General features: G+C 45.8%; 1 long non-coding RNA gene across 1 annotated transcript; it reads right to left on the bottom strand.

The window, feature by feature from the left end:
- Nucleotides 1-23,029: 23,029 nt before the first annotated feature.
- Nucleotides 23,030-134,431, bottom strand: LOC138488995 (uncharacterized). The gene is made up of 3 exons (XR_011274740.1): nucleotides 134,049-134,431; nucleotides 36,840-36,859; nucleotides 23,030-24,769 (listed from the first exon to the last, which is right to left on the bottom strand). It is a non-coding gene; the product is annotated as an uncharacterized lncRNA (long non-coding RNA).
- Between the last annotated feature and the right edge of the window lie 9,748 nt (nucleotides 134,432-144,179).

Raw genomic sequence — 144,179 nt, 5'->3', positions numbered from 1 at the left:
TGTCATGTATTCTGTAGGACATATCTACTATTTTTGTACTCTTTTTAATAAAAGGTTCTGTGACAACAGACACATACTTTGGCTGGTATTTCAGCAGATGTGTTTTGAAACTTTGCTATTTGTTTTTGCATGTGTTTGTATAGAGGTTGGTGTTTGTGAGGGTTTTGCTAATGTTTTCTAAAGTTACTGAATTTTCTAGGTCAACTTCAGTTTGAAAATATTTACTTTGGATGTGTTCTATTTCTATTGGCTGTTCGGTGTAGGAGAATACGATTAAATGTTTGCAGTTCTAAAGCAGAACTTTTTGCATAGTATAATCTATGGTTAAGGTTTTGGATACCCGGATGTTGTGTTGCTAACATTTTGATATGATGGAAGATGCTTTTGCAAGCAGTTGCTGAAATGCAAGCTAATGAATGACCTGGTAGTCCAGTGTGGATGCCTACTGGGCAGGAGTCCATGGTTTGTAAAGTTCTGATTCTGCTTTTGACTTTTAGTTTCACATAGTGATAGATGAATTGTCATAAATGTTTGAATGATTGTTGGCATACGTTACATGTTGAGCAACAGGCCCATTTCTACACTGTTTGGCTTCTTTGAACAAAAGGAACCTTTTGTTGAAACTTTATTTGGTAAGTTTTTTCTATAAGGGTTTCTTTTGCCATAAAGGTGTCTCCTACCACTTCATAGCATTTCCCATTATTGTCTATGGCAATTGGGTTTTATATTTGCTTATAAGCCTCTTCATTGAAATATGGCTTTGTGCTGCTTGTGTGAAACCACTCAGCTTCATAGAAGTTTGACATTGCACATGTTTATAAGTACTTTTTGTAATGTATTGATTAACTTAGTTAGTAGTTTTATTCTGTTTAAAATCAATATAATGAACAATTTCTTTAGAAGAAGTGTGCTGTCAATCAGTGCTTCGAGGATTAGATTTCTGCCACAGATTTTAAGCCTAGAATGTAACATTTTAGATTTTTTATGAGATTGTGAAGAACTCTACTGTGGAACATTTTCGGTAAAACGTACTTTCTGGAATGTTTTACTGTGGTTACATTAACACTGGTGGATATAGTGTTACGGTCATTTTTAGTTCGAGTTTCATTTCTACATTTTTTTTAACTTTTTATATTTTGAAAGGGGGGCTTTCTTTTTTAGTGCTGACTGCTTTAGTTGTATTGAGTGAGGGTACTAGCTTTTCTTTTTGAATGTTTTCTATAAATTGTCTGAGTGTCGTATGATGATGTGGCTTGTTCTTATTTTTATCTGCTCTATATTTTCTTTGTTTTCTATGGAGTGGTTTTTAGTAGGTATTCAGTTTAGTCTGTTTGGAAAAATAATGGTTGTGTCTGAAAGTTGTGGAATATGTATGTATGTATTATTGTTTATGAATGATGGGTGTGTGGGTGTGATTGTTGAGAGATGAAAAAGAGTGCTCTGCAATTGTGCAATGGGATGAATGAGGAGGTTAATTTGGGTAAATATGACATTACCATTGTGTGGTGTTGTATAAAATAAGTATATTCAAGTATATGTGATGGGGTAAACTATTGATAGTAGAATGTGTTGAGCAGTACTGGTGTTAGTGATTAAGGGAGTGATGTGTGATGTGTGATTCAATAAGTAAGAATGTTCTGCTGTCTTGAGGAAAACAGTGGTTGCTGTAATGGTGTGGTTTATTGTACAGGTATGAGGGTTGCATGGGTGTAATTCAAAAGGGATGAGGAAGAGTGTCTATGAGTGGTGATGTGAATTAGTAATTTGGCATGCAATGAATGTGAAAGTTGTTGGGTTGGAATTGAGGACTTGAGATGGAAAATAAAGAAATGAAATTGTGGTATAGAAGTTGATGAGAGACAGTTGTGTTGTTAGGCAATAAGGAATTGTTGGCATGTTGAATAAAGAGAATGTTGGCTAAGGATTAGAAAGAGTGTGAATGCTGAAATAGCATGAGTAATAGTGACATTCAATATTGCTCAGTAGAAAAGAATAGTTCAGGGTAATGCATAGTGAAAGTATTTTATTTCAATTAGACAGAAATACATACTATATAAATATACTTACTTTGCAGCACGTGAACAATTGTCTTTGTTCAGTACTATGTTAGTTAATCTTCTTTTTTCCTGTAATTGTAAAAGAAAGTTAATTGGTATATGTGGTTATGGTTATGTCATTTCATGGTTGTTATTTATGAAGGTGGGAGGAGTTATTAGAAAAAAGAGTGAATACATTTGTGTTATGTGTTCAGTGCTATAGTATGTTAACTATGTTCTTAGAATGATTACAATTTGACATGTGCAGTTTGGCATATTATAAGTAATAGGGTACAAATTGGCATAGTGTAGAAACAATGCACATTTAGTGCATTTTTGCAGCACTGGAAAGTTTGCATTAGGACTAATATAGAATGGTATTAGCTGTAAGCAAAGTTTGCTTTGATGTAAAAATGCATGGAAAATGTATCTTTTTGCAGTAGGGCAATTTTTGTCCCGGTGCTTTTAATATGGAAAGTTCACTTTTTGTGGTGCAATGGATTTGTAATGTGTTGCAGTGTTGTTGAAAAGTAGGGCAAACAGTGGTCTTGTGGTAATTCGCTGGAACTTTGCCGTTGCAGCAGTGTATGTGTTATTATATGGTGTGTTATAGCAGTGGTTGCAAAAGACTAGTCTTTTTAGTAAGGAAAAGTGATGGATTTAGTTTTCTGTTTTTAGTAGTAATGTATTGAAAGGGAACAAATGTATACATACATTGGCACTTGTGCCGTGTTTCTGTCTTTTTAAAGTAAGGAACATGTTTTAGGAAAATATCGTAGCCACTATGTTAAGTGGTATTTGTAATGAGGTGTAATATTGTGCAACTACATGAAACGTGGTAGTATTGGTTGTGAAGCACTGTACATTTAGATGTAAGGTAAGCTAATGTGTTTTAGTAATGCCTGATTTAATTTGTATTATAATAAAAAATGTACAGTATGTGCTAAAGCAGTAGAACAACCATTTTAATATTTCTTTAAAGGAAAGGAAATATCATTCATAAAGACAAGTGTGGTACTACTAAGTGGTAGTTAATGTGAGCAGGCAAAGAATGGTGACACTATAAGGGATCTGATAGCAAAGTTTGGAAAATATGACATTTATATGTAAGGAAAAATGCTGTTCTTTTAAAAATGTTTCTTTTTAGGAGCATTTTATTGAAAATAAAAAATTGCATAGGTACATTTAGAGCTGCACCATGTGTAACCATTTTCTACAAGTAATGGTATTGCAGTTGCAAAAGATATGTAGACCACTGCTAAATGGCAGTTGGTCTACAGAAGTCCAATATTTTGGCAGCACATTTAAGTAATTGCCACTTAATGAGAGCAGGTGCAGAATGTTGCAATACATGGCATTTGATAGCAGTGATTAAAATAGAGCATATGCTTATTGAGATGTGCATTACAGGGTAAGTGCAAGCAACCCTGTGTATATATTTATAAAGGTGTTGAAAAAATACTTACAAAAGTATAAGCATACATGTAGTATGTCTCTTTAGATGTAAATATTGTTGAATCTGCAATTGTGGAGAGTTTCACAGTAGTTTTTGATGCAGGAGGCTGTGAATGACAGGAGCCATGTACTCTGAGAGTTGAAATGTACATCTGAAGTGTTGAACTGAGGTGAATTAATGTAAATCTATTTAAAAAAATGTACTGCTATTTGAAATGCATTCTGGGTGTATTAGATATTTTCCTTATGCCCCAGTGAAGGCTTCATTTTTAATGTGAGCTCTGAACACGGTCTGCATTCTTTGAATCAATAGAAAAACATCTTGTTGCTACTCAAGGACTGTTTTGAGTTACTGCCTGATAACGTTGCAAGAACAGAAACAAAGCTTTTCGTGCTCCCATGAAAAAGCAAAGTGTTGACCTCTCCAGATGACCATGGGTTGTTCGGCTGACAATCTCTGGGAATTGGCAACCAGGGGTGCCACCAAGAGGTGGCTGGGGGGGGGGGGTGGCCACCCTTATAAAAATGCTGCCCCCCCCAACTGCCACCCCAGCGAAAAAGCAAAATAAAAATAGTTTTTTCGCACTGAACTGTGTATGAACAATAACATGCCCAGTTCAGTGTGAAAAAATCTTTCTTTTTTGCCGCGGCCGTGGATGGACTGTAGTCAGATCAGAGATACATGGTGGCCCTGCACCACATTGATCGATTTTCGCATGCTCAGTGGACCCGCAACACAGCCTGAGCGTGTGCATTTCTGCTTTGGCTCGTGCTTCCAGGCTGTGTTCCAGGCTCTGAAAATGAGACCTGGGCTGCGGCACTGACTGAGGGATCTATTGGTTCCTGCCAAACACTTCAGAGCCAGCTGAGGATGGTATGTGTGTGGCACCAGGGTGGTGGTGCTGCAAGACCACTCAGGAATCTAGGAATCCTGCGAAAGATCAGTTTTGTCATTGCTAGGATGGTCAGCAAAATGTGTCTCTCCAGGGGTTGCCACATTTATCATAGGGAATTAACCTTTATGAGTTCTTATGTAATGCCCCTTGAACCTGTAGGTTGAACTAATAATTTTCGCGGACAGGTGGGCTATAAATTAGCAAATGTGTACTGGACTAGAAGCCTCTAAGGGTGTCTGGTATCCCTATTAGGTTAGAAATCGTGCCACTCAATAGATAATAGATCCCATTCTGACTCAATTCTTAGTGTTCTCAGAGAACAATATCCTATTTTGTTGTGGAAAGACCCTTTTCCCTGATAAGTCTGTATCCCCAGTCCATTCTGACAAAACTAAAAAAAGATGTTGCACTCTGTCGTCTAACTAGCATGTTTTGTTTTGCTCCTATGTTGCACTACCCCACATCCATGCCACGTTTCTAATGTATTGCATTTCCTCACATCCGTGCATGCCATGCAGTACCACTACTGCCACATATACTAGACTTGCCTTTTTCTCTCTGGCTGGCCCACTATCCTGTGTTGTCCGTTGACCTCTTTGCCAAATCTGATTTTTACATGGCTAAAAAGAGGCAGATTAGACCACTCTAAGGCACACCCTAACCCTACAATGAGTTGGAGTATGCCTTACAAGGCTCCTGTTTTAAATTCCCCTTTTTAGTTTGGGCTATTATGTGGCAGAGCCACCTAAAAGCTGAAACTATTGCATTAGGAGTACAGATGGGGGGATGGCAAATGAGTAGGGAAACAAAGCTTTAATGTGTTGTTTGGTTATTTACCCACCCATTGCCTGCCCAAGGCTATTCTAATCCCTATGGTCCCTCCAACCAAGTACCCTCCCCCTGTCCCCAACCCCTGCCAAAGCACCTCCTCATGGAAATTCTCTGAGCTCTCTTTGTTCATGCTTTGCCATCAAACTTTGCTTTGAAAAAAACACTGGCTGGCCCTTCAAGTGCTGTATTCTGTGTGTTAATGACTTCATTTGTGCTGTAAACGTGCTACTTATATAATAGAAATGCCTTAACCAGGTCTAGCACGCAATTTATAAACACTATGCGTGTCCAGTGCTGAAGTCCTGTTAAAAACAAGTATTGGCAAAGTCAACAGGACTTTGCTTGAGTAGACATATTAGGCATTGCAAGGCACTGCTATTAGATGCCCAGGCACTCACACCGTTTGCTCCTGCTACAATCAATGGCCAGTTAATATCACTATGGCATGGATTATTTGGGACCCCCGTGCCCCTGGGCTTGGGCCCCCCCACCCCTTTGACACAGCAGTCATCAGTGCTGTTATGTCCAGCCCAGGCCCAGCTGGCAAGAACCTGTCACATTTCTCCCCTCAGAGAGCAGTGTATTTATTTAAACAAATACACTGTTGTCTGAGGTGAGAAAACATGCATTGAAATGAAGGGTAGAGGCTGAGGACAAAAGCCTGCCAGCCCATCAGTAGGACTCCCTCCACCCCCATATTGCAGCTAAAGGCTTAACTGCTGGCTCAGCTTTTACATGGCCCATGCTTTCAATAATTACCATTAACAAAAGAAAGTATATTTGTGTGCATGTGGGGATTGTATGTATGCATGCATGGATGAATGTATGTGTGCATGTGTGTAATGGAGTGTGTAGGTGGTTGTATGTTTGTATGCTAGTCCTTGTCTGCAAGTGCACTCCTGTATATGAATGCAGTGTGGATGGTGTGACTGTGCGTGTTAATGAGCGTACAGTCTAAATGTTCTGGGTGCTCGTGTGAATGACAGATCAGCTGTGTGGGTACATGTGTCTGAATGTCTCTATATCTTTGTGTATCTGAGGAGGGGCATTGCAGCATTGACATTTTTTGACAAGAGCATGGCATGTTTTACTGCTGTTTTTGGCCAAAGGAAAGTCAACGTGAGTGTTTTTATGTGATGGTGGGGTTGGAGTGGGCGTGAGAGGGGGGAGAATACTACAGGGGGACTGACCTGGCTGGGTCTTACTGTAGAATAGAATGTTGTACTTGCATTGAGGTAAAAGGCAACATGATGAGTGTTCTTACATGGGGAGAGCACGTTTCCTTATTTTGAATTGGGTCTTTATTTTACTGGTGTTTAAGGTCAAATGCAACATACATATTCTTACATGGGGAATATAACATGATGCGTGCAACATAATTGCACTTATATGGGGGATTTGTGTGATGATATGCTATTTATATAGTATTTTCGCCAAAGTGATGTACAGAGAACATATTTACATCAAATATATCACCCAGCCGAAGTTTGCACTTATTTAATGAGCTCTATTTATTATTGCATTTATTGACATCGCCCAAACCCGTAAGTATCACGGCAGTGAAACAATTTGGTGAGCAGGGAAAACAGTAGTGTAGATAGTAAGAGAGGGGTAACAAAGTGCACAAGCAGCATAATAGTACGAGGTCCATAGAGGAGGGTAGAGATCAGGGAGGTCACTTTGAAGTATGTATGAAAGGCTGAGTTGGCCTTGCCATGATTTGAACCTGCAAATCACACTCAGATTACAAGAGCATACGCTCAGCCCGCTGAGCTATCTTACTGGCTAGCCAGCAAGCGCATTTCTTCTTTCAGTGGCATTGAAGTTTCTTACTGGTGTTAAGGCCAACGGCAACATAGGTGTTCTTACATTGGGGTGGGGGCATTCGTGCTGCCTGCAAAGCTGTTTTTTAGCTGTGGCATGAGATGTTTACTGCCGTTAGGGAGCAAATACAACATGAGTGTTCTTATGTGGGGAGAGGGGGATTTGTGTAGCCAGCAAGGATATATTTTCTTACTGTGGCATTAAGGCAAAGCCAACAGGAGCATGTTCTTACATGGAGATACTGGCATGTATTGGGAGAGCTAGCATAAACATACTTTGTCATAGTATGGTTACTGGCATTATGGACAAAGCAAACATGAGTGTTTTCCTATGTGGGAATAGTGGCATGTATGAGTGCACCAGAATGGACATGCGTGACCCCAATCAATATGAAAATGCTTTTTTACACTTGCAGAGTACTGGCATATAGCGGACAAAATGAAAATGCTCCTATGCATTGTTGGTGGCTTGGCATCTAACATACTTTGTATGTCTTGCCCTACAAAACCGATTGTAAACTGTGTGACTTGTTACCTAATTTATCACAGAAAGTGTACTGTAAAATGCACTTTTTTAACCTTAAAACCTTTTCTCAAGGGGACAAACCCCCCTTGATTGGTTCGCCCTCCCTCACTACTCTCTGTCACTCCTATGCATTTGGCTGGGGCAGAACAAGTGCCCTTCCGTCCGCAGACTCTTCCTAATGTGGGCCCTACTACATTAGCTCCAGGCCTCACTTGTTACAGAATAATAGCTACGCCTCTAGTGAGTTGGGGTGAAAGATGGATCTCATGGGCCAAAAGAAGGCGTGATATCTAATCTACTCAGACTCCTGGGCTTGGCGAGAGGGCTGTAGGACGGGTGGGTTTGGGAGGAATCACTATCGCAATAGGTTTAATGTGCCGTCTCACTAACACTTTTCAAAACTGCCATCCAGCCCCACCAAAATGTTGAGGCTGGATCCACCCCTGTGTGGCACCCTGTGTGCCACCCCAAGATTTCCTGTGGCCTCATCGGGCCACCCCTATGAAACATTTCTGGGGGCGCTACTGTTGGCAACAGGTAAACTGTGAGAGCCAGGACTCTCTGGAAAATGCCATTACACATGTGTGTCCTGTTTAAATTGAGGAGGACCAGATTAGGCTGTAAGAGAAAAGATTTTTCTAGGCTGGAGAAGTTGGATGCATCTTTCCCGGGTCCCGTTGTGAAAAGTCTCTCTACCAACCTGGTCTGGAAGCTGTCCAGTGAAATTCTTTTGGCGGGATGAAGTGTCTTGCAACTGTACCAACGGTCAAGTATACCAAATTGCTTCCATTTTTTGTTGTATTATTCATTAATAAACAGCCTTGAAGCACCAGTTTTACCATTCAGCTGAGTGTATGTGTAAGTTCTTGCATTTCAAGTGTACAAATGTTTTTTATTATGTAGTGTATTGGGGAGAAAACTAAGTATCTGCGCACTTATTTATAAAAACTAAAGCACAGGGTTTTTGGATGTGATTGGTGGATGGATGAGTGACTGAAAGTAGCCAATGTGAGAGTGCTACAAACATAAAAGTAAAAAGGGAAGAAGGGCTGCCCTGTGTGACTATATCTGTGATAGTCTGCGACAGTCCACAGACCCGCTTGTGCCATCCGGGTCCGTTAAGGATTCCCTGCATGGAAAGAGGATTGCATAGGCCACAGACAGTTGTGAACATCCGCTGACATCCGGGGATTAGCCAATGAGGTTTTGTGGTTGTGGAGGAGGAGTTGAAGTGTACAGGAACACAGGGTAGCAAGTGTTTTCTTTCTAGTCTCAAGTGGTGGAAAGATAGCTATGGCTATGAAAAAGCAGAGTGTGTGGATTCTGAGAGAATCATGGGTACAGTGGTTAAAGGTTTACACTGAGCACTGTGTCATCTCTGCTAATCCTGGATTAGAAGCAGTTAAAGGCTCCTGGTATGGAGTTCAGGAATTAAACTTCACAGCATTGTTACCATTGCATCGGAATATGGTTTGGTTTAAACATCCTGACATTATTATAATACGTTGCAGAAGCTATAGTATGGGGTATTTGACCAGAGTATCCTTGCATTATGCCATGAAGGACAGGTTTATAAGACTAATGGAACTGTTTCCAGCTTCAAAGATTATTTGTTCATGAATAATTCAAAGGAGAATGTGGAAAGGTTCAAACTTGTTTTGTCCACAAATAGAAAAAGCCAGGCAGAATGTGAATAAAGCTGTATGAGCTTTTTTTACAGGATGTAGGAATGGCATCCATCCACAATGAGAATATAAAGTTTGATGGCGTGAACATTTTTTTGTACAGATGGAGTACATTTAACAGATGTTGAAAAGTTGATGTTTCTTCCAAATGTTCAGAATGCCTTGAAACAGGGAACACATAAAATATATAGCATGTGTTAGTAGGTATAGCACTTACAAACCAAACACAAAAAAAGTTTGAATCAGTCTTATTTATTTTTTCAAATGTTATGTAGTGAGCCACCATTGTAGAATGAAAAAAAGTTAATTGAGCTTAAATCCACTCCCAAGCCTTTAATTATCAAAAAAGTCAACAGACAGTAAAACTTCTTGCAGACTATATGGCTGCGGAAAAGGGAGTGACTATTATTTGATGGTAGTGTAATTTGAGTGGGAAGTGAGAGAACCATTAATAAAGGCTAAACACTTCCTACGCATATTACACTTTATGTTAACATCCTTTTCATGCACCTTCATAGCCGTCTCAAAGGCACTTTGGATTCCCTCCCACTTCAGATAATTGTATCACAGTACATACATATTAATGTTGGACCTGCAAGGTATAGGTCAACATCCTCCTGTATGACTTGTGAGATGGCAGGAGGAACTATGGCAGAGAAAAGGGGACAGGACATAAATGTATTACAGTCACCTTTTCTTTTCTTTGCTATGAAAATTGTCTACAATTTTATTAGCATACAATGCAATGTTAATGAAAATTTTAGATGTTCTCATAGAGTCGTACTACTTTAAGTATGAATATTAAGTAGATTGAGTCTATAAGATTTTTTTTTCTGATTTTATTTTAAACTGTGAAAGGCGATACAATGAGGAACCTTTTATGTTTTTTGAGGGGACTTTTTTAAAAGTTTTTTATTTTCACAGAAGGAAAGAGAGCACAGCAGAGAGGGAGGGAGATGAGAGAGGGAGAGAGGGAGAGAGGGAAGTGTCACCAACCACCAATGGCACTATGAGGTGTGTAAAGGGAACATTTGAACTTTAAAGTCCCAAAAATTGCCAAACATTTGATTTAAAGATGTCCACATGATGATGTTGTGGGACGTCCGCAGGCACGTAATATGTCTGTGTGATGCTGGAAATGCATTGGAGGGACAGGGCCTCCATGTCCTGTACTCCCTTATCATGTGTGTTCTATGTTGTTTTCTGCACAGGAGTCCATGTGGGACTCCTGGCAGTGCAGCTCTTCCTCTTTATAGTTGTGGTGAACAGAGACCCTTGGGGTACTCTTATGGCACCTATGGGTAGGGGGTACAACCCTGTGTTTTTCAGGCACCTGTGTGTCGCCCACAGAGCAGGGTATGGGCTGGTGGCAGCTCCATGCTGAATTTGACAGGTGCTCTGAGCATCCTCCATTTTGGTATACCCAGGCCCTGCCATTGGAATCAGTGGTTTCCGATAGGAGACAAGATGGACCCCGTGACCTCTTGGTTTCTATTACCTGTTACCTTGTTTTCCCAAAGTCCTAGCAAGCCCTGACTCTGCCCCTTCCCCTGACTGGCTGGTGGGCGGAAGAACCATGTATGGTATTGTGGGAAAGTCCAGGCAAGATTGGCGGAAGCCTTCCCAATGACTGCATGTGGTGGGTACAAACTTGGAGTGGGACCTGGGTGAATGGAGTGTGTGACCAATATGCATTCCATGTTCTGGGTGACTGGTATCTGTGTGTGTGACGAAAAGAATGAGACAGCCCTGCCTGAAACTGACATGAATGCACTGTGGTGTGCTGAAAGGCTGGGTGCTTGCCCCAATCCACATTCCTTGTTATGAGTGTCTGGGTGGAAGTGAATACTGAATGCACTGCAAGCCTGATTGGCTGCCTGCCTGCATGAATGCCCTTCTGAATGATTAGCTACCTGGGCCTGGCTCAGCAGTGTGAATGAGAGACAGAACAGTACATCTGGTGACCTCTCAATTACAAGAATTGTTCAGAAGCTGAAGTTGAAACTTAAAGCTGCTTATCCTTGAAGCCGAGCTGGAAGAAGAAGAAATGCTGTTGCTTTCCTTCAACGAAATCCAAAGGCTGTCGAGTCTGTCAAGGGCTGATCAAAGAGAGGACCTGGCTAGGAGCCCTCTTCCCGAGCTATGAGAGAACATTGTGCAGAAGCTGATCTTCACCAAGGCACATTGTAAGTCAGCCCTGAAAGGCTGTCGACTGGAGACGGGGTCCGCCGAGGAATCTTGAAGTAAAGCACCCAGACCTTGAGCCCATCGAAGTCCATCATCGTTGACCGGGGTACAGAGGATTTCTGTGACCACTGGAAGCCCATTGAGTTGTGTTGCCCAGAAGCGGGGACAGCTTGACGCAGTGCTGCTCAACGACCAGAGCGGCAACGCTCAACTTTGCATAAAACCATTTAAACCAAGGGCTCCCTTGCCATCACCGTCGACCACTTGTCCCACTGGAGAAAGTCAAGGTCATTGACGACTGAGGAGAATCCGCCGGTGGGTTTCCCTCCACCTAAAGTGCACAAAGACGCCGACGAGTGAAGATCCAAAATCCAGCCATGGCCCAGTCCAGATCGCCAAAGCTATCTTGACCCCCGACGCCTACTGCCGGGCCTACATACTTCACCTAATCTTCTTTGCAGCAACAAACTCTTTTCATCGAGGTGTACCACATACTTCATCTTCACAGGACCTCCCCGATCAATCATCGACGAGCACCACAAAGGTCAAAACTGCTGTCTCGATGACAGGGTTCACATTTCTTTGAGAAATATCATTCCCTGTGGCTCCTTCTTTAAAGGGAGTCCACCCTCGAGGGATCCATCGATGAACCGTTGAAGAAACTCTGCTAAACACACGTACATTGGGGTAGTAGAAAATTTTAGCAGGAAACAAGACTATTTTAAACATATATGGACTGGGCTTGTCGATACATTTTAGGTTGCGTAGGTGGGGGGATCCTCACACAAAACTGTGTCAGGATAGTCGGACAATGGATTCTGCCATTGTTTAACCTAACTTGTCTTCCTTCCTATGTCTGATGTTGATTCCCATTACTATTTGATTTGTCTGCCATTGGAACTGTCAGCAGTTGATGCATTTGAAAGTATTCATGAGTCACCAGTGGTACCACATAGACATTGTATATATTTGCCATATTAGAATTGCCAAAGTACAAAGTGTGTTATTGACTATGTAACTACATTGAACCTTATTTATATACAAAACTGTATTATCACCTAACATAGTTTATGGACATGCCTTTGTGGGGTACTTGGGGGTCTATACTGTGCTTAGGAACCAGCCTGCATCACCTCTTGAGAGTTTAAGCCTTGGTAGCTCGTCCATAGCTACCCTATAGAGAACCTTGGCTGAGATGCTCTGTGCTTCTACTCTGCCATATAGAGGGCGGGAGTACAGATACCCCCCTCCATTTTTTACAGTCTGCGAACTACCATGTGATCTATGGCGTATTGCATGCAGGCTGTGGCAACCACACCTGGACAATGACATTTGCGGGCATATCAACTAGTTTGTAGTTTACTCTGCAGACTAGGTGGCATGTCGGTGGACACCAATACATCCCTACTGCTTTACTGGTATGTAAATGTGCAGACACTGATATTATAATAGCATACAGACATAGACATTGTGTTTTGCATAAAAACATTTTTAAAACATTGGAATATTAGATTTTTGTATTTACATTATATATTTACAAAGAAAATCATTTGTGGGACTAATATATACAGATGAACTTTATAAATATTCATATAAAGAAAGGGATGTGGAATCAGATTTCCGTTTAACACTGTTTTTTCACTGCATTTCATAGGTTTTTACCACTGTAGCCTAATTTGCTACAACATCCTAATATCATACTCACCCCCAATACATAATCATTTTTACCCAATCTATAAAGTTTCAAGTAACAACTGTGCCATTCCCCACCTCCTATTAACATTCTAAACACTTCTATCAACTTTTTACAACTTTTTACACCATTTTATTTTGTTCGTTAACGTTTGGGAACATTTGAAATTACCACAGACTTTCCAAACAGCATCACGTGACCGTACGTGGCGCACGCCATGCTGAGGTGTTCGTGAAAACGTCCGTGCTTCAGGAATGGGTCTGTGCTTTGTGAACAGTTCTAAACTGCATTTGCATGCAATCTAGGAAGTTTCAAGCTGAAAGTTTAGCCTTCCACAGCTCCTAGACCCATTCTTATTCATTTTCCATCTGCAATCCAAAAGAAAGCACCTGCTTGGAATAGTATTGGCACACCTGCTATTCATCTTTACAAATGGTATCAGCCATGGCCATCCCTCCTCCCCAGGTGCCACTAACCCCACCAGTTCAAATGCCTGGACAAAGGAAAGGGCACAACAATGTAGAGGAATATCAAGAGTACCAGGAAGATGAGATTGAGGAAATGCCAACCTCCAACACCCAGAGAGAATCATGGGTTTGGCAGTTCCTTTAGACCATACCAGGGGTACCAAAGGCTCAAGCAACCCCTGTTCAATGCATTGAGTGTGGAATCATACTCAGACACAGTATGAGGCTGTTCCTTTCTCAGAAAGTAGTAGGCTGTCTTCCTCTACCTCACCTTTCTGTTACGCTCACCTGGCTCCCACAAGGGTGTCGGTCGGACCCGGACAACTGTGGTCTCCACCCACGTGATGTGTAGTGCAGTGATGACAGACTGGATCTGCCCTCCTAATCTTGTCTGCTTAACCCATAGAAATATTCTCCTGCAAGTGGAGAGATGGATTTAGCCACTTGTGGATTCAAGTGATGGCACCCCCTCAGTCCTCCCCAACTAATCACCTCCAAAATGCTCTCACAGCAATCTCACCTTATATTCTTGAAAGATGAGCTCTCCATCCTGCGTGGATTTGCAGGGGCGCGTCGATTCCAGTTACTTCACTGGTTTGAAGGCTCAGGAGAGTTCCGGAGAGTATTGACTCTGAGGTTCCTGGTGAGGACCAGTAAGTATTAAGTTCATAGAGTTCAATATGTCCGATGTTCACTCTTGTTCCCCCCTTCCTTTCTTGTCTTGCAGCTGGCTCGTGAAAAGATGCTCTTGTGGCAGCTGGTGGCGCTCAGGTAAGAGTCTGTATTACCCGGCGCTGTCCGGTGAATGTTGCACGTGTAAAACGTGTTGTTTTGTCTCTCTTTACAGATGCGGCACATGAAAATATGGAGAGTCACAAAAGGATGCCTCCGGTGGTAAATCAGGTAAGTCTATGGTGGTAAGAATTATATTTGTTGGTTCCCTCGGCTCACCTTGTGGTTTTCTTTTGTCTCCTAGGTGCCAAGTTCGGCGAAGAAATGATGGAGGCAGCGCCGTCCCGAAGGATGCTGTGAAGACTGGTGAGTATGGCGCAGCGCTGCAGCTGGAGGTGCGGCGCGTGCAGAAATTATGTTCTTTACAGGTCCGGAGATGAGATAGATCCAGAATCAGGTGTGGAATAGAAATAAGTTTGTTTTCTAACCTTGTCCCTTTCTTTCCTCTGTGTTTTAGGAGCTCCGGATTCGAGGCGAGCAGGCGTGGCAGAAGACTGGATGCAGGCTGCAGGCACGGTGAGCGTTACGCTGCTGGATGCAGAATAACGCAAAGCGTGTGTTGCTGGTCGGGGGTGTTTTAAATAGCCTCAAAAGTAGTCCCAAGTAAGAAGTCCCTAGAACCACACCCGAGTTAAAAATAGTCCCTGTAGAAAAATAGTCCCTTTGACGGCTTCATGTTGGATTGGAGTCATTTGCAGCATGGTCTGCCTGAGGTAAGTAATGACTATGAGCCTGGTGCCTTAGGTGCCAGGACTGATTTCTACTATGAGCCTGGCGCCTAAGGCACCAGGACGGAACCCAGATTTACTAAATGTCTAGATGCCTGCTCCCGGGGCTGATGGGCTTGGTCCGGATGCCTGGGGGTAGACATCATGACACGTTCTCAATCGCTACTGCCACCACACAGGCTACTCCTATCGGGCAGAAAATTCCACCAGCTACCTTGCATGCTATAAAAGAGGCTGTTGCTCCATATCTTTCCAAGATCACAACCTTCTGGCGGAGAGGCTGATAACAGTTGGTAGATGCTCCCCACTAGCAGTAAAATGGTGTAAATCCTTCCTAAATCCAAGGATGGCGGCAGTGGCAAAGGGAAACCTTTCCTCCCTTAAAACCTTACTGACTTGCGGCGTACCGCAAGGATCATGTTTGTCACCATTACTCTTTAACAACTTTTCTAAACTCCTCTGTGATATGCTAAAAACCCTGGGTGTCCGGTTTACCAACTATGCCTACGACACACAGTTGGTTTTGAACTGTCTGGATCCTACGAAAAGAAAAAAGGATACACAAAGAGTCAATGAGGTGTTCAGTGCCATCCAAAAATGGATGGCAAACAACTCTCTCTCACTCAATGAAGGGAGAACCGCACTCTTGGTACTTGGTACACCCAGAGGATAAAACAACTAAACGCTCAATATAGAACATTTTAAATCAATAATACATACATCACAGTCTTAGATCATGTAAAAATTCTGGGAATTTTTGTGGACTCACATCTCTCCTTTAAGAGACATGTATCATAAATGAAATCTACCTGTGCTTTTTACTCAAACTTGATTTGGCAAATTCATCCGTACCTCGCTGAGCAAAGCCTCGCCCTGATTTCTGGGGCTATAATAAACTCAATGTTAGACTATTGCAATAGTCTCCTGATGGGCACGTCTAAGAGCAACATAAAAAAATGGCAATTTATAGAGAACAGAGCAGCCAGGAGGAAGCTCCACTGGCTTCCTGTCCAACAAAGGATCACATTTAAGGGTACCATCATGATCTAAAAATGTTTCGCTGGCAATGCTCCAAACTATCTAACCAACAAATTCATGAAGGCACCTCTTAGAAGAGAATTACGCTCAAATGGCAAACAAGATCTACACCAACCTCGCCAAATTCTCAAACGAGTTGATGGCATGCACTTTGCCTTTTGAGCTCCTATGATCTGGAATTCCCTACCTCAGATGGTTAAGAATAGTGCATCTCTCACTGTGTTTAGGAAACAACTTAAGACCCACCTGTTTGATGACGGAGAAAATTAGTAAGATGATTAAATTGCTTAGTGGAATTTCGTTGTTTTGTGTTTCTCTTTCTTTGTCTTTGTGAGCGCTCTAAGGCCTATGGGCGATTTTGAGCTATATAAAAACTACAAGAGATAGATAGATAGATAGATAGATAGATAGATAGATAGATAGATAGATAGATAGATAGATAGATAGATAGATAGAAGACAACAGTACTCTGAATTTGCTTCAACACACCACTCTGCAGGGGGAGCAGTTTCAAAGTGCTTTTGAGGGGCAAGGAGCATGAGAAACACTGCATCATAAGAAACACTGCCCCCTACCTTAGATTTAACACACACCCAACATCTTCCCCTGTCCATGTGACCCTTCATACCTGTAGTTGGTGCACTTACCCTCATTTACCTACCCCATCTTACTTCCTAGCCTCTTGGGCAAAATAAATATAAAAGAAAAAAACACAAAAAAAGGTTCCTTTAGGAACCACCTTTTACATTTAAAAAAGAACTAAAACATCTTATAGACTCCATCTACTTTACATTTCTCAGTAAAATAGATAGACTCAATAAGGTTCTCCAACATTTCCATTCACATCTTATAATATGCTAATGGAAATAATGGACAATTGTAAACTAGAGAAAAACAATTTTATGTCCCAAATACTTTTCTCTAGCATACAATAAGCACCATAATCCATGGACCTTCATGACTATCCGCAGTCTCTGCAGTCCCCTTTCTAGGCCATGCATAATTAAAAGACCCAGATTGCACATGCACACCATCACACAGGACAGCCCCTCTACACTTTTTACTTTTATATTTATAACACTTCCTCATTGCCTGTTTTTGAACAGTCACACATCCATCCATCAATCACTTCCAAAAACTATATATAGAACCCTATCAGCATATAAAACGTACACACACCAACTGCCACTTAACAAAGTTCGAGAAATATTTGTATCTCCATTTCATTTACTTATACAAAGAAATTGTACACAGTGCTGCTATAAATGCACATATCCATTGTGCAATAGGAGAAGTGCATGAATGGAAGGGGGAGTAGGGATGGCCAACTGCTGATGGGAGTCCCAGAGGAAAGTGCCAAGGGATGCCAAGGTGGGTGATCACTGGCTAACTGCTGGGGTGCAGCAGTCCCAACGGTGGGGTCCACGGCCGCCAGGCAGTAGACTCGCTAGGGCACTGTTGGAGGTGGGGGGGTGTACTGGTGTAGACCATATATAGTGCCTGGTCCCTGTGAGGTTCATGAGGAACCAGTCCACTAGTCTCAGTGGCAGTGGTATGAGTTAGCAGGAAAGGGATTGGGGGAAACCGGAAGAGAAAATCAGACTTTTGAGAAGTTTCCAGAACCTAATGAAGTCCAGCACAAGTCTGAGAGGAGCAGGAAGGCTGTTCCAAAGGGAGGCAGCAGCTGAAGAGAGAGACATCCCCCCGCTCTCTGTGTTGAAAATCATTTGACAAGCAGATAATTTGAGTTAGAGTAGTGAAGTGCTCTACTGCCCTTGAAACACTTGTGTATAGGCGCGTTATAAATGCCATATCATATCATATCATATCATAGTAGGGGAGTATTTAGGGAGACAAAGTTGGTGCTAGTGTGGTCTAAGGCCCCAGAAAGCCTTATCAATGATACAGAGGATCTTGATTGTTATCCTTGGGACAACCAGAGCCAATGTACAGATTTTAGGGCTGCAGCGATACAATCCCTGGGCTTGAGGCCAAGTATAGCTCTTGCAGCTCTATTCTTTATTAGCAGAAGGTGGCGTAGTCAACATAGGGGGAATTTCAAGAAGAGGCTGTTGCAGTAGTCCAGACTAGAGAGGGCCAGGGCTCTAGAGCAGTTGAGCTTTTGGGGGAAGGTGAGGATGCCAGTAAGGAGGTGGTGCTCAAAGTGGGCCTTCATTACAATCTCTGAAATGAAAGGATTTAAGGAGAAAGAGGAGTCAAACATGACCCCAAAGTTTTGGCCTCCCAGGATGGTGAGGGCAGCGGGCCCAAGGAGGGCAGTCATAGGGTAGGAGGAAAATAGGGCACAGGTGCCCCAATAAGAAGGATGTCCATTGTATTGCAATTGAGACAGCGATTGTTAGCCCCACACAATGCCTGGATGGCAGTCAGACAATCAGGGCTAGAAGACAGGGAGTAGAATGTAGTAGAGGGAAGTTACAAGGAACGCTGTGTGTCATCAACCTAATACTGGAAATGAGAAGAGAAGAAGGAGATCAGGTGAGCGAGAGGGACAAGATAGATATTTAAGAGCCACAATGATAGGATAGAACCCTGGGGTGCTCTGCGGGTACAGAGTGTGGTGGGGGAGTAGAAATGGCCCAGTTGCCGCTGGGAAGGACAGTTAGTGAGGAAAACAAGTCAGCCAGTGCTGTGCACGGTCTGTGATGCCAATGGTATCATGAAACTGTTAAACCACTTTAGCTTCTCCAAAGTCTCCACTTTCGAAGTGGAAAAAATAATTCTCAGCCTGAAACTATCTAACTGTCAGGGTGACCTTTGCCCCCCACAAATTATTAAAGATGCGGCTAGAGACCTCTCACCATTCATCACAAGACTCATCAACGCCTCCTTCTCCTCAGGTACCATCCCCAGCAACCTCAAAGAGTCCTGGGTCCTCCACCTTCTCAAAAAGCCTTCTCTGGACCCCTCCATTCCCACCAACTACAGACCTATTACCACCGTCCCCTTCCTGCTCAAGATACTAGACAAGACAGCCTACCAACAAATTCAAAAATACCTTGAACTGAACCATCTCCTTGGTATTCGGCAATCTGGCTTTAGACCCCAAAACGGGACAGAAACAGCCCTCATCGACATGAAGGCTCAAATTGACACTCTTAGAGACAACGGGAAAACAGCTTTATTGCTTCTCCTTGACCTCTCCATGGCATTTGATATAGTTGATCACAAAATTGCATGCAATCACCTGGATTCAGCTGCCCACTTTTCTCACAAAGCCATCAGTTGGATCGAGTCATTCCTCAGCAACAGATCCAGGCGTGTCTTCTCCACCACAGCTGCCACCGACCCCATTCCCCTCACATGCGGATTCCCCCAGGGCTCATGTGTCTCCCCCACACTGTAGAACGTGTTCACGAAGCCCCTGTTTGATGATCTAGATGGTCTGGGTATCACCTACACTAATTATGCCAATGATACCCAGATCCTCATCCCGTTGACGGGAGATTACAAACATTATTTGGCCTTGGTGAACAGGGTGTACCTCATCATCCAGGCATGTATGGCATCTCACAGTCTATGCCTGAATGATGACAAGACTAAACTCATTATACTTGGTTCCACCGCAAACATAACCAAATTGGACCACAACTACACCAGCTTCATTATAGATGGGAACCAAATCAAAGTAGCTAAGGAAGTGAAAACCCTAGGAATATACATCGACTCCTCCCTCTCCTTCCACAAACAGGTTAGCTCTATGGCATCCTCCACGGCCTAGACATGTAAGCTTATAAGATCAGCCAAACCCTTCTTATCCTCCCAGAGCTGCATTACACTAGCCAGAGCCCTCATATTATCAAAACTGGACTATTGTAATGCCCTCTACGTAAGAGCTAGCAAACAGGTTACTAACAAAATACAGACGCTACAAAATAACGCTCTCAGAGCAGCGCTCAGCATCCCCAAGAGAGAACATATCTCCAACATTAGGGGAGCCCATAACTGGCTCAACACAACAGATAAAATCCTGCTCAAAGTAGCCTCACTAACACACAAATGCCTCAACAACGATGCCCCCCGCTACCTAGTCGATAGAATAAGTAAACAAACCTCCAACAAACCTACCAGAACCTCCAACGCTAATCTTCTCACAGTTCCCAGATTCAAACGCACCAAAATGGGTGGAAACAGCTTCCAGGTGAAAGCAGCCCAACACTGGAACTCGCTACCACCTTCTCTAAGGACACCCCAAACCTACACACACTTTAGGCGCAACTACATACACTGGATAAAGAACAATGACCGCTAACTCCATCCATCCCACCTCACCGCTATCTGCCTTGTAAATATGTATATTTGTAAATCCGTAAACTTTTGCCTTTTGCATGACTGCTTCAACCATCTATTATCCATTGTATTTACTGTATGTATCTATAAAACCATTGTAATTACTGTACTGCACTATAACACGTAACCAAGCTGCGAATAACCTTGTTGCTCCTGCGCCCTCATATCCTCGGGTCCGGTGCGCAATACAAATGAATAAACTAAACTAAACTAATGAAGATAGAATGGTTGACTGTGTTAAAGGTGGAGGAGAGATCAAGGAGCACTTTCCTCAATTTTACTATGATCATAAATACCATATACACTTCAATTATATCATTCCACAATATTACAAATACGGTATACTCCCCTTTAGTACCTATAATCACTATTCACATATTAATGTACTGTATGTGGCCAGATTAACCACCACAATATAATTAAACCATAAAACAAGTATGCACAATACACCTTCAAATAACAAGGCTCACGCAAACCGCCTCCCCAATCCCAATGATGTCTGTATACAGAACAATTAACGGCAGATACGTCTGCACCTGCACAGCTTATTTTCAGCTATAAAAAGAGCTTTATATCTATATATATTTTTCAACTCATCCACCCAGTCCAGGCCATGTTTTGTCAACATAATGACCCAAACTATATTTTCCATAATTCTTTCACTCACTGCGCTGTCCATGGACAAAGGCCATGACCCGCCCATCCAATATGGTGGCCATTTCTTAAATTATGATGCACCTCACATTTTCAAATATCCAATCAGCACATGCCTCTCTGTAAAGTTTGGTGACCATTCGTCAAACAACACCAAAGTTATAAGCTGCCAAAAAAGTACTTTTTCTTTAAGTTGAGCAACTTAACCAACAATATTATTACCATTCATCATATAAACATTTCTCACAAACAAATATCACAATTTCTTATTTTGACAGAAATGGCAAACACACTTCAGCGGCTAGAAGAAAACGTTCCCAAAGAAGAAATTAGTTTGTACTGTGACATACCACTCTGCAGGGGGGAGCAGTTTCAGAGTGCTTTCGAGCCCATGGTCAAGGAGCATGAGAAACACTGCCACCTACCTTGGATATAAGGTATGCATAAGGTATGTAAGGTAAGGTATAAGGTATCCCTGGTCCACCTACCCCTCCATATCTGTGGTTGCTGCCCCTCCATTCCCTCCCTCACCTTACCTCCTTGCCCCTCCTACAAAAAAATGAAATCTCCCAAAAATATAAAAGCCAGAAAGACAATAAAAAGGTTCCTTTTTGAAGCACCTTACACAGTTAAAAAATAGAACTAAAAAAAAAATTACCTTTTGCGGTTTGCATAGTCTGCTGACATTTTGAAGGACAAAATGGAATTCACAGCAACTTAATTTCCTTTATTTTTGTGCAGTGAAAAGAGACATTTTGCAGGCAACGATGCGTTTCGCGGTTATCTATCTGCTTCATTGAGGGATGTGAAAATAGACAAGAGGTTTATAGCTTAGATCTCGTGTCTATGGTTGCAGGTTAGAAATGGACGCCACCTCTGAAATGGTACTATATTTGAGTCTAATGGTTCCGACATCTTAAAATGTCTAAGCAAGTATGATGAACAGTGATACATATAAGTTTGTATGGCATCGACCGGGGAACTCTGCTGTGTTCCTGCAGCGGGAGACTGTATGAATGACAGTGATGTGTAAACAATTGCAATGATGTTTTTCCAAGTATGCTGTCTGTGCAGCTACAAAATGACAATGGTGATATTAGCACAATAGTATTGCCTGCAACAGTTTAAACAAAATAAAATAAGAACTGTTTTCTATGTCTGCACTAGTGGCAGAAAAAAACGTGTGAGAAGTTCAACCACGGAAAGAAGCTGAATCTAGAAAACAGTTGTCAAAGCCATTATTTACAGTCTTCCTAATTGCACTTCACACAGTGGTTTCCCACATAGTTGTAATGCTCATACTTTAAGGGAGTGAAATATGGTGCTTGACAGAAGTTAATCATATGAATTTATGCCCAATCATTGGATACTGTAGGATATTTAGTGTAAATTTGGGGTTTGGTGGTATTTTTCTTACTGCCAAAATATGAGCGGTAGTTTGGTGATAACTTATCCTTGCATTTAGATTGGGTTTGGCCTCATATCATTCTAGTGACCATACCTTGTTATATTATATTGGAGAATCTAGCAATATGTAATGCTTGTGGTGTTTTGCGGTAGTATACTGTTTAGTTTCCTTCCCTACATTATAACCCCATCATCAACAAAACCTTCCTTTCTATTAGAATACCTCTTAGTGATCTATAGAGGGCCTTGGACCTATACACACAAGAAAATCCAACACTTTTATATAGCATGCCACCTACATTCTGTGGCCGGTATCACTGGCTTATCTACACCAGTTATCTATCCGCCTGTAGGCATTACTGGCTCATAGACCTCCAGTAATCTATATGTTATATTAGATTCCCTCCAAACAACATTCAAGGAGGACACACACACGCACACACCTATTTTATCACTGCTTATTCTGGTTGTTATTCTATCTGCATGGGCAAATTGACAAATGTATTATCAATGGGAATGAATCTCCCCTATGTCCACATATAAAATCCCAAATGCAATAATGACTCTAAACAATTTGTTTTTATATTCTGTTTTGCATACAAGTACAATTCACAATTCAATGCTTACCATGTACATTTCACCATTATCTGTAACACAAGAAAAAGAAACAGAAACAGAGCAAACAAGCCTTTTTAAAAATATGAATTACTTTTTAACATTCTAAACATGACGAAGTAAAATTCAGGGGATTTTCTTTGCTATTCTGCCGACATGACATTTTTAATTCGGTCATCCATCTGACTGCACACAGTGACCTCACTTAAACTTTATCTGCTTACCAGAAGTATCTGTTTGAAGCTCCCCCACATGATGTTGCTTTGCTCGCCTCAGAAAAACAGGCCCAGTCACCGAACTGCTCCTGTAATCTTGGGTGCTTGGAATGCGCGGTGAGTAATTCTCCAGCCAGGGCTCAGTGACCAGGCACTTCTGTCCTCAGAGACCAGTCAACCCGAACTAAACTCTCCCTGTAATCTTCCCATTAAAAAAACTCAGAGCCTCCCCACATCTGACGTAGCATATCTGCAGAGACTTTCTTCAAATCATATTAACAGAAAATGTATTCTGTTACTACCGTCATGTTCCAAACAATGAGAGCTTCAGAGCATAATAACTGTATCTTTTGATTTCCTGCTGCCTTCCTTTCTGCTTTCTGCATTCAACACAGAAAGAGAAAAGCAGAAGAAAAAAATGCCAGTGCACTTTTAAAATATGTATTTTCACCTCATTTTGTACATGGGACTACATTATAATGTTAAGGGGTTAGAGTTAGTGTTTAGTAAATGTTAATTAGGTTAGTCAGTTATAGATAAATAATGTAGTCTTCTATGAATGTGGTATTCAAGAGAAAAAAAATGGTGCACTTTACTCTCTGCAGTTTTCCAATGGGCTTTTGCTGTGTTATGAATTCTGTACCTTGCATGCCACCAGCAATATATTCACATGTTATACTGGCAACATAATATAACTATATGTGTATGCCACATTATTGCTGGCAACAACAATGTTGCCATCACATTTAGTGAAGCACTACATACTCTAAAGCGCTATAAATATTATAAAGCGCTATATATATATATCACTACATACCCCTCCTTTTCTGACAATTTGGCAGTACTCAAATCCACAAACGGAGGAAACCCCATTGTGCTCCTCTTTTTCTTTCCATCATAGCAAATCAATAAAATGAACATTTACATTGTTCATAATAAATCACTGCTTAATCACTGTATAAGCAAAATTCATCTCAAATGAGTTGAAGAGTCCTCATGAAACATTGTACACATTTCTTTCCAACTGAAGTATCCATATTTTCAATTGTCTTTGTTCAATGGTGAAATCAATATTTGAAGTCAATAATAAAATAATAAAATAAAACAAATAAATTAAACAAAGAACTAACAAAATTAATTAAAATAATAAAATAAAATAATACATTTGTGGTATTCCATCGCCCATCCTTCCAGTCACATAGGGGATAATCGTCTCCATTCAGAACACAGCAGAGTCAAGATGTCCTGATCATCGTCTCATCTGGTTCATTCGGTGCAATTCCTTCATTCTGGTACTCTTGGATGGTTTTCCAGTGAAGTCATCTTTTTTGGCATCCCGGTTACTTTGTCTTCACCTCCATATTTTGGTCCGGAGGCATTACTTGATCTTCATCCTGTGGACTCCAGGACTCCATCATCTCCCGTGTCCTCCGGTCCTGTGACTTCCAACCTCAAAACATGTTAATCATTCTAAATCAAATAGAAAAGAGACAGATTAAGTACATAGTACAATACCAATTTCTCCCTTTTTACCAAAAATAAAATATGTAGTCCAAAACATCTCATCCTTTTCCTTTTGGTTTCTGAAATTAAGCATATGTTAGAGACAAAACAAATGTATACACAACACATCATTATACATGAAATATATTTGAACATCGTATTAAAATATTTTAATCTGTTTCAGTGCCCTTTTATATTTTTTATTTTTTTTAAATGTTTTTTTAATTATTATTATGTGGGGTACTATGAACACAGTCACCATGTCTTCCCTTCCATGTTTCCAGGATACTTAAGCTGTTTCTACTTGCTCAAGTCTCCTGACTTCATGTTTGGGATGACAGGGCTTAATCTGGTTAACATGAACAAACTGCTCTATTACCGTTTAACCCTCTGTCTTCAATATTTTGTACACCACTGGAGACACCTTATCTCCAATTTGAAAAGGCCCCTGCCAGGCCACCAGAAATTTTGAATTTTTCTGTTTACGTTTTCAAAAATTAAATTTATATACCTGATCCCCTACATTATACTCTTTCACAGATGTCTTTCTATCATAATAACACTTTGCACTGTCAGCAGCCCTTTCCAAATTCCGCTGCACAAAAGCAAATGCATGTTGTAAATTTTCCTCAATTCTTCCATATATTCATGAACTGTAGATGCGCTTACAAGTGTCTGTGCATGTGTCCTGTATAGCAAATGTTGTGGTAATACCATTTTCCTACCTGTCAATACCTCATGAGGGCTGATACCTGTTGTTTTGGCAGGAGTTGATCTGATTGCCATCAAAACCAGAGGTAAACGTAAATCCCAGCTGGAACCTGCCTCTGCTACAAACTTCTTTAATATGTCCACAACAGACCTGTTGCAACGTTCAATGCCCCTAGAAGAAGCGGGTCTGTATGCAATGTGCAGTTTTCTTTTCACCCCCAGAATTTGCCACACTTTACTCATTAAATCGCTTGTAAAATGACTTCCTCTATCAGATTCTATTCTTTGTGGTAACCCAAATCTTGAAAATATATGATTTAACAGTAATGTGGCTGCTGTTTGCGCACTACAATCTGGTGCAGGAATACACGCTATCCATTTTGACATCAAACAAACCACACTCAAAATGTAACGGTTCCCCCTGATCGATCTTTTTACAGGCCCTATATAGTCTATTTGCAAATCTGACCATGGAAGGGTTAACCCTCTTTTCATCAGTGGGGCTCTATGCATTGGTGAAGCGGGTTTAAATTGGGCACATACTAGACACCCCCTAGTATATCATTCTACATCTTGGGACATATGTGGCCAGTAAGCATAATCTTTCAGTATCTCTAATGTTTTTTGTGAACCTCTCTGTCCTGCAGTTATTGAATCATGTGCATAGTGTAGCATTAGCCCTCTGAATGAAAGGGTTATCACCCACTGTATTTGTCCTGTTATGGATTCTCTAATCTTGAGTCCATCCTGTAGTCTGATTTGTTTTTTATTCTTTAATAGCACCCTCAACTCTTCTTTTCCTGCACAATCATTTTCAGTTAAAGGATTTTATTTGGGGTCTATCAAATGATTATAATAGATTCCCAAAATTGGATCATCCTTTTACGCTTTAATCAGATCTTGATCTGGTGTATCATAACTCCATTGCACTACTGGTTGTTCTACCTCTTTTGGATCCTTAGAGCGTGTAACTGCATCAATCTGTATTTCACCAAGTAAGTGTTCAATAGGTAGCAACTCTCCCATCACAGACCCAATTTTGGCTAAATGATCTGCTTTATCACTTCCCACCTTATCTTCTCCTGGAGTTTTTAAATGTGCACGAATTTTCCTCCAATATATTGTTAAATCATTCTCTGACACTAATTTGTCTGTGGACTGTATCATTTGTCCATGTTTGAGTGGCCTTTTATTATATGTAAGCATGCCTCTTGTTATCCAGCCAGGCAAATATTCCACAAAGCTATTTTGTGCATAATCAGAATCAGTCACCAGGACAATATCACTAAAGTTATTATCAACTGCAGTAGTAATTGCTTTATAAATGGCTGCCAATTCTGCTACCTGACTACTCCTATCCCCAATTCTCATTCCTATACTAGGAATGTCTTCACATTTCAACCAGACATTTCCTATTCCTAATACCAATTGTTTATTACTGTCATTTTCAATGTGAAAGCCACAACCGTCAACATATACAGTTGGCAAATCCTTGCAAATCCTTCATTTTCATCAAATGCTTTGTGTGGTGATTTTTCAAACTCCTGTAAACTAGATTCCAACTCTACTTCATTTGATACAGGTTCAGCTGCACAGTCATGTAAATCTGCCAATCCTCAAGCAACTGGGCTCTTTTAATTTTGGCCATATCTCACTTCTACAGGAAACCCTTGCAATGCCAGTGTCCATGAAGTAATTCTGGACTGTGCTAGGTTGCCTGACCTAATCCTTTTACTCTCTAAAAATTGCAATGGTTGATGATTTGTTTCAATGATTACCTTTTCTCCCTGAACGATGGGGCAGAAATGCTGTAACGCCCACACAGTGGTCAAAAGGGCCTGTTCACATTCACTGAATTTAATTTCAACTTAAGAAAATTCCTTACTTGCATACACAATGGTTTTGTGATTCAAATCATGTTTTTCAGATAACACTGCTGACATACAATGTTCAGAGAAACCTATTTCTATAAAGAAATCCCTGTTCTTTATGGGGTATGCTAAACATGGTGCCTTTATAAAACATTCCTTCAATTTATCCACTGCCTCAGATTGCTCTTTTTCCCACTTCCAGGTTGTATTCAGCTTTAGTAGTTTAGTCAATGGTTGAGTAATTTCAGCATAATTTTAAATACATTTCCTGTTATATCCCGTCGACAAACTTTTTAAACCTTTCACATTTCTAGGGTCTTTTAATTTCTGTATGGCCTCCACCTTTTTCTTTTGTGGGTTTAGTCCATGTTCAGTCACTTCATGGCCTAGAAAACTCACCTTTTTCATGCACCCTTGTGTCTTCTGGAAAGATACTTTAGCACCCGCCTTTTGCAATTGGCCAAGAACATGTCTAATTTCATCAAAATGGCTTTTTAAGCTTTCATTTTTTATCAGAACATCATCCACATAAACTATAGTTCCTCTTTCCGCTGCATCAGGCATAGCCTTTCTCAGAAATATGCCAAATCCACTCCCACTATTGACGTACCCGAATGGTGTTCTAACCCATGCGTATTGCGTCTTATCGAATGAAAATGAAAACAAATTCTGAATATCATCTGCCAATGGCACACACCAATATCCAGATGTGAGATCTAATGTAGTAAATACCTTTGAGCCATGCACCTGAGCAAGGCCTTGACCAATGAATGGCAGTGGCCATCTGGACACTGGCACTCTTTTATTTAATTCTCTCAAATCTGCACACAGACGCCATTGACCATTTGGCTTTAACACACCCAAAATAGGAGTGTTGGATGTGCTATGAACGGGCCTGATAATTCCCAGAGACTCCAAATTTTTAATTATTTCTGCCAGTGACTCTAAACATGCCAGTGATAGTCTATATTGGGGAACAAATACTGGATTTATACTACACCCTTCCTGTAATGTGGCAACATGTAAATTAGTTAGACCGCAATCATATGCATCTTTCACATCTTTAAATTCCATAAATACTTTTCTCAATGTGTTTTTATCCTCATCCCTATCACATGCATCTGCTAACAAAATCTGCTCCTCTAGCATTTTTGAAAATTCTGAAAAATCCTCCAGTGGAGGAATCTCTGTGCTTTCCTCCAACAGTGTGGCTGTGTCTCTCTGTAAAGCTGCCATTTTTAAATATTTTGGCATATTAGCCTCCATTTGAATGTGCTGATTTTCTATTTCATTTTCATTTAAGTCAAATACTATACAATTCTCATGGTGACAGCACACTGTCTCATTTGAATTATAAGGGTATACAGATTGAATTTTAAAGATCCCTTTGGGCTGAGAATCCAGATATTCTGGCAACACTCCCTGTGCATCTACATATCTCTCAGGAATATTTCCAATTACCATGTTATTTTTTTTTAAATTTATTTATTTGACTTATATTCAGGAAAAACCTGTAATTTTGTCAAAAGAGTGTGGCACATTTTTGTTCTGCAATTTGTTCCTCTTGGTTTCATTGAAAATGAGTTTCTCGACAATGGTTTTTCACAGATCCGACTTATTAAAGTGCTTGTGGGAGACCTCCAAAGTCATCTGACTGGTGGTTCCCCTAGCCATGCTCTGCTTCAGTAGATTCATTGAGCTGGGCCTCGTTTATCTGTTTGAAAGCCATTTCGAGCAAATTTGCCATGGCTATTGTCCACCTAGTGGCTTCACCGGCGATGAGTCTGTTCCACAAAGTTTCTTCTTGAATCATCCACTGATTCGTGATCAACGGTGATAGGTAGGTGGTTCTATTCTGTTTCGTGCAGGGGCAGTTTAGGATTAGGTGTCTGATCGTTTCCACAGTGTCTGGGTTTTTACATAGTCGACATACTAGGTTTTCTGCCATGTTTCGAATGGCGAGTATTTGTTTAGTTTGTAGTAAATTTAATCTTGCTTTCATAAACAAATGTCTTTTTTTCTTGTCCGGGAATTTACTCACGTATTTCATTGGAACCTTTGGTTTGTTGAACGTTGGTGGAAGATGTTGTAATAGTTTATTTTCTGTTGCTGCCTCTATTGTTTTGATCCAATCCCTTTCTTCGAGTTTCCGTTTGATTTTATCTGGGTTTTCTTTTAGGTCTGTTTCCGTGCACAGTATTTCAGACAACCTTTCCTTTCTAGAATCTGCCCACTTCTTGAATAAGCTGCAATTTCCAGTATCAAGTTCTTCTTTAATCAATGCATAGATTGGCAGGGAGTCAGCCAGGATGATTTTTCTGAATAGCCTCATTGCATTAATGTCGACTATCGAGGCCAAGGATATTAATCCAAGCTCCCTTCTGATAGCATTTATTGCGGTTGATTTGGGAAGCCCCAGAACGGTTCTCCAGACCATGCCTTCTATTCTGTTCCAGATGTTCTCCGGGATGCACAATGATGCTTCCGTTCCACATGTCAACGCGGGCACCAATTTCATTTTATAGCGTAAATTTACCAAATTTCTTGTCCAACGTTCTCATTTGCGCTGTCAGTCTCTTCGCTTTATCCCAGAGAGCAGCTTGCATTGCTTTGTCTGTTGATGTGTTGTCTAGTTCAAATCCCAGGTATCTGATGTTATTTACTTTTTCGATTTTTGTATCGTCTAAAAACCAGGACTCCCTTGTTATAGAGCTTTTCTGTTGTTTCTCCAGTGTCATGGTTTTTGTTTTGTTTTTATTTATCTCCAAGTGATTTTCCTCTAGGTATTTTGTCAAATTTGTCAATTTCCGCTGCAAGCCCACTTTCGTCTGGTCAATCAGAATCACGTCGTCTGCATATAGGAGACGAGGAATTTTGGTTTTCCCTAGTTTAGGTGGAAACGTTCTGATCTTGTTTTCTGAGTACTGCAGGTCCCCCAGATAGTTGATAAAGAGTGCAGGAGCAAGTGGGCACCCCTGTTTTACACCCCTTTCCACTTGTATTTCTTCTGATAAGGTTCCCTGTTGGTTAAGCTTTACTCTTACTGTTGTGTTTGTGTGAAGCGCTATTAGTGGGTTGAGCAGTGATCTGGGGCATTTCCAGGCTTCCAATTTTTTCCATAGCATGTTTCTGTCCACTTTATCAAAGGCTTTTGACAGGTCTACAAAAGCTAAGTAGATTTTTGGCGCCCCTTCTTTAACTTTTGCTTTAAGGATGTTTATTATCAAGATGTTGATTGCTATTGTTCCATTTTTTTGGAAGCCCGTTTGTAAGATGTCTTTGCACTCTGCCGATTTTTCCCATATCCTCAGATGGTCCAAGATGAGAGAGGAGAAGATCTTTCCTAAGATATCTAGCAGCGCAATTGGTCTGTAATTCACGGGGTCCTCCCGGCAGCCCCTTTTATAAATCGGGACGATGATTGCTTTAGACCAAGACTCCGGAATTTCGTGGGTTTGTTCACAAATGCTAAATATCATTCCAATTAGTTCTGACCATTCCTTCGGGAATTGCTTTAGCATTATGTTTGTGAGACCATCGGGACCTGGTGCTCTGGAAGTTTTGAGGTTTCTTATTTTTGCTTCAATGTCTTCTGCGTTCGATGTCGACACCCATGTTGTGTTTTTTGTTATTTCCAGGGGCTCAACCGATGTCTTGGGTTTCTCGAACTCTCTCGATAGATATTCCAGCCATTTTTCTTCTGAGACTGCATTTGTCGGCGCTAGATTGGATGCCCAGTTGCTCTCTTTGATTAGGGACCAGAAGTTACCATGTTATTGAAATCTGCAGTATAATGAGATTTTGTATGGCCATTCTTAATGAAGAATTTTCCTCTAAATGAATATCCTGATGTCCTTTATCATTCACCATAATTTTGACAGATCCTTCTCCAATATCTATCAATGGGGTGTATTCATAATCCAGGTCTTGTTGCTTCATGGACTCATTTAAGCACGCAAATGCATCAGAATCTTTCATTTGCTGTCCATTCTTGCACTTTAGCGTTATTGCAACCTGCTTGGTGAATGCAGGGATAGTAGTATCCTTCCTCACCTGTAATTCAATTGCATATGGGACCAGTTGTGCGCAATGATAAGCCTTTCTTTTATCTTCAAATTAAGGGGTAGCCGGGACCATATTTTTTGATTGAGGAACTCTAATACCATACACATTCTGTGCATTATATCATTGCCCATGTAAACATCATTTAGTGTTCTACTCACTATCCACACATTATGGTAAATTGTTTTCTGCCCAATATTAATCTTCAGCATGCATCTCCCTGCAATTCGGTTTTCAAAGTCTGAATTGTCCAAACCGTAGACTAATTTTTGGGACCTCCCCCCTCTCCATTATTTTCTGCAGTAATTTCTCATTAATAAAGCTCCTTTCCTGTTCAAGCGCTAAGGTAGCTTCTATCACTTTAGAATGGCCATTTATACCAGTGTGATCCCATGATTGCTCATCTTCCATGTGTTTTTCAGCAAGAGTGGTAATGTATTTTTCTGTGTCTGTTTCAGGAGTAGTATTCTGTTTGCATTTCTTCTCTTTTAAATAGAAGCACAATGTGTGCTCATCTATTTCAGTTTGCCATTTTTTCCTAGGATCTAAATAAATCTGCACAGCTTGTTTTTCTTTTGCATTTTATCTTGACACATCAAAATAACAGTAACGCTAGGTACACAACTATTTTGGAGGTATACCTCCACTGCATCATTCGTTTTGGCAACGGTGTGGCATTCATTTATACTGCTGTTTTGTGATTTTATTTTCTTAGGTCTCAATGGTTTTTTGGTTAAGGACCACAGTACTCCATTCACCCCATCTATGAGAGGAGACAATCTTTTCAGGCAATCTGCCCCCATCAAAAATGAAATTTCACACATAGATGTGATCAATACTTCCTGTTTCATTCTGTGTTTTCGTTTCTTTATGTCAACTTTGGTAACACCTATAATAGGCACCTCCTCACCATTAAAATTATGCACTGGACCTTCACTTTGCCTCACTGTGATCTGATTCTGTGGGGATCTCCCTTCATTGATATTTTTCACCAATTCTTTGGACATAATTGTGGCCTCTGTGCTGGTGTAAATCATTGCAAATGAATTGCATTTCTCTTCCACAGTGATGGGAGCATAATACCTGTCTTCAACTTCTTCTAATACACAGAAAAAGTGTGTATTTCGTACTGATTTCAGGACTCACCTTTCTCAGGCCTTTTTCACTTTTGGCTGAGCACATTTGTAAATGGAAGGACATTTTTCCCTCCTTTCTGTCCATTTCTGTGTGAGAGACTTTATTCATTCCCCATATTCAGAGGTCTTCTGGAGTGTGGCCACTGTTCGTCCTTCAATCCGGGGATCATCAGAGATCACACTACAATCCTCCAACTGAACATGTGTGAAAACATCACTTGGTAAATTGCCATTTCCTAATTCTGTGCATTTGTGGTTATTTGGTATGGTACCCGTCTTTTTAACTTCTTCAAAAATTTGTGGCTCAAAGAACTCTTCAGGTGATGGATCTGTACCCTCCTTTGGAGTATTTATTCTTCCAGCCTGTGTTTGAATAGTGTTTTGATTGCCCAGGGAAGGGGTTCTTGCATCTCCACATACTCCCTGTTCACTTGTATTCCCCATGCATGAGTTGTCTTTCTTAAATCTGTCCCTTTGTTCTTTTGGAATCTCATGTTTTCCTTTTTCATTTGTGCAAATCTCCAATGTTTGATTTAACTCTAGGTTAAATCGAACTTCTTTTTTGGATGTATTTGCAATTTCTGTCACATGTTCATTTGTTGGTATTTTCCTTTTTAAATCATTAAGCATCTCAGAATCATTATGCAAAACCAAATCAGGACAATCTGTTTTCTTGGCATTGCAGGTATCATTAACATTTAGTCACTTATTATCGGAAACCACCCAGTCATTGCTATGGCCTTCTGCCCCCTCCCTTGATGACTGCTTTTGTGCTGTATGGAGCTTTCTTATTTGCTCAGCCAACATTTTCACTCGGGCCTCGAGACACTGGAATCTTTCCATCTCCGTAGAATCTTCTCTCTGTGGCCTAGGTCGATATTGGTGGTTTTCCCCCTGATTGAATCTATTCTGATATCTCTCAGGAGAATGATTTATATTGGGGTCGTTTCTGAATTCTTGATTCATATGTGGAGGGGAGCGAGGTGCACCCATCCTTTGGTTGTAGTCCCCTGGTGGTGGTGATTCATTGTATTGACGTGGGGCATAATTCATATTCTGCCTCATGTCCTATCTCTCATTTTGTGAGTATTGCCCCCTATGCTGATTCCCATTTTCAGCAAAGCGATCCACATATCGGGGTATATCCTGATTACCATATATCATGGTGTTAGGGTCAAATCTGCTTTGTGTTCCCAATGTCTGGTAGGGACCATTATTTCTTTGATCCTGACTTTGTTTCTGATTATTATTCATACCTGACATATCCAGCCGATATCCTGCCCGGGGTCGGTTTCCTAGCTACCTAGGGCTAATGTAGCTCTCCATATTACTAGGATCATGTGATTGAAACATTAGTGCAGGGAGTGACGATCTCTGTTGATTACCCCTTTGTCAGGTGTCAAATTATTTTTACCTGGACTTTGAGCGGATTCAAGGGACATTTTGGCTGACCTGATCTCCATCACTATTGCTGAGGGTTCTTTAGATTTTGGTCTAGTGTCTTTCATTTTATCACTCTCTCTACCCTGACAATAGAGTACTTCATATAATTTTGTACTTTGGTGTACAATCCATTCAAGGAACTTGTCACAGTCAAATTCACGGACTAACTGTGATATAATGGGCCTCATTACACGGTAGGCGGTGAACCATGGCGCTATTAGCGCCATGGTTCATGCCGGTAAAATAACAGCACCGCCTTGGTGGAAAGGGGAATTACCGCCCTATTCCAAGGTTGGCGGGGCGGTAATTCCCCCTTCCACCATTGCCCTTCCCCATTCCCATTTTTGCCCCATAGGGCATAATGGGAATGGGGAAGGTGCTAATTATGGTACCGGAAATTTGCGGTGGCGTAATTAGCACCGATGTCCCTTTGCGGGTTGGTTCTTAACACCTGCAAAAAGCAGCCGTTAAAGTACCAACCCGCAAAGGGACCTCGTAATAAGGCGGTAAGGGTTAACGGTCACCGGTACCATTACCGGTGACCGTTAACCCTTACCGCCTTCCGTTTAATGAGGACCAATGTCTTTCTGTAGCCCATAGAAGTATGCAGTTTTAAACTCATCGGAATTGGGGTCAAAAGATACATCAAAGCGAGAAAACGCTCTTTTTAAGTGTTGCAAAAACTGGCGATGTGATGTTTTAGGCCCATCCGTAATCATGTAGGCAACCTTTTTTGCCTCTTGCAATGATTGGAAAGGATAAAAATGATGTCTAATCTCTTTTTCAAACTCTGCCCATTGGCATGTTCTGCTGTTCATTTAACCCTCTTATGATACTGGCTATGGGAGCATCCAGAGTTAAGTGAAAGTATTGCCTGTATTGTTCCTGGGGTATCTGGAGGGCTTTAAATATATCATGCACCGCTTCTAAGTGGTCCTCTATACAGCACTCTCCTCCTTTTTTAAATGGTTTGATCAAAACCTTGATTGATTTCAATATTTTTATGGGGCTACTCGTTGCTATGCATGGGATTGCACTACTTTGTGATTCACCCCTGGTTTCAGGTGAATGGGATTGGCGGCGGCCCCTAATGGATGTATCAAATCCCCCAAGGGCACTACAACCAAGTTCATTCACTGGCCCAGCCACTGGGGCACTAGTTCTCTGTGTAGAAATAGGATTCACCTCAACTCCATTGAATGTAGTGCCCTGTCATCTATCCTGGAACCTGGAAATGCATATTTGCTGTTCCAGATCCTTGCAATTTTAAGGAGCCTTTCTGCCTCCTTACGCAAACAGTTGTTTTCATCACCCATCTTATTAATTACCTCTTGCATATCACCCATTTGCATTTGGCATTCATTGAATTCTTTGTTTCTCTTGTCTCTTTCTTGAAATATTTTAACCATTTCCTGTTCGGCATTTTAGAGATCACTTTCTTTCTCAAAATGTTCTTTTTGTAAAACCTGCATTTCCAAAACAACTTCTTCTTTCTAATGTCTTGTCTAATATGATCTACCAACACTTTCAAGTGTTTCAATTCTTGTTCACTATTCTCAAACTGCTTCTTGCTTTGAGACAATTGAGTGTCGAGATCTCTAAATTCTGGCTGCATGTCTTTTTGACATACCTTCAATTCTGCTCTTAACATTTCCTCTTTTTCACTTGCTCCATCCAGATCAGCTTTTAACCTGCTAATCAGCTTGGTATAATTTTCTTGCATTCGCTGTGACCTATTTAGTATAAACCATGTCTTGGCACATAGCCGTATCAGACAATCTTTCTCTGCATGTTTATCAGCTGCATTTAGTAGTCTCAAAAGACAAACCTGAATTATGCTGCCTTCTGCAAAAATTCTGTCTAATGGTTCTTTCTGTACTTCACCATAGATGCGGTCACGCCATTTGGTGGCATTATCTGATGACCATGTCCCATGTTCATATAGTTTTGCCTCCAGATTTTGCACTAGCTCTGGGAATGTGGCCTCCATTTGAGACATTCTGAAATTCACTTTTAGTGTCACACTGCTATTTTGAAATTGGTTCCCTCAAATGCATGTATGGTAGTGTGAGACACACTTGCCACGCCCAGTAGGTGCTCTATAGCCACTTTCCTGGCCAACAGACCATGTATGTAGGATATTTTGTGTAAATTTGTGGCTTAGCTGTATTTTGCTTACCGCCAAAATATGATCGATAGTTTGGTGATAACTTATCCTTTCATTTAGATTGGGTTTGGCCTCATATCACTCTAGTGACCATACCTTGTTATATTATATTGGAGAACCTAGCAATATGTATTACTTGTGGCATTTTGCGGTAGTATATTTTTTGTGGTATTTAGTGGTGAGCATAGTTTCCTTCCCTACATTATAACTCCATCATAAACAAAACTGTCCTTTCTATTATAATACCTCCTAGTGATCTATAGACGGCCTTGGACCTATACACACAAGAAAACCCAACACTTTTATATAGAGTGCCACCTGCAGTATGTGGCCGGTATCACTGGCTTATCTACACCAGTGATCTATGCACCTGTAGGCATTACTGGCTCATAGACCTCCAGTAATCTATATGTTATATTAGATTCCCTCCAAACAACATGCGAGGAGGACACACACAAACACACCTATTTTATCACTGCTTATTCTGGTTGTTATCTGCATGGGCAAATTGACAAATGTATTACCAAAGGGAATGAATCTCCCCTATGTCCACATATAAAATCCCAAATGCAATAATGACTCTAAAGAATTCATTTTTATATTCTGATTATATTGCATACAAGTACAATTCACAATTCAATGCTTACCGTGTACATTTCACCATTATCTGTAAAAAAAGAAAAAGAAACAGAAACAGAGTAAACAAGCCTTTTTAAAAATTAGTTACTTTTTAACATTCTAAACATGACAAAGTAAAATACAGGGGATTTCCTTTGCTATTCTGCCTACATGACATTTTTAATTCGGTCATCCATCCGACTGCACACAATGACATCACTTAAACTTTTATCTGTTTGAAGCTCCCCCACACGAGCTTGATTTGCTCGCCTCAGAAAAACAGGCCCAGTCACCGAACTGCTCCTATAATCTTGGGTGCTGGGAATGCATGGCGAGGAATTCTCTAGCCAGCGCTCAGTGACCAGGCACTTCTGTGTCAACCCGAACTAAACTCTCCCTGTAATCTTCCCAATGTCCTCAGAGCCTCCCCAGATCTGGCGTGGCATATCTGCAGACACTTTCTTCCAATCATATTAGCAGAAAATGTATTATGTTACCACCGTCATGTTCCAAACAATGAGAGCTTCAGAGCATAATAACTGTATCTTTTGATTTCCTGCTGCCTTCCTTTCTGCTTTCTGCATTCAACACAGAAAGAGAAAAGCAGAAGAACAGAAGAAAAAAAAATGCCAGTGTAATTTTAAAAACAGATTTCAAAATATGTATTTTCACCTCATTTTGTACATGGGACTACATTATAATGTTAAGGGGTTAGAGTTAGTGTTTAGTAAATGTTAATTAGGTTAGTCAGTTATAGATAAATAATGTAGTCTACTATATATGAGGTATTCAAGAGAAAAAAAAATGGTGCACTTTACTCTCTGCAGTTTCCCAATGGGCTTTTGCTGTGTTATGATTTCTGTACCTTGCTTGCCACCAGCAATGTATTCACATGTTATACTGGCAACATAAAAGAACTATATGTTTGTGCCACATTATTGCTGGCAACAGAAATGTTGCCAGTACATTCAGTGAAGCGCTATATACTCTAAAGCGCTATAAATATTATAAAGCGCTATATATATTACTACATACAATTGATTATGTGCAAAACCGCATTGACTGCAATGTGCAAAATATGCAAAACAACAACAAGATGAAGTGCTTAGGGCCTACTGATCCCATTGATGCCTTTGTGCTATACATCCAAGTAGTACAAGTTGTCTCATAGATGTAAAATATAAATGTTTGTTCTCAACTTCAAGCCCCAGACATGACACATCATATGTATGCAAGAATGCAATGTTGATCAAAACCTATATATTCGAGCATAGTGCTAGTCTTGTTCCATCAGTGTTTTCTCAACAGCTTTTTAATATATAAAGTGGTTCAACGCTTGCTAAAACATTCTATATTTGATACGGAAATAACTCTTAAAATGCTGGTACTTCAAATACAATCAGCAAGATAAACAGCAGGGCCTATGAGATAAATGTGCAGAAATACAGTTAGTTAAAGTGCTGTCAGATGCACATAAATACACCTGAATACATGCGCAAAATGCAATTGAATAAAGTGCTATGTGCTTCACAATTGCACCAAACATTAGGCTAAATCAAATTTAGTTGTCAAAAGAACCAGTAGCAGAAAACTCCCTATAAAAAGAATAAAGAGAAAACACTGGGGTAATAAATAAATTAAGGAATGAGGAGCGATACTGTAGTATGTGAGGATAAAGAAATAATTGAGACAGGGCTACATATTCTGACTTGCTGCTCGAGAATGGTAAATACTTACTACAGACATTATGGGAATTTTGTGCATAGTATGGAACAGATAAAGGAAGACATTTTCTGGTGACGGATCTTGAATTCCACAAATCTGAAATGCATAATAGCAATGTATAATGTGTGGTTAGAAATTGAGAGAATACTGGGTATCTCTATTTGAGTCAAGTGTAATGTAATGGAATTACTTTTGTGTATAGCTAGAGGTATAAGGAATGAAATGTAGATTGGATATCTATGGATGTACATATGAGAATGTTTTAGAATAGATTTTATGGAATGTACTGAATTTTAGGTATTTTGATATGGCTTTAGTAGGTTTTATGATTATTAATGATGAATATGTAATCTGGTTCCTTCTTTTATTGATAGTGGATTATGTATATATAATATGTAATCATGTGAAAAGTTTATTTATAAACTGTAACACATTAATAATAAATAAATAAAAAGAATAAAGAGAGGATCCCCAAGTCTGTATCATATTCTCAAGAGGCAATAGTGACATGCAACCAATACAATATGATATTATATTGTATAACATCCTCAACAAAAACAGACTACACCAGAGGTTCTTCGACTTGGACAAGATTCAAAAAGGCCAGTAGAAGTCTCCAATATAAAACATACCTTATCTATGTTAGAAGATACTCTAGATGATTATGTCAAAATGCAGTGCAACTTAAGTGTGACAATTAAAAACATACAGTTTAATAATTAATGTCAAACTAATCCTAAGAAGAAAGTAAGAACAATTTCATAAATAGGAAAAACCACCATGAGGAAAAGCATAAGTAGGATGAAGCAGATAAGTGAAATGGGAAAAATGGGAAAAGCAAACTGTTTGGGAAGAACCTATAAACAAACAGAAAGGACATAGTCTGAATGTCTATCTCAAAATGTAAGTAGAACAAACATGGAAGCCACATGATGAGTAAATAAGTCTGAAAAGACCAATTCGAGAACAGTAAACATAATTAGCCCAGGTTCCTAAGAAGTTGTAGAATTCCTCATCCAGGTTAGCCCCCTGGGTCTCTTTGTCTCCAAATCTAAGATACAATTGGTCTCTAATTGTCTCAACAACAGCTCTCGATTGCCTCATCTTGATGGTTCTGGAACCAAGAGTATCCCAAAGAATGCAAAGCCATCCAGTTTGCTGGCATGGACTGATGGAAATATACCGCCATGGGATATGTGGGATGCACATTCTTGATTGCACATATGTGTTGGAGCACCCTGATTTTCAGCTTGCCAATGGTGCTTCCAACATACTATTTGTTGCACAGACGGGTGAGAACGTAGACCACATATGCTGTGTCACAGATGATCCTGGATATAATTTTGATGTCAGTAGCTAAAACCGGATGGCAAAAACTCTTAATATTGGTAGCATACTGGCACACCTTGCATTTCATACACTTGTAGAAGCCCAGAGTTCTTTTATTTATCCAACATTCAGCCTGTGAGTTAACAATTGGACTCATATAGCTGGTCACAAGATTATCTTTAATTGAGGTAGATTGTCAAAAAGGTGATGTTGATTCTCTCACCTAGGATGGTGCCCAAATGTTCGTCCAGTTTGAGCACATGCCAGTGTTTGCTGATTATTCCGCGTATTTCACTTGATCCATTGCCATAGGTCAAAATTAGGCATCTGTCTTTCTCTTCTTGTCCAGTTTTTAAGACCGAATTAGATATCAAGAGGAAAGTTCCATCCTTTTCTCAGGCTTTAATATAAGTCCTTTCAAGAACTTTCTTGGGATAACCACGATTTTGAAACCTCTGGGCCATACGCGTACATTCTGTATCAAATCTTTCAATTTTGGAGCAGTTTCTCCATATGCAAATAAACTCCTTGTGTGGTATGCTCCACTTTAGGGCTGTAGGGTGGTTGCTTTTGGCATGCAGGGGTATGTTGGAACTTGTGGGTTTTCTATAAAGTTCATTGACCAGTTCACCTTGTGCCGCTGTAATAAGAATATCTAAAAAGACAATAGCAGTCTTGCTGTGGCTTTCGGTGACTTTTAAGTTTAACTAGTTCACATTTAGGATCTTCAATAATTCCAACTATTCTGTAGTCGTACCATCCAAAATGACGAATAAGTTATCAATATAACGCAGCCAATGGGCAATTTTTTCTGTGTGTTTGCAGTTTCTTGGATGCCACACCACAAACTTTTCCCACCAGCCTATGGTTAGGTTTGCATAAGAAGAGCAAACATAATGCCCAATGGACGTTCCCTGAGTAGAATATAGAACTCTTTGTTGAACAGGAAAGTATTGTTGTTAAGACACAGACTGATAATTTCCAAGATAATATTTCTATGTTGCAAATAATTCATGGATTTAGTATGTAAACAATACTCACAGGCTTGTAAACCATCCAATGTGGCCAATAAAAAAGTGAATTCCCAAGGAATACCATTTATTTTATTTAAAAAATCTATGGTGTCCCTCAGGTATGAAGGCAATGAAGTTATAAAAGACACCTGACTTTCATCCATACATTTTGAAGTATTTCCAAGGAGAGCTCCACACATGGTGAAATGGGACTACCCGGTGGTCTTGTTATACTCTTATGAAGTTTGGCCAAAAAATAGAAAGTCGGCATAACAGGAAATATCACTGAAAAAATGTTGTTAAAGGGATTTTATGGTTAAGTTGCACTAATAAAAACCTATGATGTTCAATGAAAAAACTTTGTTATAGGAACATTTTGGTTAAAAGTAAAACTGAAAAACCCCAGAAATTCAGCAGTTAGGGTAAGCTAAGTAACCAGAGATCGTGCCACCACCGTGCACTGCTAAGACTAACACCCAGCACATCAAAGATCACATCACAAATGTCATTGATGACATTGTTTTTACAAAGGTTGGTGGGATTGTGTCAAGAGGGGGCTAAATTAGAAGGGGGGTCCCCCCCCTTTTGTAGATGGCTTATAACTTTGTTGCTGTTGTACGGAAGTGGACAAAAGTTTTCAGAAACATTAGAGACCAAACCTTCAATGTTTGTGCAAAATCTGAATGAATGTTGTCAAGTGGGGGCTAAATTATATGACTATTGTATGTATGTACATTTTGACACTTTAAAAAAAATAAAACACAGCTGGATTTCCAGCAAACTCGTGTGAAGGAGCATTGGCAAGCAGCTGAAGGCATGGTTTTGCAAATGTGTCAGTGTTTTATTTTTTGACAAGTGACATAATATAGGTACAAACAATACTGATATACCTTTCGTGACAAAGGTATGTAGCCTGTGGCCATGGGCAGTGGCCAGATTGTCTAGGTCATGGCATAATGTCATGACCCAGACAATCTGGCTACTGGCCATAACCACAAGGGATGGCCAATGGGGATAATGTGGCCATGTCCACCAGGGACCTGCTATGTGGTAAAATCTTTCGAAATTGGGATAGGTTTGAAAGGGAAACATAATTTGCTCATGGTAATGTGGCCATAGGGTTCTCTCTTAACCTTCTGCAGGCCACCATGGAAAGAGAAGAGGGACTCTGTACGGAGCCTTGCCTTCTCTTTCCATGGTGGCCATCTAGGAAAAGGATTTTCCTTCCTACGGTGGAACGCTGCGCGTGTCACGGTGTAGGAAGAAAAATATTTTTTTTTAGCATCCCGGGTCACCGCTTTGGCAACCTGGTGTGCTAATGGCCTTCATCCCTCATGGCATGTGCTGGAACGGGGCTAACAGTCCAGAGCCCTCGTAATCCACCCTCACTTCGTCTGGCCCGATAACTTGGGCCGCCGGGCCGTTATCCCTCGTTCCAGTCCCTGGAACGGGGATGAAGACCACATTATTCCCTTTAGCATAACACAAAATGCTAATGGAAATGTTGCAAAATCTTATTGAGTCTACGTGCTTTACTGAGAAATGTAAAGTAGATGGAGTCTAAAAGATTTTGTTTTTATTTCTATTTTTTAACTTTGAAAGGTGGTTCCTAAAGGAAAACTCTGAGAAATTATCCTATTCTTGGTTGTGCGCACTAAAAAAATGGATGTCTCAGATTCCTGATATATTAGTAATAGGAGTATACACAAATGTGTAAATGGTATGCGTCAGTAGCAAGGGCAGAAGGGTAATTTCTCAGCAAACCCTTCAAAACAAAGAGAACAACATTAAAGAGTCACCTCACTATCTGCGCTTCCAACTGAGGTCTAGCTGAGACTGGTTTGAAAGGTCCACTATGCATATAATAGGTACGCCAAAATAATGCCTAGAAAATAGTCCAAGTAAACAAATATCTACTTTTGATAAGTAGTTTTTAATGTTGCATAAACACAAAGACGCCACGCCAACACGTGTTTCAACCCTAACTGGTCCGTCTTCAGGGTGTAAAGGAAATGTAACTGCAATTAAACCAGTGTAGCATATACTACAGTAACCAATGGTGAAACATCCATAGTTAAGACATCAATACGATTTGTATCAGTCAATTGAGATTAAACATCATTTAAAAGTATAATAAATATAAGCAACATAGAGGAGGGGAGACACGGGAGAAAAAGAGGGGAGAGAAAAAAAAATATAATAATAATATCATGACTTAAATGCTCACTGTGTTGTATGGGTACCTCATAACTGCACAACTGGTGCGCTTATTCACATCCCAAAGGGTAAATTAGTGGAGTTTACCTGCTATTTCACCATGAAAGTATTAGGCTATGTTCCTGCAACTGCTATGTTTATTTGTATTTGGAACTGCTAATTGGAGGTGAATTTTCATGGGAAGTGATTTAATCTAAAAAAATGGGTCTAATGTTTAATCAAAGTCAGGCACGAGTATTTAGGAAAACTCGCAATTTTAAATGCACGTGACAAAATGAAATAATAAAAAATATATAAGAAATGTATTCAGGGTCTTACCCGCCATTCCTAATTTGTTGCTCACGATGGGATACGTTTTCCAAATGTCATGGTGTTCTGAATGAAGTAGTTCTATTTAACGACTCATTGTGAGTTTCGGTAACAGTACACTGATACCACAAGACGAGTAGCGGGAGCAAGATAAAGAGAGAAATCTAAGTTAAAAGCTGTTCTCGTGTGTCCATGTTACATCAACATTGGATACAAAAGCTAACTGTTTTCGAATGGCTTGTTATAAAGGATCAGGAAAATACACTTATAATCATGTGGACACTGGGTCATTGCAGGCTTACCTATTTTAATGCTTGAATGCGTGCAAGGCTGCAGGTTACTGGAGTCTCTGCTGTGTGTCTGAGCGGAGCCTTGTGGAATGTGGGTGTTGTCTGCATCGGCCTATAACCGGCCAGCAAGTATAAGTACCCTGTGGTCATGTGACTTAGAGTCTCCAAGGTTGCCAAGCAACTCCGGTCGGCTCTGCCTTGAAAAGTCTTCACATAAATTACTCCTTGCATGAAAGCAATGCTGTATTCAATTAAAACGTTGTACAAACGTGTTAAGGAAGCTTTAATTTTGAATACTTGCGTGGGCCACGACTGATCTAGCATTGATCAGTGCTCCTGTTATGGAGATTGGTTTAGGTAGACAGTTGGTGTTAGAAGTAATTGGGATGGGTTCTTTCATTAAGGTGCTGGCAGGTAATTGTGGTTTAGGTTGCGTTGAGCTCCTAGTCTGGTTTTTGGGTATGGTACGGCGATTCAAATAGGGGTTGGTAGGTAACTACGGTTCGTAGAGGGTGGAGAGTCTAGCGCAAAGCCTAGGGTTTCTGTAGAGAGTAGGGCAGGGTGCATATTTAAATTGGTCCATAGTTGCCAGTATAAGCTGTAATAACAGCAGTGGGGCGTATGTTAATAGGGTTGTGTTAAAATGCATTCTGCTAGAGTTGAGGATGTATTACTATATAATACTTCGTATAGATAAGTGGGTTGAGAGCACAAGATCCTAAGCCTGGCACAGTAGGCGGTCACTCGATTAGGGCACAGTGGACTAGGATAAGGGTAAAGCAACTATTCAGAGGTTCTAACTTCGCTACTGGGCTAGTCAATAGTCTAGTCAATAGGCTAGGCAATAGTCAGAGTCAAGTGCTGTAGTCACAGATCGTAGTGGGCAATACAATATGCTAACATGCATATGTTCACAGTGGTAAGTAAGCCTGGTAAGGAGCATGGTAAAATGTGGCCTACGAACAATAAGAGGCACAGTCAAGAGGGCAAATGAGGCCTATAAGCGACCATAGGTACACTCAAAATGGCAGATGTGGCCTAGGACAGAGCAACAAAGGTATATCATATAGTTCAGCTGTGTGAGTGCAGAAAAACAGTTTTGGCAGGGGGGCTAGATGCGGTTTGCCAAACATACTACTGGATACAGCAGTTTCAGCACAGTAGGCAAGTCATACAGTTTGGCTAGCAGAATACTGGGAGCTACAAAATACAGTTTCATCACGTGTATACAAGCTAGGCATAAGCTAGGCATACTATGCAATTAGGTCAAGGTGAATATTAGGATGAGAAACCTTAATCGGATAGGCTAGATGGGAGGCAGTGCTAGGCTAGATGCAGATTACACTAGAGAGGCATTGCGCTTTGCTCGAGCTTCAATCAGGGTGGGCAATATTGTGGCTTGCAGACAACAAGTTACACCTTAACAGTTCTTTGCAATGAACGGATATGAGGACAAGCATAAGGTGCAGAGTGAACCTAAACTCTACTGCAGCATAGGTACTAATATACTAATAGATAGCACCGGTAGATACTGGAGCATAGGTAAAACAAGGCAGTGTAGCGCAAGTAATCAATAATAGAATTGCTAGACTTACTGTGACATTTTTGTATCAAAGAGTCAGTGGCAGTTAGTCTTTGCGAGGGCTCAGCACCCGGTGCTGATGGTCACAGGGGTAGTGGACCGGAAAAAGGGCAGAGGTTCTGGGCGAACGGCGAGGAAGGCTGAGGACAGGTATTGGCCTTGTTTCCCTGGGCCTTGGTAGGAGTGGGCCGGCTTCGCCTACCGGCTCACGATAGGTGGTTAAGATCAGATCAATAGCCAATCGTTGCTCAGCATACTCTGCTGGGCTCCGTTAAGCACTGGAGGTCTGTGAAAGATTGCGGGCGGCCATCTTTGAAGGTGCAAAACTCCTCATGGTGGGTAATGGTGGCAATGGGTCTCAGGCAGCTGTTGGCATCTAGATCACAGCATAGAGGCTGCAAATATTTTCTTGCAGCAGGGCATCTCAATAGGCAGAATTAGCAGTGAGACATGCGATTCTCGCTCGAGTGCTGAGACGCTTACCAGAAATTCGTAGGCAATTCAGGATGACTACAGCAAGGGGGACCACTGCAGGGTCGGGAGGAGCTCCTGCCCCATGGAAGAGGGATGGTGGACAAAAGTATTTGGGACTCCTATCCATTCTGTGTGTTTATTTTCTTTTTTTAGAGAATTTAAAATTGTACCTTTCTCATGTTACAGTGTATATATTTAAAAATGTTGCTTACAAGGAGTACTGAATAAATGTATACATATGTAAATTTATTTATATATCTAATATATATATGTTACACAGCCCACGGTAGGGGCTGTGTAGTTATGGTTAAGTTGCTAATCCCATAGGAAGAGCACTTTTTGGGCGGCTTATAACTTCGCTCACCCTGAAAGAATCCTCAGCAAACTTTGCAAAAAAAATATGGCCTACTCTTATTTATTTTGCAAATTGTGATGAGGTTTGATCCAGGGGGGCGCAAAGTTATAGGGGGGGTCCCAAAATGTATTTTTTTCCCATCAACATAATGGAAAAAAACTTTGTGCACGCCTATAGCTCAAACCGCTGGATGGATTTCCACCAAATTTGTGGCAGGAGCAGCAGCTTAGTTCCAAAAGCGTGCTTTCTTTAATTCGGTGTAAATCCGTCCAGTAGTTTTTTTTAAATGGCCAAAACATAAGGCAAACAAATTAGTGATATCTATGTTCGCTCTGGGAACAGGATTCCGATTGGCTGAGTGCTTGCGTCATGTCCGCGGACAGACAATGTGTTCGCAGATTGGCTGGGGTGAGGTGTGAGGTGCGTTACATTGTTTCGATGCTCCCGCCATCTTGGATCTACCAACAGCGTGGCGGCGAACAGAGGAAAAATACAATTTTGGGGAGTGTGTTGGTGTGCAGAAGTGCTTGGGGAGGGTTGGGGAGTAAGAGATGGGTCAAATACTGTATTTGTTTAGGTGGCATGTGCCCCTGATGTGTTCACCATGTCCGAGGACATAAAAAATGCACTACTGGCTATTTTACTTTAGTATGATATTGGTTTCGGGTTGTTAGTAGAGGATTGATTGTAATTAATATCCCCTATAAGCAGCCCATATACCACAGTCAAAATGTTTGGTAGCATAGGTGTGTTATGCTGCGTTGGTTGTGGCCAGGGCCTAGAGTCTTGGGTGCATGGCCGAAGGCCGTAGGCCATGCACCCAAGGGTCTAGGCCCAGGCCACAACCACTGCAGCATAACACACCCATTGAATCAAACACCCATCAAATATCCAGAAGCCAAAGGTTTGTGTACTGTTTCATTTGTACAGTTTGTATGTGAAGTTTTGGCTAGGCTATGCAGTTAAGATTGTAGAGTTTGTAATAGGACTGCGTTATAAGATACCTTTGGAATTAAATATTTTGGATTGTGGTGTATGAGTGTGTACATTTTCTTTGAGATCTAATGGTAAATAAACTACTTTGCCACGAATACCTTTCACTAATTTAGCTGGAGTTAATTTTGCTGTTTTTGTTAAAGGTGCATTATTGCTTAAAGTGGGTGCACTGTTTGAATTAAGATGCAAGTTATTAATGATAGCACGTGAAGGTGTTTGGTTGTTGTCAAGTTTTGCATTGCAGTAACTGCAAAGTATTAAGGGGTCAGTAATTTCGTATTTGTTTTCTGCTATAAGATAGAGAGCTAATTGGAACCATTTGGAATCTTCATTGTCTTCTATTTTGTCTACAGTTTTTTTGCTACTTTTATAAAAGGTCCTGCAGCAAAACACACACATGGTTTGGTACTTCTCCGGAGGTACTTTTAAACTTTACTATTTCGTTTTTGTATGTTTTTAATAGAAGGTTGCTATTTGTACAGTAGTTGGTAGTTTGTTGTAAAGCTAATGCATATTGTAAGTGGCTTTCACTTCCAAAATATTTTCTCTGGATATGCTCTATTTCTTTGGATAGTTGTTTAACTGTACCAGGTAGAATATTGTTATTTAAATTGACTAGTGCTAAAGCACGACTTTTAGCATAGTAGAGTTTATGCACCAGATTTTGATAGTTGAATGATGTGTTGATATAATTTTGATATGATGGAAGGTGCTTTTGCAAATAGGTCCTGAAATGCAGGCTAATGAATGTCTTTGTAGTCCTGTGTATTTGCGCACTGGACAGGCATCCATATTTTGTAGTAGTTTCATTTTGATTTCGTCCTTGCTTTTTACATACTGATTGACGAAGTGGCATAAAGATTTTGAAAGATTTTTTGGCAGTGGTACACATTGATGTGCACGGCCATTTGTAGACTGGACGTTTTGGTTTATTAGAATGGAGAGGTGATACGGAGTTTTCTGGCGATATTTATGTGAGCAGATTTTTTTTGTTTCATAATGCTGTTATTACGTTTTTCATACCCTCATCCACTGCAATTGCGTTTGTTTGCTTTTGTTTATATGCATCTTCATTAAAATATGGTTCTGTGCTCATGGTGTGACTCCATTCACATCCACAGATGTTTAAGGAGCTATTTTTGTTGATATTCAGTTTATTGAGAAGTGTTTTTTTATTCTAGTAGTTAGTTTTGTTAGTGGTTTCATTCTGTTTAAAAATAAAATAAAATAAATAACTTCCTTTTGGGAAGGATTGCACTGTCTATGAGAGCTTTTAGGATTACTTTTCTACAGTAGGTTTTAAGGGTTGTCCATGATTTCTTTCCTGTTTTAATAAGGTTCTGAAGGACTCTATGGTGGAACATTTTTTGTAAAATATTTTTTTGGGTATTGTTAGTTGCTACTATATCAAGATTTATAGGTGCAGTGTTAGCAGCAGTGGTAGCTGAAGTCTTGTTAATCACTTTTTGTTTCGTTTTACATTTTATAGAGGAGGGAAAGTTAATGTACTGGAAGCTTGTTTTGTTTCTCATAATGACTGGATTAGCTGTTTTGTTTGAAGTTTTTGTACAAAATCTGGTAGAGATGGATGATTATTTAGGACACTTTATTTTGATTTGCTCTACTTCTCTGTTGCTTTCTACAGAGTTGCTTTTTGGTAGGCATTCTTTGGGGTTTGTTGGAGAAAAAAAGAAAGTGTGGGTTGGGCTGTTGTGCCGTGTATGCGTGCTTTGTGCATGAATATGATTATAAGGATGATTGTGGAGGTGTGTGATTGTGCAATGGGCAGCTATATCAAGTTGGGAGGGTTATTCTTGTATTTGTGTTTTACTATACTGGGCTTCAGATGACAATATAAAGTATGCAACTGGTAAGGGTAAGAGCTAATAATACATGATATGATATGATATGGCATTTGTAACGCGCCTATACACAAGTGTTTCAAGGCGCGACGAGGCAGGGAGGGGGGAACAAGGGGAAGACAGACAATGATCCTACTAGGCCAGGTGTCATTCAGACCGCGCAAGTGCAGGGGTAGGGGGAAGGGAAAAGGGCAAGGGGAAGGGGGAGAGGGGGAGTGCAGTACAATTAAGTAGAATAGAAATAAAATAATAAATAAATAGGGCCAGCTGGTGGCAAGTGTAAGGTAAGTGCAGACAAGTGCTGGGGGGGGCTGTAGTGATACAGAGACAGTCACGCAGTGCAGGGGTTGCCAGGGAGGCAGTGCAAGTGAAGAGTAACTGGGCCCAGGACCGATGTCGGTGAGAGTGGCCCAGTTGCAGAATCAGTGCAGTTTTGGTGAAGAATTTAGCAAGGGAGAGGGAGAGAGAAAGCAGAAGTGAAGAGGAAGGTTTTGAGGTGCTTCCGGAACCGGAGATGGTTCTCCTCAAGTTTCAGGGAGGCAGGAAGGCTGTTCCAGAGGGAGGCCCCTGCCGCGGAGAGAGATCTACCCCCAGCTCGTTGCTTCGAGAAGCGGCTGACCCTGAGGGAGTTGGAGACGGATGAGCGTAGGGCTCGGGAAGGAAGATATTTAGGAAGAGAGAGTTGAAGGTATTTAGGCCCCAGGCCCCAGAAGGCCTTGTCGACAATGCAGAGGGTTTTGAACTTAATCCTCGCAGCCACTCGGAGCCAGTGTAGAGATTTCAGTCCTGGAGAGATACGGTCCCTGGGCTTGAGGCCAAGGACAAGTCTCGCAGTTCTGTTCTGGATGAGTTGCAGAGGGCGGAGAGTGGAGGCAGGCAGATTAAGATAGAGGCTGTTACAGTAGTCCAGCTTCGAGAGAACCAGGGCTCGGGAGACAGTGAGCTTCTGGGGGAAGGAGAGGAAGGGAAGAATACCTCTGAGGAGGTGCAGCTGGTAATGTGACTTCTTAGAGACGTCAGATATATGAGGAGAGAAGGAGAGTGTGGAGTCGAAGATGACCCCGAGGTTTTTTACCTTGCAGGTAGGAGCAGGAAGAGGGCCAAGAGAGGCCGGCCAGAGAGCTGCAGGGAAGGAGGGAGTAGGTGTGCCGATGAGTGGGATCTCAGTCTTACTAGCATTAAGGCAGAGGTCATTGGCAGCACACATATAGTGGGAAAGGGTTAATACACTTCTTCGTTCTATAATAGTAAAATGCTAGTGTGTTTGAGTAACAGTTAGAACATTATGTTAGTATTGTACTTACTTTTTTGTATGGAAAGAGTAGGTTTCTTCAAAGTCGTTGTTCGTACTTCAGACGCTGCTGCTTTTCAGGAGAGTGGTCTTCACTGTAATTGTAAAAGAAAGAAGTTAGTGAATATGTGTGTTTATAGCACTTTTGTTAATTTAGACATTGTTTTTTTTGTTTTTGTAGTAGTAGTGATTTCTTACAACTGAGCATTTTCATTGCCTATGTGTATCCTGTACATTTTATTTAGAATCTGTTAGTTGAATATGTTTTACAAATGAGTATAATAGTAAACGTATAGAGCACACTTGTTTTTTTAATGTTATGTTATCGGATGGTAAGAGGTAGAAGAAATAATCATATGCATTTTTGCTATTTTTACACGGTAAATGGCAGGGATTGTACAGAAAATAATATAATAGACTGGACAGTCTTTTTCATAATTATACTGTTATTTCTGCATCTTTTAATATGAAATAAAACATTTTCAGATAGCTGTGTGAGTAAACAACAATTTGGAGAGGAGACAATTCATCATAGCAAATGGGATAAATGACAGTAAGTTCATTTTACAGTTTATACAGGGTAAGTGGTAGTTACTCTGTTTATATGTATTCTTAGAAGAGCTGTACATGTACTGTGTAGAAAATAAGAAAATATTCATACCTGTAGTCTGTGTTCATGCATGTGGATGTGCATGAATCTGCAAGTAGAAATATTGGCCAGTTTTATAGTAGTTGTTGCTGTAGGTCTGTTGCAGTGACAGCCAAATTGTACTGGGAGTGATCAATAGTACATTTAAAGTGCTGATGTGTGATGATAGAGTTAGATGTAGAGTTCTTGGATGTGATTGGTGGATGATTGTGTCACTGTTTAACAGTAGCCAATGAGGAGAGGAAATGGTGCAGAAAGTGAAGTGGAATGGGTAGAAGGGCTGCCCCAGTGTTACGCGCTCTTTGGACATCGCGGGTTTCCGCGGGCAGAGCCTGCCACATTCGGGGTTTCTCAGCAAATGCAGCACGTAAAGGGGACTGTAGGGATCAGCCAATCAGATGTTGAGGTTGTGGTTTGTGTTGAAAGAGGCTGTGTGTAGTGAAGATGGTAGAGGTGGAGAAAATCAGGGAGTTGTTGGTTGGAGATATGTTTGTGCATGGTTTGGAGTAGTATGCTAAATGTAGGAATGTGGCAAACAATTTTGATGTTAAAGTAGTGGAGGTGGTGTGGAACACGGTGCCTGGTTTTAATGTGCAGGGAATTGTTCAAGTTTGTTGAGATATGGGCAGGGTAAACATTGCACATGTAGTTGTTTTGCACTGTGGTGCTTTGTATTTGGGGTATGTCAGTGCCCCTACTTTGTTGGGAGATTTGAAATATTTGGTTCAGGCAGTAATGAAAATACTTCCAAATGTCAAGGTTATTTTTTCTGGTTTAGTACCTAGGGCAACATGGGACAATAGTTGTGTTTTTTGTCCTCAGCAGTTGGAAAGAAGAAGATGTAGGGTGCAGTTTATTGAGGTAGGTCACAGACCTTCTCATTCTCTGTTTTACAGTAATGTTGGTATCATTATATTTCACCCATCCACACTTTTTTTCTATATATGCAGTGTAGTGACGTGTATTGGTTGTGGCTGCTGCGTGGTAGATTATATCTACTGTTGTGGAGGTTTTTTACCAAGTGATAGTTTACCATGTGTAAATCCAGTTAGCTTGCAGTTGTTTTTGGTACCATCTGCATTCTAACATGAAAGCATTACTATTATGTATTTACTATGTGTCTGTATTTGTAAGGTGGGAAGACGCCCACACCGTTTATCTCGCTAGTGACCGAAAATGGGATAGAACAAACACACATGTGCAAATTATAAGCCACTAATATATTACTGTGGTCATTGGAGTCAGGGTCCACGGCATGGCCGTAGGGGGTTGCAGCATGGTTTGTTCAGACATTCTCATACAACCACTTTTTGTCAGGGCTCGAGACTTGCTCCTTTCAAAAATGTTTACGTGATTTGCCGTGTGAAGAGGAGATAGGATGAGGTGACAGGTGGTGTGGCCTGACTGTGGGAGTCACTGGGAGAGTACGAAGTTCTCCAGAGGAACAAAATAAATCCGTAGAAATGTCGCCCGCATTGGTGAATGGTAGCTAACAATTCATATGTTTTTCAAAAATATTTGTAATGCCACTGTGGTCTGAAGGGTTATTGGCTCCCATTCTGAGTGAAGGTCAGTGCTGTTGAATTTTTGTTTCCTAGCTGAGCAAAGCCACGCATGGTACACAGTATAAGGTTCAATTGTTTTTCGACCTTGAAACAAAGGGAGGATTTCGAAAGTAATGCATAAAGGGAGGGATGTAAGACTTTCAAATATGATAATGTTCACCATTCTAAAATTGGACAAAGGAACATGAAATTTCATTTTATAAAAATTTGTTGAACTGAACGGAGTGTCAGCGGTACACCGATAGAATGAAAATGCCGAATATTATGTAAGTTTTACTTTGGACGATTTCATACACAAACTAGTCAAATTATCATTTGGTGACATTATTGGTGGGTTACATTGTATTGTTTGTTGTGTGTGGCATATTGCGCTGACACGCAATTACAATTTGTGTGTGTAGTTTGTTTTGTCCTGGTACATGGGCAGTGCAGCATCAAGATGCGTATAGTCCAGTAGAGGATTCCTCTAGGTTGCACAAACGCATAATTCAAAGCTAATATTTAATTAAAATTCTGTCTATGTGTTCTTCTTGGTTTTATCTTGCTCCCTGATTGCAGCGTTAGCCTCAGCATCCCATTTCGAGCTAACCACTGTCCATAGCAGTAACTTCTGAAGCAAACTGAAGAGTACTTTGCACGTTGTTTTGTCTGAGTTCACTTTGTTTCACGTCTGTGTTTATCAATAGGTGTAGCAGGGGACCAAATTAATAGTTAAATTGTAAACTGTAATAAAGATCGGCTACTGAGACACATTTCTGTTATCTTTTTTTAAACAGCTACATCTTGGCTTTCTGCGATTGTCATGGATTCCAGATACCAACTGACATTTTTTTTAAACGTCAGCTATAGATGCACGTGAATGGGTGGATCACAGTGACGCTTTTCTGGGACGATCGCCATAGGCCCATGTGCCTGTATGCCGTACCTGTGATAAGGAGCAACTTGACATTGTTTACGGTGGCCTAGTGCCAAGTTCATGCCAAAGGCTCGCGATTCACAGTGGATCCAATGCGTTCTTATTTCCAAAAGGAATACTGTGCCACTTACGATAAACATTTGTGGATCGAGAACGAAGAAAAAAATTACCTATTTGCTTGAATATGGCAATCGCCGTATGTTCTCAGAGCGTATATTGTGAAAAAAAAGTACTTTACAAATTGTACAGTTTTCCTTTAAAAGTATGGTTTTATATTCAGAAATGGGACGCACTGTGTTGTGCGATGATGTGTGTTGATGTTCCGGGTTCTGCGTCAAGTAACGTTATCACGTAGGTGATGCTTGGGTGCGTTTTACTACGCTGTATAGTAATGTCCTGGAGATAGGTGGAGAATATCATTAGGTTTGGTGATGTTAGCCTCAGGGGCGGGGCATATGAATTAGTGCCGCCCGGGCAGTCCACCTTAGGCGATGTGGCAACGGATAATATTATCACAAGATGGCCGCGCCCTGGTGCCAGATTTCGCATGTGTAAAAAAGAGGAAAATTACGGTAAATTGCATAGGAAATGTTTGTACGATCGATCAACGTATCCTTAGAAGCACATGCCCGAACACTTGGGAAAATAATATTTCTGAGTGCACTATCCTTTTAATAGATCAATTTTTTGCTGCATTCGCTGCAGATGATTTTCTAACGTCTGTTTCTGTATTATTTTTAATGTCTGTATGGTGTGTTTAAAAAAAAGGTAAGTACACATAAAGTAATGGGTAATAATTTGTTTATATAGAGAAGTGTAGTGTCTTGCATTAGTATCAATGTTTTCACTTATTTCATCACGAGGAAAATGTTCTTCCAGCCATTCCAAAGTAGTAGACATTTCTGTGTAAAAAGAAATAAATATATTATTTTTATTGTACCTATTACAGAAAGTTTATAAATATATAAAATAAATGTTGTCTACTCACTAGTTTGTTGCTATGTTTTGGTGTTAGTGCTGAATACGTGTGCTGCTGATTTTTGCTGTGCAGTTTGTGTGAGATAATTCTGGCATAATTATTTTGTTTTGGTATATTGCATTATGTTGCATGTGTTATTTAAATGGAAAGTTGGTGTGTTACATATACACTGTTCGATTCATGCAATTAATGTGTGCCGAAAATTCCTGCGCAGAGGTGCCAAAACGTGTGATTTGCAGTAAAAGTGCGAAAATCGCAGTGCAACTGCGAAAATCGCAGGGAAACCACCGCACATCGATTCATGGAAGTCCGTGCGCGAGAAAAACATTGGATGTGCGCTGAAACAGTGCGCGGCGTATGCCGGCGCACAGGTCATCCAACGGCGTGCGCCACGGCCACTGCGAAATCGCACATAGCGCGGCGCACATCACAAAAGTAGGCGGAACACGGGGCGTAACACTCAGAATGGGGAACAACGCGTGAAAAAATGGGCGTCACGGGGGAAGTACAGAAGGCAAGTGCGCGGAACGCCCACACGCTCGCCTACAACCCGTATTCATGGAATCGAATAGGGCAAACCAGCGCACGGTGAAAGACGCGCACAGGTCCAAACAAGTACGCTACAAGAAAGCAGGCGATAGCGTCCCTGCGCCTGAAATAAATGTGCACCAAAATGTGCGCTAACAAAAAGCACCCATACACAGCTATGATGAATGGTCCATACAGTGGCCCTCTAGGACAAATGAGGTGCAAAGGGGTACCAACAAACACGGACACCTGCTGTGTGAAAAATAGCATGTGCGTGTGTTTCTGGGTGCGCGGGAAGTTCCACACGCGATTGTCCTGGGTACGTATGTTTCGGGGTGCGCGGGAAGATCCACATGCGATTGGCCTGGGTACATGTGTTTCAGGATGCGTGGGAAGTTCCACACGTGATTGGCCTGGGTATGTGTACTTCGGGGTGCCGGAAGTTCCACATGCGATTGACCTGGGTACGTGTGTTTCGGGATGCGCAGGAAGTTCCACACGCGATTGGCCTGGGTACATGTACTTCGGGGTGAGCGGGAAGTTTCACACACGATTGGCCTGGGTACGTGTGTTTCGGGATGCGCGGGAAGTTCCACATGCGATTAGCCTGGGTATGTGTACTTCGGGGTGCGCGGGAAGTTCCACACGCGATTGGCCTGGGTACGTGTGTTTTGGGATGCGCGGGAGGTTCCACACACGATTGGCCTGGGTACGTGTACTTCGAGGTTCTCGGGAAGTTCCACGTGCGATTTCAGGAGGGTACTTGTATTCCGAGGTGCGCGGGAAGTTTCACACGCGATTTCAGCCGGGTACGTGTATTTCGGTGGTGCCGGAGAGTGCTACACGTGATTTGGCCGTGTGGGACATCCCAGGTGTTCCCTCTACACCCTCCACGGCCCCTGCAGGCAGCCCGCACCACAGGGGACTACCCTGCACCCCTGCTCATGTCCCACAGGCAACCCATCCACCATGGCCATGCCCCCCAGCCAACCCACATGTCACCTTGCACTACTGATCACCAACACATGTCTCCCAGCACCCCCACCCCCCAGCACTGTGGGGCACCTGCCAGCAGGCCCCCACTCATGTCCCACTCATGTCCCCCTGCACCCCCCCCCACCCAGCAGTGCAGGGAACCCTCCACCAGGCCCCCACTCATGTCTCCCAGCACCCCCACCCCCCTGCATCCAGGGGCACCCTCCACCAGGCCCCCACTCATGTCTCCCAGCACCCCCACCCCCTGCATCCAGGGGCACCCTCCACCAGGCCCCCACTCATGTCTCCCAGCACCCCCACCCCCCTGCATCCAGGGGCACCCTCCACCAGGCCCCCACTCATGTCTCCCAGCACCCCAAACCCCCAGCACTGTGGGGCACCCTCCACCAGGCCCCACTCATGTCCCCCTGCACACCCACCCCCCTGCATCCAGGGGCACCCTCCGCCAGGCCTCCACTCATGTCTCCAGGCACCCCCACCCCCCTGCATCCAGGGGCACCCTCCACCAGGCCCCCACTCATGTCCCCCTGCACACCCACCCCCCTGCATCCAGGGGCACCCTCCACCAGGCCCCCACTCATGTCCCCCTGCACACCCACCCCCCTGCATCCAGGGGCACCCTCCACCAGGCCCCCACTCATGTCTCCCAGCACCCCCACCCCCCAGCATTGTGGGACACCCTCCACCAGGCCCCCACTCATGTCCCCCTGCACACCCACCCCCAGCATCCAGGGGCACCCTCCACCAGGCCCCCACTCATGTCTCCCAGCACCCCCACCCCCCTGCATCCAGGGGCACCCTCCACCAGGCCCCCACTCATGTCTCCCAGCACCCCCACCCCCCAGCACTGTGGGGCACCTGCCAGCAGGCCCCCACTTATGTCCCACTCATGTCCCTCTGCACCCCCACCACCCAGCAGTGCAGGGCACCCTCCACCAGGCCCCCACTCATGTCTCCCAGCACCCCCACCCCCCAGCATCCAGGGGCACCCTCCACCAGGCCCCCACTCATGTCTCCCAGCACCCCCTCCCCCCTGCATTCAGGGGCACCCTCCACCAGGCCCCCACTCATGTCTCCCAGCCAACATGTCATCACAATCTAGATCCCTGGCCCCTATGGGCAGCCTCCAAATGCCAAACACCCACCCGAGTATTGCATCCACCCACTTAGAAATGGCAATTACATGACACAACCCCAATGGCAAGTTTGTAAATGAACACATGTCCCTCACATACAAACAATGGGTGTCAGTGAATGTCAAAACCCATATCATGATATGCATGAAACCAATGAGATGATACTAGACTTTGAAGTTTGAAGAAAAAATATGTATTAAAAGTAACATAAATTGAATCAAAAATAAACAAACGAAAATGGGAATTGACAAAAAAAAAGCAGCATGTCCGTGAAATAATGTAAAACCACAAATCATAATCCAAAGGAAAGGTGTCCAAAGTCACAGTTCACAAAAGAAAATCCAATGGAAAAATAAAATCGAAAACCATTGCTCCATGGGTAAATCACAAAAAAAATTACAAAACAGTCTACTATATACAGAAACAATCCAGGGTCCATAATCCCAACTGAAGAAATGAAACCTATCTAATAACACTACCTAATAAAAAAACTATATACAAAAATGTGGCCCATTGTCCAAAAGGTCCAAAAAAAATGCAAAACCAAAGGAAACCTAACACTAACTACAGAACTATTTCCAAGGGCAGCGGGCTAGTCCGACGGCTCACTTCGGGATGTTCCGGGCCAGGGCATCATCGAACTCCTGCTCAATGTCCCGGAGTCGGTCCTCCTCCATGGCCCCGAGGGTCCGCAGGGCCGTCGACATATTCACCACCAACTCCCTGCGGATTGCCTCAAGGCACTCGGCCCGCCTCAGGGCCCTCCGCATGGAGTTCTCTGCCCTGACCATCGTGAGCCGTGCCTCTTCCGCCCGCTGCCGCTCCGCATCTATGGCGTGGCCCAACCGCTGCCACACGGAAGACACTTCCTGTCCTGGGTCCTCCTGCCCTCCGGCCAATGCCTGCCCCTCCGATGTTGAAGGCCCCGAGCCATCATGGCTCCCACCTCGTTGCTGCTGCTGCTGTGCCTCTGCCCGTGCCCTGGCTCCTGCTGCCTGCACATCCTCCACCGGCTGGGGTGCAGTCGTTGATGTGGCCACCCCTGCTGGACGTCCGACTCCCGACTGTGGCAGGGATGCCTCCTCCACCAGCCTGGCCGCACCATCAGAGGCAGCTCCACAGGGCACCCAGGTGACTAATGGGTGGGAAGATGGCACGGAGGACGACTGGCGCATAGGGGGTTCAGTTGAGGAGGGGGTTGGAGCAAGCCCCATCAAACGGAGGAATCCGGCCTGGGTGACCTGTCCCAGTAGGACGACGCGGTCAACGAGCCATTCGAGATGACGTGCAGTCTCCTCATGTAAAGACTGCAGGTCACCTTGCATGCACCGTTGACGCAACGCCACACCAGTCCGGACAGGCTCAACCCGGACCCGGATAGCCACGTCCGCAGGCAGAGGAAGGCCAGTTGTTGTGAGCTCATCCCCTGCCTGAAAACGGGTCTGGACATAGGCATCCCTGCTGGTGCAAGATGATGCAGTGACAGGATCAGGGACAGAATTGCACACAGGCACCTCCGCGGCGACCTGTGCTTCCTCCTGTCCCTGGTCCTGCACTGCACCACTAGCACCAGTGGAATCCCCACCTCCAGACCCAGTCTCTGTTGCTTGCACGGCCTCCTCCTCCACCAAACCCCCCACCAACCTGGATGACTCCGTGCCATCTTCCCCCGTTGGGCCATGTGGGGTCCCAGCTGCCCCTTCTGCTGCCAAGGAGTCCAACTCCGACCTCTGCCTCTTGGACGTCCCCCCGGCAGCTGCGGCCTGGGACGCGGCACCGGACTCCTCACTCCCCAATGAGATCACAACCTGGGAGGGGAGCCAGGCCTTGCGTCTCCGGCTGGCGGTGCGATCCCCGCTGCTGTGCTCCACAGCACCTTCTCCGCCCTCTTCATCAGTTGACGCTGCAGACAGGGAGAAATAAAACACAGGCATCAGGGCACTGTACAATGGACACATACACACATGACAGTTGTACATGAGTGGCATTGGCAAACCTCAGACATGGCATCACAATCGCCAACACACATGTCATTTCAACTTGCACACAAGCCATACCACAGCCATATCGCAACTGCCAGCACCATCCATACACATACAACAGCATGAGCAGGCAAAGGGGAGCCAGACATCACATGCAACACAGGGAGTGCACTACACATGCACACACACCACCACACTTGCATGCATGTGTACACCTCTGCCAACTGTCGCAGTGTTCAGATTGGCATCCATGTCACATCTGCCAATCAGGCTTCCACATCCCGCTGTCACATGCATCCATGTTGCATCACTGTTGCACCCTTGTCAAATACACACACATGCACATGTACACAGTGCTGATACATACAGCCGAAAACAACATCCATGTGTGACATCACGAACATGCCTACTTACATACACATTCATCCAAACATGTGTGCCCACACAACTGCATTTGGCATGCAAGCCTACACACACAAGCACCATCCATGTCTCACACATGAGAGCCCTTGTATGTGTTAGCCTCACGGCCCTGTACGCCCCCACCCTTACTTGGCCCCATAAAAACACATGTGCAACCTGCACACTACTGGCACATCACCACACACACATCTTACAATCATGATGCAGGTACACTTAACGCTCGACTCCAGATGGGTCTGCCTCTCAAGGACCTGGACATGGAGCGCTGGGGATATGCGTTCCAGGACCCTCATCTGATCTTCCGACAAGTGGCCCCGGCACCCCTTAGCATCCGCTGCCTTCAAGAGGCACCGGGCCTTGTTGAGGGTCCTGGACCTGAAGTCCTCCCAGCGCTTCTTGACATGATGGAATAGTCGGACTGCCACCCCCTCCGTGTTGATGGCAGTCACGATGTCCGTCCAGATCCGAGTCCGTCCTTCCTTGTGGGCGCGGGAACCTCCGAAGAGGGCATCATACTGCCCCAGGACTTGCTCCACCAGGACACCAACTTCGGTGGCAGTGAAGCTGGTGCCCCTCTGAAGACTCTCGACTGGTATACCATCACTCCACAGCCCAGCCCCAGGACCCAGTTGCCCACCCACTCCTGCCTCTGGGGTTGCCATGTCGGGCACTGCAACATCTGGCACCACTGGCAACCCCCGGCCAGAGAGGCAGAGGGGTACCAGCTTCACTTCCACCGAAGTTGGTGTCCTGGTGGAGCAAGTCCTGGGGCAGTATGATGCCCTCTTCGGATCATCACGCGCCAACAAGGAAGGACGGGACAGGATCTGGGACGACTTTGTGGTTGCCATCAACGCGGAGGGGGTGGCAACCTGCAACATCAAGCAAGTCAAGAAGCGCTGGGAGGACTTGAGGTCCAGGACCCTCTTGAAGGCCCGGCACCTCGTGGAGGGGGGCCGGGGCCGCATGAGTACCATCCAGCTGAGGGTCCTGGAATGCGTATGCCCAGCGCTCCACGCCCAGATCCTTGAGAGGCAGACCCATCTGGAGTTGAGCGGTAAGTGGCCAAGCATTGCTGTGTGAGACAGGGCATGTTGCAGTGTACTGGTTGTCTGATACTTGCCTGTATGTGTGATATAGGCCATGTACGCATGTATGTGTGCAGGGACATCATGGTCATGCATGTGAGGCCAGTAATGTGTGTACCACATGGTTGGTGCATGTGTTTAAATGCAACATGTGGAGCCCAATGCGGAGTGGATGCACGAGAGCATGCCAGTCTGTGTTCCTGGACATGGGTGGGGGTGAGGGATGGGTGCTGATGCCACGTACATGTATGGTGTCCATGTATGTGTGTCTGACCTGCGTGTCTATGACTTGTGAATGCCATGGATGCATGACACATGTCTGTGACAATGTTCAGATTCAATGATGCAGCCTAGTTACCCTTGTATCCACTGTGTCTGGGGTGTACGAGGCCAGATGAATGAAACAACGGTGAAGTGTGTGCATGTGATAGGCATGACCCATGATGCATGTGAGTTCCAAAACAACATTGTATGTTTCAAGAGTCCCTTGGACATGTATGCTAATGTCCATAGCATGCGCCATGCCTGTTACTGCATGTGTCTTGCCTGCACTGACCCATGTGTTGTGGAGGGACATGATGGAAGTGATCTTTGACAGTGCCACTCATCTGCTATTGCTTCCTGTCTAGGGGACCATTGTACAGTACCCTGATGCTTGTGTTCTATGTCTCCTTCTACACAGCGGCAAGTGAAGAAGAGGGCGGAGACGGCGCTGTGGAGCAAAGCGGCGGGGATGCCCCCACGGCTGCAGCGGAAGGGGTGGGTGAGCCCCTACAGGGGCTTGCAACGGCAGAAGACGGTGTGGAGCCATCCAGGTTGGTGGTTTCCACAGAGGAGGAGGAGGCCGCTACTGAGCCGCACATGGGGCCTGGTGGGGGCATCCCTGCTGGTGCAAGTGGTGCAGACCAGGGGCAGGAGGCAGCACAGGTCGCCGTGTCCCTGACACTGTGACTGCACCACCATGCACCAGCAGGGATGCCCCATCCTAGGCCCGTCCGCAGGTAGGTGGGATGTCCATGTCATCTGACTCCCCTCCATCTGCGGACGAGGGGACCCCTGGCCGTATGGAGAAGGTCCTGATTGGTGTCGCGTTGCGCACGGGTGTCATTTGTGATGACGTGCGTGCTTCACGGGTGGAGCACGCACGTCATCACAAAGAGCACCATGCCAACGTGGCCCAGTTGGGAGTGGCCATGGTCAGGGGTTTCGTACATGTGTCGGCCACTCTGGCGGCCCTCTCCTCCTCTGTGGAGACTATGCGCCAGTTGTTCTCCATGCCGTCTTCCGGCCCAGATGCCACCAGGGCCCCCTGTGGACCTGCCCTGACCAACGTAGCCAGCTCAGTGGGGATCCCAGCCCTGCCACAGTCGGGAGTCGGAGGTCCAGCAGGGGTGGACACACCAGCAACTGGACACCAGCAGATGGAGGATGTGACGGTCATCAGTCAGGGCACGTGCACGACGGCGTTGGTGGATTCCATCAGCCTGGATGCCGTCGTGCTGGCAGAGGCAGTTGCATCGGAGGCAGCGGCAGGCTCGACGTGGGAGGCATCATGGCTCAGGGACATCTACATCAGAGGGGCAGGCATCGGCCGGAGGGCAGGAGGACCTGGAATGGGAGTGTCTTCCGTGTGGCAGCGTTTGGGCCAGCAGAAAGGTGCGGAGCGGCGGCGGGCGGAAGAGTCGTGGCTCACAATGGTCAGGGTGGAGAACTCCATACGGAGGGCCCTGAGGTGGGCCGGGTGCCTCGAGGCAATCCGCAAGGATTTGGAGGAGAGCATGTCGTCGTCCCTGCGGACCCTCGGGGCCATGGAAGTGGACCATCCTCGGGATATCGACCAGGAGTTCGATGATGCCCTGGCCCGGGACACCACGGAGTGAGCCGCTGGACTTGCCCGCCGCCATTGTATATAGTTAGTTAGTTAGTGTTAGGTTTCCTTTGTTATTTTTTTCTTTTGGTTGCGCTTGGACTATGCACCACATTTTTGTATATAGTTTTTTTCTTAGGTATTAATTTTTGGTAGGTTTCATTTAGTTAGTTGGGCTCATGGACCCTGGATTGTTCATTTGTACATAGTTCAACATTGGATTTATCTTTTCCTGATTATTTTTAGTTTCACCATGGAGCAATGGTTTTGTTTATGGTTTTTCCCTTGGATTACTTTTTTTTTACTTTGATTTTGGAATACATTCATTTGGATTCTGATTTCTTGTTTTTGATTTCAAAAGGGACATGCATGTTTCATTTTTTCATTCCCACTGTTGTTTTTTTCATTTTATTCCCATTCATGTTTTTTTAAATACATTTTTTGGATTCATACTTTGATGTGTGGTATCGTCTCATTGGTTTCATGTATGTCATGGTATGGGTTTTCACATTCACTTGCAACCATTGTGTGTGTGTGACGGACATGTGTTCATTTACATACTTTAGATTGGGGGTGTATCATGTAATTGCCTTTTCTATGTGGGTGGATGGGATACTTGGTTGGGCCTTTTGGCTGGGGAGGCTGGCCCTGGGTGCAGGGGGAGATGAGTGGGGGCCTGGTGGAGGGTGCCCCTGACTGTTGGGGGGTGGGGGTGCAGGGAGACATGAGTGGGAGCCTGGTGGAGGGTGCCCCACAGTGCTGGTGGTGGTGGTGCAGGGGGACATGAGTGGGGGCGTGGTGGAGGGTGCACCAAAGTGCTGGGTGGTGGGGGTGCAGGGGGACATGAGTGGGGGCCTGGTGGAGGGTGCCCCACAGTGCTGGGGGGTGGGTGTGCAGGGGGACATGAGTGGGGGACTGGTGGAGGGTGCCCCTGGATGCAGGGGGGTGGGGATGCAGGGGGACATGAGTGGGGGCCTGGTGGAGGGTGCACCAAAGTGCTGGGGGGTGAGGGTGCAGGGGGACATGCGTTGGTGGGCAGGAGTGCAAGGTTCATGTGGGTTGGCTGGGGGGCATGGTGGATGGGCTGCCTGTGGGACATGTGCAGGGTAGTCCCCTGTGGTGTGGGCCACCTGCAGGGGCCGTGGAGGGTGTAGCGGGTACACCTGGGAGGACCCACACGGGCAATTCATGTGTAGTGCTCCCCGCGCACCCCTGAAATACACGTGCCCTGATGGAATCGCGTGTGATACTTCCCGCGCACCCCTGAAATACACGTGCCCTGATGGAATCGTGTGTGATACTTCCTGCGCACCACTGAAATACACGTACCCTGATGGAATTGCGTGTGATACTTCCCACACACCCCTGAATTGCACATACCCTGCTGATTTTGCGTGTGGTACTTCCCACGCACCCCTGAAATACACGTACCCTACTGAAATCGCGTGTGGAACTTCCCACGCACCTTGGAATACACGTGCCCTGATGGAATCGCATGTGATACTTCCCGCGCACCCCTGAAATACACGTGCCCTGATGGAATTGCGTGTGAAACTTCCCGAGCACCACTGAAATACATGTACCCTGATGGAATCACGTGTGATACTTCCCGCGCACCCCTGAAATGCACGTACCTGCTGATTTTGCATGTTATACTTCCCACGCACCCCTGAAATACACGTACCCTGCTGAAATCGCGTGTGGAACTCCCCGCGCACCTTGGAATACATGTGCCCTGATGGAATTGCGTGTGATACTTCCTGCGCACCCCTGAAATACACGTGCCCTGATGAAATTGCGTGTGATACTTCCCGCGCACCACTGAAATACACGTACCCTGATGGAATCGCGTGTGATACTTCCCGCGCACCCCTGAAATGCACGTACCCTGCTGAAATCGCGTGTGGAACTTCCCGCGCACCTTGGAATACACGTACCCTGCTGAAATCGCGTGTGGAACTTCCTGCGCACCTTGGAATACACGTACCCTGCTGAAATCGCATGTGGAACTTCTCGTGCACCCCGAAATACACGTACCCAGGGCAATCCCGTGTGGAACTTCCCGCGAACCCCGTAATACACGTACCCTGCAGATATCGCGTGTCAGACTACACGCGCAACCCTGATATACACGTACACAGGCGAATCGCACTGCTGGGGGGTGGGGGAGTGGTAGGAAGGAGTGGGGGTCTGGTGGAGGGTGCCCCACAGTGCTGGGGGATGGGGGTGGAGGGGGACATGAGTGGGGGCCTGGTGGAGGGTGCCCCACAGTGCTGGGGGGTGGGGGGGCTGTTGGACATGAGTGGGGGCCTGCTGGCAGGTGTCCCACAGTTCTGGGGGGTGGGGGTGTTGGGGGAAATGAGTTGGACATGAGTGGGGGCCTGCTGGCAGGTGCCCCACAGTGCTGGGGGGTGGGGGTGCAGGGGGACATGAGTGGGGGCCTGGTGGAGGGTGCCCCACAGTGCTGGGGGGTGGGGGTGCAGGGAGACATGAGTGGGGGCCTGGTGGAGGGTGCCCATGGATGCAGGGGGTGGGGGTCCTGGGAGACATGAGTGGGGGGCCTGGTGGAGGGTGCCCCTGGATGCAGGGGGGTGGAGGTGCTGGGAGACATGAGAGGGGGCCTGGTGGAGGGTGCCCGACAGTGCTGGGGGGTGGGGGTGCAGGGGGATATGAGTGGGGGCCTTGTGGAGGGTGCACCAAAGTGCTGGGTGGTGGGGGTGCAGGGGGACATGAGTGGGACATGAGTGGGGGCCTGGTGGAGGGTGCCCCACAGTGCTGGGGGTGGGGTGCAGGGGGACATGAGTGGGGGCCTGGTGGAGGGTGCACCAAAGTGCTGGGTGGTGGGGGTGCAGGGGGACATGAGTGGGGCATGAGTGGGGGCCTGGTGGAGGGTGCCCCACAGTGCTGGGGGGTGGGGGTACAGGGGGACATGAGTGGGGGCCTGGTGGAGGGTGCACCAAAGTGCTGGGGGGTGGGGGTGCAGGGGGACATGCGTTGGTGGGCAGTAGTGCAAGGTGACATGTGGGTTGGCTGGGGGGCATGGGCTGCCTGTGGGACATGTGCAGGGTAGTCCCCTGTGGTGTGGGCCACCTGCAGGGGCCGTGGACGGTGTAGAGGGTACACCTGGGAGGACCCACATGGGCAATTCACGTGTAGTGCTCCCTGCGCACGCCTTAAATACACGTGCCCTGATAGAATCGCGTGTGATACTTCCGGCGCACCACTGAAATACACGTACCCTGATGGAATCGCGTGTGATACTTCCCGCGCACCCCTGAAATGCATGTACCCTGCTGATTTTGCGTGTGATACTTCTCACGCACCCCTGAAATACACGTACCCTGCTGATTTTGCGTGTGGTACTTCCCACGCACCCCTGAAATACACGTACCCTACTGAAATCGCGTGTGGAACTTCCCATGCACCTTGGAATACACGTGCCCTGATGGAATCGCATGTGATACTTCCCGCGCACCCCTGTAATACACGTGCTCTGATGGAATTGCGTGTGAAACTTCCCGAGCACCACTGAAATACATGTACCCTGATGGAATCGCGTGTGATACTTCCCGCGCACCCCTGAAATGCACGTACCTGCTGATTTTGCGTGTGATACTTCCCACGCACCCCTGAATTGCACATACCCTGCTGATTTTGCGTGTGGTACTTCCCACGCACCCCTGAAATACACGTACCCTACTGAAATCGCGTGTGGAACTTCCCACGCACCTTGGAATACACATGCCCTGATGGAATCGCATGTGATACTTCCCGCGCACCCCTGAAATACATGTGCCCTGATGGAATTGCGTGTGAAATTCCAGAGCACCACTGAAATACATGTACCCTGATGGAATCGCGTGTGATACTTCCCGCGCACCCCTGAAATGCACGTACCTGCTGATTTTGCATGTTATACTTCCCACGCACCCCTGAAATACACGTACCCTGCTGAAATCGCGTGTGGAACTTCCCGTGCACCTTGGAATACATTTGCCCTGATGGAATTGCGTGTGATACTTCCTGCGCACCCCTGAAATACACGTGCCCTGATGGAATCGCGTGTGATACTTCCCGCGCACCACTGAAATACACGTACCCTGATGGAATCGCGTGTGATACTTCCCGCGCACCCCTGAAATGCATGTACCCTGCTGATTTTGCGTGTGATACTTCTCACGCACCCCTGAAATACACGTACCCTGCTGATTTTGCGTGTAGAACTTCCCGCGCACCTTGGAATACACGTGCCCTGATGGAATCACATGTGATACTTCCCGCGCACCCCTGAAATACACGTGCCCTGATGGAATCGCGTGTGATACTTCCCACACACCACTGAAATACATGTACCCTAATGGAATCGCGTGTGATACTTCCCGCGCACCCCTGAAATGCACATACCCTGCCCATTTTGCGTGTGATACTTCCCGCGCACCCCTGAAATACACGTACCCTGCTGAAATCGCGTGTGGAACTTCCCGCGCACCTTGGAATACACATGCCCTGATGGAATCGCGTGTGATACTTCCCGCGCACCCCTGAAATACACGTGCCCTGATGGAATCGTGTGTGATACTTCCCAGGCACCACTGAAATACACGTACCCTGATGGAATCACGTGTGATACTTCTCGCGCACCCCTGAAATGCACGTACCCTGCTGATTTTGCGTGTGATACTTCCCGTGCACCCCTGAAATACATGTACCCTGCTGAAATCGAGTGTGGAACTTCCCGTGCACCTTGGAATACACGTACCCTGCTGAAATCACGCGTGGAACTTCCCGCGCACCTTGGAATACACGTACCCTGCTGAAATCGCATGTGGAACTTCCCGTGCACCCCAAAATACACGTACCCAGGGCAATCGCGTGTGGAACTTCCCGCGAACCCCGTAATACACGTACCCTGCAGATATCGCGTGTCAGACTACACGCGCAACCCTGATATACACGTACACAGGCGAATCGCACTGCTGGGGGTGAGGGGGGGTGGTAGGAAGGATTGGGGGCCTGGTGGAGGGTGCCCCACAGTGCTGGGGGATGGGGGTGGAGGGGGACATGAGTGGGGGCCTGGTGGAGGGTGCCTCACAGTGCTGGGGGGTGGGGGTGCAGGGGAACATGAGTTGGACATGAGTGGGGGCCTGCTGGCAGGTGCCCCACAGTGCTGGGGGGTGGGGGTGCAGGGGGACATGAGTGGGACATGAGTGGGGGCCTGGTGGAGGGTGCCCCACAGTGCTGGGGTGTGGGGGTGCTGGGGGACATGAGTTGGACATGAGTGGGGGCCTGCTGGCAGGTGCCCCACAGTGCTCGGGGGTGGGGTGCAGGAGGACATGAGTGGGGGCCTGGTGGAGGGTGCCCCACAGTGCTGGGGGGTGGGGGTGCTGGGGGACATGAGTTGGACATGAGTGGGGGCCTGCTGGCAGGTGCCCCACAGTGCTGGGGGGTGGGGTGCAGGAGGACATGAGTGGGGGCCTGGTGGAGAGTGCCCCACAGTGCTGGGGGGTGGGGGTGCTGGGGGACATGTGTTGGACATGAGTGGGGGCCTGCTGGCAGGTGCCCACAGTGCTGGGGGGTGGGGGTGCAGGGGGACGTGAGTGGGGGCCTGGTGGAGGGTGCCTAACAGTGCTGGGGGGTGGGGGTGCAGGGGGACATGAGTGGGGGCCTGGTGGAGGGTGCCCCTGGATGCAGGGGGGTGGGGGTGCTGGGAGACATGAATGGGGAGCCTGGTGGAGGGTGCCCCTGGATGCAGGGGGGTGGGGGTGCTGGGAGACATGAGTGGGGGCCTGGTGGAGGTGCCCCACAGTGCTGGGGGGTGGGGGTGCAGGGGGACATGAGTGGGGGCCTGGTGGAGGGTGCACCAAAGTGCTGGGTGGTGGGGGTGGAGGGGGACATGAGTGGGACATGAGTGGGGCCTGGTGAAGGGTGCCCCACAGTGCTGGGGGGTGGGGGTGCTGGGGGACATGAGTTGGACATGAGTGGGGGCCTGCTGGCAGGTGCCCCACAGTGCTGGGGAGTGGAGGTGCAGGGGGACATGAGTGGGACATGAGTGGGGGCCTGGTGGAGGGTGCACCAAAGTGCTGGGTGGTGGAGGTGCAGGGGGACATGAGTGGGACATGAGTGGGGGCCTGGTGGAGGGTGCCCCACAGTGCTGGGGGGTGGGGGTGCAGGGGGACATGTGTGGGGGCCTGGTGGAGGGTGCACCAAAGTGCTGGGTGGTGGGGGTGGAGGGGGACATGAGTGGGACATGAGGGGCCTGGTGAAGGGTGCCCCACAGTGCTAGGGGGTGGGGGTGCTGGGGGACATGAGTGGGACATGAGTGGGGGCCTGGTGGAGGGTGCACCAAAGTGCTGGGTGGTGGAGGTGCAGGGGGACATGAGTGGGACATGAGTGGGGGCCTGGTGGAGAGTGCCCCACAGTGCTGGGGGGTGGGGGTGCTGGGGGACATGTGTTGGACATGAGTGGGGGCCTGCTGGCAGGTGCCCACAGTGATGGGGAGTGGGGGTGCAGGGGGACATGAGTGGGACATGAGTGGGGGCCTGGTGGAGGGTGCACCAAAGTGCTGGGTGGTGGAGGTGCAGGGGGACATGAGTGGGACATGAGTGGGGGCCTGGTGGAGAGTGCCCCACAGTGCTGGGGGGTGGGGGTGCTGGGGGACATGTGTTGGACATGAGTGGGGGCCTGCTGGCAGGTGCCCACAGTGCTGGGGGGTGGGGGTGCAGGGGGACATGAGTGGGGGCCTGGTGGAGGGTGCCTAACAGTGCTGGGGGGTGGGGGTGCAGGGGGACATGAGTGGGGGCCTGGTGGAGGGTGCCCCTGGATGCAGGGGGGTAGGGGTGCTAGGAGACATGAATGGGGAGCCTGGTGGAGGGTGCCCCTGGATGCAGGGGGGTGGGGGTGCTGGGAGACATGAGTGGGGGCCTGGTGGAGGTGCCCCACAGTGCTGGGGGGTGGGGGTGCAGGGGGACATGAGTGGGGGCCTGGTGGAGGGTGCACCAACGTGCTGGGTGGTGGGGGTGGAGGGGGACATGAGTGGGACATGAGTGGGGCCTGGTGAAGGGTGCCCCACAGTGCTGGGGGGTGGGGGTGCTGGGGGACATGAGTTGGACATGAGTGGGGGCCTGCTGGCAGGTGCCCCACAGTGCTGGGGAGTGGGGGTGCAGGGGGACATGAGTGGGACATGAGTGGGGGCCTGGTGGAGGGTGCACCAAAGTGCTGGGTGGTGGAGGTGCAGGGGGACATGAGTGGGACATGAGTGGGGGCCTGGTGGAAGGTGCAACACAGTGCTGGGGGGTGGGGGTGCAGGGGGACATGTGTGGGGGCCTGGTGGAGGGTGTACCAAAGTGCTGGGGGGGTGGGGGTGCAGGTGGACATGTGTTGGTGGGCAGTAGTGCAAGGTGACATGTGGGTTGGCTGGGGGGCATGGTGGATGGGCTGCCTGCGGGACATGTGCAGGGTAGTCCCCTGTGGTGTGGGCCACCTGCAGGGACTGTGGAGGGTGTAGAGGGCACACCTGGGAGGACCCACACAGGCAATTCACGTGTAATGCTCCCCGCGCACCACTGAAATAAACGTGCCCTGATGGAATCGCGTGTGATACTTCCCGCGCACCACTGAAATACACGTACCCTGATGGAATCGCATGTGATACTTCCCGCGCACCCCTGAAATACACGTACCCTGCTGCTTTTGCATGTGATACTTCCCGCGCACCCCTGGAATACATGTACCCTGATGGAATCGCGTGTGATACTTCCCGCGCACCCCTGAAATGCACGTACCCTGCTGTTTTTGCGTGTGATACTTCCCGCGCACCCCTGAAATACATGTGCCCTGATGGAATCGCATGTGTTACTTCCCGCGCACCCCTGATGTACACGTACCCAGGACAATCGCGTGTGAAACTTCCCGCGAACCACTGACATACACGTTCCCCGCTTGGCGTTTGCTGTTTGGCAGCCCTGTGAACTGGTCCAGGGTTAGCGCAGCCCTTTGCGATGATTTGGGAATTTTGAAGGCTTTTCCTTGTGCGAGGGCGTTCTTGGGGGCGTAACTGGCGCTGCTGCAGGGTCGCTGCACCACTCTGCGCCACAGCTGGTTTTTGAGGCTAAAATCCATGAATACGCTGTGCGATGAAAAGGATTTTATCGCACGCAGCTGGCGCAGTGTATCGCACGGGGACACTGTGCGCCAGCCGCGTGTGCCACTTTTGTGCGAAATTCTATGAATTACCCTGATAGTTTCTACTTCTTATTTATTATTGAATGTAATGTATGTATGTTGTGCTTTTTGAACATGTTTGGTGTTATTATTGTATGATTCAATAATGTAAGACACCTCCTGAGTTTTTGCAGTCTTGATGGTGGCACGTCTGCCGCGGACATGCAAACGGTCCGCGGGTATCAAAAGTAATAGCGGGGCAGGGGGTTTAGTATTTTCTATGTTATATGTATGTAAGCTAAGGGAGTCTTAGTAAACATTTATAACATTTACATTCTCTACATCTATATATTCAGTATTTGTTAAAGGGATGTAAAGGTTAAGTTGCGCTACTAAAAACGAATGAAATTCAGTGAAAAAAACTTTGTTAAAGGGATGTTATGGTTAAGTTGCCCTACTAAAAGCCTATGAAATTCAGTGAAAAACACTTTGTTAAAGGGACATTATGGTTAAGTTGTGCTGCTAAAAACCTATGAAATTCAGTAAAAAAACTTTGTTAAAGGGATGTTATGGTTCGAAGTAAAACTGAAAAAACCCTGAAATTCGCCAGTTACAGTAAGCTAAGCAACCATAACTCGCGCCACCACTGTGCACTGCTAATACTAACACCCAGGACATCACTGATGTCACCAAGTTGTACCTCCAGCTGTCTGCAGTTTTCTCTGCGATGGCGATAATTAATGCTGCCCCGTGTAGTTTCTTCCAAGTCCATCCAAGTTACATTTCTATTCTTGTACTTTTTTGGGGCTGCTTCACCTCAGCATCTTCTGTCCATATTTCTTCCTCTGTGGGATCATTTTCATTTAGCAAGTACATGTTGTCCATTGTAAGATGAGAGTAACAAGACACTTTCTGTCACTTCACTTGTTACAATAAACAATAGCAGAACATTACTCGATGAAAGAAGTTGTGATTCTCTACATTCACTTTCTAATTGGGTCTTTATTATTTCTATGGTGGGCAGTTGCTAATAGGATGTCAAGTACCCAAGGTGCTCTTTAGGCACTGAACCTGCAAAAGACAATGGCCCTCATTACGACCCTGGCGGATTTTTTCCGCCATCGACGGACTTTTCCGCCATGGCGTAAAGTCCGTTTACGCCATGGCGGATGGTGGACTTACCGCCCCATTCCGAGGTCGGCGGGGCGGTAAGTCCCCATTGACCCATTTACCCTTCCCCATTCCCATTTCGGCCCCATAGGGCTCAATGGGAGTGGGGAAGGCGTTGATTACGCCACCGTACATTACGGTGGCGTAATTAACACCAAGGTCCCATAGCGCCATGGATTTTTACGCCCGCAAAAAGCGGGCGGAAAAATGACCATGGCGCTCTGGGAACTCGGAATTGGCGGTAAGGGGTCGGCGCAGCTAACGCTGGCGTAAACCCCTTACCGCCAGGGTCGTAATGAGGGCCAATGTCATTTTTTGAGTGATATTTACATCTCCCAATTATATTGGAGATTAGATTGCCTCATTATCTAAAATACCTAATTTAGAGCTTATAAACAGATTTAAATATTACATGGAAATCCTTTTAATAGTTGAATTAAGCACAGCTTCTAACATAGTGCTTGTTTTAAATCACCTAACAATACAAGAAGTCATTAAGTCTGGATATGAAGAACTGTTTGCAGGAAAACATATAATTGTGTTTGGAGATGTTTGACAGTTAACCCCTGTGAAAGGCCAACACGCATTCAAAACATTAGGTTTCAAAGAATGTTGTACCACATTTCAGCAGCATTGGAAACACTAAAGTATAAGAGCAGTTTTGCTGGATGTATTAGTATGGAAATCCAGCATATGATTACATTCTAAAGATCATACAAATTGATGTATTTATTGAAAAGGTAAATCATCTTTACAAAGTAGACTGTGTGGACAAAAAACATCAGGCCCTGATGTAATGCAAATCTTAAGAGAACAAAAGCACAATGTCTGTGTTTAATTACATACAGCGAACATTAGAATTGTTTGGCATGAAACACCGCTGGATTGGAAAAGGTTTTAACCGTCTAAAGAGCAGAGAAATAATAAGATGCAACTTTGATGGAGAGCAAACTTCAGCTCATGGAGCCATTCAATATTTAGAATTCGCTGATGCAAAACTAGGTTTGTAGTTACTTAAGTGCGTAGTGATGGATACTGTTCTAATTAGTGATGTCATGAGTGATGTCACCTGTGATATCATCATTGTGGTCATAGACTGCGCAACATGGGGTGCAAAGTTAAGGTGGTTTTAGATGAATTTTGGGGGATTTGTCGCGTTAAGTTCTCACCTAAACATTGCTGCAACTAAAGTTTGTTTCTTTGAATATATATATCCAGCTATAAGCACTGTTCCACAACTGTTGCTCACATAGCTCTGTCATGAGCCTTGAGGCACGGAATGAAGGTTCCAATAAACCAAGACAACTTAAAACCGGCATTGGTGATCCCTGGAAGCTTGAATGCTGCAGGACAGCCTGCTCTGTTTAATGCCCAATCTTTGATTACAAAACTTATTTCTTTGAAATAAGTGTTTGTGTTTGACAAGGTGCCAAATGTTTTTTACACAATACTCCATAGAGTATTAATGCTCAATAGTCAGTCAGTCGGACGAATATCATTATTTCAGAATTTCCATACATTCCATAAAACTACACATAAAAATAATATCACATTTACACATATTTAAGAATGTAAACGTTCTTAACCAAGTGAACGTTAAAAAATATAATTTTGAACTCCCATTATGAACAATATAAACTATCAAAAACGCAATCACATGATATCAAATTGTGTTGATTTAAAAGGAAAATAGTCATTAATATTTCATTTATAAAAATCTTTTTGTAAAACTATTTCTAAAATATCATATATGGCATAGCAAGTCGCTTGGTCATAAATATTATACTTACAGTTTGTTTGCTCTCAGAAGGCATTTAAGAACATTCTTCTTAATATTTACGATGACAGAAAGGAAACACACCACTGAATACCATTTCAAACATCACGTAAATGTACCACGACATTAACACTAATCTAAAATTCTTCAGCCTTTGCCTTTCCAAGTTTCCAATATGGTATGCTTCCTGACATTTGTATGGAATGTGCAAAACACAAAGGAATGCAAATGGGCTTTGCTATCCTGTTTGTTACACAGATATATCTCTTCAAAATAGCCCTCACACATCCATCTTAACAGTGGTGCATATATCAGACCAATACTTAAATACTAGACACTGTCTTTGTATGTTATAATCTATTAGCTTATTGTTTAATTTATCATTTCCTGCTGGACTCAAGAGTGAGCTTTATTTCTTTTATACCAATGCAACAATTATTTCTAAAGTAATATTGACTTGCTAAATTGAAAAACATGTTTGAAGAGAAATGTTTCGTTAACAAATACATACAATACTATTCACTTAGCAACTAAGTGCAACAAGTGTAATCAGCACATTGTAAATCACCAATGAAGTGCAAGCCTAAATATCTCCCAAATTAGTCAAAAAATATCAAAAAGGCCTCAATGCTCACAAATACTCATTTCACAATAACGCATAAACTACATATTAATGCTATACATATCTCCTATACAATTCATTCTACACATAAGGACGCATACAACACGTGCGTTGGCTCGGTTCTTCAGGAATTCTCAATTTTATTTCTAAGTATCTTTTTGGGATCGCTATTCGTGCACTTTCTGTACTGATGTCTCACACTGAGATAATTCTCAGCATACCAAGGAATAGGAGGTTGAGACTAGCAGCTATGTCTTTTGACGATAAATCCACGGTCTGTTTATCTATATCCGATATGAGTGAGTTTAATGCTCACAAACTTGCCATTTCAGTCTCTGCTGCGGATCAAACTGACACTTCTTTCTCATATACTGACGATCATCAGGTTTCTTTGGCTCCGACTTCTCTTAGTCCATTGCACACTTTGAGTGCTAAGGTGTCAGTAATTGATGCTATTAATGATACTAATGCTGATGAATGCCTGTATGATGCTCCTGTCCTACTTTCGCTCACCTCTTCTGTTGTAGTTGGCCCGATCTTCAAGCTGCCCTCCCTCACACTCACTCCCTTCGTTTAAATGGAGTTACGATTGCTGATCTTTTATTGAGCACCTCTCTGGATCTACTTGCAGTCACTGAATCATGGTTAAATGATACTATTCCTACTGAAGCACAACTGGCTGTTCCAAATCACTATCTGCTCGTGTGCTGATCATAACATCTTCTAGGGAGTGGGGTAGCTCTATTAAAAAAAAACAATGACTCCAGTTTCATCAAATTCCACACAAACCTCCAGCTGATTGTGAGTCTATTGCAGTGAAACTAAAAACATCAGTGAATACTTCCATTTCGATTATTGTTATCTATAGACCTCTTAGAGTTCTTCCTTATTTTGAGAAACAGTTTCTCAGTCTCTTAAATAACATTACTAAGCCCCACTCCCCAGTTTTGGTTATAGGTGATTTAAATTTCTGCTTTGACGCCCCTTCTGCTATGGCTACAGTTTCTTTTTTAATAAATGCCCTGGATGCTATAGGATTCTCCCAAAAGGTGCCCGGCCCCACACACTCTTCTGGGCACACTCTTGATTGGCTACTTGTACATCTTACCTTAGCCTATCTGACCATTCCTCCATGGGGCTGGTCAGATTACCATTTACGTTCATTTCTCATCACTCTTCCAGTGCCTCCAGCTCGACTAGACACCAACCCTAGATTATTTTCTCGTACCCATAAATGGAAGGGTATTAACTTGGAGAAATTATCCCCTTCATGAAAAGCTTGGCTCCATAGAGGACTTTGCTAGGGCAGATGTGCTTGCACTTCATATTACTAATTCTCTTGAGGGTGACATTAATGCCCTAGTTCCTTTGAAAAATCGATTTGTAAAGTGCAAAACCATCAATAAGTGCTTGTTCTATGACTCTATCATACATCTAAGACACAAGAAGCGGTCTGCCGAACGATGTTGGCATACAAATCCTTCTCTGTCCACATTGGCTGCTTATTAATCTGTGGTTAGGCAATTTAAAGATGCTACTATATCAGCCAAATCATTTTTGTAAAATGCTAGGATTATTACGGCTAAATCTAGCGCTAAGGAACTTTTTCGCAATCCTGAATCAATTCAAGGTTAAACCTTGCTCTTTGCCTGCTCTGGTAAATGATAATGAGTGGTGTCAAACCATTTGTAACACTTTTGTCGACAAGATTACTGCCCATCAAAGCTCATTCTTTCTATTAGGGGTGCTTGCCATAGTAAGGATAATGTCATTCCTTTTAGTCCTGAACACAGCTCTCCCGAAAACCCTTTCCCTTTTTTCTTTTTTTTAAATCATTTCCAGCATGAAGCCTTCTTCATGCCAGGGTTATGTTTGCCCGTCCTGCCTTTATATTAGCTGTATTGACGTTCTTGGCCCATGGGTCACAACATTTATTAATTTGTCATTTGCCGAAATGTATGTCCCGTATCACCTCTCTTTAAAAAAAGGACCACCTGGATCCACTTTCTGTGGACAATTATCGTCCAATTACTAATGTTCCTTTTCTTCTGAAGATGCTTGATAAGGTGGCGTATACCTAGTTCCAGATGTTTGTTGAACATAATAACATAATAACATTCTTACTGAACATCAATCGGGTTACAGAAGTGGGCATGGCACTGAGACCGCTATGCTGGATCTTAAGGCGAACCTACTGAACACCATTGATCAAGGGCACCCAACATTGTTGATGCTTTTGGGCCTGTCATGTGCATTTGATCCGTGGATCACGCTTTATTAAAAGACAAACTTCATATTATTGTAGGCTGTTCACCCCTGGCTTCCCAATGGATTACTTCCTTTCTTGGGCCTCGCAACACCACAGTGTTCTCTGGCAAAGCCTCTTCTAGACTCACCCCTGTCACCTGTGGCGTTCATCAGGGTTCTTGTCTTTCCCCTTCTCTGTTCACTATTTATGCTGTCCTTTTTTTGAGACTGCTGGATGACCTGGGTGTCCAGTATACTAATTATGCTGATGATATCTAGGTCGTCATGAAGCTTACAGGCTCTTATTGACAGGACTTGTTATGTTGAATGGCCTCCACTTCTTTGGCCTTAAATGCCAAGAAGACTGAACTCCTGATTGTGGCCTCGTGTTCCAAGCTTAAAACCCTATCAGAAGAATACAAAAGTGTTTCTATCTCTGGCACTATTATTCCAGTGGCCAAAAAGGTAAACTCTGGATGCTGAATAAACCATGAACCAGCATGTAGCTCAGATCAGTTCTTCAAGTGGTCTGGTTAATAAACTACTGTGCAGCATCTGATCTTTTGAGACTGATGAAAATGCAGCCATTCTTGCCACCGCCCTTGTAAATTACTGCCTTTACTATTGCAATAGTCTTCTAAGCGGCTGTCCTCAGTACAACCTGAGATCTCTTCAGATCTCCCAGAATGGAGCTGTTCGTGCCATCTCAGGAATCTCCGGACATGCCCATATAACTACTTCTAGGCAGCATCTCCATTGGCTACCGGTAAAGCATAGAGTTGCGCATAAACTCCTAACTTTGACATATAAGTGTGTACTTAACTTGACCCCAAAGTATTTGATGCATCGCTTTCTTCTTTATACTCCACCGTGTTCCCTTAAATCAGAAAATCAAATGAAAATTGTTCAGCCAAGGTGTAAATTAGCCATAACTGGTGGACGTAGCTTTAATGCCCAGAGTCCTATTGATTGGAATACTCTTCCATGCAGTCTCACAGCTATTCCTACTACCATGGAATTAAAAAAAGGTTGAAGAGGTATCTATGCAACCTATCCACTGACTAAACCTGCTTGATTTGAATTGCATCTCTTCATGATACTGCTCTTCTTTTTCTGTATTGATTGTCTGTGAATGTTTGTTTTTGTACACGCTCTGAGGTCCCAGGGCATGTGGTGTGGTTTATATGGTGCAATTCATTTTACACATAAAAACCATCAATGGATTATATCCTACATCTGATCAAATATCAGGCCAATAATCTAAGCCAAAAGTGAGAAAACAGAACTTCAGTCAGGGACCCATAAAAGCTATTCTCAATGAATGGAGCCTATGGATGTAGGCAAATAGTTTGACAGTGTTCTGGCCCTGTCAAGAGGGTGTGTTAATGCATCTCAGCTGGCGGTAGTAGACCTACCAGGGAGGGATCCAGAGTCAGTCCTACCCCTGGGGGGATGAGGCAGTTGAGAGGGCCCCAAATAATGCCTCTTGCTCTTGAAGGCTAACTCCCTGTCTTAAACATGCAATACCCAAAAAATATGAGACACCCCAATGGGGAATGAGACTAAGAGAACCAGTTTCAAGAGTTAAGTGTTTTCCTTTATATAAAGTTGGCATCCAGAGAACTCTGCTGCCGCAAGAGCGCTCTGGCAAACATTACAAAGTGATGAACATATAAAGCAAATTAGTGTCACAAGTGACGCAGTTAACATAGGGTACTAAACCAGTGCAGGATTGGCTGGATACTAAAGATACATGTGGATCAGTATGTGCTGCTTCATCTGGATTGGTTGCCCAGTTGGCAGGAGGGTGAACATTATGTGATCCGGCTGCCAGCGTCCAGGAGGGGTGCGGTAGGGCGGACACTAACTAAGCTAGCATGAGAAACTACCATTAGATATATAATAAACAATGATCATTAGTATAAGCTTAAGTAAATCTTCTTGAACCGATAAATTGCATGCATAAAATCAAAGCATCATACATCATGACTTATATGGAGTATCAGGCTTGGGGGTTGTGGTCGGTGTGATAACATTGATCATGGGTTGGCCTGGGCACATCAAAGCAACTATGGGGCATGCTTAGTTCTGAGGTGCAATATACTGTAACAGAGGTCTAGTTTTAGTAGGGGGCCCACTGGGGTGGGCTTCACATCAGGGTCACACTTCTAGTACATCAAGAGAATACCCTAGGAGGGCACAGGGTTACATTGGCAGTAATTCTCCAGCAGCGGGGGTAAGAGGGCACAGGCAGATTTGTGGAGATGGATGAGTTACAAGGCATGGTTTGAGTCGGTTTTCACACAAGACAGTGATCTCAGAGGAAGAGTGAGATGTTACATTAGTATATTTGTTTCAATTGTCCCCGGCACATCTGTGAGAAATGGAGCTGTGAAGCTTTCAGACAGAGTCAGAAAAGGTGGGGGCCATGAGCTCGGAGTGCACGGCGCTGCAAAGGGGAGAGAAGCCTTTTCGTATTATCGCAGTGAGGCCTTGTCAAAAGATGGAGCCGAGGGCACACAAAAATGGATGCCAAGTGTCCCTCACAACAGCCCTGCTTAAGGTGCGGGCAATGGAAGCGTCCCCCGCTATTGTGCGAGCAGGTTGCCCACATTGTGCTGAATGTGTGAGGGGGGCCTAAACGACTGCTCACTCCCACACACTCCTATGGCAGCATGTTTCTGTGGAGTCCATTTTTTCTCAGGCCATACCACTTTGACAAGATGATTGCCAGTCTTTTTCTATCTTTCCTGGAGTTTCAACATCACCACAAAAACCAACAAGTAGAGCAGAGGGAGAGTCATGTTGAGTGCCCCATGGTAGCAGCATAGAACCCTCCACCTGACCACCAACCAGCAGTTCCCAAATCTCCCACTGAGTTCATCTGACTAAGAGAAACAAACAGAGATAGACAAACAAAACTGCAATGCCTGTGTGCAGCAACGATAAAAGCCATACCATGCAGCTGGGTGATAACATCAGGCAGACACAGCCACCAGTGGCTATCCTAGACCACCAAGGACTTGGTGGGAACTAAAACCCCTCACACACTTGGAAGTTACCGATGGGGCCAGCAAAGGGGGCCAGCTAACCTGAACAGAGTCATTGGACATCCTGGGGTGCCATGGCCGCTCAGCAGCAGATCCATGCATACATTTGTTGGCAGGACTTAGCCTTCTATTTCTAACTTTACATGACACATCAGGGCCAGATTGGTGTGGTTACCTGGGTGAGGTCAGAGGAGAAGGAGGTGAATGAGCAAAAGACCAGCAGGAGGGAGATGCGGCAGACTGTAGAAGTGATTTTTGAAGAAGGTGAGGTATTGGATAGTGAGTGCAGGTGGCACTGCTGTGGGATGTAGCCTGGCCTGTGCTGTATTCAAAACGTGATTGACGAGAGGCGCACACCTACTGTTAGGTCCTGGGGCCAATAACTAATATAACACAGAGCTGGCCTAGCATAATAATTTGAATGCAATTTTTTATATATGCGTTATTTTTCCAGTTTGATACCAAACATCTACGTATACCTACTACCAAGAGGTCTTTCAAAACAAAGCGAGAAACCAATGATCCATAGGGGTGATTAATATGCCCTCAATGGATCATTGATTTCTCAAAGGGAGAAGTGAGAGGTGAGCATAATAGAGGAGGGGCTGAATCCAAAAAGGTACATTTAAGGCACCATTCCCTGTATCCCAGTAGAACACTAAAAGCTGGATAGAGTAGTGGCAGTTTAGGGAGTCCCTGAGGGAGTTTAGAGAGGTTGGGCATTCTGCCTTTAGCCAAAGACAGAAATAGAAGGAATGGGGTAACCTACTATAGATACTAAGCTGGGGTCAGGGACCCCTGGGTTAGGGAAGAGTTTCGATACAAGACGAGAGACGGCACTAGGGCCCATGAAGGTTTCAATTCCATAGTCTTTGCCTTTGTTACTATTGCCAGAACACCCTACAGAGGAAATAGCACAGTAAAATCATACTTGTCCGAAAACCACTGTTGAAGCACCCAATTCACAGAAACCAACACTCGGCATGTAAAGTTGTGCTTCTCATCGACACTTTTAATATCGACCAACACACGATGCACGCTTTGCTGCCCTATGGGATGCATTGTTAGCTATTCTCTTCCCTCTAGACTAGTGCTCCGATCTTTTGTCCAAGAAAATGACTTCTCAGCAAACACATCCATGTAGATTAATATAAATGAAACAGTTGTGTGTGCCAATTTTCGTCTTACACATGCAGGAAAAGGGGCGTCACGTACCTTTGATGTGCCGATCATATGCAAACACAAAGAATTCCTCATTGCATTCTTGGATAGATTTTCTCGGATATCGACATGTAATTGTCATTCTAGAAGCCTTAAAAGCATGTGTACCCAGCACTTGGATTATGTCCAATTAATAAAGAAGAAGCAGGCAATGACTAATGGCTCTACCCCAGGTGAGGCAAACTGCACAAAACAAAAAACAAACATACCAATCTTGCTAACTGAATCATCATTCTAACAAGTGACAGGATTTATGAGAGAAAGCTATGATGATGCAAAGCCAAACACAAAAAAGAGCAGATTTGTGACACAACGGGGCACACTACTGAACATGCTGCTCTTACTGACTGATTGATATATGTACCTAATTCTGGAAAGGGATTTTATGTGTGTCCAGTTATGCTACATAAGCAGGGAAACTCGCACAGGAGTGCCTGATGGTTCAAGGCATGATTTCAAACGATAACCAGTTATCTTAAATGAGGACAGATGACAGCAGCAGAAGTGCTGGCATCCCAAAGAACACAAAATGTAGGGTCTCTCATTCAGAGTTCTCGCATCTGATTGCGTTTACACTTTGGCACACACAAGTCCCCTCCGCATCATTTTAATTTCTTATGTACACTGTGGAGTGAAAAAGAAGAGTGTAAAATGGTGGCGTTCTACCTTTTATGCAACACTTTTGCACAATGCTGTGTAGAATTAGTAAACACCACCTCAATGAAGGTGAGTGAGCTCCAGAGTTTTGTATAAGTACACAGACATAATAAACCCATGAGAAAACAGAACAACGGAAATTATCAAAAGACTGCAAACATCATGTTACAATGGACAGTACCCCATTCAGATGAGGCATGGGAAACCAGTAGGTCCCCGTGTTTGTACTTGACAGCAGAGTTGTGTCAAGGTCATGCAAGTATAACTCAGAGTGGGGAAGGAGTCATCATGGAATGCACTTGGGAGGACAGCTCGGGGGCAATGTGTTGGAAATTGAAGCAAGTCAACACAGAACAGCACATTTGAATCCCAATCTCATGCTTAGAGACTGGTCTCTGGTTTTAAGTACATCATAAAAGATTAATTAATAATTTAGTAGCACTTTAGTAGCACTAAAAATACTCACGTGAATCTGAAATGTCAACTGATGGGATGGGGAGTCATATCAACAAAAAAAACTGCTAGTCATTTAGAACATAAACATAGCCTTCTACCACGAGTTTGTTTACGACAGATGCTAAATGAACTACTGGTGCAGATGTTATGGGTGTCTTGCAATACTTGAGAGTGATAATTGGTTATATGGCTATTTTTCTCTTCTGAAATTGCCATTTCAACACATATCACTGCTATTTCGTGCCAGAAATATCCCAGGTACGCAGCCATGCAAGTCACTATCTATAATTGCCCCACTATTACCCTTCAACAGGGCCTGCACATGTATGCTCTGTCTGCAATGTGGTCAGTGATCTTCAGCTAAAATGTGGTTCATATGCAAGTATGCCATGCATCATTTGTGTAGCTTTGGTGGACTAGATGTTAGAAAACTTACCTGGAACACGGACAGAGGCAGGACCTGTGGGTTTGATCTCATGTTATTCATTTCCATTCCCCTATATTAAATGTAGTAATTATTTAGTATACCACTAATTCCTTTATTAGTATAAGAAGCTATCCATCACAGTGAGTGGTGTTTTAGTATAAACGTTATACGGTTCCTACTTGGCAAACTCAAGTTCAGTTGGTCAAATTTGTACCACTATCAGTTAACATAGATACCACTTTTCAACGTTCACCTCCCCTCCCCCAGATGACCAATACTCTTTCCCCTTGTTTTGGTGCAACATTTCCTCTGTGCTTTTAACGTAATATTCATTATTTGTCTGTGCGGCATGTTGCCATGTATACGTCTGTAAGTTGTACAGGGGTGGCTGGGAGGGTGTTTCCTCTGGCTCCAGTACAAAAACCAAGCCAATCTCTTCATTTAATTCCTATCTTTAGCCTTCCACCTGTTCTCCAGCAAAACCCGGGAGTAGCATGTACAGATGTCCACATGCTGCTCATCTGACCCTCTACATCTCTGCAGTTACTGGGGCTGTACTTAGCAATGACATAGAAGTGCTATATGTAAATCCTCTTTGTATCAGAATAAACATTGGCCAATAATGGTACAACAAATTCCTCACATCAAATGCAGCGACCATTTTTGATAATAAATGCCTTTTGTACAATGGAACCTCCTGGGCCAGGAGAATCCTTTCACACATGTTTTCCTTGCAACATGTCTTTACACATATTACTCATATATTACACATGGACCAACATTCTGCAGAGTGGAGAAACTATATGTGACATATTTACACAGGTTTTTTCACCCATTTTACGCTGGGTGGCCAATCATAATTACCCCCTAGGAAGGGATAGCGCTGGTGAACCTATAGGCATATAACATATATATATATATATATATATATATATATATATATATTTTACATGGCCACGGTAGTGGCCATGTAGTTATGGTTAAGTTGCTGTTTCCATAGGAAGAGCACTTTTTGGGTGGCTTATAACTTCGCTCTCCCTGGACGGATCCTCACCAAACTTTGCAAAAAAAAATGTTTGGGTCACTCTGATTATCTTGCAAAGTTTGGTGAGGATTCGTCCAGGGGGGGCAAAGTTATAGGGGGGTCCCAAAACTTTTTTTTTCCCATAGACTGAATGGGAAAAAAAAATTTCTTGCGCCTACAGCGCAAACCGCTGGACGGATTTCCACCAAATTTGGACCAGGAGCAGCGGCTTGGTCCCGAAAGCGTGCTTTTGCAAATTTGGTGAAAATCCGTCCAGTAGTTTTTTTTAAAATGACCAAAAAGTAGGTAAAAAAAATGAGTGATATCTGTGTTCGGTTCGCGGACACACTTCCCTGTTCGCTCCGCGGACAGTTTCCTGATTGGCCAATCGTCTTGCGTGATGTTCGGGGACATGCAACGTGTTCGCTGATTGGACGGCGTGGAGCGTGAAGCGCGTCAGATTTTTCGGTAGCGCCCGCCATCTTGGATTCGCGGATGTCCGCGGACAGCGTGGTGAAACTTTGTTCAAAATGTGTATTTAGTAGAGTGTGTTGGTGTGTAGGAGTGTATGAGATAGGATGAAAGTTGTGTTTTTTATGTGTTAGACGTTCTTTTTGTGTTTGATTTGTTTGCGGACATCACGGGTGTTCTGAAATGTTCTAAATAAACTGACTGGGGGGTGTTCTAAGGACTCAATATATGTCCATTTTGTTCGCAAGCAAAGTGAAACTGTTCTAAGAACACTCGCGGTGTCCGGGGAGTGTTCGTAGGGGGTGTCCTGAGGACGCTGTCCGTATTGTTCTCTGTCAAGTTGAATGTGTTCTAAGAACACCCGCGGTGTCCTGAAATGTTCGCAAATAAACAAAATGGGGGTGTTCTGAAGACGTTTTTGAGAACACTCCTGGTGTCCTGAAATGTTCGTAGGGGGTGTCTTGAGGACGCTGTCCGTATTGTTCTCTGTCAAGTTGAATGTGTTCTAAGAACACCCGCGGTGTCCTGAAATGTTCGCAAATAAACAAAATGGGGGTGTTCTGAAGACGCTTCTAAGAACACTCGCGTGTCCGGGGAGTGTTCGTAGGGGGTGTCCTGAGGACGCTGTCCATATTGTTCTCTATCAAGTTGAATGTGTCTTAAGAACACTCGCGGTGTCCTGTAATGTTTGCAAATAAACAAGATGGTGGTGTTCTGAAGAAGCTTCTAAGAACACTCGCGGTGTCCGGGGAGTGTTCGTAGGGGTGTCCTGAGGCCGCTGTCCGTATTGTTCTCTGTCAAGTTGAATGTGTTCTAAGAACACCCGCGGTGTCCTGAAATGTTCGCAAATAAACAAAATGGGGGTGTTCTGAAGACGTTTTTGAGAACACTCACGGTGTCCTGGAATGTTCGTAGGGGGTGTCCTTAGGACGCTGTCCGTATTGTTCATTGTTAAGTTGAAAGTGTTCTAAGAACTATCGCGTTGTTCTGAAATGTTCATAGGGGGTGCCCTGAAAACGGTGTCCGTATTGTTCGCTGGCAAGTTCAAAGTGTTCTAAGAACACTCACATTGTTCGCGGACATTAAAAGTTTCCCATAGATCATAGTTGAAATGTTTGACTCTATGGATGTGATAGGCTGCGGTGGTTGTTGCCAGGGCATAGAGTCTTGGGTGCATGGCCATTTGGCCATGCACCCAAGACTGTATGCCCTGGCAACAACCACTGCAGCATATCACATTCATATTTACTTATAACTTTGGGTGAAAAACAAATGTATGGTATATTCCATTTCAGAACATATTGTATTTAAATGAATGGTTAGTGTGTTACATATATGGGTTACATTTCTTATGTATTACTATATATAATATCATCAATGACATTTGTGATGTCATCTTTGATGTCCTGGGTGTTAGTCTTAGCAGTGCACGGTGGTGGCGCGAGTTATGGTTGCTTAGCTTACCATAACTGGCGAATTTCAAGGTTTTTTCGGTTTCACTTGGAACCATAACGTCCCTTTAACAAAGGTTTTTCACTATATATATATATATATATATATATATATATATATATATATATATATATATATATATATATGAACCTATAGGCATATAACATAAATATATATATATATATATATATATAGGAAGGAAAGAGATAAATGTGCATGAATGATGGGAACGGCCCCATAAATACAAAGCTCGTCACGCTTGTGTCTAAATGCATTACAGTTAAAAGGAAAGTATTTTTACCTGAGAAGACTTGGCACTAGTTCTAATACGTGGGGAAAAAACAAAAAACCAGAGACACAAGGTGTTTGTAATTCAGTGGACAATTTGGATGTTTGTAAAAGCCCTAATTAATTGGCTTTCATAAATGTGTCAAAATAAATTGCTTGCCTGAGGCAAGTTTACCCAAATTAACTTGCATCTATTCTTACCTTTATATATGGTAGGTAGATATCCAACATAATCCTATGATGAATATTAGTGACTTAATGAAAGCTTTGGATATACAGCAACAAAATTCGAAAATTAAAGAACTTTCAAGCAAATCGAAATGTGTGCCAATTTTTCCGAAGGATAACATAATTGATACATTCCATCAGGCAGTAACCAATGACATCCATCGCCTTGAGGATAACTCCAGAGGCAAAAAATGTAACAGTGCTAAACACAATTTATCTTCAGCTGAACAATCTGCACTACGCAAACTAATGGAGAATGATGCGTTAATTATGAAGGAAGCAGATAAAGGGGGCAATGTGGTTTTGATGGACAAACAAGATTACATTGACATGGGCTTAGAACACCTACACTCCCCTGGCTGTTATGAAGAACTTTCAGCCAACCCCTTGCCCCAGCTTCGCAAAACAGTGAGTGAACTATTATGTAACTGGCACTCATGCAGCTTATTAACAGACGTTGAAAAACGATTTCTACTTGTTAACAGTCCTGTCATGCCAACTGCATATTTTGTGCCTAAGATACACAAACAATTCATACATATACCTGAAGGGAGACCCATCCTAAGTGGGGGTGGGGGGATCATGGAGCCCATTTCCATCTATATCAATGAATGTCTAGCACCTTTAGTTAATTCAATCCCCACCTTTTTGCGGGATACAATGCATATACTGCAAATTCTATCAGAAATGGCAGTCATTCCTGGGATGTTGTTGGTCACGCTCGATGTCAAAGTCTTATATACTTCTATTAATCATGCAAAAGCAATTGCAAATGTTGACTTTATTTACCGTAAAAACTCTGCATCCTATTTTGAACATATTTTAATGGTCAAAGAGATGTTGTCTTGTGCTCTAACTAATAATGTATTCTTGTTTAATAATTGCTACTACAAACAGAAAATCGGTGTAGCCATGTGGGCTAGCTATTCCCCGACACTTGCCAATATTTTCATGCATCAAATTGAGGAACAATTTGCATTTGCAGATAACCCGTTTGTTAAATTTATCCATGTCTGGAAACGCTACATAGATGATGTGTTTTTGGTTTGGACAGGTATAGTAGATGGTCTGTTGGGCTTTGTAAACCACTTGAATAACAATGATTGGGGTATCTCATTTACACATGAATTCAGTGCCAGCAGTATCAACTTTTTAGATCTAACTATCACTTTGGTAGATAATTCAAATGTCACTAAAACATTTCGCAAGGCAACCTCAGTCAATGCAATCTTACAGGCCTCTAGTTGTCATAACAAATCTATTATTAAGAATATACCGAAAGGTGAATTTATTCGAGCTCGTAGGAATTGTTCAAATGATATGCACTATATTATTTAGTTCCAAGTCAAGGTAGAATAGAATTCTATATACGCTATATTCTTGCCTCTCTTTTCTCTTTACTGTCGGGAGCATTGTCTCTCTGTTTATAAAGTAAGTGACTCAAAAGAGAACCAGAGTGGTTATAAGCTGTAGTTTGTAAAAGGGGTCTCATTCGGTCACCAATGCTTAGTTTTATATTTGAGAACATATCTAATCCAGGAGAAATCCTGAAATGTTGAAGGAACACTATTGTAATGCACTTTTTTTTAATGAGCGAGAGAGGGGAAAGAGAGAGAGAGAGAGAGAGAGAGGGAGAGAGATAGAGAAAGAGAGAGCATCCAGATCAAGATCAAGTATAGGCTCATCTCACTACAAGATATGATAAGGAATATCTTTGCGACATTGCTGCAACAGGAGTTGACAGGTTGGCAGATGATGACAAGCCTATACTAAGGTGTCATATAGGGGTATTAAATCGCTGTTCTAAAATAGATAATAGTTCAGCTGTATTTGTCATTTTAAGTGAGTTCTTTAAAGACAAGGAAAGTCATTGCTTTTTTGGATTTTGTGGACTTTACCACAACTGATTATAACAGATTCTAAATTAGATTATTGACTAATTCAATTACCATTAACACCGCTTGGTCCTGTGGAGCTACCACAGGATTACAAGTAGTGGTAGGGTGGTGTAATTTCCCATTTACAGAATACAGCAACTATCTGGAGGTGAATCTGCCACTTTTACTCCAAAACCTGGTGGATTTACTACATGGCAATTCCCCCAGATGTAAAGCCATGTTGCAGGAAAAACAGTGGTAGTTCTGTTACTGCAAAAAAAGTGTCAGCATGTAATTACCACCACTTTTTCCCACACCACCAAACATGTAATGAGGCCTGATGTATTGTAGCAACCTCAAAAGTCTGCTTAGATCTAAATATGTGAAAGTGTAATTGATCACACAAGACTCACCAACCATTGGTCCTTCATCAACTGGGCATGGGTTAAGATGTCAAGTTTCAAATTATTTAAGGACACCTCACACTGTTGTCCAATCTAGTGTTCATATTGCATACAACATAAACTATAGTGATTGGCTTCCCTGGGAACAGGTAATTTTGTCGGGAATATGTCAGATCACTATTGGATATTGCCCTATAGTGCTGTACAATACACATTTCAACCTGAAGATTGTTGATCACCCATGCAATTTCTCGCATGGGCATATCAGTACATAAACCAAATGTATCATGTATATTAAATACTAATTAATATGCAATTTATTTGTATTTTCTGAATTAGGAAACAAAGTGATATTTATTCCCATTTTGCAAGCTTTACTATTATTACATGGAATGAACCCTCACTCATATTAATCATCTAGAGTCATTTGGTCTTTTTCACATTGTAAAAAAAATATTCCTGGAGGAAAGAATTTCTTACAATACGAGGTATTCTAACACATTAAATTTGGGTGAGTTGTTCGGTATGGAAGCCAATTCTGGACCAGAATGAAAAATATACCAACACACATTTTTGAAATCTCACGAGCTTGATTGCAGAATTGTGTGACACAATCTAGTAGTATTCTGATCTTTATTCAGAGCATTTTCTATACTCTTCTTGCATGTATTGTCTTTTTCTATTGCAATGGTTGGTATATGGTTTCAATAATGTTATGTGTATGTATTTGTTGTGTCTTACAGTACAAATTGTACTTTTAACACAAAAACAAAACAGTAATAACAATTCATCACAATTCAGAAACACATAAAAAAGAAATTCATTATGTTAAAAATCCACTGCATACGCCTTTAAAAACTCTAAAATACGAATGATAAACACAATTAATTACAATTTAAGATCCTCCTCCACAATTCTTGATCTGTAGGGATAAAATTCATGGATAAGGTTTGAGTCCGCAAAGTCCACTGGCTGGGGCACTGTACACACACTGTAAAGTCTATATATGCTTGTGGCAATGGCGACAAAGCCTCTGCTCCCATGGAATATTCTTTCGCCGGCCCAAATTTTCTGGTGTTAGCACTAGGTTTAGCCTGAATCTTAAGATTTGAAACCTGAAGTGCCTTGGTGGATTCTTTTTTCAAATATGAAGAGACAGCATTAACATATTTAATTAACCAAACAAAATGATCGCCAAAACATTGGTATTGCAATAGAGATTTGCTTAAATTAGGCCACACATGTCTCGATAATTTTTTCTTAACCAATTTAGGAGTAGTTCCCAGTTCTTCCAAGAATGCACCTATTGTTTGTAATGTTTTTAAGCAATCAGAGGCCCTGTCTACTAAAACCGTACATGAGCCTTTATTCCATAAGGCATTCAAGCCCTCGTAAATTGATGCAGCCGGTGGGGACAGAATACTTTCAAACATCTGCAGCTTCCCCCAGTCAATCATAGACTGAATGGGGAACTGTCCTAGTTCACAGAGTATCCCACTAATGGGACTGATTGGGGTAACTGCAGGAGACCTCGCCAAATGAGACCTTCCAGTTTAGGCCAAGACGTTCATATACTCCTTGGTTGGGCTCCGTATATCAATTTTGGAACCATTTTGCTGTTTATACAACTTTAAAACTGGGAGAATCGAAAATCTCCCAAATTTAGCATCAAAGAGAAGCAACTTAACAAGTGCTCCCAAGAAATTAGCCTTAAGGTCCACCACAAGCTCAGGACCATCCAAGTTATCATAAACAGGTGACCCTGAGCAATTTTAGGGGTTCAGTCTCCTTAGTTATTTCCTCTCGCCATCTACAGCCTCCAGACGGTCTCGCAAAATGAGTTCTAGAGTGCTTACTACTTGCAGGGCCTTTAAGTAGGCCTCTCTACTGCCTGTAGAGACTTGTTTTGGCACCAGAACATTTTGAATAGCCACCATCTTGGAATGGTACCATAGGAATGGACATTGGTCCGTCATTTTGAATAACAACTAGTCCCCATCTCTCACATCAATGCTTCCATCTTGGAAAACCTTCAGTGCACATAGTGACAATGCCCATAATAGGAGGTCAAAAGGAACATGGCTACCACCCTAATCTCTCTTGTGCCGTGCATCAGTTTTAAAATGAAAATTTGCTGTCACTAAAGCCCACTAAGGTGCCATACTGTGCGCATTTAGCGCGGTCTCGAATTACGGCAACCAAGTGTCAGCATTAGAAAACCCTGACTTACGTGACGTTTTTTATAAAATGTCTATCAGTCGTTGAGCCTAATACTTACATTCGATGCCATTTTATCGCCTCATTGAGACCACTGGTGTCACTTTTTGTCAAAAAAATTAGCCTTTGCTCTTTTTCCAACAAAATCCTGCTTTTAATATGTTGATTTGCCCCTTGTACTGTTAGCAGCATTGTCCATCTGAGCTCCTCATGATTATGTTGTTCGTCAATAACATGTTTCACCATCAGTGCAAAAAGGACCCGATTCTTCAAGCAACTTCTATGTTCTATGATACGGATTTTCACCTTTCTAATGGTCTTCTGATGTACCACAAATTGCATGGGCACGTGATTATGTAGATGGCATAATCTGAATTGCAGTTTGAAAAATGGTTTTGCTGCCATGGCTTCGGTAGACCAATGTCTACCTCTTTTGACTTCTTAGTCTGCTTACAGATAACACACTGGCCACAAGGGTAATGCCCAATCAGTGGTTTTAAACCGCAGGATTGTGTCAGGCTCGTGGATTTTGAGCCCTTTTCTCTGAACTTACTACTGCTCGCCCGGTTACCAATAGTCGTTGACTTCTTATAGGCAAACAGTGGCATCGGTACCTCAGGGTTGGTATCAGAAAAGCCATCAGGTCCCGCAGCGTTAGATCGCTTGCTCCATTTTAGCAATAAAATAATATCGTCCAAATCACACTTAAGTGCCCCCTTCCACCCGGCATGTGACCATACAAGAGACCTAATAACCCTTTATTTCACATATAGTTCAGTGAAGTGCTTGACCCATGTTTCCTTCAAAATTGAATGGGACTGCAAAAAACAATCTCTACCTTGTGGCTTAATTAACTGCCAGAATCTTCCTGTGTTGTTCCTTGACATACAAGCCAGCATCTTTTCAGCATCGTTGACGTACAACGCAAATTGCCTCCCCTTCATCCAATTTCGATAATCTTGTTTTATCCTGCGAACCTCCTCCTTATAGCCAACTATTGAGGCCTTCTTTAACCTCCTCACCTCTCTATGCAATTATTTCTTAGGAACCTGGGTCTCTAAGTCAAATGCATGAGTGCCACCCTTTTCCTACGCCCTGTTCTTCAAAAGTTTATCTGTAGATAGACTACCCAAAACCTCCTGTATTGTTGCAGAAAAACCTCCGGCAGAACATAAATAAGCCAACCTCTCTGTAGACAGGCTGGCAATCACCTCATCGAAGGCCCTTGCAAGTTTTGGTACCCATCTAACCTCACAGTTTCTAAGGTTTATTTCTACTGCAAGTTGCATATCTTTCTTCTTTTTTAGGGGAAGGATAGTCTTATACACCAATAGAGAGCAATCACTCAAATTCAAGGGGTTTATTACCATGGATCCCCCCTCAGTGCCAAATCATGGGAAACAAACACATAATCTAGGGTTGTTTTCCACAGCCCATTCTGCCAAGAGAAGTTAGGGGGATGTCATCCTGGGCATTCCCATTCACAATTGACTTTCAATTCTTGGATAACTCTTTTGCCCCTATAACATGACCCCTTTGCCACATACCTTCTATGCGGTACCTAATACCACTGATCACCCAGACATTCTGCATTGAAGTCGCCCAAGATTATCAAAGAGGTCCCTTCTTCTGGGAATTCCCCCAATAATGTGAAGGAGAGAGCCGTCAGGGCCTCCTCTAGTTGTTCTTTCAGTGGGCTAAAATAAACATTTACCAAGAGATATTTGCTGTATAAACCATCTACCATGGCATGGTGTTCCTTTTAAAAGGTAAGGTATTATAAATTGAAACTGCCATTATATAGCCCTCCAAATGATGTACCTTATTCAGTAGTCCCTTGACTGATTGTCTTAGGTCCCGGATTTCAAAATTAAGTGTTTCATAGCCTCTATCCATTGAATCTAAGATTCGAGCCAAAATAGGAAAGGACAGTTCGTCCACAGTTGGTACTTGGGCCTCTTGCCCACCAGTCTTAGTGCCCTCACCCAATATAGGCTCTATGGGTACACCTTCCCCAGCCACATCGCCCTTGGAGCTCTCACCCATCCAGTCATAACCATGTAGGTCAGATCTAATAGGAGACTGTACTAGAGGGACATGCTTATGTAACAAATTGTTCCCCAAGTGTTGATGGAGCATTATTTCAGTAAGGCCTACCTCCCGAGCAGGAGACTCAGGAATAATCCATTCATTAGTTTTAAAATCCAGTGATATCCATACTCGCTTTACCAGATTGTGAGAAATTGCCGGAGCCAGGATCGAAACATCTGAGACTAAATCACCCTCCTGGTGCACTGCTCCTGCAACCATAGTATTAAGATTTCCCTCAATGTTTGATCAAACCTAATTTATATTACCCAAAACCCCCGGTCACCATCTCCTCTTGTTTTTTTAACCCAAAGGAGGAGTGCACTGGGCACTAACCTTGGGGGTACCCGGGAGCGTTCTCTCTTCTGCAAGTAACAGGGACGTACCCGGGGTGGGTATTGGGCTTTTTAATTGTAACAGCACCCCGCCCCTTCCTCGAGACCAATCGCTCAATGCACCCTAATTTCCTTGTTGGGGCACAGCCACTTCTGGGAGGCAACCCTTACTTCTTAGAGTAACTCCCATTATAACAGGATCATGCCCCTTTGTATTAGGAAAAGCAATATAGACGCCCCAAACCAATTAAGGGGGTAATTCATAGAATTCAGCGCACAAGTGGCGCACGCGGCTGGCGCACAATGTGCGCGTGCGAATCCCTGCGCCAGCCGCGTGCGCTAAAATCCATTTCCGCGCACAGCGCATTCATGGATTCCAGCCACCAAAACCAGCCGTGGCGCACAGTGGCGCAGCGACCCTGCAGCAGCGCCAGTTACGCCCCCAAGAACGCCTCTCGCACAGGGAAAAGCCATCAATATACCCAATCCAGCGCAAAGGGCTGCGCTAACCCTGTACCAGTACAGCAAGCGGGCTACGTGTATCACTGGGGTGCGCGGGAAGTACCTCACGCGATTGGCCCCGTGTGAGCAGGGTACGCGTATTTCAGGGGTGCGCGGGAAGTTCCACACGCGATTTCATCATGGTACGTGTATTTCAGGGGTGCGCGGGAATTACCACACGCGAATGGGCCCGTGCGAGCAGGGTACGTGTATCTCAGGGGTGCGCGGGAAGTTCCACACGCGATTCCATCGGGGTACGTGTATGTCGGGGTGCGCGTGAAGTTCCACATGCGAAATCAGCAGGGTACGTGTATTCCAGGGGTGCGCGGGAAGTCCCACACGCAATTCCATCAGGGTACGTGTATTACAGGGGTGCGCGGGAATTTCCACACGCGACTGGGCCCGTGCGAGCAGGGTACGTGTATCTCAGGGGTGCGCGTAAAGTTCCACACGCGATATCAGCAGGGTATGTGTATTTCAGGGTTCAGGGGAAGTTACACACGCGATTTCCGCAGGGTACGTGCATATCAGGGGTGCGCGTGAAGTTCCACACGCGATATCAGCAGGGCACGTGTATTTCAGGGTGCAGGGGAAGTTACACACGCGATTTCTGCAGGGTACGCGTATCTCAGGGGTGCGCGGGAAGTTCCACACGCGATTCCATCAGGGTACGTGTATTTCGGGGTGCGGGAAGTTCCACATGCGAAATCAGCAGGGTACGTGTATTCCAGGGGTGCGCGGGAAGTCCCACACGCGATTCCATCAGGGTACGTGTATTACAGGGGTGCGCGGGAATTTCCACACGCGACTGGGCCCGTGCGAGCAGGGTACGCGTATCTCAGGTGTGCGCGGGAAGTTCCACACGCGATTTCAGCAGGGTACGTGTATTCCAGGGGTGCGCGGGAAGTTCCACACGCGATTCCATCAGGGTGCGTGTATTACAGGGGTGCGCGGGGAGCACCACACGTGAATTGCACGTGTGGGTCCTCCCAGGTGTTCCCTCTACACCCTCCACGGCCCCTGCAGGTGGCTCACACCACAGGGGCCTACCCTGCACATGTCCTGCAGGCACACCATCCACCATTGCCATGACCCCCAGCCAACCCACATGCCAACTTGCACTACTGCCCACCAACGCATGTCCCCCTGCACCCCCAGTCACCAGGGGCACCCTCCACCAGGCCCCACCCATGTCTCCCACCACCCCCACCCCCCAGCAGTGCAGGGGCACCCACCACCAGGCCCCCACCCATGTCTCCCACCACCCCCACCCCCCAGCCACCAGGGGCAGCCTCCACCAGGCCCCCACCCATGTCTCCCACCACCCCCACCCCCCAGCACTGTGGGGCACCTGCCAGCAGGCCCCCACCCATGTCCAACTCATGTTCCCCACCACCCCCACCCCCCAGCACCGTGGGGCACCTGCCAGCAGGCCCCCACCCATGTCCAACTCATGTTCCCCACCACCCCCACCCCCCAGCCACCAGGGGCAGCCTCCACCAGGCCCCCACCCATGTCTCCCACCACCCCCACCCCCCCGTCACCAGGGGCAGCCTCCACCAGGCCCCCACCCATGTCTCCCACCACCCCCACCCCCCAGCAGTGCAGGGGCAGCCTCCACCAGGCCCCCACCCATGTCTCACACCACCCCCACCCCCCAGCAGTGCAGGGGCAGCCTCCACCAGGCCCCTACCCATGTCTCCCACCACCCCCACCCCCCCAGTCACCAGGGGCAGCCTCCACCAGGCCCACACTCATGTCTCCCATCACCCCCACCCCCCAGCCACCAGGGGCAGCCTCCACCAGGCCCCCACTTATGTCTCCCATCACCCCCACCCCCCAGCCACCAGGGGCAGCCTCCACCAGGCCCCCACTCATGTCTCCCTGCACCCCCACCCCCGAGCAGTGCAGGGGCAGCCTCCACCAGTCCCCCACTCATATCTCCCACCACCCCCACCCCCCAGCCACCAGGGGCAGCCTCCACCAGGCCCCCACCCATGTCTCCCACCACCCCCACTCCCCCAGTCACCAGGGGCAGCCTCCAACAGGCCCCCACCCATGTCTCCCACCACCCCCACCCCCCAGCAGTGCAGGGGCAGCCTCCACCAGGCCCCCACCCATGTCTCACACCACCCCCACCCCCCGGCACTGTGGGGCACCTGCCAGCAGGCCCCCACCCATTTCCAACTCATGTTCCCCACCACCCCCACCCCCCAGCAGTGCAGGGGCAGCCTCCACCAGGCCCCCACCCATGTCTCCCACCACCCCCACCCCCCAGCACTGTGGGGCACCTGCCAGCAGGCCCCCACCCATGTCCAACTCATGTTCCCCACCACCCCCACCCCCCAGCACTGTGGGGCACCTGCCAGCAGGCCCCCACCCATAGCCAACTCATGTTCCCCACCACCCCCACCCCCCAGCCACCAGGGGCAGCCTCCACCAGGCCCCCACCCATGTCTCCCACCACCCCCACTCCCCCAGTCACCAGGGGCAGCCTCCACCAGGCCCCCACCCATGTCTCCCACCACCCCCACCCCCCAGCAGTGCAGGGGCAGCCTCCACCAGGCCACCCACCCATGTCTCCCACCACCCCCACCCCCCAGCACTGTGGGGCACCTGCCAGCAGGCCCCCACCCATGTCCAACTCATGTTCCCCACCACCCCCACCCCCCAGCACTGTGGGGCACCTGCCAGCAGGCCCCCACCCATGTCCAACTCATGTACCCCACCACCCCCACCCCCAGCCACCAGGGGCAGCCTCCACCAGGCCCCCACCCATGTCTCCCACCACCCCCACACCCCCAGTCACCAGGGGCAGCCTCCACCAGGCCCCCACCCATGTCTCCCACCACCCCCACCCCCCAGCAGTGCAGGGGCAGCCTCCACCAGGCCCCCACCCATGTCTCACACCACCCCCACCCCCCAGCACTGTGGGGCACCTGCCAGCGGGCCCCCACCCATGTCCAACTCATGTTCCCCACCACCCCCACCCCCCAGCAGTGCAGGGGCAGCCTCCACCAGGCCCCCACCCATGTCTCCCACCACCCCCACCCCCCAGCACTGTGGGGCACCTGCCAGCAGGCCCCCACCCATGTGCAACTCATGTTCCCCAGCCAACATGTCATCAGAATCTAGATCCCTGGTCCCTATGGTCAGCCTCCAAATGCAAAACACCCACCCGAGTATTGCATCCACCCACTCATAATTTGCAATTACATCACAGAACACCAATTGCAAGTTCCGAAACAAACACATTTCCCTCACAAACACCCATGGGTGTCAGTGAATCTCAAAACACATATCATGAAATGCATGAAACCAATGAGATACCACACATTGAAGTTCACCAAAAATAATATGTATTAAAGGAAACATCAATAGAATTAAAAATGAAGAAAAAGAAACGTGAATGTACAAAAATGAAAAGAAGCATGTCCGTCAAAAAAAGCAAAACCAGAAATAAAAATCCAAAGTAATGTCCAAAGTCAATGTCCACAAAACAAAATCTAATGGGAAATAAAAAAGAAAGCCATTGCTCCATGGTTAAAAATAGAAAAAAAAATACAATCCAACTGTCAACTATGTACATGGGAACAATCCAGGGTCCATTATCCCAACAAAATAAAGGAAACCTATCTAACTACACTAACTAATAAAATAAACTATATACAAAAATGTGGCCAATGTCCGAAAGGTCCAAATAAAATAAAAACAAAAATGAAACCTAACACTACCTAGAAACTATGTACAAGGGCAGCGGGCTAGTTTCACGGCTCACTTGTGGATGTTCCGGGCCAGGGCATCATCGAACTCCTCCTCAATGTCCCGGAGGCTGTTCTCCTCCATGGCCCCGAGGGTCCGCAGGGCCGCCAACGTCTCCACCTCCAAACCCCTGCGGATTGCCTCGAGGCACTCGGCCCGCCTCAGGGCCCTCCGCATGGAGTTCTCCGCCCTGACCATTGTGAGCCGTGCCTCTTCCGCCCGCTGCCGCTCCGCATCTATGGCGTGACCCAACCGCTGCCACATGGAAGACACTCTCTGTCCTGGGTCCTCCTGCCCTCCGGCCGATGCCTGCCCCTCCGATGTCGAAGGCCCCGAGCCTTCATGGCTCCCACCACGTTGCTGCTGCTGCTGTGCCTCTGCCCGTGCACTGCCTCCTGCTGCCTGCACATCCTCCGCCGGCTGGGGTGCAGTTGTTGATGTGGCCACCCCTGCTGGACGTCCGACTCCCGACTGTGGCAGGGATGCCTCTTCCACCAGCCTGGCCGCACCGTCAGAGGCAGCTCCACAGAGCACCCAGGTGACTGGTGGGTGGGAAGATGGCACAGAGGACGACTGGCGCGTAGGGGGTCCAGTTGAGGAGGGGGTCGGAGCAAGCCCCATCAGACGGAGGAATCCGGCCTGGGTGACCTGTCCCAGCAGGCTGACATGGTCAACGAGCCATTCGAGATGACTTGCAGTCTCTTCATGAAAAGACTGCAGGTCACCTCGTATGGCCCGTTGACGCAACGCCACACCAGCCAGGACAGGCTCAACCCAGACCTGGATAGCCACGTCCGCAGGCAGAGGAAGGCCAGTTGACGTGAGCTCATCCCCTGCCTGAAAACGGGTCTGGACGTAGGCATCCCTGCTGGTGCAAGATGATGCAGGGACAGGATCGGGGACAGGATTGCACACAGGCACCTCCGCGGCGGCCTCTGCTGCCTCCTGTCCCTGGCCCTGCACTGCACCACTAGCACCAGTGGGATCCCCACCTCCAGACCCCGTCTCTGGTGCTTGCACGGCCTCCTCCTCCACCAAACCCCCCACCAACCTGGATGACTCCGTGCCATCTTCCCCTGTTGGGCCCTGTGGGGTCCCAGCTGCCCCTTCTGCTGCCGAGGAGTCCAACTCCAACCTCCGCCTCTTGGACCTGCCCCCGGCAGCTGCGGCCTGGGACGCGGCACCGGACTCCTCTCTCCCCGACGAGATGACAACCTGGGACGGGAGCCGGGCCTTGCGTCTCCGGCTGGCTGTCGGATCCCCGCCGCTGTGCTCCGCAGCACCTTCTCCGCCCTCTTCATCAGTTGACGCTGCAGACAGGGAGAAACAAAACACAGGCATCAGGGCACTGTACAATGGACACATACACACATGACAGTTGTACATGATTGGCATTGGCAAACCTCAGACATGTCATCACAATCCCCATCACACATGTCATTACAACTCGCACACATGAGCCATACCACTGCCATATCGCAACTGCCACCACCATCCATACACATACAACAGCATGAGCAGCCAAAGGTGAGCCAGACATCACATGCAACACAGGAAGTGCACCACACATGTACACACACCACCACACTTGCAAACATGTGTACACCTCTGCCAAGTGTCGCACTGTTCAGACGGGCATCCATGTCACATCTGCCAATCAGGCTTCCACATACCGCTGTCACATGCATCCATGTTGCATCATTGTTGCACCTTGTCAAATACACACACATGCACATGTACACAGTGCTGATACCTGCAGCCGAAAACAACATACATGCGTGACATCACGGACATGTCTACTTACATACACATTCATCCAAACATTTGTGCCCACACAACTGCATTTGTCATGCAAGCCTACACACACAAGCACCATCCATGTCTCACACATTACAGCCCTCGCATGTGTCAGCCCCACTGCCCTGTACACCCCCACCCATACTCGACCCCATACAAACAGATGTGCAACCTGCACACTACTGAATAATCACCACACGCACTGCTCACAATCAGGATGCATGTACACTCACCGCTCGACTCCAGACGGGTCTGCTTCTTTAGGACCTGGACGTGGAGCGCTGGGGATATGCGTTCCAGGACCCTCATCTGTTCTTCCGACAAGTGGCCCTGGCGCCCCTTGGCATCCGCTGCCTTCAAGAGGCGCTGGGCCTTGTTCAGGGTCCTGGACCTGAAGTCCTCCCAGCGCTTCTTGACATGTAGTAAGTCGTGGACTGCCACCCCCTCCGCATTGATGGCAGTCACGATGTCAATCCAGATCCGAGTCCGTCCTTCCTTGCCCAGGACTTGCTCCACCAGGACACCAACTTCGGTGGCACTGAAGCTGGTGCCCCTGTGCCTCTCTGGCCGGGGGTTGTCAGTGGTCACAGATGGTGTTTGCCCCGACATGACAACCCCAGAGGCAGGAGTGGGTGGCCAACTGGGTCCTGGGGCTGGGCTGTGGAGCGATGGAATCCCAGTCGGGAGTCTTCGGTTCCAGCAGGGGTGGTCACAGCAACAGCACCCCTGGCTGATGTGCAGGCAGCAAATGGCAGGGCACGTGGGCAGCAGGCAGTCAGGCAGCAGCAGATGGCAGGTGGGAGCGTGCTCGGGGCTCTGGGGGCAGTAGTTCGGCCTTCTGGGCAGGAGCGTGGTCTTCCATGTGCTTACGCGTGGCCAGCTTGATACGGAGTGATTTGGCACGTGAAAAATCTGCACGTCAGCGTGTAATTCGAGGAAAGGCCCTTAGCGCGTAAGCGCGTCTGCACGCATACGCATTTTCATTGACAGAAGGCCCCTCAAGCGCAAGCGCCCCTGTGACGTGACGCGTACAGACGTGCATGGGCATTTCAGCGCGCGTGAAAAACTGCACGTCCGCGTGTAATACGAGGAAAGGGCCCATGCGCGTAAGCACGCGTGGAAACTGCACGTCCGCGTGTAATACAAGGAAAGGGCCCATGCGAGTAAGCGCGCGTGAAAAACTGCACGTCCGCATGTAATACGAGGAAAGGGCCCATGCGCGTAAGTGACGTGACGCGCGTGTGCGTTTCCCTCAGCACGGGTTAAAGGTGAGCGGGCCCAGCAGTTCGCTGTACGTGCCTTTCGTGGAGACCGACGTGTGTTGCTGCTTCATGTTGTTTCGCACGCCATCACAACTTCACAGCTATCAAGGACGTATCTCTTCTTTTGGCTGGGGTATTGGCTACGCGTGTTTTTCTGCATCGCGCTAGTCAGACGGTGAGTCGCACACGCTCTTTTTCCCACTGCGGGTGCCCCTGTGTATGGCACCCATTTTCGATGTCATAGTAGCCTGCGTGTCCCACGCATACGCGTTATTCGTGTTACTGGGTGCCACCGCGTACTGCGGGAGGTTGAATCCACGCACGTAGGCTGCAGGGTTGCGTGCACGGTTTTACTGCAGTTTTGGGGTGCCTGAGCGTTGAGTGACCCGTCACCACATCACCGGGGTCACATACAGCCTTGCAGGTGCAGGGGGGCTGTTAACATCTTGCTTCCCACCCCCTTCACCCCAATTGCCCAGGTCAATTGTGGTGTACACCTCCCATTGGCACCACTTCATCTGTGCCAGCACTACTACATCTGTGCCATGGTTGGGAGGCCACCAAAGTTGAGGGGCGCCTCAGCTGTGCGTACTCCTTGTGGCGGGCATGGTCGGGGACGTGGCCGTGGTGACCAGGGAGTAGGGGGACTCCAGGGTGTCCAGGGCAGCCACAGAGGGGGAAGAGGCAGGGGTGCGCCACTTGAGCACAATGTTGTGCCATGTGTCGGTGCAGCCATGCCACCACCCCCTGTGGTTCCGGGGGATGCAGCTCCTGCATCTGGCACTGGCACCCATATGACCCGGCAGTCCGTTCCATCGACTGCCACGGGCCCAAGGGTAGTGGTAGCTGCAGGTGCAGCTGTGGACACCGCCACCCAGGCTCAGGGTCTGCCAGCGCAGGCTGCGTTGGCACTTGAAGAGCCCTTGGTAGATCTCCAACAGGCCAGGGGGGAAACCATAGGGGCAGGCTGGGCTGCTCAGACCAAGACACGTGTCCCTGGGGCAGTCATGTCATCTGCTGCCCCGAACAGCCGGGTCTTGGCAAGTGCAGGGGCAGATGCACCCAACAGCACCTCGGTTGTGAGTCTGCCAACCAGGACCGTTGCAGCCAACGACCCTGCCACAGCTGATGTTGCTGCACAGGGTCCATTAGTGGGCACCCAGCTGCCACTGACACAAGTCAGGCCTTTGGTCATCCCTCCACCTGCCACTCCCTTGGCTCAATCCACCGAACCCACTGGCCATACTGGTCAGGGCGGCATTAGCCAGCCAGGGTCTGCACCACAGTCCAAGAGGAGGAAGGTTGCACCTGCAGCACAGGCTGGGACCCCACACACAGCCACGACCTCCTGCACGTCGAGGAAGAAGCCTTTCTGTAAGCAGGAACTGGACTTCCTCGTGGACTACGTGCGGGGCCACAGCCGTGACATGCTAGTGGGTGCCAATAGTCAGACCACGGCTGCCCAACGTGACACCCACTGGAAGCATGTTGCGGAACATGTCAGTTCATTCGGCCATGAGGTGCGCACGGCGCAGGAGTGCAAAAAGCGTTGGAATGACATCAAGCGCAGCACTAAGGCCAAGCGTGCCTCAAATTACAACTTGACTCTGGTGACTGGCGGTGGGCCTGCACCAGAGGAGGAAGAACTCACTCCGCATGAGGCTCTCGTTGCGGAGTTCATACCACCTGAATTGGTCGAAGGAGTGGGAGAGAAGCTGGACTTTGATGCCCAGTCCAGTGAGTGTTGATGCGTGTTTGTTGAGGACGTGTGTGTTTCACTTGTGGGATGTGTTGTGCATGATTGCTGCTACATGTGACGTGTACATGGTTCTGATGTGTAAGTAATGCAATGTTACCGTCATGCATGTCTCCTCTGCCTGCATGCGGGACTCCATGTAGGCATGCTCCCTTGCCCCTCCTCCGCCACTCTGCACCCCAGTTCCACCTTTGCACTGGTCTGCTTCAATCTTGCCAATGTGTACTTTCTTGTTCATGTGTCCTGTGTAGATGTTAACTTCCAGCGTAGAATCTGCCAGACATATGCCGTGTGGTACAGCCTTAGTACTCGATGCAGCGTATCTCACTTGTACTGTGCATGGGTCAGATGTCCCGCAGGGACATGAGTGCCCATTCATGCTCCATGTGCATTGCACGCATGCCCCTATGTGTCTTTGACTGGATGATCACTGTAATATAAGTCCTTGGTTACATACATTGCCTGCCATCTCATCGGCCTTCCCATGTCAACTGTGGCTCAGTCCTGCGTTGCACACATGTTTAGGCTCTGACAATCTGTGTGGCTCACAGGCCTCAGCCTGTTCAATGGCCAATGACTCTGTCCAACTCTTGTTGTGTCTTCTTCACACGTGGGCGGCCTCCGGAGTTTCCATCATGTGTCCTGCCCACTGTCCCAGCATCATTTGCAGTGTTGTAATTTGAATCACATTAAGCTGTTGATGCCAGTCAACACTGCCTGTCAATATACAGGTGTATGGTCAGCCTTTTGATACCATGCTAGGCATCCCTGATTTGGTACTGGGGTGGAGGGGTGCTTGGCTTCTAGACATGGTACACATTGAATGCACAATGCACGTGATGTCTGAATTTGACATTGCACTGCCTTCACATTTCCTGGCACACACCATGTAGTGCTTGTACATGTAGGTAGTGAGTGGCGTACACAATTTCTGCACTGCATAGACCCACTTCCATGGAAACTGCCACCTTTCAACAGGTCTGATTACAGAAGCTATTCAAAGTAGACCCAGCATGCATGCCAGGTCATATGTTGTGTGTCACATGTCTGCTGGATGCCTTTGCTGTCGGTATGTGTGTGTGTTGTGTGCTTCTGACATGTGTATTGACCTTTTTCTCTCTATTTTTCAGGTGATGACGCAATGGAGGCAGAGGATGGTGTTGTCATGCCAGACACAGGGTTGGTAACGCCACATCAACCCAGCACTAGTGGGGGTCGTGGGGTGGTAGGGCACAAAAACCCCCAAGTGCTGCAGTCCATCTTGTCTCTGGCTGCCTATGAGTCCAGCCTTGATGACGACTCTGACGTCCATGTTGAGTTGGATGAGCATCAAGTCCATGTGTCAGGGGTGAGTGATTTTGATGTGGACACTCCTCTGTCTGTGACACCTGCACTGAGGGATCAGACAGTCTTGGTTCCTCCGCCCGTGGTGGATCGGGACGCAGGGTCACCCTCCACACCAGTCACTGATGTGCCTGGGACATCACGTCGACGGGGGCATGTAGTCGTGCAGCCGCAGGCGGTGCCAACACAGCGAGGACCCCCGGTCCTTGGGTCCCGCAGGGGTCAAGCCCGGCAACGCGGTCGCCGCGCGCAACTGCTGTATACTGAGTGGGAGCAAGACATGACTGCCAATTCCGAACGGCAGGGGGCAGCAATGGAGAACATCGCTGAGAGCATGGAGCGTGTGGCCCGATCTGTGCTCCCCACTGCTAGGCAGGTGCTTCTCCAGCAGCAGGCGGCACGGTCCACGGCCCGCTGGCTCAGGCTGGGCATGGCAGCCTCAGACAGGGCACGCCAGGCTGAACTGTCGTCTCTGCGTCTAGCAATTGCTGCTCAAGCAGAGGCGCACATGGATGCCCTGAGGGAGGAGTATGCTTCCCTCAGATCCACTCTGGGTGTCCTTATGATGTCCCAGAGGCAGCAGGCAGAGGAGAGGTTTGCACAGCTTGAGCGTACCATCTCGGCTGAGCTACAGGCTTGCCGGGAGGTGCAGCGGTTGTCCAGCCAGGCCTTGCAGGAGGAACTCCGTGTTACACGTGCTACCTTGCAAGAGGAAGCACGTATATCACGGGAGGTTCTGCATGCAGACCTATGTCACATCGCCACACAGAACCAGGCTCACCCGTCCGGCAGACTTGCTGCCGACGAGGGGCAAGCTGCGGCTAGGCGTGGCCAGGCTACTGTGCCACGTCCTCCTTTCCAGGATGAGCCAGACTCGGACGACCATCTATCTCCCACATAGGTCGTGCTGTGCAGGCGTTGAGCCCATGGAGGATTATTTTTTGGCTCAGCATCATCGCATGTGGAGGTTGAGCAGCACCCTGTACCTCCCCCTCCTGGGTGCCTCCCCTCCCCCCCGGGTCGTATGTGGCCATTTTTGATTTTTCTTTTAGTTTAGTTAGTTAAGTTTCTGTTTGATAGTTAGTTTAAATAGGTAATGTAGGTTTTCCATAGTTAGTGTAATTAGTTAATAGTTGATTTAGTTTAAAATTGCTAGTCTATTGTGCTTTCATGTGACGGTGCGGTGCTTTGTGGCTTTTGAAGGCATCCACTGTCTGTTCCAGCTGGACCCTTCATGGTTGTCTTGTGTATGTGTTTGCTGCTTGGGTTCCTTGACTCACATATGCCACTCCTGCCTCCTTTATCCATGAGCTCGCAAGGATGGTTCGGTGTTACAGCATTTTACACAAGGGCTTTGGACTGTCATATCTGTGGCTTGTCTGGTGCTGTGTGACTTGTGTTGACACCCCTAGTGGGGATGATTTAGGTGTCATTGTCCACTGTTCAGCTTTTGCTAGATGGGGTGTGTCATGATTAATGTGGACATTGATTGCTATGCATTGTGTAGTATGTTTCATATCTTTCCTGTACATGTGCTTGTTGCAATTCATGCTGTAGATAGTGTTCCACACTTTGGAGGTGAAAGACGGACTGATGGTGTGATTTGTGATGTGACACTCTGACATGGTCAAGTAATGAGATGCCTGATGAGACACACACAGATGACTTTGAAGCATTAATCATGTGTTTCATGCCCTTTCTGCAGGGGGATGAGCCTCCAGAGCACCTTTGCCAGCAGACATGGCCCATTGGATGACGGAATTCTGGACCCATTTGTTGGTTCCCACATGCACATGTGTGCAGAAGCAGAGGCACAGTGATTGCAGACCCACATCCTAGAACTGCTGACATGTTCCAAGGAACTCCAGGCAAGGTGAGCATCACAGGGGGGCCACGACACAGCAAAGCTTGCACCAGGCGAGTTGCACATGCAGGCTTAGTCACAGCGCTGAGGGTGAGCTTAGACGAATATTGGTGTTGAAGCACACAATGCAGCTCAGATGTGTTTGTGGACTGATGGCTGCTGATAGTAGGGTTGTCTGGGACACATGCAGGGGCAGTGGCACATACCCTCCGGTACACCAAGGTCCATTGAGCCACTTGTATCAACCATGTAGCCTTCCGAGACATGGAAAGGGGCAGCTCACAGGGACATACAGCAAGGGACATACTCGGGTGCAGTGCATGTCTTTTCCACGTACTTCATGATAAATGCACTGCCAACTTTGTTTCGGTCATGGTGGTATGCAACTTGCTCTGTAGTCATGGCTTGCCATATGGGTCTGTCTGCTTACCCAGGGAACATTGCATGTTGTATGAATTGTGACACATTGGTGTTCCATTTGCCACGCACCCAGCAGCGGCTGCCTTACTGCATTGACTGTGTATGACCCGTCACAGGGGTGATGTTATATATGGGTACGAAGCATCAACCACAGATTGTCTGTTTGTAGAGTAGTCTGTTGCTATGGGGCATGTTTGGTGTTGTGTTTTTGTGCAATAGGCACGTACAGGTTGTTGACTGTGTCTCTCTTTGCAGCATTGCAGTGCTCCTGTAACCGGACCTGAGAGTGTGCAGGCAGGAGGCCAGCACTCAAAACCAGAGCTAAGTGTCTTGTTGTTTTTCTTACGAACTGCTCTGCATAGGCTTGCTGGGGAGTGTACTGATGCATGGATGTATGTGTGGTTCAATTTGGTATGTTTTTTTCTCCCTAATCACCCGTGATCCTATGCAATTTTGAAACCCTCTACCCGGTGTTCCTGCTTCCCGTGCCTATCCAAGCAATGTTCCCTGACCCTCTTTCCCCACTGGGGTTGCGGATGCCTGTGTAAGCCCCGAACTTGCAGGCGCCAAAACCCTAGAGGGGGTGGTTGATTCGTACCACTCCTGAGCCTGGACTACAGAAGGCCATGACAATGATGTCCAAGTTTGTTTTGATTGTGTATGTGTTCATGCAGGTTGTACATTTTCGTGCATTCCCTAGTTTCATGTGTCATTCCTCCTCCCCTCTCCTGCCGCTCATTCCAGTCATCCAGTGTGTCAACACCTGTCCCGACTGCATATCCCTGAACCTCATTCCCCACCAGGGTCTCAGGGGCCTGTGTGAGTTTGACCTTGCAGGCACCCGGGACATGGTGGGGGTGGTTGTTTCGTGACACTCCCGCACCTGTACAGGGGACCTGTGACAGTACACATCCATTCATGGTGCATCATCCTATGTTATGTACCACACATGTCTCACATCCTATCGTGACATTGTTTTGCTGTGCTACCTTGGTTGTTGCATCATTGTGGTAGTACTTGGCCTTTGTGAGGTACTGCTACGTCAAGTCATCTACTGGAGGGTGTTCGGGTTCGTTTTTATGCCTTTGATTTTGTGATTTTGGAAATGAGTGTGGATTCTGAGGGTTCAGGCATCTTTTTACACACAAGGTGGGAGATGGTGACGAAGGGTAAAGGTGATCCTGTGGCCAGGTGGAATTGAGGTTTGGAGGCTCCATGACCCAGGTGCAGTTGTTCAGTGGGTCATGGTCATTTGTGAGGGGGGGGTGTTGTTGATAGTTGCCTTGCCCTGCAGTGTGATGGGAACTCTGACATATGAATGGTGGTATCCTATGTACATGTTGTGTTCTGCTGATCAATGCCTGTTCATGTGTTGTGTTTTCCTTTCAGGTGCGAGGGGATAGTTGTGGTTTGACATGCTGGGGTGTACACATGGTGGATGTTCACATGTGATGTGTAGGGAACACTGATGGTCACTTGAGTGCACATGCATATGTGGAGTGCATGTCCTTGCAGAACCAAACACTTGCACTCTGATGCACTACATGTACTCCCACCCTTGCATATCCACGTGTACACTGTTTGCCTTCTGGTGCCCACTGTGTCCCGGCAGCACATGTTCTGTGACCGATCATGGATCCAGTACATGCCTAATTTGATGTTTGATGTGATCTGTCACTTAGATGTGATGCTCAGGGTGTGCATCACACACAATGGCTGTTCACTGTGCTGTGCGCTGAGCAGTGTGATGCAGGAGTAGGACACTGCACACATGAGCTGCAGTGTTGATTTTGCAATGCATAATGTGCATGTAGACAGGCAGTCATTGTGATGTTACGTCTACGACTGTTGTAATGCATTTGGAAATTACTTATTTTGGGTGGGAGGTTGTCGGTCTGTCATTTCATCTGATTCCGGGTCAGGCAGCAGTGTCCGATGCCACTGTGCATTTAGGACATGGCAATGTGTACCTTATTGTTACTGCGTTGGTGTATGGGTATTGCGTGCCATGTCATGTTGATGTTTGGGAGGGTTTGAGTGACATGACAGTGATGGCCATGGCCTGGTTTGCAGGTGTGTGTGATGCACACCTTGCATGTCCGTGTCATCCGCTTCTCAGAGCAACTAGCTGGGGGTAGATTTCTCTCCGCAGCAGGGCCCTCCCCCTGGAACAGACTTCCGGCCTGACTTGAACTTGAGGGAAATCATCTCCAGTTCTGGAAGCACCTCAAGACCTTCCTCTTTGCTTCTGCTTACTGTCTGCCTCTTCCTTGCAAAATTCTCCACTGGAACTGCACAGGAGCTGCAACTGGGCCACTCTCACCGACCTCGGTCCCTGGCCCAGCCACTCTCCACTTGCACTGCCTCCCTGGCAACCCCTGCACTGCAGTACTGTCTCTCTATCCCTACAGCCCTCCCTTCCCAGCACTTTTCTGCACTTACCTATGTAGTTGCCACCAGGCGACCTATGTATTATTTTTTTGGGCTACTTCCCCTGTACTGGACTCCCCCCCACCCTTCCCCTTGCACTTTTCCCATTCCCCCTACCCCTGCACTTGCACAATCCCAATGACACCTGGCCTAGTAGTACCGTTCTCTGTGTTCCCTTGTTCCCCCCTCCCTGCCTCATTGCGCCTTGGAATACTTGTGTATGGCCCATATCATGTCATATGTCATATGTGTGCCTTTTGGTCACACAGGATAGCTTGTGTTTAAGTAGCTAGGGATGCAGACGATGTGGCACTTCCATGGCAACTTTCTCAGGGTGGTAGGGTTGTGACAGTTAACTGTCTCTTTGTCATCATCGATTGTCACCTGGTATGTGCCAGGCCTGTGTGCACTCCGCAGGGGTGGGAGTTTAGGTGAAAAATGTGGCCACAAGCTGGGTCCGGGCTTCCTCACCACGTGCCCTGTCCCCTCCCATGGGCAGAGCCTGTGCCTGTGGTTGGGGATGTGGGGGCACCACCATGTCCACCGGGACGCCCTGCCGTGTTGCAACATTGTGCAGGACACATGCTGCCACAATGATCCTGCACACTACTGGTGGTGCATAGAGTAGTTGCCCACCAGAGCGGTCAAGGGAGCGGAAACATGACTTGAGCACTCCGAATGTGTGCTCCACTATGCCCCTGGTTGCAATATGGGCAGCATTGTATCTTACCTGGGGTGGTGTGGTGGGGTTCCGGATTGGCGTCATCATGTGGTTGCTCAGAGGGTAGGCACTGTCCCCTGGGGAGGTGATAATAGTTGAGATTATTAGGGTTTGGATATTTGTCTGTGTGTGACTTGCATGCATGTGCAAGGGCATTTGTACTGACCTAGGAGCCATGTGTCGCCATGCTGCCCAGCTTCCAGGGCCCGGCTCAGGGCGGACATTCTGTATATGAAACTGTCATGGGTGGAGCCAGGGTAGTTTGCATAGACAGAGGTGATGATTCCCTTTGCATCATATACCACCTGTACATTGATGGAATGCCAGTGCTTGCGGTTTCGGTAGATGTGCTCAATGGCCCTAGGTGGACGTAGGGCCACATGGGTGCAATCTATGGCACCGAGCACTTTGGGGAAGTGTGCCACCCTGAAAAAATCCAGGACAACGGCCTGCCTTTCTGCGGGTGTTCTGGGCATGTATATGTGCCTGCGGACTGAGGGGCGCGCTGTCATGACTGCCAGTACCTGGTGTAGGCAGCGTGACTGCGTGGCCTGTGAGACCCCCCCCCACTGTGGCAGTGGTCCGCTGAAATGACCCAGTGGCCAAAAAATGCAAGACATTGAGCAGCTTCACCAAGGGGCTCAATGCTTGGGAGCAAAGGGTGGGGGATGTGAGGTCATCTTCCCACTCCCTGACCAGGTCTAGGATGATATGGGGTGGAAACCTATACCTGCCATAGACCTGGTCGTCAGGCATCCCAAAAAGGCTTGTCCGTGGTCCGAAAATGCATGCCCTGGCTATTCTCCTCCTCCTGCGGTGTCCCACGATCAGTGCAGCGACAAATGGGGCATTCATCGTAGCTGTATATAGGCGTTTGTTGTTTGCGCGCACTTTTATGCTGTGCGCGGGGACGCTTCCGCCTGCCTTCGTGTGGCAGATGCGTTGACGCCTGTGCACGTCTTTTGCCGTGCGCGGGTTTCCCGTATTCGGATACGGTCCGAGTGTCATCGCGTGTGATCGGAGGGGAGTGAGTGTACACGCAACTGGCCTGGGTACGTGTGTTTCGGGGTGCGTGGGAAGTTCCACACGCGATTAGCCTGGGTACGTGTGTTCCGGGGTGCCAGGAACTTTCACACACGATTGGTGGAAATCCACGTGTGTTCTGTCATCACGTGCAATGAGGGAAACAACTGCGCGTGTCACGTCACAGACGCGCTCACGCGCTAAGGGCCTTTGGTCCAATGAAATCGCATATGCGTGCTGCCGTGCATACGCGGTAAGGGCCTTTCCTCGTATTACACGCGGACGTGCAGTTTTCCACGCGCGCTTACGCGCATGGGCCCTTTCCTCGTATTACACGCGGACGTGCAGTTTTTCACGCGCGCTGAAATGCCCATGCACGTCTGTACGCGTCACGTCACAGGGGCACTCACGCTTGAGGGGCCTTCTGTCCAATGAAAATGCGTATGCGTGCAGACCCGCTTACGCGCTAAGGGCCTTTCCTCGAATTACACGCTGACGTGCAGATTTTTCACGTGCCAAATCACTCCGTATCAAGCTGGCCACGCGTAAGCACACGGAAGACCACGCTCCTGCCCAGAAGGCCGAACTACTGCCCCCCAGAGCCCCGAGCACGCTCCCACCTGCCATCTGCTGCTGCCTGACTGCCTGCTGCCCACGTGCCCTGCCATTTGCTGCCTGCACATCAGCCAGGGGTGCTGTTGCTGTGACCACCCCTGCTGGAACCGAAGACTCCCGGCTGGGATTCCATCGCTCCACAGCCCAGCCCCAGGACCCAGTTGCCCACCCACTCCTGCCTCTGGGGTTGTCATGTCGGGGCAAACACCATCTGTGACCACTGACAACCCCCGGCCAGAGAGGCAGAGGGGCACCAGCTTCAGTGCCACCGAAGTTGGTGTCCTGGTGGAGCAAGTCCTGGGGCAGTATGATGCCCTCTTCGGAAGTTCCCGCGCCGACAAGGAAGGACGGACTCGGATCTGGACTGACATCGTGACTGCCATCAACGCGGAGGGGGTGGCAGTCCGCGACTTACAACATGTCAGGAAGCGCTGGGAGGACTTCAGGTCCAGGACCCTGAACAAGGCCCGGCGCCTCTTGAAGGCAGCGGATGCCAAGGGGCGCCGGGGCCACTTGTCTGAAGAACAGATGAGGGTCCTGGAACGCATATCCCCAGCGCTCCACGTCCAGGTCCTTGAGAAGCAGACCCGTCTGGAGTCAAGCGGTGAGTGTACATGCATCCTGATTGTGAGCAGTGCGTGTGGTGATTATTCAGTAGTGTGCAGGTTGCACATCTGTTTGTATGGGGTCGAGTATGGGTGGGGGTGTACAGGGCCGTGGGGCTGACACATGCGAGGGCTGTAATGTGTGAGACATGGATGGTGCTTGTGTGTGTAGGCTTGCATGCCAAATGCAGTTGTGTGGGCACACATGTTTGGATGAATGTGTATGTAAGTAGACATGTCCGTGATGTCACGCATGTATGTTGTTTTCGGCTGCATATATCAGCACTGTGTACATGTGCATGTGTGTGTATTTGACAAGGGTGCAACAGTGATGCAACATGGATGCATGTGACAGCGGTATGTGGAAGCCTGATTGGCAGATGTGACATGGATGCCCGTCTGAACAGTGCAACACTTGGCAGAGGTGTACACATGCATGCAAGTGTGGTGGTGTGTGTACATGTGTGGTGCACTTCCTGTGTTGCATGTGATGTCTGGCTCACCTTTGGCTGCTCATGCTGTTGTATGTGTATGGATGGTGGTGGCAGTTGCGATATGGCTGTGGTATGGCTCATGTGTGCGAGTTGTAATGACATGTGTGTTGGGGATTGTGATGACATGTCTGAGGTTTGCCAATGCCACTCATGTACAACTGTCATGTGTGTATGTGTCCATTGTACAGTGCCCTGATGCCTGTGTTTTGTTTCTCCCTGTCTGCAGCGTCAAGTGATGAAGAGGGCGAAGAAGGTGCTGTGGAGCACAGCGGCGGGGATCCGACCGCCAGCCGGAGACGCAAGGCCCGGCTCCCCTCCCAGGTTGTCATCTCCTCGGGGAGTGAGGAGTCCGGTGCCGCATCCCAGGACGCAGCTGCCGGGGGGAGGTCCAAGAGGCGGAGGTTGGAGTTGGACTCCTCGGCAGCAGAAGGGGCAGCTGGGACCCCACAGGGCCCAACAGGGGAAGATGGCACGGAGTCATCCAGGTTGGTGGGGGGTTTGGTGGAGGAGGAGGCCGTGCAAGCACCAGAGACGGGGTCTGGAGGTGGGGATCCCACTGGTGCTAGTGGTGCAGTGCAGGGCCAGGGACAGGAGGCAGCAGAGGCCGCCGCGGAGGTGCCTGTGTGCAATCCTGTCCCCGATCCTGTCCCTGCATCATCTTGCACCAGCAGGGATGCCTACGTCCAGACCCGTTTTCAGGCAGAGGATGAGCTCACGTCAACTGGCCTTCCTCTGCCTGCGGACGTGGCTATCCAGGTCCGGGTTGAGCCTGTCCTGGCTGGTGTGGCGTTGCGTCAACGGGCCATGCGAGGTGACCTGCAGTCTTTTCATGGAGAGACTGCACGTCATCTCGAATGGCTCGTTGACCACGTCAGCCTGCTGGGACAGGTCACCCAGGCCGGATTCCTCCGTCTGATGGGGCTTGCTCCGACCCCCTCCTCAACTGGACCCCCTCTCAGTCGTCCTCTGTGCCATCTTCCCACCCATCAGTCACCTAGGTGCCCTGTGGAGCTGCCTCTGATGGTGCGGCCAGGCTGGTGGAGGAGGCATCCCTGCCACAGTCGGGAGTCGGACGTCCAGCAGGGGTGGCCACATCTACGACTGCACCCCAGCCGGCGGAGGATGTGCAGGCAGCAGGAGGCAGTGCACGGGCAGAGGCACAGCAGCAGCGGCAACGTGGTGGGAGCCATGAAGGCTCGGGGCCTTCGACATCGGAGGGGCAGGCATCGGCCGGAGGGCAGGAGGACCCAGGACAGAGAGTGTCTTCCGTGTGGCAGCGGTTGGGCCACGCCATAGATGCGGAGCGGCAGCGGGCGGAAGAGGCATGGCTCACAATGGTCAGGGCGGAGAACTCCATGTGGAGGGCCCTGAGGCGGGCCGAGTGCCTCGAGGCAATCCGCAGGGGTTTGGAGGTGGAGACGTCGGCGGCCGTGCGGACCCTCGGGGCCATGGAGGAGGACCGCCTCCGGGACATTGAGGAGGAGTTCGATGATGCCCTGGCCCGGAACATCCACAAGTGAGCCGTGAAACTAGCCCGCTGCCCTTGTACATAGTTTCTAGGTAGTGTTAGGTTTCATTTTTGTTTTTATTTTATTTGGACCTTTCGGACATTGGCCACATTTTTGTATATAGTTTATTTTATTAGTTAGTGTAGTTAGATAGGTATCCTTCATTTTGTTGGGATAATGGACCCTGGATTGTTCCCAAGAACATAGTTGACAGTTGGATTGCATTCTTTTTTCTATTTCTAATCATGGAGCAATGGCTTTCTTTTTTATTTCCCATTGGATTTTGTTTTGTGGTCATTGACTTTGGATATTACTTTGGATTTTTATTTTTGGTTTTGCTTTTTTTGACAGACATGCTTCTTTTCATTTTTGTACATTCACGTTTCTGTTTCTTCATTTTTAATTCTATTGATGTTTCCTTTAATACATATTATTTTTGGTGAACTTCAATGTGTGGTATCTCATTGGTTTCATGCATTTCATGATATGTGTTTTGAGATTCACTGACACCTATTGGGTGTATGTGAGGGAAATGTGTTTTTTTTCGGAACTTGCAATTGGTGTTCTGTGATGTAATTGCAAATTATGAGTGGGTGGATGCAATACTCGGGTGGGTGTTTTGCATTTGGAGGTTGACCATAGGGACCAGGGATCTAGATTGTGATGACATGTTGGCTGGGGAACATGAGTTGCACATGGGTGGGGGCCTGCTGGCAGGTGACCCACAGTGCTGGGGGGTGGGGGTGGTGGGAGACATGGGTGGGGGCCTGGTGGAGGCTGCCCCTGCACTGCTGGGGGGTGGGGGTGCAGGGAGACATGAGTGGGGGCCTGGTGGAGGCTGCCCCTGGTGGCTGGGGGGTGGGGGTGATGGGAGACATGAGTGGGGGCCTGGTGGAGGCTGTCCCTGCACTGCTGGGGGGTGGGGGTGCAGGGAGACATGAGTGGGGGCCTGGTGGAGGATGCCCCTGGTGGCTGGGTATTGGGGTGGTGGGAGACATGAGTGGGGGCCTGGTGGAGGCTGCCCCTGCACTGCTGGGGGGTGGGGGTGCAGGGAGACATGAGTGGGGGCCTGGTGGAGGCTGCCCCTGGTGGCTGGGGGGTGGGGGTGATGGGAGACATGAGTGGGGGCCTGGTGGAGGCTGCCCCTGCACTGCTGGGGGGTTGGGGTGGTGGGAGACATGGGTGGGGGCCTGGTGGAGGCTGCCCCTGCACTCCTCGGGGGTTGGGGTGCAGGGAGACATGGGTGGGGGCCTGGTGGAGGCTGCCCCTGCACTGCTGGGGGGTGTGGGTGATAGGGTAAATGAGTGGGGGCCTGGTGGAGGATGCCCCTGGTGGCTGGGGGGTGGGGGTGATGGGAGACATGAGTGGGGGCCTGGTGGAGGCTGCCCCTGCACTGCTGGGGGGTGGGGGTGATGGGCGACATGGGTGGGGGCCTGGTGGAGGCTGCCCCTCGTGATTGGGGTGTGGGGGTGGTGGGAGACATGGGTGGGGCCTGCTGGCAGGTGCCCCACAGTGCTGGGGGGTGGGGGTGGTGGGGAACATGGTTGGACATGGGTGGGGGCCTGCTGGCAGGTAACCCACAGTGCTGGGGGGTGGGGATGGTGGGAGACATGGGTGGGGGCCTGGTGGAGGCGGCCCCTGGTGGCTGGGGGGTGGGGGTGGTGGGAGATATGAGTGGGGGACTGGTGGAGGCTGCCCCTGCACTGCTGGGGGGTGGGAGTGCAGGGAAACATGAGTGGGGGCCTGGTGGAGGCTGCCCCTGATGGCTGGGGGGTGGGGGTGATGGGAGACATGAGTGGGGGCCTGGTGGAGGCTGCCCCTGGTGGCTGGGGGTGGGGGTGGTGGGAGATATGAGTGGGGGACTGGTGGAGGCTGCCCCTGCACTGCTGGGGTTGGGGGTGCAGGGAGACATGAGTGGGGGCCTGGTGGAGGCTGCCCCTGGTGGCTGGGGGGTGGGGGTGATGGGAGACATGAGTGGGGGCCTGGTGGAGGCTGCCCCTGCACTGCTGGGGTGTGGGGCTGGTGGTAGACATGGGTAGGGGCCTGGTGGAGGCTGCCCCTGCACTGCTGGGGGGTGGGGGTGATGGGAGACATGAGTGGGGACCTGGTGGAGGCTGCCCCTGGTGGCTGGGTATTGGGGTGGTGGGAGACATGAGTGGGGGCCTGGTGGAGGCTGCCCCTGCACTGCTGGGGGGTGGGGGTGCAGGGAGACATGAGTGGGGGCTTGGTGGAGGCTGCCCCTGCACTGCTGGGGGTGGGGGTGATGGGAGACATGAGTTGGACATGAGTGGGGGCCTGGTGGAGGCTGCCCCTGCACTGCTGGGGGTGGGGGTGATGGGAGACATGAGTTGGACATGAGTGGGGGCCTGGTGGAGGCTGCCCCTGCACTGCTGGGGGGTGGGGGTGCAGGGAGACATGAGTGGGGGCCTGGTGGAGGCTGCCCCTGGTGGCTGGGGGGTGGGGGCGATGGGAGACATGAGTGGGGGCCTGGTGGAGGCTGCCCCTGCACTGCTGGGGTGTGGGGGTGGTGGGAGACATGGGTGGGGGCCTGGTGGAGGCTGCCCCTGCACTCCTCGGGGGTGGGGGTGCAGGGAGGCATGAGTGGGGGCCTGGTGGAGGCTGCCCCTGCACTGCTGGGGGGTGGGGGTGATAGGGGAAATGAGTGGGGGCCTGGTGGAGGATGCCCCTGGTGGCTGGGGGTGCAGGGAGACATGAGTGGGGGCCTGGTGGAGGCTGCCCCTGCACTGCTGGGGGGTGGGGGTGGTGTGAGACATGGGTGGGGGCCTGGTGGAGGCTGCCCCTGCACTGCTGGGGGGTGGGGGTGGTGGGAGACATGGGTAGGGGCCTGGTCCAGGGTGCCCCTGGTGGCTGTGGGTGCAGGGGGACATGCGTTGGTGGGCAGTAGTGCAAGTTGACATGTGGGTTGGCTGGTGGGCATGGCCATGGTGGATGGGGTGCCTGCATGACATGTGCTGGGTAGGCCCCTGTGGTGTGAGCCACCTGCAGCGGCCGTGGATGGTGTAGAGGGAACACCTGGGAGGACCCACACGTGCAATTCACGTGTGCTGCTCCCCGCGCACCCCTGTAATACACGTACCCTAATGATATCGCGTGTGGAACTTCCCGCGCACCCCTGTAATACACGTACCCTGATGGAATTGCGTGTGGAACTTCCCGCGCACACCTGGAATACACGTACCCTGCTGATGTTGCGTGGGATACTTCCCCCGCACCCCGAAATACACGTACCCTGATGAGACCGCGTGTGTGACTTCCCGTGCACCCCAAAAATACACGTACGATGAGACCGCGTGTGTGACTTCCCGTGCACCCCAGAAATACACGTACCCCGCTCAATCGCGTGTGTAACTTCCCGCGCACCCCCGAAATACACGTACCCCGCTCAATCGCGTATGTAACTACCCGCGCACCCCCGATATACACGTACCCCGCTCAATCGCGTGTGTAACTTCCCGCGCACCCCCGAAGTACACGTACCCCGCTCAATCGCGTGTGTCACTTCTCGCGCGCCCCCGAAATACACGTACCCCGCTCGATCGCGTGTGTTGCTTCCCCCACACCCCCGAAATACACGTACCCTGCTCAATCGTGTGTGTAACTTCCCGCGCACCCCCAAAATACACGTACCCCGCTCAATCGCGTGTGTAACTACCCGCGCACCCCCGATATACACGTACCCCGCTCAATCGTGTGTGTAACTTCCCGCGCACCCCCGAAATACACGTACCCCGCTCAATCGCGTGTGTCACTTCCCGCACGCCCCCGAAATGCACGTACCCCGCTCGATCGCGTGTGTTGCTTCCCGCGCACCCCCGCAATACACGTGCCCCGCTCGCACAGGCCCAATTGCTGTATGTTTCCACTTTTGTGATGCGCTGGGACTCTACCGCCTGCCTTCGTGTGGCGGACGTGTTTCAGCTTGTGCGTGTCTTTGGCTGTGGGTGGTTTTGCCCTATTCGATTCCATGAATACGTGTGGTTCGAGTGCGTGTGGGCGTTCCGTCTGCTTCCCTGCAGTACATCCCCAGTTACGCCCTTATTTTCACGCGTTGTTCCCCATTCCGCGCGTTACGCCCCGTGTCCCGCCCACTTTCTGGTGTATGCGCCGAGGTTGTGCGCTTTCACTGTGCGCGTCGCGCACGCCTTTCGGGATGTTGCAGTGACTTGTGCGCCATGCACGGGTTTGGCGCACATCCCAAGGTGAACACGCGCAGGGACTTCCATGAATCGCACGCGTGCGCGTGCGCCTGTTTCTTTGCGCTTGCGCCTGCTTGCGCAACGATTTTCGGCGCACGTTTGTTCCATGAATCGGCCCCTAAGTATTTATGGGAGGAAATTCAAATACCAGCCACACTAGTAGCCTTAAGTAAAAATGCCCACCCAGCAGTATACAGGCCAAATGTGGCAATTGCTCCCATCTCAGATCTCAGCCCAAATACCCCCTAGGTGCACTTTATTATTATTCACTTTCCCAGTACACAACTAGAGGAAAACAACATAGAACTCAAATTCTCACACTATCCTTAAAACTACTAAAATGCGAGTGTAGTGGTAAAAACAAAGTTAAAAACACAAAAAAATAAGAACCATGAGTAAAGCGCTGTTAAAGTAGAAATAGGGTGTTGTAAAAGCACAGTTAACTTCCGTAACAATTGCCCCAACAGAGGGAGCCCCAGCCCCTTTAAATTAAGGTGTTGGCGTATGTAAACTTTGATGTATAAGAAGTGGTGTGATGCGCTGTACCCCCGCAGACCTTGGTTTTACAGACACCACTGGGTTTTTTGTAATGGGACTTTTGAACCGGCTTTTTGCAGTTGATTTAGTTTATGCCTGGCATCCTTCAAACGTGCATATAGTCTATTGCTCTTCAGTAGAATGTCATAGACATAGATTAGAGTGCCACACTCTTCAGTGGCCAACATTACCTTCTCATTACCTCAGCATTACCTTGAACTCGGTCCCATTATTCACATAACCAAAACGTTCACAAGGTCAGCACATCTGAGGTATCTGGAAGGTGAACAAAAACACATTCTCAGCTCAAGGGGCCTCCACCAAGTGTGTACCCTCGTGCTGTGCCTCTTTAATATTTTTATCTTGGACATCAGGGAAGGCTAGGAGAATTGTTCACTAGTATTAACCAGATTGGGAGAGCAGCGTCTGTGCTGGTTCGTCTATGTGGACAGAATTCTCTTAATGGATTGCTCACAATTGGGCATATAGAGACTCTTGACAGGGCTTGAGGTTAAGTCGCTAAAAAAAATAAAACCATAACGTTTATTTGGCATTTAAGGAAGTCATAGTTGTAGCTAGTGGACTATTTTAGATATGTGGGTACTCCCATTTTCATACACCCCAACAAAAAAGCCCTTTCCTCCTATGCCAGAGTTATGATGATGCTCATGATCCCCAAATTGCAGAAATTAAGGAGTACATCTAGGTGATTTTCTCTCAAACAATTGGTTACATTTTAAGTGTCTAAGGTGAATCCAAAAGTCATGTATGGGATTGAAACTATCCGCTGGTGTGAGTGGTATGAGGTTGTCATCTTGAAAGCTCATTTGTAGAGAGTAGTGCTCAGACTGCCCCATGCTGTGCCTACAGGAGCTATTAGACTGGAATTAGGCGTGATCCCACTGAAAGCAAGACTAACTTGGAAAGCCCTCCTTCTTTTTTTTAAACGTATAGCTCCCCCTGAAACAGGAGTCTCCAACCTTTTTGCTAGCAAGAGCTATTTCTACTTAATGGTCAATAGGCGCGAGCTACTTGTGTGGTGATGTTCATGAGCATTTTATTTATTGAGCATTTGTTAGGTGCCTACACAACAGAATGGTGTTTCCAGGCACCACATGGCAGAGTGGGGAGGGAACAAGTGGAGTAAATAACAGTGGCATAATACAATAAATATACTGTCATGGTCCTCCTAGGCCTTGTCGAATTCGAACCTTTATATTCAGTGAAGAGAGTGTTGGAGTTAGAGAAGAGAGGGGGAAGGGAGCAGGGTATGGACATGTGCTGGTGGGAGAAGTGCCAATGGGAGTCAAGGGAGGAGGCCACTGGCTAAGTGCTACGGTGGAAGAATCCCAGGGTGGGATTCACAGCCGCCAGGCAGGGGGATCACTAGGGCAATGCTGAAGGGGGGTGCTGGTGTCGTCTAGGTAGAAGGCATGGTAGCCCATGAGATTTATGAAGAACCAGGCCACCAGTCTCAGCAGCAGTGGGGTGATCAGCAGGTAAGGGAAGAAAGCAAAGAGGTACAGAAAAGCAGAATTTTGAGAGGTTTCCAGAACTTAGGGAGGTCCGGCTTAAGTCTGAGGGGGCAGGGAGGCTTTTCCAAAGAGATGCACCAACCGAAGAGCAAGACCTGCCCCCCCCCCACTCTCTGCTTGGAGAAGCATTTGACAAGTAGGGAGTTGGAGTTAGAGGAACGGAGGACTCTAGCAGGGACATTTTTAGGGAGGGAAGGTTGGAGATAGTGTGGTCTCAGGCCCCAGGCCTAGAAAGCCTTGTGAATGATGCAGAGGGTACTTTAATTTAATCCTTCTGGCCACCGGGAGCCTGTGGAGAGATTTTAGGCTGAGGAGATACAGTCCCTGGGCTTGAGGCCAAGGATAAGGCTTGTAGCCCTATTATGGATTAGCTGAAAGGGGCGATGGGAGGAAAGCAGGAGATTGAGGAAGAGGCTGGAGCAGTAGTCCACCCTAGAAAGGACCAGAGCTCTGGAGACATTGAGCTTCTGGGCAAAGGTGAGGAAAGGGAGAATGCCTCTAAGGAGGTGAAGCTGGAAGCGGGCCTCCTTAGCAAGGTCCGAGATATGAGGGGTGAAGGAGAGTGCAGAGTCGAGGGTGTCACAAATGCACCATCTATAGAAGTCAATTTATTTTTCATCAAGAAACTTTGAAGGATACCTCTGTAACAGCATTTGCAATGCAGTGTTTAGTTTACCTACTTTTTAGGATCACAGACAGCTTCCTTTGGAAAAGTTGTTTTCATAATGTTTGTGTAGTATTGCAAAATGTAAAATATTGCCTCTCAAAGTTACTCTTTTTCCCACTATAACTTGAGCACTGTACATGCACATTTCCTTTTTACGCTGGAAGAAATGGATGGAAATGGAACATCTGTTGCCTTTGGTTGAATGGTGCATCTGCATCCATGATATCAACATGGGTAATTCATTTGTTTCTTTTGGGGCTGCATGGGCAAAAATAATCTCAGGAGTATTTCAATTAAAATATTCAGCCTGGGCCATGTTCTGCTTTGTCAAAAAATGAAGTCCACTGCCAGGTTTCCATATCCCGAAATAATGCAAATTTGCTAACATGCCAGATCACAGAATTCAGCCAAGGAAAAGTAATCCAAAGCATCCTTGGATGACTACTCTTAAATGCTTTTGTGTCAAAATAATTGGCAAAGTTGCAAAAATGAACATGTGGAAACCATGTGATAAAGTTATGTGAAAGTAAATATACATCTCAGGGCTAGATTAGCATTCAGTTTTTTAGCGATGACTTGAAACGTGCACACATCATATATCCAGACAGTATATGAATCGTTATATTATATTTTGAATAAAGAGAGTATGGTTGTGGTGAGGGATGACATATTCATAATGGGTGATGATCTGCCACCTGTCTGCCCTGTATGAAGCAGGCAGGATCAGAGAACCGCTCACAGTAGTACTGCCTCTCTCTGCAGGAATCATGCAGGTCCTTTTGATTCATGACCAATCGACCATACCTGGCTTTGCACATGCAGCTCTCTGACATATTGAGAACTCCTGCATCACAAAAATGGTTGAAAATGTAAATTATGGCATATTATTTACTATGCATCAACATGCGTTTTACAGTGGTAGTGTCGGCACAGTGCTGGCATATCCTGCGTACTGCTGGTGAACAGGTATCTATTGGAATTTTCTATGTGTTAGAGAATTACTTGTAAATTGTATGGTGCTTTTCCCACTTTTTCACTAAAACAGTGCCAATACCTTGCACCATTTCAACTCACTATTGAAAGGCTGAAAATTCCCTTCCAGAATTTGAACACATGCTAACATGGTTCCCAACATATCTCTGTAGATCACCCGGCTTGTGTACATAGTCAAAGTGGGTTAACCCTATTAATTGTTCTCCCATGTCATGGTTCTCCTTAGTGTTCTCTCCCTGTATTCACCACTCTGTTTTTTATAGTGCTCTGTTACTTAGGATTCAGCTATATTAATCCAATACACATCAATGTATTACAGGGCCTGAGGTAGCTGCCCTTTAGTTATGGTTAAGTTGCTCAATCCATAAGAAGAGCACTTTTTGGATGGCTTATAACTTTGCCCCCCCCGGACAACTCCTTACCAAATATTGCAAAACACGTATATGGCCCGGCTGAATCTTTCTGGCAAGTTGGTGAGGTTTTGTCAAGGGGGGGCAAAGTTATAGAGGGGTCCCAAAATTTCAATGGAAATTTTCTCACATCTACAGCCCAAACCTCTGGATGGATTTTCACCAAATGTGTGGCAGAAGCAGCGGTTTGTTCTTAAAAGCTTGCTTTTGTACATTTGGTGTAAATTTGTCCAATAGTTTTTTTTTTTTAAAAGGCCCAAAAGTAGGTTAAAATAACTTGCGATATCTGGGTTTGGTCCATGGACTCACTTCCCTGTTCGATCCATGGACATGCCCCCATTTGGCCCAGAGGGCTGCGTGAGGTCCACAGACATCAGACATGATTGGATGGTGAAAAGCGTGAAGTGCGCCAGATTTTTTTGAAAGGCTCGCCATGTTGGATTCGCAGACATACACCGCTGTCCGCAAACATTGTGGTAAAAACCTATTAAAAAGCACAACATTGCACTTTTCAAACAATCTCTGGGGAGGTGGGGGTGATGAGGATGGGATGGGATATGGCCGCAAGAAGCCAAAAAACTGGTGTTTTTTTATCCGTGAGGTATGCAAACAATCTGGATGTTCGGGCACAGTCCTGTGATGTTCGCAAACACTTTAGATGTTCTGGGGCTTCAATGCCTATTTCTGCATTACAGGCTTGGTGAAAAGCAATTCTTTGATGGCTTATAACTTTGGTGCCACTTAATTAAACTGCATGACATTCTGGAATTCTAGACATGATTCTGAATGGTCTTGGAAAGTGTGGAGCTATTTTATCAGGAGGGAACAAAATGAGAGCGGGGTCCTAAGGTATTGTGAAGGCTTATAAATGTGGTGCCATTTGACTAATCTGCACAAAAGTTTGTAAAGATGTTTTAGATCTAGATATAAATGTGTTTGTTAAGTTTGTTGGGATTTTGTCAAGAGGAGGCTAAATTAGAGGGGATCTCAACATTTTTAGGTTGCTTATAACTATATTGCCGTTTTGACGAATGTGGACAAAACCCTTCCAGAAAGATAATTTTGTCAAGTGGGGGCTAAGTTATATGGATTGTATGTACATACAATTTAACACTTTTGAAAAAATAAAACATGGGCAGATTTCTAGCAAACTCGTGTAAGGAGCATTGGAAAGGACCTTAAAGCATGGTTTTGCAAATGTGCCTGTTTTTTTTTTGTTGACAAGTGTCATAATGTAGGTACAAAAAACAGTGATATCCATTTGGTGACTGAGGTATAGCCTGTGGCTATGGGCAGAGGCCAGATTGTGTGGGTCATGGCATAAGTTCATGGCCCGGAAAATCTGGCTGCTGTCATGGCCATGAGGGATGACAAATGGGGTTAAAGTGGCCATGTCCACCTCGGACCGGCTATGCATTAAAGTTGTTCGAAAGTAGTATAGGTTTGAAATGGATCAAAAATGTGCTTGTGGTAATATGCTCATAGGATTCTCTCTTTGCCTTCTGCAGGCTGCCGTGGAAAGGGAAGTGGGGCTCTGTACAGAGACTCACATTCCCTTTCCATTACGGCCATCTTGGCAATGGATTTTCCTTCCTACAGCAGACGCTCGAGGTAATGGGGAATCCGGGGTGCTAATGGCCTTCATCCCCCATTGCAGGGGCTGGAAGAGGGGATAGCGGTCCGGAGCCCTCGTTATCCACCCTCGTTTGCCTGGCTCGATAACTTGGAACGGGGGATGAACACCACATTATTCCTATTCGCATAACACAAAATGCAAATGGAAATGTTGGAAAATCTTATTGAGTCTATGTGCTTTACTGAGAAATGTAAAGTAGATGGAGTTTAAAAGATTTTGTTTTTATTTCTATTTTTTAACTTTGAAAGGTGGTTCCTAAAGGAACCTTTCTTTTGTTGTATTTTGCTGTTTTTTTTATTTGCCGGTGAGGTTAGAACATACGGTGGGGAGGGAAATGAGGGAAGAGGAACTAATATGCAGGGGCAGGTGGACAGGGGAAGATGCTGTGCATGTGTTACTTCTAAGGTTTCTCATGTTCCTTGATTACAACTTCAAAAGCACTTCGAAATTGCTTCCACCTGCAGAGTGGTGTGTTGCAGTATATACAGAGGACTATTGTCTTTGAAAGATATGGATCAACAGCCTTTTTCATTGCTTGCAAGGTAGCTGGAGGCATTTTGCGTCCCACAGAAGTAGGCTATGTGGTTAAAATATTGGTTGAGAAAGATGAGGTGGAGGAAGACAGCCTACTACTTGCTAAGAAAGGAAAACCCTTTCTAAGAGCCTTGCGGTGGTTGGATTATGTGTGGCGGCACATGGAGGTGACTCCGTAGGGTACTGTCCAGGTCGTCCACGACGGAAGTGCATTTCACTTTGGTAGCTTTAGCCTTTCGTACATTCCGAACAGTGCTAAAGAACTTCCACACCCATGATTCTCTCTGGGTGCTTGAGGTAGGCACTTCCTCTACCTCATCTTCTTGGCCCTCTTCATTGTCTTTCGAAGTACTGTGCTTTATTTGTTGTGTAGGTCCTCCAGCTGTGGTGGTGGTGGCTCTTGGGGAGGAGGGATGGCAATAGCTGATGCCATTTTTAAGATAAATAGCAGTTTTGCTAATATTCCTCAAAGTATGTGCTTTGTACTAGATTGTTAACGGATAATGAGTACGAATAGGTTTAGGAGGTCAGCAAGGGTACATTTTGAGCTTGAAAGTTCCTAGATCAGTAGAAAATGCAGTTCTGAACTGTCCTCAAAGCACAGACCCAATCGTGAATTGCGAGCGCATGGTCATGTTGCACTGTCCGGAAGGTCCACAATGACATCAGAGGTTGGCGGATGTCGACGGACGCAAGCACAGTGGAAAAAGTTGCAAAAAGTGTATAGAAGTGTTAAAAATGATGCTAGAAGGTGGGAAATGGCAAAGGTCTAAGGCGAAACTTTGTAAATTGGACACATATATTTCTATACTGAATTAAGTATGATGTTAGTAAGTTGTAGGAAAATAGCATGCACTGGTAAAAACCCATGAAATTCACTGAAAAAACATTGTTAAAGGGACATTATGGTTAAGTTGCACTAATGAAAATCTATGAAATTCAGTGAAAGGGACGTTGTGGTTACAAGTAAAAACTGAAAACCTCTGAAATTTGCCAGTTATGGTAAGCTAAGCAACCATAATTCACGCCACCACTGTGCACTGCTAAGACTAACACCCAGGACATCAAAGATGACATCACAAATGTCATTGATGACATCACTGATGGCATCACATATCTGGGCCAAAGGTTTTTGTTCACGGACCTATCTAGGCCCATTGGTTTTGTTCACTGACAGTCAGAATATTGAAATCGTGCTATATATCTAGACGTTAACCTTGTCATATGTTGTTAAAGTACTTTCCTCAGGGTTTGGTCTCAGCTCATAGTGCACATACATGGGGCAATAAGCAGGCCCCAAACACACACTTCATTTGGATACATGAAGATAAACTTTAATGTTATTACCATTTCTTTCTTCCTTACTTTACTTTCCTTGTATGTGCCTCTGATTTGTATGCATTGTGGTTCTTCATATGTATTTTTGTACTAGCCGAAGTCTTGAATTGTTAGCTAGTTATTACATGTTTAACATTACTCAAAGCCGAATCAATTAGCTTCATTATTGTACCATCCAAAATTACAAGATTATAAATATTGTACTTCTATGGTGCATGCTGCAGCCATTGCCTATGTTTATGTATGCCTAGGTTCCTGTATTAACAACACTCCAATACAATGTGGTTTAGATGAGTACATTCTTTAATAAATTAAGTAGTTCATGATAGCTCTACCGATCACCCCTGACATTTTGTTACCAACATTATAAACACAACCCCTTGTAGGGAATTATCATAAAAATGAATTGATGTCCTGGGTGTTAGTCTTAGCAGTGCACGGTGGTGGCGCGAGATATGGTTGCTCAGCCTACTATAACTGGAAAGTGTCTGTGTTTTTTCAGTTTTACTTGTAACCATAATGTCCCTTTAACAATGTTTTTTCAGTGAATATATATATCCAACCCACTTCTCACTTTTCTCACCTACTTGCTTAAGTTGTTCTCTTGTTTCATAAAACATATGCTGAAACTGAACTGTCAAATCTTAGCATTGATAGCACATGTAATTTTACATTCCTGTTTAATGTCATAAATGACATCCTTCTTATTACACATAAAGCATATTCAGAGTGATTTATATGATTGAACTTAATGATATGATGGCAAATATTTATAATATTCCTTAGCCAGAGAGATGTAAGAAATCTGGGTTTAGTTGTTATTCCAATCCAATATCCTTGCTTTCCACTTCATGTTATTAATTTGAGTTATTAGCGGTTTGTCATGATGCCATGCAAATTCATTTGTTTTAAAATGATGAGACTAATTTAAATCATGCAGAACTTGATCGTTTTTGCGACATATCACATCTTTCAATAATCTCAAACTGTCAGTAGTATCAGATATCATATCGAAAAATTATTCCTGCCTTTTTTTTGCTTCATTATAAAACAAAGTCACTGGCAATTTACATCTGATTAGAGATTACAGGGTTTCTTTCAGAAGCCCCAGCATGGAACGCCAAAAATATCCCTGCAATTAATTCAACCAATTTTTAGGGTCCATTGTAAAGAGTTCCAAGCCATAGAGAACTAGTGGGATACACTTTAAACAAAATGAGTGTTGGCTTTATGGTATCTATTTTCTATCAGCTTCTTTTCTGTATATTTGTTATTTATCACAACTCTCTAATATGTGTATTCCATTATTATTTCTATGGGGTGTGGGCGACAATTCCATTTAAATATTATTCTAGCATTGTCATTATGGAATGTCATCACTTTAGTTTTAGCATCATTGATTTGCAGATGGTGCTCCATCACTGAACTTAGCAAAGCATTTGGTAATGACTGCAGGCCTCTTTCAGTGTGGTCCAATAGTAGCAAGTCATCCACATACAAGAGCCACGATACATGTGGCTGCAGGTTTGGGAGGAACTAAATTAACCTTAGTTTGGTAGGAGTGCAAATCTACCAAACACATTAAAAAGAAAAGGAGCTAAGATGCCGCCTTGTTTTAAGATTCCACTGGTTTCAATTAAATATGTACCATTCCCCCTGGAATCCAGTCTAATTTTGACTGTTGTAGTCTCATGTGAACGTATTATACATCTCAAACGACTTGTGTCTACATTAAGTTTTAACAAATTATCCCATAAGCAACAATTTACAAACCAAATCAAAAGCAGACTGAAAACCTGCATAAACTACGAAAAGAGGAGGGTGTCCTTTGATTCCTGTCCTAAATTGATTGAAGATTGGGATTGTTTGCTCTATGGCCCATTCTGACAGATAGTTTAATATTAAAGTTGCAAAAACATTCCTCAGTGTATTTAGTAGGGATATCAATCTGTATGACGAGGGATCCCCTTTTGGTCTTTTTTATATATCTGTATTAATATTGCTTATTTCCAAGATAGGGGAATTATATCAGTCTTCAATATGTTGTTATGCCCTAAGTCCTGGATGTTCTTTCATTACCATAGGTGGCAGTCCACCAAGGCCAGGAGCCCTTGAAGACTTCAATGGCAATTGCTTGCTCAATATTGTCTTCTTAGTTGGTGCCTTTGTGTTAACTCATGTGCTTGTAATTGTTGTGTTGTTTATCTGGCATTTTATAAAGGTATATGTCTCTTAAATATATTTGCACCAATAATCCTCATTAATAGTTAGTATTAGTGTTATAGCATTCACATTCTGTTTATTATATTCCAGAACATGTGCAAGGTCTTTGTTTTTCACCAATCTATCATATGTTAATTAACCTGTTGTCAACAACCAATTTGTATTTGTTTGTTTTAAGTCGTGAAATTCTGCTTTTATAGCCTGCAAATTGTTACAGGATCGTTTCCTCTTCATTTCTTTTCACAGTATCTTTTTTCTTTCATTAATATTTGGGTCCCATTTAAAAAAAGAAATTCCACCAATTCTAACAGGCCCATTTTTCCTTGTATCTCCATGAACTGAGCAATTCGCCTTATTGCCCTTTCTGATACTATCTGTATTTGTTAAGGATTAAATCTCTGTCCACAATGTCCTGCCTCCTCATTAACTGTTTATAAGCATAGAGGATTGTGCATTCCAACTTAATCTAATTCCCTAAATGTTCAATGTAAGTATTAGTATTACTTTGTGACTGTTCTCTTTAATTAACCATTTCAGCGCCACTAAGGCATGATCATTATGTGGAGTTAGCAAGACCAGCAAAGATTTTATTTGTTTCTGATATGGAACGGTGATACAAAAAACAATAGGTTTCGTTGAGTATATTGCCCAAGTATGTCATTTTTTGTACTACCATTTAACATTATTAATCCAGAATCTGCAAAGAATGTAGGTCAAGTATTTTTCTAATGTTTTGGAGGTTGAGTCTGCTGTTGTGGCAGTGGCTGTGATGCAATTGTAGAGCTTAAGTTCACTTTCAGAGAGAACCCCAAGTTTATGGTGCATGAGTGAAGGGGTGAATATGCCTGGGCAGGATAGATGAGTGAGGGAAGAATGGAGTTGGCAAAAGAGGCATGGAGAAAGATAAATGCAGTTATTGAAGAGTTTAGCATGAGGCCCCATAGAGTCATCCTTTGTCAGATGGTTGCCAGGCAGTTGGTTATGTGTTTGGAGATTGCAATGGTAATGTTAGGGAAGGAAATCAATATGTGAGTATCAGCAGCGAAGAGGTGATAGTTAAAGCCAAAGGAATAAATGAGTTTACTAAGTGAGGAGGTATATTGGATAAACAGAAGGGGGCCCAGGACTGATCATTGAGGGACACACAAAGGCATTGGTGTTTGGGAGGTGCTATACTCCCTCGAGGTAGGTAGATGGAGAAGGAGCAGTCAGAGAAAGGAGGACATGCAGTTGATATACAGTGTTTGAAGCCAAGGAAGGCATAATTGTGAAGGAAAGAGGGGTGATCCACAGTGTCAACGTCAGCTGAATGGTTTAGAAGAATAAGAATGCAGGAGAGGTGAGGATGGTGGGCAGTGGTGAGAGAATTGGTGATATGGACAAGTGACGTCTTGTTGGAGTGTTTGGACTGGATAATTGACTATACAGTTGAAGACACACCTTTAGAGGTTTCTAACATGGTAGGGAAGGAGAGAGACAGGTCTGAATAATGAGGGATTGTTGGTGTCAGCAGTCAGTTTGCTTAGGAGAGGCATGACTGAGGCTGATTTGCAACAGTCTGTGAAGATATCAGTTGAGAGTGATGTGTGGAGTAAGGCAGAGAGGTAAGCGGAGGTAACAGGTGCATGTTGCTTAATCCTTTGTGGTGCAAAGGGGTCAATTGGAGCATTGGATGGGTTAGCAAAGGGAAGGGTGTGCAGAGGTTATATGGGGAGATACAGAGAAGACTGTGGGAAGATGGGATAAGGAGAGAATGAAGGAGAAGGTGGAATAGATAGAAAGGTGGACAAGGTGTCCCATATTTGGTGATATTAGTGTAGAAGTAGGATGCAAAATCATCAGTTGACGGAGTGAAAGAAACTGAAGTGGGTAATAGGGGGAAGCATGTCCTGCAGGGACATTGATAGTTTAGAGGGAGAGGGGAAACAGGGTTTATAGTCAAAATGTCGAAATAAAAATGTCGACAAACAAAAATGTCGAAAAAAAAATGTCGAAAATAATAATGTCGACATCCTATACTTATAATGTAAAAAGTCATTTTTTCGAAAAAAAAATGTCGACAAAAAAAATGTCACTTAAAACTATCAACACCTCACCCAACACCCCCCTGCCACCCCCCCCACACCCCCCACCACCACCCTCCCACCCCTCATACTCAACACATTCTAATTATATATTTATTTATTTATTTATTTTTTCAATAAATAAATAACCAAAAAGAGTATCATTTACTATTGGAGGGGTCCCCCCCCAACCCCCCCTCACCCAACACCCCCCTGCCACCCCCCCACACCCCCTCCAACCACCCTCCCACCCCTCATACTCAACACAATCTATTATTTATTTATTTATTCTACAATAAGTACAAAATTTCGAAAAAATATCGAAAAATGTCGTCATTTTTGTTTGTCGACATTATTGTTTTTCGACATTTATTTGTCGACATTTTGACTGTCGACATTTTGACTGTCGACATTATGACTGCACACCGGGAAACAGGACTAGTGTAATACGCACATTTGGCTGTTTTGAAGGTATTACCCAATTTGATCTATTTTAATTGATCGAATCGTAGATCTGAACGAATTAGGCCAGTACCATACGATCGATTGACATTGATCAAATTGGGTAATCAATACTGAGGATGTGGAGCAGGGTTTGTGGAGGTGTTCCCTGCTGCCCATGTTCGGTATTGATCGCCTTGGGGGGTGGCAGAAGTGTCCCCAACTTCCTGAGGATTGGAGGCGAGGGAAGGGAAAAATAAAAAGAGAAAAGGGGACCCTGCAGCATCAAATCCGACCTCTGTAAGAGGGATGGAACTGACGCTGGAGGGTCACAGGGAAGCGGATGGAGAGCAGGTAAGTGGGGGTTTATGTGGTGAGTGGAGGCACAAATATGTGCAGGGTTTGGCCATGGCAAACCTGGTTTCTTGGTGGAATCGGCTATGGTCAATTCCGCTGCGAACAATTCTGCCACAGCCAAATCACATAGATCGGTTTTGAAAGATTTGGTCAGAGTCATCAGAGAGTCACAGCGGGCAGTGAGAGAGTGGGGTATTGGTCTTTGTGCTAAAGTTGAGGAGATCCATGGTCAAGAAGATGAGTGGGATAGTGTAGAGGAGCAGGCAGGAGAGTGATCAGTGAAGAGGATAGACAGTGCAGAGTTGAATTTGGTGTGCAGAATAACTGTACCTATTACAGCTTTGTGAAGAGGGGACATAATAATGCAAAAGAAGAAATAAACTTTAGATCAAGTAAAGTGAAAAAACTGCCCATTAAAAATGTCATAAGAGGTAACATGGTCATCAACTACAGCGGGCCTGCAACATTTGGCTCTCCAAATGTTTGAGCTAACTCCCATGAGCCCTCACCATTAATTATGCTGGATACGGCTGATGGAAGTTGTACTCCAAAATATCTTCAGAGCCAAGGTTGCAGACGCCTGATACAGTGTAAAGGCCAAAACACACATGCTAAATAATATACATAATATGAATAGTAGCTGCATATATTTGTGATTCAAAGTAGGGAAACGAATGTTAACATTTATACAGCGAAAAAAGAAATTATACTAATAATAAATAATGTGCAGCGATAATATACCTATTGAATAATGTTCTTTGAAAATACTGTGAATGATTAGTAATACCAAACATAATAAATGTGAATGAGAAAGAATGCCCTTTGTAGATGTGGTGTAATAAGAAATCATTTTGACCATAAATGTTTAGAAAAGAGGAAGAATAAACATGTGAACCTGCTCAGAGTATATGCTTACAAGAAAGAGGGACAGAGTGACTGCCCCATGGTATACTACATGTGCTAGATAGAGGCGGTCATTGCATCTTTCTTAATTTATGCCATTTCTCAAGGTCATTAACCTGACCCTGTCTGAAGGGGATAGGAACCCTCTCAGTCTGGGAATGGCGGCATGATGGAAATCAAAGCCAGTCCTACCCCAGAGGGGCACAATGATATTTGGCATGGCCCCAATTCTTGTCCCCTCAAGTGCTTGTTTGTATCTGAAGAGTACCTACTTGCATCACCCAGTGACTATTGATACAAATGCATGGAAAGTTCTCTATCTTTGTTCCAGACCCAACGTAAACACAACAGACATGGGGAGAGAGCACAGCCCACCAGCACTACATGCTGCTGACATTTCAGCAGCAGAGGTCCGGAAATGACAGAGGTAGAGAGAGGAGGAAGAACAAGGAACAGAAAGCTTACACGGCTACTGGACCTACTGTACACTGCTTCCCCGTGCCAGCATGCACCGCAGCAAAACTTCTGCAGTAAACCTGGACCAGGGTCTTAAAGCAAGGCTGCAGACTCCAGGAGAGACTACAGTTTCCTTGGGGGAAGCCATGAGAAGGCCCCAAAACACAAATGTGCGCACTGGACAATGCAGGCCGCTATTAAGATCTTGCAGTGGCTGTACAAAGGGAAAAGGAGTGGGGTTTAACCCACTATCCAATGTTTTTCTATATGGAACACTTCTGGTTTGAGAGGAAAGGGCCAGATTGGTGAGGGTCAGTCACCCAATCAGAGGATAGAATTGGGGGTTGTATGGAAGCATTGGAACAACTCTTATAAAAAGCACCTTCCAATCACTGTCCGAGACTGAGCAATTATGACCTTAAAGAATCTTCAGTCAATCCTCTACAATATAAGTGAACTTTCATGACCAACACTTTAAAGATCGAGTGCTCCCAAATGTGCTTCTTACCACCTCGTTGACATATCCTTTGCAATTCCTAGGTCAGTAAATCGAGCATTTGTGCATGTTGAGATATTAATATTATGCCTTTTGGCTTTGTGGTTTGGTGCCATATCAATCAGTCAATCTGCTTTATTTCAGATATACATTATCAAGTAATTCAAAATCACAAAGCAATAAAATAAGACAAAGAAAATAAAACAATTGAATAATATATTGAAACCACAGCGCCTAATACCGTAAATGCATATAATAACAATAATTCATGAAAGACGCCATTCATAAAATTGAAGTGCAGCATTAAAACAAATATTAAAACAACACAGTTCATCAATTAACACTATTCAAATGAAAAAAGGAAGCAATACAAAATACATCATTAAACAGATATAATTATAAATGTGTCTTTCTCAACTTTCAAGTTTTTCAAATAAAGTTACTTAGACCCCCACACAAAAAAATCAGATCTGGTAGATCTACCAAATATTACAGTATCACAAAGCATAAAACTGCCTTGGACAATATATACTTGCTTGACCAACATATTTCTTCATCTACTTATGTGAATGACTATTTACATTACATTTGCATTTGGAATCCATTCATGATAGGAACAATGTAATGTGAGAGAACCAAGGGGTAGGCTGCAATTTTGGGCATTTCAGACACCTTGCAAGGGGCTGTTCCATATTGAACAAGTTCCTCGGAACACCCTGCAAAAACATACCGTACAATGCACACATTTGTCAAATGCTGGACACCATCAGTGCCAGGTTCATGTTTCATGGGAATGGTGAGGTAGTTCACTGATAGTCCTGATAGGGTCTCCAGCTCTAAAATGTGTGAAAACATTGTCAAAACCCTATATCTCTACTCCATACAATGCCGTTGTCATGCCCTGTGTTCTATACAACTCCAAGGCAAGAATTACAACATTAGCACAAATATAGCTGGAGAAATTTACTACCTTGCATGCTTGCCTAGACAAAATAGTAAAACTGTTATCGAATTGCAATGACCATCTTTTGTTGGTACTAATTCTGACTTATAGGTTGCCATAAAATCGACGTGTTCTAAGATCCTGTCCTGGAGGGCAACCTTCAATTTCACTTTTTAGCCATATCTGTAGGTCATGCATTTAGGGCCTGATTCATGGAATTCTTTGCACTGTTGAAAAGTGACTTTGCACTGCTGAAAAGTGACTGTGTTGTGACGTCACCAACCCTGATTCACAGAACTGTGCAAAGTGTATTTTTGCATTGCAAAGTCCAAAACGACTTTGCACTGATTTCGCATTGCAAAAATACACTTTGCACAATTCCATGAATCATGGTTTGTGACGTCAGTGCAAAGTCACTTTTCAGCAGTGCAAAGTCACTTTGAACCATGCAACAACTTCCATGAATCGGGCCAAAGTCTTTTGAATGTTGATCTCAAGTCCCTTTAGGGTACACTTACAATGAAAAGTATCCAACTGCCTTTGCTGTGCTCGAAATCAGGACGTCCCATCAGCACAACAAAGGTACACCAATTCGCCAACATGTAAGGCTGGATAATAGAGATACGTTGGGCCAGGGAATTAATATCTAATGAAAACAGCCAAAGTGCCTAAACACCCACACTGCCTTACCCCCTTTCCCACAGGAAACTCCTCACACATAACCCTCGGGACCAAATCTGAGACATGTGGAAATGCAACTAAAAGGCCTGTCGAAAGACCAAGGACATATACTCCCTGCCATAGTATTGTTTGTGATACAGCGTCAACTAACACGTAATGGATTATGTGCTTTCTCTCTAATATTTAAAATAAAATCAAAAGCTAAAGATCCAAGTTGCTATATGCATCATTACTGTTCCTGCTACTGTAAATGCAGGAGAGAGTAGATATTTACTCATTGGTGCTAAATACACTGTGTTCTTGTATCATGTCAACAATATACTTTATATGAGCTTTCCCATGAGGACAGCTCAGGGGCAATGTGCTGGCCTTGGAAGTAAGACGACACAAAGCACCACAGGTTCGATCTCTCGCGTTATAAATAAACAATCATATCATATCATAAGGAGTCGATCAATTGAAATGAATGAATATGTATACAGATGATTAGGGAGACTTCATTTTGCTGTCATTATGGCGAAATCCCACCTGCGTGAGCAAGCATTTCAGAGCCCATGAACACGTGTTCAAGCATGCATTGCTCTTCTTCCTTAGTACTTTAAAATCCACAATGGTCTGTGTCTGAGGCATCTTGCACTGCGGTGTGAGGTTGCAATCAGGAATGCATGACGTCTGGGCAATGGTGGTGCGGCTACCCCTGTGCTGTGTTGTATCGCATGTCTTCTGCATGTTCACATAAATATTGGCATGATGCTCTTAGTGGAAAGTGCTTTTCCTCCCCCAGTCAGATCTGCTTCAGCCTGGCCTTCCTGCCATTAGCAATGCTGCTTTTCTCTGGTCAATAGGCTGCCTCTTAGAGCCTGCTATTAACACAGCGGCCTCTGCTACTCATGTTGCTGCCTTAGTGATCCTGCGATCAATCTTCACCGTTAAACAGGAAGTAAACATCCGATCGATACTTACAATACACTGCCCTGCTCCAGGCGTACAGTATCACCGGGTCTTCCTTCCGCTCTCGCTCCGTCCGTGCCACATATCAGCCCGCCTCCCCTTTGCTCCCTCCTTCCAGCAGGCAGCTCAACCGCTCCGGGTCCTTTCTCCCCCCATTGCATTCTTGTGTCAGCCACACAGCCCCTGGAGGTAAAGCTTTGCGGGAGGGGCTCACGAATTCACAAGGCATTGCATGGTTTCCATGGAGGCGCGCGGAGACAAGTGCAAATGGAAAAGTGTACACAAACACGGAATTGTAAAGACACAAATAGAAATGTGATGTGTGCATCCCGCAATGCGCCCTTTTGGATTGGACGAGTATGTGTGCAAAGCAGAGCATGCATGTCGCCGAAGGCTCACCTTTATGAGAGCATTGTGCGTTTACACAGGGGATGTGTTCACACATGAGTACAGCTGCATTTCCAGGTGCCTGTTCCTGCAGGTGCAGTGGAATGTACAATATACACATGGATGCGTCTGTGCGTGCAATGCTGCAGTTGGGATGGCCTCAGAATGAGCCGGTGGTGCCTGAAATGGACTCCTTAGTTAATGGGGACTGCGTGGAGCAGCACTCGGAACAAGCAGGCATGTATAGTGTTTGAGCAAATTGCTTGCATTAAAAAGATGCCCGGGTTCGGGTGAAATTGGCCGCACACTTTTAATGACATATATCTTTAGCCGTATTTTGTAAATATGAAAAAGGGGTTTTCCTGGATACCTCGCAGTTGAGTGTTTTTTCAGAAAATAGATTTTCCACGCTGTTTTGCTTTTGGTAATAAGTGCAAGATTTTATTCATCAGATTATTTGTGGTGTGGGCTCAAGGTCCCAGTTAAGGTCAGCCAACACGTGTTTCGACCTGTGGGTCTTTATCAAGGCTGATACATGTTTAAAATGACACACATATAATCACGGTTGTGGGGGTGACATTTCTGACTTAATACATGTGTGCCGGTGCAAGGTGCGTGGTGCGGTGCCATAGTATTGTTGTTTGGTCCAATGGAGATTCATAATAACAGTTTGCATAGACATATCACAATATGATACACATGATTCTTTACAGGTAATACAATGTTTTGGTGCATGGGGGAGGAAAAGGGCGAGAGCGGAAGATGGCAAAACTAAGTTAGTTGAGTACAGTTGGATCAAGCATGTTACTTTGGGTGGTGAGGTGTTCTCTTACCTAGCGGTGGCGGTTTCTTGCCCCATATGGGGTCCTGTGTTTTAATTTTAGGTCTGTCGTGAGTGTAACAGCTAGGCTCCTCATAGTCCCTGTAATTAAAGGTGCATTTAAGTCTACCTTCAGAGAGTCCTCCTTTGTTAAGAGGCAGGTTAAAGATATGCTCTAATAACCCGGATGGTGACCCGGGTATGAACTGTTTAGTGTACAGCTTGCTGCAGGGTGAAGGTTCCTTTGTCAGTTCCTGGGGGGTGGGTGGGGTCTCATGTGGTTATTCCAGTATGTGGTGAGATTTCCTTTTAATAGTACCAGGAATGCAAGCACATATTTGTTGAGGTTTGGGCGTAGGTGCTGTAATTGCTGCGTCTTAGTGTGTGCACAAGGGTGAACCGTGAACCTGAAGGTTGTAATCTGCGAAGTGCCATGTTAAGCTGAATTGTGGGGCGAGTCCCATGGGTGGCGAGGCCTGGTGCCTTTTAGATTGGGCAATTCGGCATCTACTGGGAGAGGTGAGCCCCTTGTCTCTTGTGGTTGGTACGTTTCCGTCCGTATTAGTGCTGGGAAGGCAAGCCTGTGATGGTTAGCAATTGGGCTTTTGGTGCGGATTGTGCCATGTCTTATGTGGGCTCGAGATGGGCTGTGGAGGTGGGGTAGGGGGCCAAAAAGGCTCAGATTCCACATATTGCCAGGGGTAGCAAGGCTTGTCTGGTATTCGGTCTCTTAGGCTATGAAGTGGTTGTTGTTGCATCCTGTTGGGGACACATGATATGAGTCGTGAGGGTTGGGCCACTGGGCGGGGGCCTACTGGTGTGGGGTGCCACGTGGTGCCAGGGTTGGCATGGCTTACCTTGAAAATAGTGTCTTGTGGCGTTGATAAGTCCTCGGTCCAATTGGTCAATACTGCCTCAGTGCTATTGATAATTTATTAGGTCATGGTATGCGTGAGCGCGTGTGCGAGGGTGGGAGAAACACTCTTGATTAGCACATGGGCATTGTTGCAAGAATGTTTTTCCTAAAATGGGTAGGTATGGTGCATTGTGGAATGTGTGGTCCCTCAGATGGTGTGGCGGACAATATCCCTTGGATGGGGAGACGTTAGCTGTGAGACTGGACCGTTAATTGGGCTGCGGGCAGTGTTCCGCATGTTGCCAGGAGGGACATGTTTCCTGGTATTACGTATAGTTTATGTCGATATTGATCCGTTGACCGTGTGTGTATTGGTGCAACTGGTTACTGCGCAGGGGTAATGTTGCAGAGGAGTGTCTCATGACACTAAGACTAGGGGATATGTGCCATAGGCTGTAATGCCCCGTGTCTGGGTTGGTTGGGGGTTTCTTTGGGGCCCCTCGGCTCAAATTGTGGGATTAGAAGAATTGTTATAGCAAGTTATGCTGGCTGACAATTCTGTGAAATTAGGAGTTTTCAGCAAGGTGCTGAGCTGGCAATTGAGGTTGCTGTTTGCCCTCATGTTTGGGTTGGTTGTGGGGTGAGCTATTCTTGGGTCCGATCTATGGAGTTAGATGGTTGTGCAGCTAGTCGCAGATCCTCGTACTGGGGTTTGTTAGTTAGGGGTATATCGAATATACTCTTGTGTCTATGTTGGTTGTTGGGGTAACTAACACTGGGATCGAGTGTGGAATGACATGGAGCAATTATGCCAGAGGTGGCATTGGGGGTTATACTGGTTGGGGGTGTAGCCTATGTGTCATGTCTAGCAAGTTAGTTTGAGGCGACATGGATGTTGTGACTGGCTAGTTCTGCTGCAGTGTTTTGGCTAGCCTTGGTGAGGGTGGTTGGGCTGGGTTTTGAGTGTGAGAGATTGGATTGGGCCTTACAGGAAGTTGGAGGGATGTGGGGGGGGTGTAAACTGGGTATTACAGAAAAACATTATAGTCATGATCAGTATTCAGACCGTCTTTACACATCTGTAATGGCAAATTAGACTTGCTACTTTCCTGTCGTAGTGTGGAAAATATTTTTTCTTGTAAAAACACTGAATTGCGAGGTATCCAGGAAAACCCCTTTTTCATACAACAAAAGAGGTGTGGGCTTCACCTCAAAATGCATCCTGTGACCTTGCATCAACAATAAGGGCATCACAACAAAGACCAGAGCTCCGCAAGGTTGGTTCCAACCCTAGGGCCCCAGTATTATTAAATATCTTTTACTGGGGCCCAGTAGTATAGCTGTTTGAGCATATGATCCGACATGGATGTACACTCCTGCCCAAGTATGAATGTATGGAGCAATTGCAGTGTGTGTGAGCATGTGCAGAGGCAATGTGCACATTTGCTTTAGCAGAAGTGCAATGCAGTTTAAATATATCTGCACTAGCTGTAATTGGAGTGCACATGTGCAAATGCATTTTTCACATGCATAAACTGCATTTGCTATTGGGCAATGTACGCCCCATAATGTTTAATGTTTGTTAAATGTGTGTTTATCTGGTAAAGGCATGTAATACATGTGCTAATATTGGCGGTAACCTGGGATTCGGATCGACAGTAATGATGCACGTTGCATATTGTCTGCTTTGGTTTGGTTTGTAATCCAATTCGATTACACTGCATTTTGGCATTTTGAGTCACATGGCATACTCCACAATAACCTAAAGAAATGTCTCTCATATTTGCGTGATGGATTTCTAGCAATTGACTGACTGCCACTAACCAGTTGACTGAAGCCCACATGCTTCAAGAAATCTTTGATGGTGCATTATAGATAGCCGCGTGTGTACATATGTGCCTTGCGTCGACTTGTATATCTTGTGCCTTTGAGATACCACATCTTTATTACATTTCGACTCCCATCAACGAATTATGGTAGTAGTCTACCACCAGTGTTGCTGGAACACATTACACATAGCACGCAATAAACAGATGGTTCATATTACATACAGATTATAGGCCTTTCTGCTGTCCACTTGCAAAGTGCAAGTGCTGGTCGTAGGAACACAAGCACAACAAGCAGGATTCATATATGCATGTGCTTGCATACATTGCACTGCATGTGCACAATCTGGATTGACACTCGCTCGAGGGGCCAGGCAGTGCCAGGAGTTAGACAGCACCAACATGAGTGCATCTGTGGTTTACAGAGGGATGTGCCATTATCCCTGCCACGCTGTCACCCACATCGCTTGTGACCAGACACAATGCAAACATAGTTCATTTCAGAAACCTGCTTGCCTTGCGGGTCCTCTGTGGAGCAACATCCATTCTTTAGCTTTTCTTCCAAGCCTTATGTTTTTCGGCTCCCCTTTGGCGAACAAAGGCAATGCATGCAATCCATGAACCAACATGCCTTTTGGGTGCAACCACATTTATTTGCCTAGAGTCAGTGCATATATAAGTGACACAACCAGACCCATCTTTAGCAGGTTTGACTTACTTTCAAATGTCTGAATTATTGCTCTCCTAGTTGCCTGGTTGCAAATATTCCTTTTAATATTCCTGGTAGAGCCCTGCCAAGCTTGAGTCATGTTTTTCAATACTCTCCCTTGTCCAAGCTGTCCTGTAAGCGGGGCCAATGTTTTGCGTTTCATGCTCCTAAATCTGGAACAATCTCGGCTGACTGTGTGAAATGTTGCTTCTGTGCCATCCTTCTGGACCCAAATGAAATCTTTCCTTGTCACTAGAATGCATCTGAGCAGCACTCAAGAACCCTCCAGGCAGCTGTGTGCTACAAAATCATATATACTCATTCTACCAACTAACCAGGGGAGTTGCTAGGTCTGGAAAAGACCCGGGGCTATGCTGATGTTGGAACTGTTGGGACTGGGGTCTAGCTAGCCTGTTGGCTGTAGCTCCTGAGATTCTATCTGGGACTAAAACCAAAAGATCAGGGGCTATAGCCCCCTTAGCCCCCCCTAGCAACGCCCCTGCAACTAACCATTACACATATTCAATGCTTAGTTATGTGAGAGGGTCAGGTTATGCTGCACTTCCCATCCAGCCCAACCACACAATCCAGGTTTTTAAAAACATTGGATGTGGTTGTTTTTCAGCCTGTTCACAAATATGTGATGTGTACAGCACGCATCTCAGATTCAAAACCAAAATGACGAGAATCAGCACCAAGCATGTATCCCATGCTCCCATGTCCCCATACACATCATACCTTGGATTTGCACGTCCCTAATCATATTCATATTCGTATTTCTGCTGGATCATATGGCTGCAAGTCATTAAATGTAACATCATTTGACCTATATGACATGCTTTTCGCTTGTATAGTGCCACAGCAACACCACCCACAGCACTGACAGTGAGGAGTGCAAAGGGGAGGCAAGCTTTGAGGCAGCAGGAAAACAAAAATGCAAACATTTCACCCGAGGGCCTGCACAAGTGGGCCTACACAGGTGGTCCAAAAGACTTTTCTACAGTCGAGATATGTGTTAAAGTGCCCATCATAATCCAGCTTCCTTTCAGAGAAAGGAATCCAATTCTGCTGCCCGTCCAGTCTTAGGGCCTACTATTAAACCTTTGGGTATTCCTATGGTGTTGAGGAGACTGGTCCCCACTTAGGTGGTTGCTGGGCTACTCTGGGAGCAATCCATACGTACCCCACCCATGTCCAAACACTTCCCCGGGGTGCAGCTTCCTAGTTAGATCAACAGATAGCAATAGGCTGAACCGGCATAACTTTGGAAAAACAGCCCAGTTTACTGAACAACCTGCTCGTTGTACATCACTGAATCTGACCAACACAACTGGGGAGGTTAATAGAGGAAGAGGGAAAGAAAAGTACATGTAAAATGAGAGGGCCCAATGTCTTCGTGCCAAACTCTGTGTTGTCATAGGAAAACTGGGATACGAATGCTCTGTGTGTAGCAGGGTTTGTGAGGAGGCTAGCAATGGATGGGGAGCAGGACTGTCTTCAGTCGCAAAGTGGAGATAATGGGAGTTAAACGCCAATACATTTTTTACCAAAATCGACTGACAGGGAAGAGTAATGGTTATCTCGGCCGCATATTCCTTTGGAACCCCTTACAAAACATAGGAGGCATTGCATTAAAACTACCATAACACAATGTATTTACTTCAAAACATACTCCCAAACTAAGAAATTTGCCATCAGCAGGATGATTGGGACTTCTAACAGTAAATAGACTTGGAAACCCTTCACAAACCCTTTAAAAACATAGGCGGAATTGTATAAAAACCTATGGAGACACAAACGATGCCACACCAGAACAGCCTTCCACACACTGCCCTTTCCCAGTATGTTGAGGAAAGTGTGTTATTTTATTCAAAAGATTTCTGAATACATTTTTCATTTAATGGGTTTCCAGCAAGAGGTGGCAGGAGCAAGTAGACATCTATTGACTTAGTCGAAGGAGAATGCAGCATAAAATACCAAGCCAAAAATGAAACAAAAAAACCTTTTAAAATAGCTTATCTCAATTTTGCATAACATGACAATAATATAACAATAACTATCTGCAGCTTAAACGCTTGTAGGCAATTGTTTGTTATTCTGCGCACAATGTTAGGGATGTGTTCCCTACCAAGTGCTAAGGATCTACAAGTAAAACATCTGTATACCCTTTCAAACATCTGAAGTGACAACGAATCCACCCATTGAAGGCACTGAGCCATGAAACTGAACTTGGCATGTAATAACTGAAAAACCTTCTATTGTAACTAAGATGAAATTGCCATATATCGTGGCCACTACTGCTCTAAAGCCCCTAACGGTTACGTCCTGGAATACTTGGGGTTTTACCCATCTTTTTTCCAACGTTGGAGACAAGATGAAGGAGAATGATATATTCTGTTTCCAGGAGACCTGGTTGCGAGATCCTCAGCTGGTTGAGGGGTATTCTTCTCATCTAAATCCGGCAGTGAAAGGGGACAAGGCCAGGCCCATGTCGTCCCTGTTAATTCTGATTAAAAACCAGTTACAGTTTGCCCTATTGGAAGAACTATCTACAACATCCCATATCCAAAGTTTTGTGTGAATAATGGCAATGAATACAGTAAATAATGTCAAAATATTTATTGTCTACAACCTCTACAGCAACCAGCTAATATGGTGAGTCATGATTTCCCAGGGCAGGTGGAAAATGAAATTGATAAATGTACCCTGAAATGGCCGAACCCTTGGTTAGTAATATGTGGGGACTTAAACTCTGTGTGCTTCAATAATTGGGGAGATCCCATTTCTTGTGATTCTATCAATGCAACAGGGGCTGAAAAAAAGAGGGTACAGGTGAAAATCAACTGTTTAAGCTAAAGATCTGTTTATCCTAAATGGTAATACCTTTGAAGACATCCCTGCAAAGATCACAAAGAACAACAACCTGGCAGGTCATGTGCTGGATTATATATGTATCTCAAGTGGGATGGTCTCACAAAAAAACACGATGTCAGTCGAGTATATGGAGGATAGTGATCATAATCTCCTCTCGGCTACCTTGATGCCAGTTGAACACGCTAACAACTATATCAACCTTTTAACAATGGAAGTATCAATGGGTAGGAATCGATTAAAAATTCCCCCACAAAAATTGAATACTTTGATTGATCATCTAACAACCTCTGTTATGCATTCCCAAGCCGAGAGGGCAGCACAAACAATTGACTATCTGAGCCTTTTTAAAGTTTTTGAGGTGAGGTTGAGACAGCTTGCCCAGATAAAGCTATTGCATCGACATGCCTATGATGATCAGGTGGTTTATCAGAGGAGGCTTAAGAATCAACAACTTAAGGCCTTAAAACAGGATTATTCGTCAACAACAGTAGTTAAAAAAAAAAGAAGAATTTGGCAGCACTATCATAACTGGCTACAACGCCATAAAAATACTCAATGGAGGAATGATGTTGAGAAGATGCTGGTCATCCTGAGAACGTCAAATACACCAGAGATGTGGAAACTAATAAATCAGCTGGATATCCCTCAGGATTCTCTAGTGATGAATCCAATTTTGCCAGATGTATAGATATCCCATTTTAGCTCATTCTTTGACTCGGCAGAAGTAGTATCTACACAAAGATGCTCGATAGGGAATTGGGGATTGATAGATACCACCGTTGCAATTGCAGATATTATTCAAACATAATCTCGCTCCAGAGCATTTAGCCCGGATGGGTTAAGTAATATGACCCTGAATGAGGACAAGAACTTGTGGGCCCAGTTCCTGTCAATTCTATTTTCTTACATCATCAAGTCTCACAAGATCCCCTGCTCATGGAAAGAATCAATCATCATCCCTATCCATAAGAAGGAAAATCGGTTTGAGCCAACTAATTATTGCCCCATCGCCCTATTGGATGCTGCCAGAAAAATCTTTGGAACTTTGATATTAAAATCCCTACAGGTTTTGGTGAGGTCGTCTGGTCATTTGGACATTTGGTAATCAGGTTTTGTTAAGGGGATTGGCGCAACCCTTAATATCTTCCTTTTAAAACCTGCTAAAGAGCCGTACTGAAAGGAACAAAGAACAGAAAATTTACATCGCGTTTATTGATCTAACGCAAGAATTCGGTACAGTTTTGCACCCGTTATTATGGGCTAAACTCTCTCAATGGGGTTGTCAAAATTCATTATTGGAACCAATTAAGGATTTTCCCCAGGACACCTCAGTAAAAATACGACTCAACAAAGCAGGCCTTCTAACAAGAGCAATAACTACAAACAAAGACCTAAAGCAGGTGTGTCCGATGGCCCCAGAGCTCTTCAAGCTTTTTATTTCTGATGTAGATTCAGCATTTGACGGAATAAGATGTTTTCCTCCAGCTTTAGCCAACATGAAACTGGGGAGACTTTTATATGCAGACAATATGGTCCTTATTGACCAGACCCTGGTGGTTCTCCAGAGACAATTGGACGCTCTCCAATTATATATAGGAGACAAGGGCCTTACCATCAATCCAAAAAAATCATTAATCCTCCCACTGGGCCTGCAACAAAGACAAATAAGAGCTAAAAGGCTGAATTGGAATCTGAATGGCGTGAAGATCCCGGTGGTTCAGTCCCTTACCTACCTAAAGGTCTGTCTAAATATGAGTACGATTGACCCCCCAAGTTATGAAGCTTTAACAAAGAAAGCTCAAAACTTGTCAGGCCTATGGAAGGTTTTGCTTAAGCTCTATTGTGTCTTCTCTCTAATCCCTTTGATTAAATTCTATCACTCCAAGGTAATTCCAATCTTAACATATGGTGCAGAAACCTCTCTGAACTTTGACATGAAGAACTGGCCAAAGATAGAAGGGATCTTTTGGAAAAGGACATTAAAATTACCCAAACGTACCCCAATACAAGCTGTAAGAATGGAACTGGACCTAACTTCTGTATGGGAGGATTGGTCTGTAGGACGCCCCTCCCCCACATTGCCCTTCTACGTGAGGCTCATGACTCGTCGGCAGCCCCCATGCACCTGGGCCCGGGAGGCAGGGTGGCTGCTGATCGACACGTGATGCCACACGACCCCTAGTGGAACATATCAAGACACCATTTTGTAAACGCCAGGACTCCATTTTAGATATACTGACCCAAGCCCAAGCAAAATAGCATGCATGCGAAAACTGTAGCTTGGCCCCCGCTGACCGCGCACAGAGAGCCTTGCACTTCCCCCTCTCCTCCACCCCATGGCAGATCCGCTGAAGGCCCGTTCTCACGAGCAACCAGACACCAACAAGTATCAGAACAAACACTGTATCATTTACCTTCCCCAGTACATCAGTGCCCTAGAAGTGACCTGACTTGTAGCCGGAGTCTGGAAAATAACAAGAACCATCCCAATCAGGTATGCCCCGACCATGCATCTAACCCCAAGCATTCAAAATATGTGGTGTTCATGACCTTCCCCCATGACCCCTGCCCAGATCCCCCAGATGAAGCACTAACTACACTTACCAAACCCGTACAGTTTACGGAGTTATTTGCAATGCTAAAATGTGTGTTGGAAAGGGGTAAAACGTAT

This window comes from Ambystoma mexicanum, chromosome 9 (genome assembly GCF_040938575.1).
Source record: "Ambystoma mexicanum isolate Mex_15411 chromosome 9, UKY_AmexF1_1, whole genome shotgun sequence".
Classification (NCBI taxonomy): Eukaryota; Metazoa; Chordata; class Amphibia; order Caudata; family Ambystomatidae; genus Ambystoma; species Ambystoma mexicanum.
The sequence above is the reverse complement of the archived record's forward strand: the minus strand, read 5'-3'. Positions and strand labels throughout refer to the sequence as shown.